The 134,206-nt window shown below is 36.9% G+C and overlaps 1 protein-coding gene across 3 annotated transcripts; it reads right to left on the reverse strand.

Annotated features, from left to right (window-relative positions):
- Positions 1–53,444: 53,444 nt before the first annotated feature.
- On the reverse strand, positions 53,445–114,237 carry SATB1 (SATB homeobox 1). Of its 3 annotated transcripts, none has more exons than XM_053468266.1 (11): positions 114,115–114,237; positions 98,566–98,801; positions 95,253–95,429; positions 94,482–94,608; positions 93,566–93,689; positions 87,795–87,906; positions 85,253–85,707; positions 75,761–75,973; positions 68,130–68,285; positions 55,185–55,388; positions 53,445–54,298 (listed from the first exon to the last, which is right to left on the reverse strand). In XM_053468266.1, the coding sequence occupies exons 2-11, from the start codon at positions 98,774–98,776 to the stop codon at positions 53,795–53,797; spliced, it is 2,283 nt and encodes a 760-aa protein (XP_053324241.1). In that variant the 5' UTR covers positions 98,777–98,801; positions 114,115–114,237; the 3' UTR covers positions 53,445–53,794. The 3 variants fall into 3 exon arrangements, with proteins under 3 accessions (XP_053324241.1, XP_053324242.1, XP_053324243.1); XM_053468267.1 differs by lacking the exon at positions 114,115–114,237 and adding an exon at positions 101,402–101,803; XM_053468268.1 differs by lacking the exon at positions 98,566–98,801 and having other exon boundaries at positions 114,115–114,203.
- Between the last annotated feature and the right edge of the window lie 19,969 nt (positions 114,238–134,206).

Genomic DNA, 134,206 nt, shown 5'->3' on the forward strand with positions numbered 1-134,206 from the left:
CATCATTTTTTAAAAAAAAATAAAATAAAGGAATATTGCCTGTTTTTAAGTTTATTCTTCCTTACGGATAGATGTTTTAAATACCAAGATTGATCTTTTTTTGTGACATAATTTCACCATTTAACCCAATTCATGTTGCATGTAATCCAATATTAGCAATTGAGGCAGTATATAAGAATAGCTCCAGGTATGGATAACTTTTTTCTTACTACTACAATTCCCAGCATCCTTAAGCAGAAAGAACTAAAGCAAGGTGGATCCGTCTTATAACAGTAAATAATAATAATAATAATGGGAACTAAAATGTAGACAGACATAACTTACTGTTTTCTGTTACATATTTTTTTATGTGCTTCTTAATTTGTATAGAAGTGTCGATTTTTTTAGACAATCATGTAAATAATAAATATAAATTAATAATGTCAACTGAGATAATCAGAAAAAGGTACAGGTGGCAATAAAAAAATTACACACACATTCAGTTCATGTTTTAATCCTTTAAAAATAAAAGAAGCATATAAATTTACCATACTGGCCTTAAAATGATAGTCTAGTATTCTAAAAAGCCACACCAATGAAGAATACATATTAGAGTAGTTTGTAATATAGGTTTGTTAAATCTTATTATTATCATTATTATTTATTCACTGATATAGCTCACCATATTCTGCATGGTTAAACAGGACATAATAATAATGTTGATTTACAGAATCAAAAGGAAAAGGAGGGCCCTGCTCAAATTATATTAAAATCTAGTACTTATCTTAAGGAGAAGCTGCAGCTCCAGAGCAGAGAACCACCCCCTCCACAGTCCATTTTTTTCTGTGCAAAACTTGGCTCCCTGAAAACAAATCATTGGCAAGAAATTGCTCAGAATGAAATCAGTTGGAGCCCATTTGGAGCATGTGTTCATGGGGTCCCGTAAGACCCTCTAGAACTCTTATGCAAGCACCGGGCAGTGAGTATACGGTGCATGCGCAGTGGCACGTAGGACATGTATGGCCCAAGCACATCTCCTACAAGCCTAGGATCTGGGGGACAGGGAAAGAAGAAACGCATAGGATTCTGCTGTATGCCTCCATGCATTTGTAAGGAGAAGAAAAAGTAATTTAAAGGGGACACTCAGCTATCATATGCATTAAAGTGCACATAATGGCTGGAATTTATTTTGTCGGCCTTTAACACAGGTGTTTTAATTTTGCCTAAGTTAAAGGCACAGCTTTCCATTTATAGGCAGACAATGTCTGTGTTCCTAAAGATATCCTTCCTAGGATGTTGCTCATTTTCATCAGGGTCATATAAGGTTGCTGACCTGGTTACTTTAGGGTAATTTTTTTTTTTTTTAAGAAGATATGAGAAATGGGAACATTTGCAAAGCATGATGAAAGTGGAGTTTGTTAATACAATATTTCGTACATTTGAGAAACTTTCACCCCGGTGCATTCTAATGAAAGAAAAAAAAAAAGTGTGTAAATAAGAAGTTTGCACCAAAGTGGGTTAATAAAATTACACTATACAAAAAGGGTGAATATGCATCGCAAACCACACTAACATAATTATATGACAGTTCTGAGCCTAATTGGCAGTCATCTTGTGATTAAATAAATTCGCGTCTGCTGTTTGAGCTCATGAGTTGTTAACCCTTTGAGTACCGGGCCACTGCTCACTCCCTTATCCCTCTGGGGATTTCTGTTTCATTATATATCATTTGCTAATTGTGATTCAGGGAAATCTCCTAATCTTATTCCAGATTCTCATTTTCATTAAATTGCGCAAGCTATTTTTAATAAGCTGTCGCCGAAATAATAATTGGATCTCAGAAAAAAAAAATATTAACTTTAAAATAGGAAATAAGGAAGATAGGTATTTTGAAAATGACCATTTCCCAAAATGTCACATAATACTAAACTTGCCGACTGTACAGGGTGTAAAGCTATGGTAGCTGATTCTGCAGTCCAACTTTGCCAAGTGAAGGCCATTTTTTATTTGCATTTTATTAATTAATTTAAATGGTGTGCAAGCTGGCAAATGCATAGCCAAAGCTCATGTCGGAGATGCCTGGGCTAGCTTGTGGAGCAGCTCCATAAAACAAGTCAAGTCCTGTCGAAGTCCAAGTCAAGATCATTCTGCACACAACCTGATGGGCATTCAGAGCAGCCGTTAACTGCGCGTGCACAGATATTGCGCAAGAAAGAACTTCACATTCTTCCAATTGTGCAATACGTCACCCCAAATTAAGTTTAACAGCACCCCATTTAATAAAAATAAAATGTATTTACCTAATCTGCTGGAGTTCGTATTCAACTTCCAATGCTAAGATAAGTTAAATATCTGGTCTGATATACTATTTCACTATCACAACCATCTAGATTTATTAAAGTCATTTAGTCCTTTGCTGTCATCATTGTTCTGCTGTAATAAAAATGTCAGTGTATTTCAGCCCTGTCCTCTAGCAGAGGCCAAACTTATTGATCTTACATATAAATATTTGGTCAAATCTGCTGGAAGATCAATCAACACAAATGGTTTACCGGTTTCTATGGTGATAGCGCAAAGTTTATCTGATCAGTACTGCAAAATATATATTATGAGAACTGACAAAAGTATTAACACAGATAATTACACTAGCCCACCTGTGTTAAGGCAGAAATATCATTAAAACCCAGACCTGACCAGGTATATTTGAAGAACCCTATCAGAAAATGATTTCTAAACTAAAAACAGTTTCTAATAATGGGTTCAGTCTAAATAATTTACATGCCTAACAGGATGTCCATTCCGTTTAATAGCTGAGCTAAATATTGTTCTATGGTGTTACTTGCTTGTACCACAAATAACACCCACATGGATTTAATAATAAACTATATAATGTTACTTATTTTTTTCTCCATACATCTTGTAATTTCAGTTTGATCCACAAGAACAATATAAGAAATTAATCAGCACAGATAATCTATCTATCTATCAATCATTTATTTGACTTATTTTTATTATTATTTGTTATATATATAGCGCCATAATATTCCTCATCGTTGTACAATCAATTTGTCTATCTATCTGTATGTCTGCATCTATCTATCTATCTATCTATCTATCTATCTATCTATCTATCTATCTATCTATTATCTATCTATCTATCTATCATCTATCTATCTATCTATCTATCTATCTATCTATCTATCTATCTATCTATCTATCTATCTATCTATCTATCTATCATCTATATGTCTGCCTCTATCTATCTATCTATCTATCTATCTATCTATCTATCTATCTATCTATCTATCTATCTATCTTTCTATCTCTTTGCCTCTATCTATCTATCTATCTATCTATCTATCTATCTAACTATCTATCTTTCTATCTATCTATCTATCTATCTATCTATCTATCTATCTATCTATCTATCTATCTATCTATATGTCTGCCTATATCTATCTATCTATCTATCTATCTATCTATCTATCTATCTATCTATCTATCTATCTATCTATCTATCTATCTATCTATCCATCCTTAAAAGACAGGGTTGTAAGTACATTGTTAAGATGAGCTCATTGCCATGATTTTTTATTTCTACATTTTCTGCTCCTTTTTCTTTGTTAGAACTTGTAGAGTTGGGTTTCATTATCTCTGACAGTTATCAGTAGAATTTATAGCACAACAGCTGTTTTCAGCAAGTACAACTGCTAAAAAACACATTTAAGATTTACTGTTAAAAATACAAATACGGCATTATAGAGCTATAGGGGTTATGTGTAGTACAATGTTTTAACAGTTCCCTTACTTAATGGGTATTGTGCCTAACGTTAATTTCTTCTGTTTCAGTGATGTGTAAAATATTGACTTATCCTACTTACAGAACAATACACAGAAGCCTTGTTAATTATAAAATGTAACCCTTTGAAGAAAAATCCATAAATAGATTATATATGTTTGTGTGTATTATATGGATTTGTGTTTATTTACAAGGCATCTTAATCCTTAATATAGAACTACAACCGTAATGCCTATGATAGCTGCTTCGTCCCTTTCATTTTCCATGGCGGGGTTTTTTCCAAATGCTTGGTTGGGTCTTGCACAATCCCCGCCATATGCATTTGCCCCTTCACCCACCCTCCAGCTATTTTCTGTGCATGAGAATAGAGTGGGCCATGGCCCCCAGTGCCTCTGGGCACTACCACCGGCTGCACCCAAAGTGTGAACAGACTCCAAGACAGCAGACCGTCGCATGGAAGAGCTCACTATTACAAAGCCAGGGGTAACAGGGTCTAATTATTAACATATACATTAGCAGCAGCCAGCATGGTCTTCTATTTATATATATTGGCAGCAGGGTCTAATATTTATATACAGTATATTGGCAGCAGGGTCTAATATTAATATATATTGGAAGCAGGGTCTAATATTTTTATATATATTGGCAGCAGGCTCTAATATTTTTATATATATTGGCAGCAGGCTCTAATATTTTTATATATATATTGGCAGCAGGGGCTAATGTTAAAGAATGAAAAATTACTGCCAGTTCAGCTGTTATCATTTTGAAATCATATTTCAATTACGGTGTTTACCATGTAGTTAAAAATGCATGTCTAACACACACACATATATATATATATATATATTGTATATGTAGGGTTTTATAATTCCCCCCCCACACACACACTTTGGTCCCTGTCCCCCCTTGTGCCCCCCCTAAATATGAAAGCTGGAGAATCCATTGCATTAGAAGTGTTCGTCCAAACACATCTCCCTGACAAGAAATGTCAGATTGGGGAGAAGGAGGCCAGCTCCAGCTTCTTACAGGTTATTTTAGTATTTTAGTCTCAGGGACATCCAACTCTCCCATTAATTTTCCCTCTTCTCTACTCTACCGTAATAGCGAAAGAAAATATATGGTAATAGCCATGCTTTATAGAACATCTATTACACTTGTATTTAGTTTTGTATTTTAAAAAAAAACACTTTAAGTGGCACCTAGTCTTTACTCGGGCAGGGGAAGGCTGGCAAGGGTGGTAGGGGAGCCATTGCTCCCTGCGCCGCTCTGTTTACATTTCTTTATGTGTTTTACTTGTAAATCCACGTATAGCTAAAGGATAGCTAAAGTAGAAAGTTCTTTCACATGATGACTGGATTTCTGTTCCTCTTGTGGGTTTTCTATATATTGTCTTTCTGTGAAGGAGTTCTGGACAGGAATGGACAGTACAAGTTAAGCGTGGCGTATAATTACTAGGCCTCCTGGAAGGGCTTTCCAAGTTACTAGGCCTCCTGGATGGGCTTACTGTCCCCTATATGGTTGACTGCCTTTGTTAATGGTGGGATAAGGGCGATAACCTCAGGCCAGGAAACCCATGCATATGCTTGTTCTGACATATTTTGCCACAATATCCACTGTCCGTGAGTTAAAATGGTCCCTTAATGTGAAACCAAAATAAGTAAAGTGATTACTAAGATTAAACAACAACAAAAAGTACAAGAAATATGTTTTATTTTTTTCCCCCAACTCCCTGTTATAAGAGTTGAGCCTTTCCTCCCTATTTATTCAGAATTCAGGAAAATCTTAAACCAATTTAAATATTATCAGAATAAATAAAGCTGAAAAATGATTTAACTGAAATAATTATGTTTGACTACAGTATTTACTTGGTTGCATGAAGCTATATTAATTTTACCTTGACTTTTAGCTATCCTTAGTGTCATATAATTTTCTGCATATCAGGATTAGAACATAATTTGCTTCTATTACCATAAAAAATAGACACTTTGAACATTTGTCTGATACAATTATATATCAATCTAATAAATTCAACTTAACACATATGTATAAGGCTTATTGAAACCGGATACGTAGCTTATTGGAAAGAATGTTAACAGTTAGTTATTGGAAACCAACTAGTGTGTTATACAATGCAAACGCAAAACTAGTGCTACTGTAGATCACAGTTTTTCGGCATCAGTTCTCAAGTGCCACCAACAGTGCAAGTTTGAAGGATAGCGTCACATGAACACAGGTGGATCAATCATAGAATCAGTAGTTTTCAAGATCCACCTGTGCTAATGACACATCCACCTGTTCTCAAGCAGGGACATCCTTAGATTCTGCTCTGTTGGAGGTACTTGGAATTGCAAACTATGGTGTAGATAGCATAAATGCTTAATCAAGGCAGATACAAATTGTTTGAAGTGGTCCATGGTTTGATGAAGAATATAACAGACGTTATTGTATAAATTTACGGGCATGTCTAGTGCTTAAAATTTAGGGAATATTTGGAGAAAACTTCAACTGGAACAACAATGGCAATTTGTAGGAAATACTCTTTCTCACCTATTTTAGTTCATGAGTTTTTCATTGGCTTTTGAAGTTTGATATATTGAATATATCTCTTATCTCTATATAGATATATATGACTGTTGAACTAGATCAGCACAGTAAATATTCACAAACCGAGAAATACCCTAAGCAGACTGATAGGTACAAACCCGGCAGGCCAAAAAGTGTTTGATAGTCCTGTTCCATGCATGGTTATTCCCGACGACCCAACCAGCCCATCTCTTCTCCCCACTTTCCTTGGGAACAAAACAGAAAGAGCTGTTAGCTGCTAGCTCTAGAAGGTCCTAGACGCATTGCTCATCAACATTTGCAGCACCTTTATCCACAGCAAGAAGTCTTGAAAGAATTTAGGTTGTGATGAATCCAACCATTGACAACTCTAACCAATGGAATAGAAGAAGGAGAATGGGCAAAAAAAGACTGAACACATAAAAAAAGAGTCTGTAATAGCCCCATGTTGTCCAAATGTCTGTTGCCGGCCAATCTTAACACAGTTTCACTGGCACTGGTCAGCAGCTATCTGTCCCACATCCTGCTTAACAATAAATATCCATTTAACCCCTTAATGACAAAGCCTGTACATGTACGGGCTCAAAATGCATTGTTTTCAATGGGTTAATAGACCACCCATTGTCCTTAAGGGGTTAATTTAGCAATGCAGAACTAGAGCAATCAGATCTAGAAGACAAGGAAAAGCTCATAGACATCGTAGCATGCAACAATCATAGCTCTCCTTAAAGTCGGGCGATATCTGGCTATTGCCCCCCAGTTTCACGCTTTCTGCATCTCTGCACCACACACAATACACCAAATGACTGTGGAGTAGTTTAGGTGCTGCTTAGTGACAACAGCTAGAACATTAATTAATGTGCCTTTTTGGAGTTTTTAAAAATGAAAGAAAACGAGGTTAGTCATTGTCTACATACCATAAATAACATTTGTGTTGTTGTGTTTCTCTGTGCATGTAAAATATGCATCTAAAACGAAATAATCCTGTTTTGTTTTTAAAACTCGCAAAAATGGAGTGATCTGAATTATCTGCATGAAAGGATTTACATATCCAAAAAAATAACACATTTTATAATCATAAGGGAGGAAAATATTTTATCGGTTCCCTTGTTTGGAAGTATTTTATTGTGCTGCTATATTAATCCACCCATGTAATTCATTATTAAAATGATGTACCAATACTTATTCACTTGTAAAGCGTTGTTATTCTACACAAAGCTAAGGCTACCATTTATTTCTGGAGGTGCTGAAAAGCACCTCATGTGTTCAAGCAAAGTGAACCTGTCACCTATATAATTTGGCATCACTAAATGCATCTAGATCAGAGCTGTATTATATTAAGCAATAGTGATGTCATCGCTAGAGTTGTGGTTTTAAAATATATGCAGATAATTTACAAAACCTGATGTAGTTACAAATAATAATTTACACTCCAATTATCTGTATTAAGCACATTACTGTGTTCAGCATACAGGATAGATGCTGAACACCAACGAACAACCACCTTTGTCTAGACTCTAGAGGTTGAGCCCCAAGTTATGGTCGCCACGAAGCTTTCAAATGATCCCTGATATCCATTGAGTTTCAAGGTACCCAGACTGAGACACAACTTAAAAAGAATATCACAAGAGAACTGTTCAGATATGTTAATTATTACACAAAGGCAATGTGCAGCCGCGAACCAGGTGTTACCACTAAGGGTCATGAGGTCATCTGATAGATCGTCAGAATGTCTGCCACGTAATGGGTCTATTAAAGGAAGCAGATTTATTGGAGAAGTGGTAGGATTTCAACTGTGCAACAACTGTTCTTATCTCTGAAAAGTGCGGCACAAGGTCTACCACAGTAAGCTGTGTCTTGTAATACTTTGTCACCTTACAAATTCATAATTCTAACTATCAACAGCCCCAACTTGTAGATAGGTAGCAACTTATATGGCCCACACAACTGACCAATTTTTGTGACCTGCATCTTTCTTTATGGTCATTCTCATCTTACAATCGCTGGGGATTTGGATCAAGCTCTACTCAAGGCTAGCAGCATAATTTGAAGTGAAACAACGCTAGAGCATGTTTCTCTTCCTTGTAAATATGCCTCATCTAAAGGGGCCCAGATCTAAGATTAAAAAAAACATTAGCTTACTGCCGGTGGTCTCTGTGGTGCTCAAATTTGATTAAAAAAAACAACAGTAACGTCGCTGACTAAGTAGGATCAGCTTGGATGCCAAAGTTTGCAAACTGTGTTCTGGTGTTGTGATATCTACAAGGCAACTAGTTTACAAAATAAAGAGTGAGAAAAAAAAACTAGATACCTACGTGCCAAGCCACACTAACCTTCCAATTTGCCAAGATCACACTAGAGCTACATACTTTCCAGTACGTGAAATCTTAAATAAAAACTTAAATCATATAAGGGCCCCCTGCTGTATCCTCGCTCGTTTAGTTAGATGGGTTGCCGCCATACCCTCTCCCTACTGAATTCCATTGATTTGTTTAGGATTTTGGCTGTTATTGGTTTTACATATACTAGACTGTAAGCTCACTAGAACGGGCCCTCTTCTCGTTTTGTACTAGTTTGTTATTGTTTGTGATTTTCAATTGATTACATATCGTTAAAAGAGACATTTCATGTGAAAGCCAACAGCTTAGTAGGGACTGTTGGCAGCTATGCATAGTGTATTCAATTGGTTGTGATCACAGGTTTACAGTAACACATGGTGGTAGAAGGCTATGCTACCAAAATGTCATGGAACCTGAAAATGAATTCATCACAGACACCCATGAAAAATCTTATTGCATAGATAATGAAAAAAGGAGCACAGAGTGTGTTGAATATGATATGAAAAGACCATTCAGAATTCTGAAACAGAAAGTTACAAAATAACAGATGAGAAGTATAATAATATGGAGACGAACAGTAGACTTTAACTGAAACTACATCTAAACTTAATAATTCTTTGAGTTTTAAGATTTATGATTTATTTATGATCAAGAACACTTAAATCATTCTAGATTTTAACGCATGTTTTTTATTAAAGTTCTATAGCTATAGCTTGTATTAATAATTCCGCTTGCTCAAAACCAAATTATTTGTTAGTTGGTGTTTTGACATATATTGCACTACTAAATGAGAACTTTTAGCTGTTTATTTGATATTTCACAAACCAAAAGTTCCTTGAGAGGCAAAATGACATATATTTTTTGCATGACTGACAGCATTTCATTAAAAATAACATTTTGAAACACCGGTTATAAAATAAGCATTCAATATCTTTCTTTCTAATCAAATTCTAACTCACAGCATGTGTTCTGTATTCTGTGTTAATATTATTATTTTTTATTAATAAATTGAAAAGATATTTTAACAATACCATGTGTGGAAGATAAAGTGCGGCAGAAAGGTATTTTAGGAGAAAATGGTCTACAATAAACTGAATTGTCATAAAGTACCTTCAAACGAAATGATTTTAGTGAACAGGCATCAGAAAGTAACATAGTATAATAATATATAATAATATTTAAATCAGATTTTTTTAAGAGCCATAAACACAGCGGTTTTAGGATATTTTAAGTTAACATATAATTAACCAATTTGAATCCACTACTACAGATTTACTACTGGCCAGCATTGAAAAGAGTGCCCAAAGACAGGTCAAAATGTCTGTTTGTTGGATCTCTGTTCCATGGTATTTGCTCAGTCATGGGTCCGAACTGACTTTGAGTGTGGGATCAAATTAAAATACCCATGATTATACCCGTAATACTGCCACCTAGCTAAGTGCTAATCCCTGATTGGTAGATATGGGTGAAATATTGGACGTTGCTCCAGTGGTGGCTTTTCGCATTGACTATTGGGATGTTTATGGCAGTGGAAACTCAACTTGAGAAATAAAGTAGCATTTTCCATGAGTTTTTTTCCCATCCAGGTTTACTCGAGAACATCAGACACTTAAGAAGATGGTAGAATGTTGTATAGAAATCCACCCTCCTCCATTTTCTCGGTTATGTCTCCGTCCCCAGTATGCCTGTTTTCTGGTAGAACATGGACTTACAAGTCACCTCTATGATATATTTTACTGTCACATTAGAGCATTAACCTGGTTACCTTATGTATGCTCTGTACTGCACTCTCACCCTCTATACCTTAAAACAGCTTGGCAGAGGGCAGTGATATTTAAGGATGCATTAGATAATCAAATCGATTCGTTCGTAGGGAGCCCCAGTCTTCCAATGAGCAAAAAGAAGCTAATAAATCTGATTCATTACGTGGATTTGCCAAGTTTAAATTGGCAATTGCACCACGGTAGTATATTTATTTATTGTAGTTAGGGTTAGTTAGCACCTCACATAAATTTCTGTTCTTTAGTTTTTAAGATCATTGCTGATTTAGTTAGAAATTTCACAGGCTTCCGGTTCTTTGCCAAGGAGATCTGGCTTAGTTATGAAGCCTTGTCTCACTTTTCAGATGCCTTACGTTTCCAATCTGTTATCTGAATAAATAATATAATAATATAAGAAATAAGATTTCCCATGTTAAAAAAAGAAACTACTTGATGCTTAAACCAGGAACTGAGGAACAGGTTTATCATCTTAGGGTTAGATGTGTCATAATCATAAAGTTGAGTCAAAAAGGGGTCTGTTTAACCAATTTAATCCAAATCAATACAACCATTTACCGTATATTAGCAAAGACATTATTAGTTGATTTGCATACATTGGAACTGAGGGAGGCTACCCGGGGCTCTCCCTTTGTAGTTTTTTCTGATACAGGGTAAAATGGGTTTACCAGGACACATAACTTCAGATCCCATAAGCCAGATACGTAGCTGTTATTAGCGTCAGCGTATGGTATAAATATAGCTTTGGTCTTTAAGTATTGAAACTGTATATATATTGGCAGATTCTGGTTTGGAAAAGCTGCTGTCACATATATGTGCTGTGGCACTGGAGAATGGGCTTCCTAGCTTTAAATGAGAATGAGGCAGCTGTTGGCTGACAGTGGGACGCTTTCTGTGCCCTGTACTTTTTTATGAGGACCCAGGACCGAGAGGACTTGTCCACTCATGAGGTTGAGCCCAGAGGTATCAAGAAAATCAAGAGATACGAGGGTCTAGGGTCATTTGAGAAGCGTGGTGGAGTAGAGAGCAAGCAGGCGGCTGAATGACATCACAAAAAGCAAAAACAAGGCCCTTTAGGGGCTTGTTTGAAATAAGATGCCAAGAATAAGATATGGAAAGGGAAGTGAATTGAAATCTGCTTCCTACTTTGGAGCACTTTCATTTGGAAAGGGCCTCAATGGGCAAATGTGTGGCATGCAAGGGGAACTGAAAAAATTGCAAGCTTACAAGAGCAGGGACTCTTTCTCCTCTTGTACCTGTATGTCTTAAGATGTCCTTAGTAGATGTATGGTTAAAGCATATTATTTAACCTTGCTGTTTTTTAATCACAGAGGCATCACATCTCATTAATAATAATAATAATAATACCCACACATAATGCAGTCTTAAATTTTGTGCTGCTCTGAAGAATATTTAGTCATAGTGGAGCATTAACAAGAGTGATGATGTGAACACCACTGAACTATTGCACATACTTCCATGATTCCATGAGTCACTCCTACACAATATTTACTAGAATATCAACATCATCATATATTTAGTGTTCATTTATTTGTTTATTGTTAAGTTTCTATGCAATAGGAGGAAATTGAATATTGCACGAGAATGATTATTTACAAGTATTATGGGCATCAAAAATGCTTTCATGAAATGCTCTACAAAGTCTTCATAACACCGATTTTGTCTTTTTTTCAGGCATATACCTACTATTAAAAGTTCATAACTATACTACTTTACATTCATGATTATTAATATGAAAGGTATTAGCAAAAGATATCTGAGGAACAAATATCATTAACACTCTTAGTCTGGTGATTTCTATAGTCTTACTTACTTGCCTGTTACCCCTGCCAGTGTATGGGCCACCAACTACAGATTTCCAAAGTTCTCTGTTGTGGGACATTTTCTCTAGCTGCTTCCAGTTCCTGTTATCATTTCCCTGATATTACTATACAAAAGAACAATTTCCAGTGACCTTCTCCTTTAACAAGATCTGGTCCTGTCACTTGACCAGAAGTGAGAAGCTTTCCCTTCCATCTCTGATCATTCTGCAGACTGTGTTTGCAGAAATGCCCCTGCTGCAGAAGAGGAAGCCCATGCACCAAGTGGGTTCCCACACTGCCCAGCACGGCAAGCAATGCAGTCCTGTGTAGACAGATATATAAATGACCATCCCTGGAAACTTTCTAAAAAAGCTGACCCTTTATTAGCCCATCATGAAGATTCTATGTAGTAACTCGCCAAATGGCTCCAATACCAGTCCTCAAGGAAACCTTGACGTATCGTAATTTACATAGACTTATTTAAACTATCTGCATTCAAATAAGGATCTCAACAATAACATACTAGAAGCAAAAGCACCAATTGGGATTCTTAGATATGATATTGGCAGTGCAGAATAGGAAGGAGCCAGCTCCAGACTCTGAGATTGGGGCAAAAACTCTTAGACTCTGATTCCTCCACTGTGTAAATGATGTATCAACAATAAAAATGGATGCCCCTTTATACTGTGTGCCCTGGGGCAAATGTCCCTCTTGCACCATTGTTAACCCCCTCCCTAGAAACAGGGACAGTAATGCAAAAAAATGCCCCCCCTTATTAGTATAATTTTTCTCATGCAACTAGATTACTTTTAATTCATGGTACATAAAATCTAATTCCCACTGTGCTTCTGCAATGCTTATTAATGCAAATTAAAACTGAATGATTTTATTTAAATAGTAATAAATCACAATTTCAACAATGAAATAAAGTAACAGAATTCTACAGATCAAAAAATTCTCAACCGTGCAAAGCACAACCAGAAGCATAATTAATTAAAATTTTCTGTAAGTTTCACTGGATCAAGAGTACACCATGAAAACATTAACATATTTCTGGTCTGCCGATGCAGAATGTGTTTACATGTCTCACATCCCTCCTCCCGACTTTGCACAATAAGTGTTAAGTTATCAATATGCTAGGACTGTATTTTTAAATGGAGCTAGACGTATAGACACATCATATTTGTCGGCAGGAAAGAGCCTACCTCCTGTGATATTCTCCCACTGTCTTTAGATTTATCTCCTTGGCCATCAAGGCTGTGTTATATATCCCATATCTCTTCAATTATTTATAGCAAGAGAATTGATTCTTTCAATTTGTCTGTAGCTCAAAAAAGTATGTTTCCTCGTTGTAGTATCTAAATGATCACAATATTGAATATATAAAGTAACATAGGTTTCTTACCAAACTGGACCTGGTGAGACAGTAAATTGGAGTATAGTGGCTTTTGATAGCCGTTGATCACTAAATCATGTGGGTTAATTACAGGTTTTAATCAGTAAACAAATTATTGGGTGATCTGCCCCAGTGATGGGTGATTTTGTACCAGGGCAAACTGGACCTGCTACCTTAGGCCTAGTCAGCCCAGGTCAGGATACGTCACTGCCTACTTCAGCCTAACATGGACACCATATTCACACTGGCTTGTAAAAGAGTAGAAGGGGGTGATTTGCTGCTTCAAGCAGCCAAAAGTAATGTGAATACAGGGCCAAAACTTTACTTACTTCTTTATGAGTAAGAAAGGCATATTAACGTGCTTACAAATTTGGTGAGGCTGCATGGGACAGCAAACTGTGCCTTCAATCGTGATCCCTGTCTACAAGAAAAGACTTTGCAAATTATACTCATTACCTAATTTTTTAATGACCAAAAACTAATATAGCTATAAGTTGATTATTATTAGGTCCTATTTTTCAGACAAAACTTGCTCTTGCTCCTAATTGTCAGGTAGAACAACAAGAAAGCTGGTATTATGGCTTCTACTCTATGACTACCATAGTATCTCCGTCTAACTATAAGAACATTATGGCCGCATATTGACATTGATTCTAAGTTCCCATTGTTACACTGGGGCCAAACAAAGTAAGTGAATTGCTTTAAGGTTAATCTTCAAAAACAATGAAAACAAATACGTTTAATAGAGTAGTTAGACGGGAACAACATTGAAAACGTATTACATTGAATCCGGTTGGAACAGTAGACTCCACAACCACTGGATAAATGTCATTCACTACAAAATGTAATTACATTGTTGTTTCACTTTTAGTCTAAGTAACTGCTTTCATCGGTAGTTTTCAAAAATCTTACAAAGAGATTTTATCCCTACTGTTCTTCTTGCGACCTCTGATTTTTCACAGATAAGGTGAAGCAGTGTTATTATACTTTTGTCTGATCTATGATTTAGGAATTTGGCATGTGAGCTCCGGCTACAGCACAATGTGTCATAAATCCTACTATGACTTCACCAGGAGATTGACCTTGTCTTTGCAGAATTATATGTATTGCATTAAACATGTGTGTCTTTTCTTCACTGCTGTCTTTTCAGCATAGTAAAGAAAGACTGTATTGTATCAGTGTCATCTGAACATAGTACTAGAATTGTCTCATTTTGAAAGTGCTAGTCACTCGCCAGACTGGCGATGGTCATGCGGCCCTGGCACTTTAATTCTGGCAATCGCCTGATGATGTCAGTATGTCGGATAGCTGGAAATGCTCGGCTGCACTCAACTTTTTTCTGCTCATGTAGCATGTGGCCAGGCATATCTATTTGTTCGATGTGCCAGATGGCCAGTCCGGGACTTACAATGAGTTATTTTCACTTGTAGGTTGGCAGGTTCCAGCCAGGTTGACAACCTGGCTCCTGTTAGGAACAATCCAGCATAGGTTGTAGTTTAGAGACACATGTGTCCTTTCCTACAACCCTGCTAGAGACTCAACTATGTTCCCCAGTGTGCCTCACTTTCCACCACTGAGCAAGCGGAGAACCAAAGCAGTAGAGTGATGGCCCACGATCCTTCGACCTAGTACATTTTGTTATGGGCAATTATCCCTATTTGCTTGGATACAGTATGTACACAGACACAAAACCAGCTCTTATTTAAAATATTCTGCACGATAAGACGGTACATCAACAATGAAGCATAATTACTAAATACAGTATCTGCTTCAAAATAAGCAGACTTTATTTGCCATGATAGATTCACTTTCAGTCATAATTTTGTCTCAGTGGAAACAGATTTTACAGTGCCAGCCCTGGTTTGTTTCTTCCAGCATGGCGTCAAGCCATTCATTTTTTAAGCTTCATCTGCAGGAGGTTCTCTGTTTTATTTGGACATCTTTGGGGACATCTGTGAGTGGGTGCATGCACATGACAGCTTAACCCTAGACAGTCAACACAGCAGCTTCTGTACAAACACAATGTTGTTAGAATTACTGATCGATAAATACAAATTAAGTCATTTCTTGAATGCTTGCCATGCTGTTTTGATTTCCTTGTAGGTTTTTTTGTTGTTACTGTTACAAAAATAAATTATGAAATATTCGCTGGTACAAATGCGTTATCTCTTTTTTTTAAAGCCTGCTAACAGCTTAAGTGTATACTCAACCAAAAATAATAACAATATCAATTGTTATTGCAGAGTAGTAAGCAAATGCTTACAAATAAATAGAATAACCGTAGAGCATTTTCTATCAAAAGGAATATTGCCTATATAATGGGTATAGGGTTACCGAAAGTTCACCAGCTATTTAATGATAATGTTTTCTTGTAGTTATTATAAGAATGTTGTTATTGTATTCTGTTTAATCTATACATAGCTGTCTAATCTATCAATATTCAATCTATATATCTAACTCCCCATCTGTATAAAGAGGTAGAATATTTACTATTATCAAATTTTTTTTTTTTCCTTCCTCAAAATTCATCGCCACTGAAAATGAATTGGAACGCAATGCCCACACTTGTTCTATAGTTAAGTATGCACTTGTTTTGAGTAATATTGTAGAAGAATAAGGAAAAAAAGAGAGATTGGACCACAGTTCCCTGTCAGCTGAGCGAAATAATGTGGCGTGAGTTTATCAGAAAATAATATTGTGTTGAAGAGTGGGAAAAAAGCCTGTGTTTTGTGGTCACTGAAAGATTGCTGATGGGAGCTTAAATAAAGGATGCTTGAACATCTGTTCTTTGTTGTGCATTCAGCTTTTTAATGTCTTCAAAGAGAGCTCTGACGCATCACTGACTGCCACTCCCCATTCAAAGTACATTTTACCAGAAAATAATAAGCCTTTCTGGCAGGGCTCGCAAGCTGGGAGTCCAGTCATCCTGGTTTTTGTTTTTTTATAATGGTCTTTTATAAGCATTTCTTCCTGTACATTACATAGGACACGTCATTTCATCACGGCGTATTAATGGCCAAAAACTATGGGGTTGAATTATACTGCAAGAAAATAATTATTGTGTCATAAAATATAATAACAGAATTATACAAATTCATTTTTGTATTAACTACATATATTAAAACTTTTTTTTATAATGGGGTTGTGCGCCTTTTGTTAATAGATTTAATTTTTGACATGGCCACCCAGAATAGCCCCCTTGCGATGCTAACACTGGATAAAACACCCAATGTACATAGGGTATAGCGATTCTATACTTATTATTATTATTATTTATTGTTTTATATAGCGCCATCAAATTCCGTAGCGCTGTACAGTGGGTAGACGGGACATAACAAGTATATAACATAACAAATTGACTAACAGAGACAACCGGTGAGGAGGGCCCTGCTCAATCAAGCTTTAAGAGAGTATGTTAGAGTAAGTGTTTTGGATTTTTTGTTAGAAAGTTATTTTTTGAGCCTTTTAGCTCCGAGGTTATATATTAATTGGTAATCCGAGTTAATGAATTGTGACATGCTTCAAAAAAAAAAAAAGTAAATATATTGCATGCTAAATTAAAAAAAAAACTGGCTTCTAAAATAAAATCTGGCAGAATGGATCTGTTGCCAGAGGCTATCGTGATACATTTTTATATTCATCTCAAAATCACAGGAGCATGTACTGTGAGAAAAAGGTACGACTGACATCATAGGCAAGTGTTTTATGTGATTTGGTTAGAATAACATCCAAATAATATTATGTCATGGGGAGCACAAAAGCTGTTTACTACAACAGTAATTCGAAAGCAATTGACCTATCCCTGTAAGCTTGTGGTAACAATTTACTTGTTTATTTTGGTACTGTGCTTTTTATGTCGAAGCTCAGCAATGTTGGAAGAACAATTATGTAGATTTTAGAAGGATTTTAGAAAACATACGGAGGATAACCTGTCAAAAACCTTATGAAAGCTTAGATTACATTTTCTTCTTCCATATATTGATTATAAATATTGTTCATACATACATTTAGAAAAAATATATAAGTCTGCATTTGTAATTTGCTTGTAAATTTGCTCTTAAGTGTGTTTGAGTGCTTTATCATTTGTTTCTGTAAATTGTTATGTTATGCGCTACTTGTTACGTCCGGTCTACCCATTGTACAGCGCTACATAATGATGGTGCTATAGTAATCAATAAATAATAATAATAAATAAATAAGAAAAGGTTTCAAAATCTTTGTGTGAATTGATGGACACCAACTTTCAAGGGACAGTTCCCTGAATGAATCTTCTGCCACCAGTTCTTGGGAATCGGGGCAGGATTTGGGGAAAAAGTCACCCTGACACTGCTGACATCTGCACGGCTGTAGACTAAGCTCTTCCACTAACGCACTTTAATACACCAGCCCATCAGCGCCAACAATTTACGCAGCTCTTCTTACAGTATTTACATTCAAAGTTTGTGACAAAACTATAATAGAGAGACAAAGACAAACTGATACATTAGGTAAAGAGGGCCCTGCTTGCAAGTTGAGTAGAGGGGATGGGGTGTAGAAAGACACAGTGTATACATGAAAAGGAAAATGGTGCCATGGATGAATGTATTAGTGGTAAATAGTGGCTTTTCTAGTAGCTGGAAAGGTTGTATGCTTCTCTGAAGAAGTGGGTTTCGAAATTTTGAAAAGGGAGAGCAAAAGCTGGAGGTCAGATGTAAGAAAGTTCCAGGGGTATCGGGCAGCACAAGAGAAGTCTTGTAAGCGTGCAATGGAAGAGGTAATAAGGGAGGAGAATAGTACTCGTCATTGGAAAGAATGTAAAGATCAAGTAGGGGAGTCATTTTGTTATGACAGCAGAAAGGTATGGGGGAGCAGTACCATGGAAGGCTTTGCATTTTAGAATAAGGATTTTAAATGTGATTCTTGAGGTAATAGGGAGGCTGTGGAGGGCTTCACAGAGTGAAGAAGCAGAAGAAGATAAGCCTAGCAGCATGATTTTAGACAGATTGCAGAAGAGGGAGTCAAGACAGGGAATATCAACCATCTGCATATATATAAGATGACCTACCTCATTAGTTTGTTCAGAGTACTAAGCCAAAAGCCCACAGCCAAGTGGGGTAACTCTCATCCTGTAATAGGGATTCAAAAATAAGAATTTGTTTGACTTTATTTATTTTCTGTTTTGATCACGTAGGAATAAATATATAATAATGAATTGCTTTCTTTTCCCGCAACCCGATTTGGTTGAAGCCAAATATAATCACGTTTGATGTAGGAGCGTTGTGTGTTGAAGATTTATAGATCTAATTGCTCAGGATCTCTGAGCGTTAAAGCAAATTTTATTTCTAATGCATATCCCATTATTTCATTTTATTATTGCAAGTGGTTTTACCCAGAAGTATTACTTATATATGGGTTTCGTTTCAGTCTCCCATTCATCTTATTTTGCATATAAGACAACCCTGAGTTTTGGGGATTTTTCATGTTGTGTTATTTTGCAACTGAAAGTATTAAGAAAACATAATTTTCTTTTTAAAGAGATGATTAGAATTAATGAAGGATCGTATACAGGAACGGACACAGGATAGAAATTGCCCATAGCATATGGCAGTGACCAATACACGACATGTGAGTGAAAGTCTGCTGGATACACACAGCCGCGCACTATGCTTATAGTGGGCACATTTGTTTATTCATAAGGCAGCCACACACTAGTAAATAGGTCGTATTTGCCCGGTGTGCCTTATGGGCCAGTCTGAACCAGATGATATATGTCTGTTTATTCAGGATTGGAAAGGTGGCATCAAGCAACACTATACATTACATCAATCTATGTTTGCAAGTTAATGAAAAGCAACATAAATATAATCTGTGGTTTATCACAGAGAGATGAATTTGTCACATCGTTGCGTTCCCATTGTTTAATAACTATTACATTAGATGTTCATGTCACAAGCGCTGTTGCCTTTGACTGAATGGAATACAGCCGTTCAAACCATTGTAAACCATTTCTTAACCAATGCACTTTATTTTTTAAAAGCACATTTAGGTCAGAGGTTTGCATACCTCTCAACATTTCAAGTGACTAAAGAAGGACTTTTCTGTTTCAGGAAGTCTGGATAGGACCCAGGGCTTTATCTAAACTCTGTATGGCCTTTTATTGGCAGGATTATTCATTTTATTCACACAATACAATGTACAAATTATTGTGACTTTACGTGCAATACAACACTGTGATACCTCCATACTCAGGGAAGATGTTGGGACAGAGGGATTTGGGTACCAAGGGGGTCAGTTTGTAGGTACGTGTTTGGTTTCCTATAATAGAATGCTGCAGGACCTGGGTCTCATATCGGCTTTAGTAGATGCATGCTGAGATCCTTAGATAAGGAGGTATTACACAATGGAGCAAAAGGGATGTCAGGAATCAGGAATGGAGGGGGGGGCAAATTCAGGTATTAAACAGGACACAGGGGGTGAGGGGGGTCTGCATTGGAATGGTATAAATGTCAAAATTGGAAACGTAACCTAATAACTAAACACTAGGGTAAACAGGAATGCAATGTAATGTAGTCTGCTAAATGAGATTATGCGCTGATCACTGAGAGCATGGTCACCCCACATAAAAGAAATCCTCAACTGATATAACAAACTTCACTAGCATACTAAGCAGCGTTGGACCAAATGATTTACTTCCACCTGGCTTTCACTAGTGCAAATACTGGACATGAACTCAGGTGAGGGCCAAAAGCAGGACTTGAACATCAGTTGGTAGGACTCTTACAGAGTTGTTTGCTTTACAGCTAAAACAACATATTCAAATACTGTTTTCTTTAGACTGTAGAGGCCTCTGGTGGCCCTTCCTGGACAGGCTCCAGACTTATATAACATGAGCCAAAATGTAGTTTTACCCAATTAGGGACAAAAGATTTGGTGTAAAAGAGTGTTTAGCTTCTTTATGCCCAGCAGTATCCTCACAGGTTTGTTAGGTATCACTAATCTAATTTATTCAATGATAGTGCACCTGGAGTGACAGTGGTACTGATATCAGTGATATAATAATGGAAGTTAAGGGTCATTGATCAGCACTTCTAGACCAAGAGGCCAGGGGAGTGGGGTATTACTAAATATATATAAAGAAAAATGAAATTAATAGCATTTAACTTAGTTGCGTGACTACAAATTCTAATCAGGTGATTTTGTATGTGCAAGTATATATATATATTGTGTTTATGCAGAATAACCAATTTTGATGTTTGCATATATTATAAAAACTCCTGATATTTTTCATCAAATTAACAATGAATAGTTCATTCACAAAATCTGTAATTAAGATAAATTTCAAACAGTACAGTTGTGATTCTACCCAGTGGACTATTCATATCCGGCAACTGCTTGCTAATTATTTAGCAACTTCGCACCTCCTTACCTAGCACATTGTCTTGTTCATTGTTGTATGTTGCACACCCTTTTACGATTACTTTTAACATTTGTAGATTAAGTGTGATGCATTTAAGCATAGATCCCATTCCTAAAGAAACACAATGTTTAATTGCAATAATTGTATCATCACAATACCCCTGAAAGCACCACTCTGTAATTTTATTTATTTTTGTATTTTTTCAAAATCATTTATTCTTGCTTCCTATAATGCACAAAAGCAAAAAAAGTTGTATTTTTTTCTTGTAGTTAGTAAGGAAAATGGATATTGTTTCAAGTGAAGGAGTTTTTTGTTGAAGGTAATCCCAACAAAGAATAAGGTGTAGATTCACATAAGCTTTTGAGAGTTCAGAAGTCTCTTCTTTATCCAAAGAAGTCACCACTTAGGACCTGAAAATTTATGTGATTCTATTTTGGCCCAATACAAGGTATCACTTTGCCTAAAACCTCCTATTAGCTTATTACTTGTGTAATTTGTGAATTATTCTAATGCCTAAAGGTTCATACCAAGGCTGTACTTGGATTTAGTCACATAGCTTATCTGGTCTTGGTCCATTCAGTAAACCCACAGTAATCTGCCAAATTGAGTACATTTAGTTGGAATAATTTTATGCTTTGCTTGATGCTTATATTGAATGCATTTCATGACTCTACAGTCATCATTTTATTCAAATAATATATTAAACAGAAAGTATAGTAAAAAATAATTAAAAAAAAATCCCCACAATGTTTTATATATATTTATTGTTTTGTTATATTTAAAAAAGAAGCAAAGCTAACAAAAAAGCCACAAATTTGTAAAGATTAAGTCCCAATTATTGATAACAAAGGGAATTTTATTGGAGTGAAAATTATTGTGTGATATCTGATTTTTATTAATTTTTCTTTCTATAGTTTTTCTGTCGACATCTCTGCCGCTTATACATGATTTATTACCCTCAGGATTTGATTATCTATTGCAATTTTCATTTTATTAAAAATATCAGTCTCAATAGATGAAAAATTCAATAAATAATAATAATATATATATATATTAGATTTTTTCAGAATACTCTTTACATAATATAAATAGGTCTATGTGAGTTGTGTTCCCAATATTTTCTGGAAAATATGAAGAAAGGCTAGAGAAGTTGGATTTGTTTACATTAAAAAAGTCTTCAGTGTCTCCCGGTCCTGGATTACGTGATTATAGGCCTGAATCCTGCTATCCCGACGAGCTCGTCCTCTGTCTCAAAGAGCTGGACAAAGGAAGATCTCGGTGGGACAGTGGGAATGTCCCACCCAAAGCAGGACAGTTGGGAGGCATGCACTTATAATAAATTAGACATACCGCAGCTTCATATATTTTTCAAAATGTACACATAGAACCACAAATAAGCTTTTCTTTTTATCACTTTACAGGTGTTTGTGTCTTAGGTGGACACTACAGCCATCATATGAACTTTAGTGCCCTCTGACAGCTGTGTAAGCCATTTAAATGTTTGCGTTGCCCACTTTGCAAATGCATGTATTTACCCCTTTCCCCAACAGCAAGCTAAATGTACCACAGAGTACTCTAGTGGATGTGCCAGGGACACTAAACTATTCATTTAATGGGCTTCTTTATGAACCACATAAGAACTGAGGTTGGTTCTTTAATGCTCAGTACAATTGGCATCTCTCTAGAGCTGGTCCTATTTGCAGTATAAGATACAGGCAACTAGTATGGCCCTTTTTACCATTAATATATATCTGGAAAATATAATATGAGTCAGGTACAGTTCTGTCCTTCAACTACAGTCCTTACCAGGCTGTTTTCATTAGGAACAAGGTTGTGAGCCTAGCATGATCCTGCTGAAAGTAAGCACAGATAAGCACCTGGGTAGCTTTCAGCCTTGCCAAGACCAGTCAAGTGGTCCATTATTATTGTTGGCCAAAAATAAATTTAACACACTCCAGATTAAGACCAACACTATACCGATCCATGACAACATCTGTGCATTATTGCCCTTTCAACTCCCCATTCATTGAAGTCTTTGTAGTGGTGGGGTGAAGAGAATGCAGATAACCTATTATCGTTAGTTTTGCAACAAATTACAGCTTCTCTGAGAAAAAATATCTCCAAAATCAATTACACTGGCTTCAAAGCAAAGAGCACACACTATATGTGACTTTAAAAGAGACATTTATAAGTGATAGTTTCTCTTTATATGTGTTATAAAATATTTGTTCTGAGTAACTGTGTTAAAAAGAATTACAGTACAACAGATGTTTACTTGTTTAGGTTAAATTAGTTTGTGGCCTCAACCTAACTAACAGGAACAGGTGCTTACATCATAAAACCACAGTAACATTTGGCAGCATTCTTGGTGGTTTCTCTGAGACCAAAAATTAAATAGGCATGAAAATGGAATTAATGCCTCAGTACTTTTTTAACATGAAGCATGGTCAACCTTTCAATAAATTATCAGTCCTACTTCTACCAAATTCATTTTAAAAATGTGCATTTTTAAATATTCCAAAATATATTTAGTATCCAATTGTCCAACAGCTGTTAGTTAGGCCTAAAAATTAAAAACCATAAAAACGTAACAGACTATAGTGATAGGTAGATAATTCTATAAAACGGTTGAATAAAAAAATGTGCATTATAAAGAAAAGAAATATTTGCAAGTTTTCACAACTAGGATCTTTTATGGTTCTTTTCATTTGTATAATTTTGATAAATACAATTGTCTGTGATTCCGTTATATTGTGCATTTTGCCCATGGTAGGACACCCAGAGCCATAGGGGGTGGAACTAGCCATTTGTAAGGGTTAGGCCCAGGCCGCCTTCATGGGAAAGAGCAAAAGAAAGCAGGTGGGTTGAGAAGGCAAAATGTGGGCAGAGAATGGGCATGGTCACGCACCTCTCCCCTTCCTGGAGAAATAAGAGACTGACCCAAAGGCCCTGGGAAGCAGGGCTTTACCAGCAGACTCTGGGTCAAACCTGTAGAGTTCCCAGGTATCCTGTTTTTTTTGAACAGTGACTTCAAACAGTGACTTTTTTCAGATGCCGGGTTTCAGATGCAGTTGAATCAGGATAAATCGGATTCTCTTCTGCAGTGGTTGTAATACTTTACCCATGCTCGTGTCCGTTCCCTGACATTACTATGCAAAAGCAAAAAAATCTCACCAAAATATGGATTATGGTTGCCAAGGGTTGGTAAGCTTTTTATTTAACTGTGTGTGGCTCCAGGGCCTGCTTAAGACACTGATCCTTTGTGCAGCTCCCTATTCAAGGCATGCGCAGCTCAGAGAGGAAGAAGCAGCGGTGAAGTATCTGCCACTGGAGAAGATTCTTTGCAAGATTTATTCAACTTTCTGGCCTCAGATCTTGATTTAGACAGTAGAGCAGGTTCCCAGTACAATATATCTCTGCCTTCCCCTCAGGTAGCGCTACCCAGAACAAAGTAAGGGCCCCACCAAGTGTACCAACATTTGGGACTGTATAAAGAGGGGACTGGACTTTTTGGGAAGGTGGCAAATTCAGGGTGCCAGGTATTGCTTCACATAAAAGGGAATTACAGTGTGAGATGTGTCATTATTCTTATTATTTTTAACTCTATTTAAATATAGTAGCTATATTTGAACTGAGGATGATGTGGTAGCCCTGGACCTTTAAAGCCAACAGCCACCTAATGATGTAAGTGCTGTTGATGGTTGGATATGGACTGCCACATAGTAAGTTTTTTTGCTCGTGTAGGCATCTCCAGATGATGGTTGCACAATGCATCACCTGATCTGATGGTGGAGCTTTGTAGGGCCAGTGGCCCACAGGCCATTTGCCTGGTGTGCCAGATGTCTAGTCCAGGACTGACATAGATATTTTCATAGTCAATTAGACCTACTCTATGTTCCTAAAAGTGATAGCTCCTTATTATCTAAGGGTCTCAGCTAAGTGGAGCCACCAAGCTAAACCCATGAAATACTCCCCAAATCTCTAAAAGCACTGCAGAGGCTTAGTGTCTGCCTGTCAGTGCCAGTATGGAAGTAACCAGTGACAACAACTGACAATATGTTGGTGGGGCGAGAAACAGAATTGGGTACATACTGTTTACTGTATATGTCTGTATTATCTCGCTATCCAAATCTACTGTACACTAAACTGCAGTAGCATACTTCTAATATTAACTAGAGCTCTAGTTCCAAAATGACAAAAGCACAAGATACATCACACTTTAATAAATGAACAAAATTAATTACTATAAAACATATTTTATAACCTTTTTCATGTACTGTGTTATAGACATGCCATTTAGAAGTAAACACTGTAGTATGTAAAGTATTTCCAAACTTAAAAATAATAACAATTAGAAAAAAATATTAATAAAGCCAAAGAGTAAAAAGAAGGACTTGGATGCAGCCTTAAAGCATAATGCATACCAAAATATCTTGAGACACAATGCCATTTGAACATAATAAGCACCTTCTGGGAGTTCCATAGTAATTACTGCAAGAAAAATAATTTCCATCTTGTTGCTAACTATGTTGGATTTGAAGCCAGAGCCTAGATTATCCTTAAATACCTTTTACTTCTGGGAAATCTAAATCTAACATTTTGTGACATCATGTTTGCCAGTTTAAAATTATTATTATTGTTATTTAAACATCCACACATCTGAACACTTATAGTAAGTGACCTACTAATTTTGGAATGTAGTGGCATAGCTGTACCGGTGGTGGCTACTGTCTCATAAATATCATAATAGAGAAAGTAGAATTATTTTTAAAACTATGCCAAAAACTTACAATATATACAATACTGCACATACATAATTATGTATTGGTAAGAGAAACGTTCTGTGAAATTCTGATTATTCTCATTTTATATACTTTTTAAATGAATAATTAAAATTGCTGGTTTTCTGAACATGCTGAAACCTGAAGGCACAGTCTAATGTCCCTGAGACCCCCGCAAAGACAAATGCATATTAATCTGTAAGTGCTTTATTATCCCCCTCCACCAGGGGATTATTATTCTTGTCATTGATTGCCTGCTTGAAGAACAGTCAATCAGTTGCAGGAAAGTGCTCAAATTGAAAGCAATGACAGCACTTTCCGTATATGCACTTTAAGGTCAGTGACACTCTTGCATTGTGTGGCCTCTGACTTAAGGTTTTGACCTGCCACCCAAGCAGCTTAAAGGTAACTGGCCCCATTGGGGATTTGCGTGGTTTGCCAGATGGCCAGTCCATGTTTAATGTGTTGTATGCTGATATACTGTATGCTATATGATTTTATATATACGTTTATGTACAACACAGAGTATACAAGCAGTGGCACGCTAAAGGTTTTCACCTCGGGCAGCATTAAAGGGAAGTGTGTAGTATCACTGGCTCACTGGGCAATTGCTTGGTTTGTTAGAAGCCTAATTTGTTGGATGCTTGTATGCTATATGCTTTAAAAATGTTCTTGAACAAACATACAGCCTTCTCCTTAACATTAACTTAACATTTATTTGATAAACATTATTCAAATGTTGCTTTTTAACTGTGTTTTCTCTCTATTTAATACTATCAAGAAAAATAAAAAAAACTTGAAGAACTGAAAAAAGTAAGATTACTATCTAAAAATACACTCCAGACATTGCAATACATTAATATAATGTCAACATTATACTCTATTGTAATATAAAAAACTGGACTACCAAGTATAAAAGTATAATTAGCAAAATACATCAATTTCAGGCACTTAATATTTTTGACTTTTGTGCATTCAGCAAAAAGCTTGTTAATACTATAGTAAACCGAAAGAGCTGAGCTTAGCAATGAGGGACATCTGACCTGATGGAACACGTCCGCTTGTTAAACTATAAAAATGTCCATAAGTGTGGTTGTAGGACATTTACACTGCATTCCTTTATGATGAAATCTACATTCCATTATTTTACGACCTCTAAAACATTTTTTTTAAACTTAGATGAGATCAAAAATAATGAGCCTAAAGCTCTTCTGTGGTAATGTCCACTTTTTTTGTGGATGTAGATGTATTTGCTGCTTTAGGTGGGTTAAATTGTTGATGATGAGAAATGGGTTTGCCAATTTAGGTCTAATTAAGTAATTGATCAGTTCTCATAACTCAGTTCTCTCGAATCCGCCCTTTCCTCATGCAAAATACCGCCAAATTACTAATCCACTGCCTTGTGATACCCCGCCTGGATTATTGCAACTGCCTACTAACCGGTCTCCCCTCTCCCGCCTTTCACCGCTTCAATTCATCCTCAACACTGCAGCTAGATTAATTTTTCTCTGCCGCTGCTCCTCATCCGCTGCTCCACTATGCCAATGACTTCATTGGCTCCCCATACCCTTCAAAATCAAATTGAAACTTCTAACCCTGACCTATAGAGCCCTCAACTCGGCACCCTTTTACATCTCTACCCTCCTATCCAAATACACCCCTACCCACCCTCTTCGCTCCTCTCACAACCTGTGGCTTTCTTCTACTGTTGTTACCTCTTCTCACTCCCATATTCAGGATTTCACCTGTGCCGCTCCCCTCCTGTGGAATTTCCTTCCCCGTTCCGTCAGACTTTCTGCCTCATACGCATCTTTCAAAACCTCTCTGAAAACCCACTTGTTCAGGGAAGAGTACACCAGAATGGGGGTAGAGTGCAGATATGGCCTTTATCTAGGGAACCATCTAAAGACTTCCTTGCAACCTCATCTAAACTTCTCTTACATATCTCTTTTATGCCTGCCATTATTTCAAAACGCCATGAGGGGAGACTAGGTGGGCCAAACGGGTTCTATCTGACGTGAAATTCTATGTTTCTATGTTTTAGGGCTGTAGAATACTGTGGCATCTGGGGAAATGAGCAGAGGGATTTGAGAGCTAAAGAAGAAGTATGCTCACTTTATTCCCTACTTTCTGTGAATGTTCGCACAAGTCACTTGTGCCCTTCATCTTACTCTACATGGGTGAAGCTCTTGTAGTGAAATGGAGTTTCGTTCCAAGCAACAACACCTGATGAGGAGTGGACTCTCCACTACTGGCACAGTTTTCCAGTAATGCTAGACAAACCTATGCAGCGAAAATGTTTAGTATTTATATGAAGCTATTTTAAAAAACACAAAAAATACTTCAAAAAGATTGATGAAAAGATGAGCAGCCTAGTTCCTTATCAGAAGTCATAATCTATGTTTCCAGTTTAAAAAAACACTTCACCAGTTTATCATCTTACATACTTCTAGATGACTGCCATTAACTCTTTGCTTTCCAGCGTATGTAACACTTAACAATAAAGTGAACTGCATACTGAAAATAAATGGCCCTGTATCTGTGAAATTCCTCTGCATTCCTCAAAAAGAATCTCTTTGTTCACCAAGCACCCACTTGCAGATATTTTGCGTGTTGACTTTTCATTAAAATGAACCTTTCACCTAAAAAAAATTGAAGAACTAGTTAAAGAACTAAGCATAAAAAATCGAATATGTTGAGTCTACCCTGAGACCTTAAAAATCAGTTCAATTGACTTTACAATTTTTAATCACTTGATTCCACTTGCATTGACTGACTTCTGCTGAGGCAGTGACCCCCTCTCCCTGATTGGCTATTTCCATATCATGCCTTTAAATCTCAATATTTGTATAACTGTTGCAGAAAACAGGAAAGAGAAGGCAGAAGGGTGAAACTGGTCAAGTGGCCTTTTCGAAATACAGTATTGAATATATATATATATATATATATATATATATATATATATATAATAAAATTTGGTTGACCTAATATAGTATAGATTTTATATTTGTTATTTGTTATTATTATGTTTTTGTTTAATTTCCAATATTTCCTGAATAACGTTGTTTTTTATTAGCTTCTTAATTAATTATTTAAATGAATCATTAAAAATGCCCTGTCTGGTTAAATACCATTTCTTAGCCCAGTGTTTTAATAACAATAGCACAAGGTCTATTGGCGGACATGCAAAAATAGAAAAATGCGGTAAGAGCTTGATCATAAGATCTGTTTGTTTTAGGAAGATATGAAAAACATTGTTGAAGAATGTCAGAAAAAATCTGTATGTGGGGAGTAAAATATCCAGAGGCTGAAATATGTTATTTAACACGGATCTATAACTCTAGCATACCATGGTGTATTAAAATAAGCTATATTTATATACACACATACATATATATCACGTGGAAAGGTATCTTAAATCTCAGGATTTGCATAATTATACCCCACTCAACTGTTGTAAAGTTGCTGATTGTTTTTCATTGGTTTTGGTCTTTGTTGAAGAGATGGGTCAGAACTTCAGGATGGGAAATGACAAAGCTGGCTGTGTCAGATCCCACAACATATATAATTTCCCATGAAATTAATCTGTAAACTAAATTTCAGCATTGGAGCTGCAATGGGCAAAAACACTAACGTTAGCCTCAAACAGGAGTCATGTCCTCAAGTATTTCAACAAAGTATAAACAAAATATCAAATTTTAGGATTACACATGGCAGTCTTTCACATAAAGTATGACTCTGGCCTTTCACTTCTCCTCATTCCTCAGTTTGTCTAACATTTTAGTTAGTATACTCTTTCACATTATTTATTATTGTTATTCACATTAGGTTATGTTCCCTTTTCTTTTATTTAATAGCTTCAATTTTAAACTACCATAAGTAATTTTAGAATTCTACTTAACTTTAAACAACAACTCTCCTCACATTCTTTCAAGGTTATAACATGGCTGCTTAGTAGGTGTTTTCTCCACATGATATTTATACTTATATAGTTCACTGGATCCAGATAAGGGTGATATTGTTTAATGGGAAGGCTTAAGTGCTCTTACCCTGGTGCCACTGTACAAACTGTGCCACTGCTATAGTAATCAGGTGTTTTTTGCCTGCCTACCCCATTTTTTTAATTTACAGGAGTTAATTACAGGTCCAAGTCCCTGGACAGATACACTGAAAACAGTGGTGCTGGGTCTCCTAAAATGTGTCATTTTGGTGTGTGTGTGTGTCTGGGCGGGGGGAGCTGGACTTCTGGCCACTGTCTTTCCTTGAAAGCTACAGGGCTTTCCTTCTTTGGAGTGGGACCAAAAAACACTGGCCATCTTGCCGTCCTTCTCACTGAGGAGAGAAGTAAAAGTTCACATCTCTCTTTGAGGAGCAAACCCCCAGAAGAAGACTGCGGTCCACTGTGGGTCTTCCTTGAAGAGTTTGTCACTGCTGATTCCACCTTGTGGTTTCACACAAAGCACCACAGTTTAGGATTTAGAAGAAAAAAATTGACTTTTGTAGCCACTCATGGACTCGCAATTTGAAGGTGCACCAGAACCATAACTCTTTGTTATTTCTAAATAAGAACTGCCCTCTACTCATGCAGTTAGTGGGTTATATCGTGTATTTTTTGGATACACTGATTATAAATTCAGAAAATAGCTGTGACCTTAATCTACACAATTTATGTGGGATGGGAAGGGACAACTGGGAATCTAGAGACATTTATTTGCATTTAAGATCGTCAATATTTAAACATTTTGGGTCTTTAGTTAAATTTACTTATTTATTTTGCAGTAACATGTTGCACAATACATATCGTAAAGCTTTTAAATGGGCCTAGAGAATAGTAAACACTTTTCATCGTGTGTATGATGCAGTACACCTTTTGTTTTTATATTTTAATAACTGTTTGAGTGTTGTATATCAGACACAGAGTCCCAGAACTGTTTTGCTATTGTGCACTCGCCCACTAAATAATTCCAACCAAAGTCTTGTTTTACTTTAAACGGCAAAGAACAGACTGCAAAAGGCAAAGTTATCACAAAAAATGTAAGATTCTGTAGAAAATGTCCTCATGTTACAATGTGCTTTGAATAGTTACATATTAATTAGGTGTCTGGCCTAACCCAGGGAAGCACCTCCAGACCAATTTTCCTTTGGCCCTTTGTCAATCTTTATTGTGCAGGGTGCAGGGATATGAGGTAATTTGCTGGTGCTCTGCATCATGTGTTACCTAAGACCTACGATAGGTTTTCACAGATCTTTTAAGATCTTTGATCATAAAAAGAAGAATATGCCCATATATGATCATGGATATAGGTTATGAAAGCACTTGAGACACATTTGTGCTCTGAAAAGCATGATACAATTTCTTGTACAACCTGCCCCTTAAATTATAAGTTATACGCTTATTATAACTTTGTTGTACTTGGCCCGTTATATGTTATATGAAAAAATATTATCTTTCCCAGACAAACCATGACATCAAATACATATTTTAGGAAATTCCCCGCCATCTATAACTAAGTTCTGAGATTTCAAAAACTCATTAGACAGAAACTGCAAAGAATCATTACATTTTGAGTCTTAAACCTGCACACTATCAGTAGGTAAAGATCGTATAACTGCTCTTTTTAATTGTCATCCAATAATGAACTAAATTTATCACCAACACTTATCCTGGCTTTGATGCAAGCCTTAATAAAAGGCGTTTAAAACCTCTGTGGATATGTGGTATGTGGCGTAACCTGTGGTTTGGACCATCTTTAAAGGTTAAAAATACTTGTGGGAAATAATATTTTGCTGAGGTGTCTGATGCAAAAATGTGATTTTTGTCCTTGGAAATGAGGCCTGACCTTGTCAATGTTTGTGCACATTTATAGACTTCTGTCTTTTTTGGCATTCCAAGTATTCAGAAATGTGCTTCATGTAGTGGTTATATTAGTCTACCAGCATACTCCCTGTTAAGATTGTATCATACTCATCAAAGATGAATTTTAGAGTTTATTTTCTTTTCGGTAAATGTAAGATAAGCAGATCATGTGAAAAACAGACACTCAACCTTCAAATCAAAAGCACACAATGTATTTGTCTCTAAACAGAAGGAAAAATAGAAAAGTATTTGAAATGCTAACATACCAGTATTAAACAAACCAAGCATTTCAAATCTGTGGTTATTATTTGATATATGCTTTAGAAATATTTACTTTTTTTGTCCAGCAAACATAGTTCATCATATTATCTATTGGGATAACATAATGTATATGTTATGTAACATATATGTAAAAATAATTTACTTTAATATAGCACATCATTCACATATTTAAGCTAAGGGGTAAGTAAATCAATAAAGAGATATGGGTTTTTAGTATGGACAATTGAAAAAATCAGGATGACAGAAATAGGATGGTGTGGGCTTAGTTATGTGCAGGGCTGACTAAAACACTAGGTTCAACCAACCTCTCCCAGTTCCTTTCCTAGTCATGAAACTAAAATATGATTGTATTGGGCTCCATAGGAATCTGTAGAACTTGATACCTTAGAACTTAATTTAGCAGGGTCAGGCTGATATGTTGATGCAGATTTTTCCTTTATAACAGGGGCGTCCAACGTGTGGCCCTCCAGCTGCTCCAGGACTACATCTCCCATAACGCTCTTTTGGCTAAGGGGCTGGCTGAGGAGTATGGGAGATGTAGTCCTGCAGCAGCTGGAGGGCCGCACGTTGGACGCCCCTGCTCTATAATGATACGAAAGAGCTAAAATTTGAAGTGCCCTTGAGCAGGGATGTACCGTAGGACAGGTCATTAAGCAGCTGTCTGCCCTTCAGGGTTAATCTTTTTTTTGTCTGGCATTCAGAGAAAAGAGGTTTCATATGGTAGAGAAAGTGTGCAAAGGACATTTTGGAGGACATTGGAGGACATTTTGTCCTATTGCAATTGCTAAAAGAAACTCTTAAGGGAGAAGCTCCAAAAAATATTGTATGGGCTGTGGACCTGCTTAGACTGGATTTACTGTATACAACATGACACTGATTTCCAGTCCATGTTCCCCATTGGAGCAAGTTAGTGCATTAACACACCCTACTCTTACCCATACATGTAAATTATGCAGCACCTAGGCACAAATTTTCACAAGACATCTCTCTAGACCTTCACAATATCACAAATTGTAGGTATGGTCTGTCAATTGAACTAAAATTGCCACAATGTATTAAGAAAATGTTTTGTACCATTGTTCTCTCCCACAACAAACAGAATATTAAAGCTGTTTATGAATGATAAAAAATGTTTGATTTAAAAACTAAATGTTTCAAGTCAAAAATTTTTGTTTTTCAATTTTATACAGGTGCTTCTATCCTTGTCTGCATCTCCACAGACATAACCCAGTGGTAACTGCTGCCAAAATGGTGGCACTTGTGGTGACGTCCTCTCCCCGATCCTCCAAGCAGAGAGAGGACATCACCAAAAGCGTAATATATTTGCCATAACTCGAACTCAGGGCAATATGGTGGCACATCCGGTGACGTCCTCTCCCTGATCCTCCAATGGCAAGCACCGTCATTTTGGCGGAAGTTCCCGACAGGTTATGTCAGCGGAGATGCGAACGAAAATAGAAGATTGAAGATAGCAGATTAAAGATAGAAGGGAAGAGAGAAGATACACGATAGAGGATGAAGAAGATCGGTCGGCAGAAGTAGAGAAAATAGGAAAATATTTATAAAGTTTGAGAGAGAGAGTGAGTGAACGAAAATGAGTATGTGAGACATTGAGAGTGAATGTAGGCAACAAATTTAATTCCCGAATTAAAAATGCCCCCGAAATTTCAGACAAACCGGGCAGGGAATGAAATGTGTTGCGCAAAAACGAATGGGCCCAAAAACATTTGTCCGAATAGTTTTTGGCCCATTTATTATTATTATTATTATCATTATCTTTTATCTATATAGTGTCAACAATTTACACAGCGCTTCTTCCAATACATATATTCAAGGGGTAGACTAGACTAGAATTGACAGACTAAGACAAACCGATATATTAGGTGGAGAGAACCCTGCTCACAAGCTTACATTTGCACGTCTAGTAACTAATGTGTTTTTAAACAGACACAGCGTTGCAATATATCCTTTTTTTTTCTTCCCTCTATGTTCACATGCAGTTGTATGAAAGTTTCTTATAGTGAAAGCTACCCAGATTTGGTTTTTTTTCTACCTCTTGCTGGAGTAGCTTGCTATTTGTGGGACAGGAGGAGTCCCTGGAGAGAGTTTCTTTAAAAGGAGACGTTTCTTTTGTATATAGCATATGGTCAAGGAATCTATTCACGAAAGCATACTGAAAAATTATTAAACTATAATATTTTACATTTCTGGGTTATTATTATGAATTATTAAGGATTTATCTGAAATAATATTTATGATTACTTATTCTGTAGGAGCAGGTGCTATCAAGGAGGCTTGAAATAACATGCTTTCTGAACAGCACAGTTTACTGAACACCATGTGAATGTATAATTTTCTCATTAATTGGCCATTTGAATCAATTTCAATACATTTGCATACATTCTTATTTGTATTTTTGTCATTGCACTATTCATAAAAATTGCCATAGAACTATCCTTTACCCAGTTTAAAGTTATCATTTTAGTAAGATGGGAGGAACATCAAACTTTGAATTAAAAAGGGAAGTAAACTCTACAATGGAGTTCTTTCTGTAAGGCTATCTTAGTGCATATATAATAGGAAAAAAAATATAATATTAAGTATAGTGTGCACATAAAAAAGTTATTCCTATTTAATAGAATGTGAACAAGACAATGACTTATTGTGGTCTAGGCCGATTATGCCAAGGCTCCCCCTGCCACAAATTTGAAGGTGGCATCATTACATAGGCAAAGTGGACCTCATGTACATTATGTCTATGTGTGTGAGAAACAGCAGCATTTTCTTTCGTGTTTCATGCCTAACATGGGGAAAAGGTAAAAAAAAAAAAGAAAAGTGAAACAGAAATTCTGTACTCCTGTTAGATTTGTGTCTGCTGCTGGCCACCTGGAAGGTAAGCAGTGTGACCTTAGGGAAAGTGCTTTTAGGCAATATATCACTTGTTGGGGTTACTTTTGTTGTTTAGAGGTAGTTTTACCCCCAAAATAAAGAGGTGTGTCTTCATATTGCACTCTCATAGTTTGGGGGTAGAATAAATAGAAGTTGGACAATCTCACTATAAATTTATAACATTAATCATATGTCATTTAAAAATAAAGTTGTAAGGATACTTTTAGGGAGGGGCACAAGAATCAACAAGGCATATATGCAAAATAAGCAGCATACCCAGATGATACATAATAATAATGCTAATAAGATCTATGAACAGATACAGCCAACTCAACCAGAAAAAATCAGAATATATTGCGCTAATAGGAAAATAACAGTCGCACATCTGGCAGAAATCTTTGCCATACCAAAGCAGCAAATCAGTCTTAGAAATCATGCTGGTAAGTGATCAGTCTTACCCCAGCATTCATCTATATATCACATAGTGTAAGTGTTCTGTAGCGTTAATATCATATTAATAGCGAATAAATAAAGACCAGTTATAGGTGTCAGTGGCTGACTTGCTACATTTTCTTTGGTCAGTTAGTCACAAGACATGTGCAAATGGGCCAAAACAACTTGGACACATTTTCTTGGTTCCTTTTTGATCCATTCCTTTTCGGACAACAAATTTCATTTCCTGCCCATTCCTTTCAGATCAAAATGGGGGGGGCGAAATTTGGTATCTGATGCCCCCATTTACTCACACTCTCTCACACTCTGATTTTCATTCTGCATCTTCTTATTCTCCCTTGTTTCCCATTTTCTCCGTGTACATAACCTCCCGGTAAACTTCTTCCAAATTTGCAAAGCTTCTGGAGGATCGGGGGAGAAGACGTTACCGGAAGCTCCACCATTTTGGCAGAAGATCACACAAGGTTATCTAAGGGCTTCCAGTGATGTCATCTCCTGCAATCCTCCAATCAATGGGAGATGGCGGAGCTGCGAGACACGGAGGAGAAGTGATTGGCAGTGAAGGTAGAGAGACAACAGTGAGAGACTGGTAGTGAAAGAGCCTCTGGATTTCCAATGAAAATGCTGAGTTTTTTGCTTTGTTTTCTTCCATTTCATGCAGGGTTTGGCCTCGTTTTGGTGATTTATAGAAATTGATGAAATTGGCTCATCCGAATGCACAAGTCTATTAGCGACTACTGTGCTTTTTAAGGGGCCTTCAAAAAATACTAAAAGGCCAGCAAAATGTGAGAGGGCATCCAAAATGTACGCAGCTAATTTAATATACCTATGGAATGCAATATTCTCCAGAACATCCTAAACATTGACTCCCATAGGCAAATACCCCTCTGATATACTTAAAAACAGAATTATATTTACTTGTCAAATATTGGGATGAAAGTGAAAATATATTCTTAAAATATCCCTATGGAAAAGACCATAGATGTGGTAAAAAAAAAAAGTAACTATAAATGTAACTACTAATTTACATAGTCAATTTACGTAGAGCAAGGCCAGTCCTACTGTAACAACATAGAGAGCTGTTTTTTGGGGGGGTAGATATACTTTGCATAGGCTGCCTTCTGGGTTAGAGTTAAGCTGAACTAATATTCTGACCGCTGCATTGAAATGCTTAGTAGGACACTATTTTCTATTGATTTCAATGTCATTTTTTTTCAGCTGTCTAGGGTTTAGTCAGAGAGTTCAGTCGCAAACCATGCATTAACACCAGTTAACACCAATTACGGTTCAAGTGGGTTGTTAAGTTGAGCACAGTGTATGCATCAATCAAGTTCCAAGAATACATTAGAAATCAGGCTTGGGCTGGCCATCAAGCACATCAAGCAAATGTACGTTTGGCCATTAGCACCACATACTCACCCAATCTGCCAAGTTGGGCGCTGCGGTGTGTGGCCAGTGGTTGGATATGCCCAGCCACACGCTTTGTGAGCATAAAAATGCAGCATTGTGTCATCAGGTGCCTGTTGGCCTTAAAGTGCCAGGGCCACCCCATAATTGGCAGTCCAGCTCAGAAACTGTAACTTCTAATAGTTTAGAGTAAGATATTAAATGAAGTAAAAACTTACAATATAAATTAATGAAAGAGGAAAATTCCCTTTAATCTGAAAGCCTGCTTTGAACCTGTAACATATTGAGTTGGATCCTAAATACTGAAAAGAAATCTTGGCTTTCTACCATTTTTTCATATCTCTTGTAAAGTGTGACTGATTCCTTTTGATCTCCTTCTATACCATGTACATGGACATGTGTATGAGTTCTCTTGCAGGAAATTATATTTGAAAGTAATGTTAACAACACGACATTGTACATTCCTAACATTTCTTAGATGCCCAGTTAACTTGTTTTAACATATCCCGCAGACCTTAAAAAAATATACACTTAAAAAGTAATACTTATAACACTAATTTTACTAGTCAAGTGGCTCTAGGTTTCAACATGCTGTTATACTTTAAAAAAAAACAAAAAAAAAAAACATTTATTGCACGCTAAAGGTTTTATCGAATAAATGTGATATAGAAATTTCTACCGCAGCAACTTCTTTCATGTCACATGACAATTACATTTTCCCAGCAAAAAATATTCCTATTAACGTATTATGTTTTATTTTAGCATATTTAAAGAGACTGGATGGGAACCACGGACAAAGCAAGCTAACAGATTTCGTTTCACTGATTAGCTGTGGTTTTCATTCCATAAAGAGCTCGATTCAATGTCCTGTGTAAAACTGTAATGGTGTTAACAATGGTTAATAATAGTTTGCAATTCGATCCCCTTACTAAATCCCAAATAGGGAATGTGGATTTTAAACTGTGACCGCTAAAAGAAACTACATTTCAATGTGAAATGTAGAACAATGGATACATTTTTACATGTACATTCCACAATAACGTAAAAAAAACACACATATTTGTAGACAGGCACATATAGTACTTACAAGCCTTTCAATGCCAACATATGGATCAGCACTTAAAATAGTCACTATGCTACCCTTGCACAAAACATATACACAGATTGTAAGCTCGTTTGAGCAGGGCCCTCCTCGCCTGTAAGTCAAATTTTTAAGTTTTATACTATTTGTACTGTCCTGTCTACCCGTACAGTGCTACAGAATATGATGGTGCTATATAAAACAATTCATAACAATAATACCTGGGAACTTTATGGCCTACCTGGAGCCCCTTTTGCAGGAAAGCGGACAGGAAGTCCTGTTGATGTCAGTGTAGGCAGTCAAACTGATATCGCGGGCAATCCCACTGACGTCAGTGGGCAGTCCTTCTGTCATTGTGAAACACGCGGCTGGGGGTGGTGTGTGTCAGAACGCCCCTCTCCGGTGGCGATCCGGAGAGTCTCGGGGGGGGGACTATCCTGAATCTATGGCATAATAAAGGACTGATGAAGACCTGAGTCTTGCATCAGGAAAAAAAATGGCAGACTAGATGGTCCGAATGGTTCTTATGTGCTGTCATTTTTTAATTATAGACTAGTCATTGATTTGAGCCCCCCTTGTGTTGTCAAATAACATTTAGTTATATAGACATCTGTTATGAATGAAGGTAAGGCTTCCGGTGCTTGCAGTACCTTTTTTTCTTATCCGGTGTTCCAAATATGATATAGACACTTTAGGCATACAAATGAAATCTAAAATTTGTCAAAAACACTATAGTAGAGGAGACTCTGGTGCAGGGTATGACATTGTGACCCCCACTGGAGAAAACCTTCGCCCTCCAACTGGTTCCCCCTCGGGTTGAGCATTTTGGGATCAAGCATGGGACTTTGTGATGATCTTTCAACCAGGGAAGTCGTGTAACAAACCGAGATCAGGGAACTGGAATTTAGAATAGTCAAGTAACAAGTTGGTAGTTGGAGGGCGCCTGATGAAGATCCGCTGGTCGTCATGGTACACCGTCTGTAGGCCTCCCCTGTCGGAGCAGTGGAGGGACCTGCTGCATGGAGCCGGCTTGGGGCCTTGTCCCTCCACGCAGGTAAGTTACAATATTAAACTAAATTCTTTAAAAGACCTTATTATAAGTAATTCTTTTACCCTCCTTTCCCTGTCACTTATGAATAAAGCTTTCATTTTTAGAGATATATGTTTTGTGTTCCTTTTAAAAGAAATATTAGATATACTTCATTTCATATTATTGAAAAATTCTACAAAATTAGTTATTCATTCAATTTAAACTTGTAAAAAGTATATATGTGACAAACAAATGAAGAAGAGCAACAACAAAATGTATCAAAGAGACATGTTCAGTAAACAATGAGCTTTCGCAGTGAAGTGTATTTTAATTCTAATAAACCTGTTAAGCCATCTTAAAACCAGTGGCACATTAGAAGAGACATGAATATTATAAAATATGTAAATATGAGGTAAAGGAGGTGTAAAACTAGAGGCTTGATTAATGTGGGTGAAAACTGGAGTCAGGAATATTTTTATGGCTCCTAAAGGCATGATCTGTTAGCAGAAACTGTCTCTAAATATTTGCATCCAGTTAAATAATTGCTAAAAAATTCAAGTTCATGGCTTGGAATTGACAATATACAGTAGTTGAGCTTCAAAGCAAATGCGACTCTATACCCACTAAACTCATTTTCTAGGAATACAATTGCCACATTTACCAAATGTTTTAATTTTTTTCTTCACAAAAAAAGAAACTAGTTTAGCACCTTCACTTGCCATTTGCATAAGCAGGTATTTGTGAAGTAGTTTGTAATAACAAAATATATTTACATTTATTATTACAAGTTTGAATAATTTTGACATCATGGTTAGGGATTTTTTTAAATATTTAGTTATTGTTGGTCTTTTATGGTATGGCTCTATACATGATACAAGTTATGTTGGTTCCACCACTGCTTCTGCCAAGAAAGGTCTATATATCCATCTTATCTTTAAATGTTAAACGGCGTCACACGAAAGTGGCTACATTTCCTATACTTTGATATAAACCTTTAATGGTAGAGCTATTCTTCATTGGTAATCGGGCTGCTTTGTAATCTCTTCTGTGACACTTTCAATAGTTTTTAGTTAGTACTGCCTTCTTGCTTTAATAAATGTATTATGCGGTGAACAAAACTACACGTGCCATCTACTATGCAATATTATTTTATCCATCAGAGGTGATACAATAACACATAATTTTAGTTAAAGAGAGATATCTACTTATTTTCAGCTGTTGACTATACTGACAGGATTCCAAGGTTAAAGATATTAATAGGCTTTTGATTCTGTCTTCACAAATTGTTTGCAGATATTTCAGTTGAAAAGTGAAGGCACCATTTATAATCTAGATTTTGTAACACCTTACCAGGGTTGTTTACCTTCATCTACTTTGACCTTGAACGATGATCTTGAATGTACATACACATAGTCACTTAAATACTAACACATACTCACAATGACACTTACAAGCAGTAACATACTAACACACACACACATACAACCACAACCATACTTACGCACACATTCATACACACACCTTTACCTTTTTTGGTAGGATGGGAGTCCAGTAGTATACTTGCACATAGTTACTGTCACTTCGCTTACCTCCCGCCGCTGCCAGACAAGCTCCATGTGTCCTGCAAAGAAATCAGAGGACACGCTTCTATTCAGATGGTGCACACACGTGCCTAATGGTCTGGTTGTATGTAAAATAGCATCCTGGGTTCAATACAAAAGTCTAGAGACCAGCAGATAAAAACAAATAAATCATGGTCAGAACAAGCCACGTTCAACAGCAGGATAATCAGATGAAATTGTGGGCAGAACACGCTGGGGTCAGCAGTAGGATAAACTGACAAAATCATGGTTAGAACAAGCCTGGGTCAGCTGCAGGAAAATCACACAGAATTGAGGTCAGAACAAGCCAGGGTCAGCAACAGGATAATCAGACGAAATCATGGTCAGAACAAGTGAGGGTCAGGAACAGTATAATGAGACAAAATATAATACGTCAGCCAAAATGCACCAGGCACTATTTCAGGCAAAGCAGAAATGTCGTTAGTGTTCCTAATCAAAAAACCCCACCACTGTGGTAGGAACAAGGTGTGGAATGCACTTGGAGCCTGTATCTGCAAGAAGAGGTTGTACGGAACCTGGGGCTGCCATATTTCTTACAACAGGAACATTAAATGCATGCACAAATTACGGCGGCCATGTTGGTGGCATGCCAGGTCCTTGGATGTCTTCACGGGAAACAAGGAGCTTGTCTGGTGGAGGCAGTTGGGGAGATATGTGTAGTGACAGTCACACACTGTAACATACCTACATCCACACATAGCAACATATTCAGAGACGTAACAAAAAATTCCTCTTACAAGTGTAATAGTTTTGATAATATAAAACTGTGAATAAAAATGCATACTAAAAATATTATATTTCACTTTTTTAAGCTATTTGGTCCAGTAACTCTTTCCATGTTCTGTACCACCCATAAAAAATATACCCAAATAACTATATTAATAGATTTTTTCTTGCTACATTAAGATATAGTTATTTGTGCAGTATTTTCATAAAATGTTTGATTTGGTTTCAAAATTGTTTAAAATTACTGTACTTGATTTAATTCATTTAATTAATTCATATGTCATTCATACACCCTTGATGCTTTAATTTTTTTCAAATGCTATTCATAGACCCTTGATCCTGAGGTATATGAGTCTAATACAACTTTTTTTTACTTTTTATGAAAAACGTTACTAGTTGTTAAGATATTTTCCATTTACCCAAAATTGAATGCATTAATATATTTATTGATGGATGGGTAGCCTCAAGGATAGAGAATTTGACAATTTGACAATTCATTGTGTTCTGAATAGTTAAAAAGCATTAATTCTTCATATTAAGGCAGCCATATGTTTAAGAATTTAAGTTTCGATTATTCATATAAAATGTTGGTTTAAAATCCTATTTTTGTATTGCTACATACCATATACACAGTGTGAATGAAGACAAGAATGTAGACCTTATGTCAAAATGATGATACGATCATACATTTTCTAGCATGTTTTCTTTAATTTCTGAATAATTAGATTTTGACATTTGCATATGGCACCATACAACGTTTAAATATGCACAAACCTACACACAGTACAATGAGCCTTCCATTGACATACAAGTGGACCAATTTTATCACATAATTTTTTAAATGAAAATGTTTCAAATTGAATGTTCTGTTATGTAAATATAATTTAGTGATTACTAGATACTCCTATCACTTTATAACAACCAATCAATCACAATAAAACATATTTTTATTGTTTAATTCACTTTTAGTTAACTTGAAAATAATTTAGCTCCCCAAAAATACCTTTTTCAATGTCTCCATGGAACGTTGCATGAATCATTCTGGTTTTGGTATTATTGTTTGTAACTTCTTGGGATTTAAGTTTTTTAGTGAGACATGTTATTCCATGAGTTGAAACCCCAACTCTCAAGCAAACTTTCCTGCTAAATCTCACACTAGTGAATAAGTCCCAAACTTGCATATGCTTGCTCACAAAGTGTGTTGATACCATGGAATTATCATCAAGCTACAACAGGTATTTTTGAGAGTAGCAGTTTATTATCAAGCATCATTTGGAAGAGAAACTTGTAAGATTTTGGAAGAGAAATTAATAGGTTGACCCAATAAAATGTATCACAAACTATTAAAGGCAGGAATCCAGGAATTGTAGTGCAAGTAGCCACACAATGGAATGATGAACTAATATTTTAGTCTGGGTAGCTTGAAAAAAATATATCCAAGTAGAGATGGGCTAATTTAAACATGGAGATTAATATGGTGAATATGATGCTTTTCAATACAGTAGAAATGTATATCTAAAGACTGCCAAGGAAAGAGAAATTAAGAGGCAAAACCAGAAGAGAAATTATTTTCTTCTGCTTCTAGAGACCTGAGGATTCCAAGTTATTGCTATGGGATTGTATGACAAAGGGGCCGTTTCATGAAACAGATGCCATGCCAACCTCTTAGTGAACAAGACACCTGCATATGACTATATTACAGTACGTTCTGCACAATACATTATACTGTCATATTTATTTACATTCGTTACTCTTTTTTGTTATGCTGGGTTCTTTTTAATGCATTCCTTGTACAGAACTGCAGAATATGATGGCTCTATATGAATCAATAAATAATAATAATCTGAATGTAGCAGGTGTAAGCCTACTGATCATTTTGTGATCTACAAAATGTTGAAACCATTTTCATGTCAGCATTGTAATATGTAACAAGGCTGGGCCGTGGAATATCGCTCTGCTACATTGAGTTGTTGTAAGGGAAGCTGTCCAGCTGTTTAACTAGTATGATTTGAAGTTGTTCAAGATGATGATAAGTATTTTATTAATATATACAATTTAAAAGTTTCATCTCAGATAGCGTGATAAAATATGTTGTTTATGTCACAAATGTTTCACATCTTTCTTCTGTTCAGAATAGCTAAAATAAACCCATTTTCAGTAGCTATTTCATTTTTACTCTGCAAGTGAAGGGGTTAAAATACTTCCAATGGCCTCTGGAATTGCTGCACTGATTGTAAGCCACAAATTGACTTTATGTGGCTCTAAAACTGGTTTTGGTTTTCATCCCACAATACTCCAAGGTGTATTTTACCTCCTGGCTGTGATTGTTTTCAGCATATAGTCCCCCTTGATAAAAATCCTTTTAATGATGCTATTATTAATATTGGTATATTACACTATTATAGTGAAATTAGTTTGGAGGTATTGCTTTAGCTCATATGTCTTAATAGAAAACGTATTGAATGAAAATTGAAATTTTCCTATTTATGAATCTTACATAGCTTACATCAAAACCAATAAAATAAAAAAATAAAAGGTTTTATAAAGTGTTTTTCTGTTTTTCATTTCACAACCATTAACCCCTAAAGCTCTTTGTTCGATCATCATCTGATCTTTCTACCTCATCCTAGTTGTCTTTGCTTATGTACCATGAATAACTACATAATGATGGTTACAGATTAATATGAACAAAAGATGTTTATCAGAAAGCCAACCACATACCATCAGCTATTTTAACTTCCTCTTCCTAGGTCCCACATAATTACTCCTTCCTGTAAGCTATTCTGTTATGTCTTCCATTAAGTCTCCCTCGTATATTACTGATCCGTTTTGGTTCTCATCAAAAACCTAATTTTTATGCTGTCTTTGCTTCCTTCTTCCGCAAATATCAGCTTTCTTGAGGTAAAACAGTACTTTAATTTTTTAACCCATAAGAGACCAAGGACGTAATATTACGATTACCAATCTGCAATCTGCAGTTTCTGCTATTTCTTTCAAGTCTTTGATTTTTTTCTAGAAAATATCTGAATGTCCTTTATCTCATAATACCATTCATGGAGATTGCGTGCTTCCAGGCGCACAGCGCAAGGCTGTCACTTTGTGGTGTTCACTCATAGGCTGTGTATCACACATGCTCAGTTGAGGTCTGCTTGGTCACAATAGAACATCCTAATATAGGTCATAAACACACAAACCTTGGGTAGTGTTCTTTACAGACCTTATCTGGTGTTCACTTGTTCGGGTGCTTGAGATCTTTTGACTTTCCACTCACTTAAATTTCTTATGAAAAATGCTGCCTGCCCTGACTTTGGACTGTTTGTTACAAGGTTTATTAGAACTTAATCGTGTGTAACTTTTAGCTTTTGGGTTTTACAGATTCATACTTTTAAGAGGTGAACTATTTCTTGCATTTTTTTATTCAGTCCAAATTTCAAGCTCATACACTTTATTCCTGCGAAATAGTTTTACTATTTAGTATCATTTTACTAGAAAAATAACTTAAGGTAAGGTAAATCTGAAACCATTAATTATTTAGTACACATTTAACATTTTTACAATATTTTTCAAACATTGGAAAGACAATCTTTTGTAATATCTCTAAATGTGAAGAAATCCGATACACAAACAAAATGGATTTTACAAGTTACTAAATGCAGATTGTAAAGCATCAAAGCTAGAATCTTCACCTATTATTAATAATGACAGTAATTTCTATTCTATAATGTTTCACATAGCAACTGTTTCCAAGAAATTTGCATTTTCTGTTGATTCTTAATAATTTCTAACCAATCCTACACAGAAATTGGTTTTTACAACAGACGGCAACTGCTAGATTGGACCTGTTTTTCTATCTTGCATTTATACTAAACTAATAAAGGAATTTCATTATGAATATTTAAATTCCAAAAAAAAAATTATCATTTTGATATTGTGTACTTCTAAACAGATGTCCCATACGTTCACATGTGCTTTATTTCTGTTTTATATGTTAGAAATTTAGGGTTTTTTTAGTTCTAGATGAGTTTGTATTTGCTTCAAAAACTATGCATATCATGAGGGACTTTATCTCGTATAATTTAACCAATAATTTTACTTTTCAGTTTTAGACATTAAATAATTTGACCATTGTGTAGGTCAGACTGTTCTAGGAAACATAATTGAATCTTAGATAATAGTAGATGCTAGGCTCGGAACAATAATTCCGAATCATGTCAGCATGAGATTTGTTTTTTTTAGTATATATGCAAGTTTTTTATGTATTCAGTTGTAGCTAAAATCTAGTAGGTCTTACAGAAATACTGTATAACATCTTTCCGGAAAAGAATAGCTCTAAAACAAAATTGGATGAGGATTAACGTGATGGGTTTTCTTATTTTTTTTCTGTATAATGTACGTATAAATACATTAAAGGAAATATCTCAAACGTCTCTGAATTCTTACACATATAAAGTAACAAAAGTGGAAATAAAAAGCAAAATGTTGGCTTGGTATGGAGTCAGAAGCCACAGGTTGTAGAGGTTTCATCAGTAATGTATCGTTGGTATCCCTATAAACATATGCGTCAAAGGGATCCATGTCTGGGATAGACTTTGTCACTTAGAGAGAGCTACTAGAGTATTTGTTAAATGGAAAATACCATGAGACTAGCTTAGCGGAATATTCTTTATTAATAACTCAGCTGTTTAGTGAAAAGCTAGTCTTGGGCTGATTTGCTAGGTTCAAAGAGACCAAGTCTTTAAAAGTCTTAAAGTGTCATTTAGTTTAGACCATTGAAAGCTAAAATATATGTCTGAGGATGTTGGTCTTTTATTGCCTCACATTTATGTTCTAAACTGCTGTCATGAGCAGGAGTTTCCCCCCTGTAATTGTGAATGTGATCCTATGACGGGAGACTTACCGAGGTGAAGATTCATAGTAGGACATGCTATTTAACATCAACTGCTCTTAGCGGAGCTAATCTTATCTTGCTTTGTAATTTAACTGATATAATGTGCCATACTATGCCTGACAAGTATATAAAGTAAGTCATAAACAACGTACAACAGGTGAGTTTAATTCAGCGGGCCAGTAACACACTATAAAACATATACAAGAAAATCAGAGAAAGGATCTAAGCTTTGTGGACCCAGTTATTTAACATAAAATAGAATTACAAATGAAAACAAGCAGCTGTTTCATATTCAAGCAACCCAGGAGGCCAGCAAAGTCTTGTTCTGGATCTGGTGATTTTGTGGGCAAGTTAGTATATTGAAGGGAGAAGAGTAAACGATAGTGTTTTGGTTTATCTTCTGCTTCAGCAATGATAGATCTTGTAAGTGAAGATCAACAGGATTTAGATCTTTTATGGCAGATAATAAGATATTAAATCTGCTTTTTTTCTGCTTACACAATACATATCGTATAATAAGTATTATATATAAACTAGTATGTAAGTAAGTAATGTACGTAAAGGTATACATCTTGAAACAAAGAATAGGTAACTCATTATAGGAGATGCAAATGTTGCACACACACATACATTAAATATATAAGGGTTTCCATCACCTTTACCCACCATAACTTATGTAATGGTATTTCTTGGCTACCCCAAGCCTCAACTATTAAGCCAGTATCACAACCTCATGCTGATGAGTCCCATTAAGGACGAAACAGCTGTCCATGAGTGGTGATCTGGCTACTGCACCTCTTCCCGAGTTTTGTCTTAAGGCTGTCTTGTACAGCGGGCAATTACTTTCAAGGGATCCATGTATAAAGTGGATATAGAGGGAAAGGTGATAATTGTTAACCTTATTTGCATGCGCCTACCCAGAATCCCTTGTGGTTGTGGCAGCACCATGAGATTTCTGAGGGAAAAACAAGCCTTCTGGCTTGTCTGGTATCTGTAGATGAGTGTTTAATAATACTTCTACTATATATATATATATATATATATATATATATATATAATTTTACAGTCTCTTACAATAGCTTAAAAATGCAGAAAAGATTATAAGGTTCTGCAATGAGTAAAAATAACCCAAAATTACCCTTTTTTTAAACAATACTTCAACTGCTACTTTATGTATGAAACAGTATTTTTTTTTTATTTGTGCTGAGCATCACAGTGTGACTATCTTTGTTCATATTAATCATAATGTTATCCAATACTCAATTATATTGGATTAGCAGAATGTATAGAGTTTTTCTGTTTTACAAATTATTGCCAGCATGCTAGATAATCCCAATTTTATTAGGCAGCCAAGTTAAATACTAACATCTGAAGTGGGTTTGAGCTGGTAAAAACTGGAATTTTATGACTTGTTAGAAAATGCTATTTAAAAAACCAAATTGGAATAAAAATAATAATTATCCTCCCTTATAACGTGAGGATAATGCTAAAAGTTACAATTGTATAATAAAGTCAGGCTCTCTCACCTTTTATGGGGTCACATGCAGTAGGTTGATGAGCATCATATGGAACTGCTTAATAAGTGAGTCTAGAGTGTAAATTATTGAATGTACATTAATTAACTAGCAAAGAGATATTTAAAAAATATATATTTTTGTTATAGACTACTTGCTCCATCAATGCATATCAAGACCATGAAAAGGCAATATAGTCCTATTCGACAGTTGTTTTGTCTTAGGCAGCACTAATAGGTCTCTTCACTACAGTCTGAGTTTAAGTTGAGTCAACTCAATTGACCTGATTCAAGAACACTAAACACATGAAAATCACTATTCACTAAAAGTCAAACTGCTGTCAGGTTGAATATAAACCTTTAGACCTCCCATCTGGCTGTGTTGAGTTGGACTCAACAGCTGTTGAGTACTCTCAGTACTAATTAGAAATCGAGTTGAGCCAATTTGCTGGCGCTGCCAGTTGAGCTGACTTGGGTGAGTAGTACCCAGACTGCCAATTTGACTCTACATCGTCTTTAATAAATAAACCTCAAAGTAGGTGGCTCGTGTTTCTGTAAGTCAATAGGAGCCAATAGGTGAATATTCAGATATCAGCGTGATAAAATCTTTTGGCCGTTATGGATGGTGCCTGGTTCAAAAATGTCTTTCTTGTATTTAAGAAATGGTGGTTGAAATGTTAAGACAATATGTAAAATTTGTAAACGTGAATAGATTAGGTAGTGATGTTAATAAGGTGGAAAGCGTGTAGTCATCTCCTCCAGAAGCAACTCCTTTGTTATTTATTGCTTTGGTTAATCCATTGGGCGAGCAGTAAAAGCAAACATCACTGCCATGTGTAAGGTGTAAGATATATTGAATCTGTTTTAAAAATAGATTGTAAACTGTATCAAAAGCACACCAAATGTCCTACTCCTCCCAGGTGAAGGTTTTTGGGACATACAGGGAAATAAATCAGTGGATAGATAGGGGTGGCCAAACAATCAATTGTAATATGCACATGTGTACTCCAAGTGGTCAGGGGCCTTACAATCTCTAAGGCATCTATATAGAAAGTCCTCTATCAGTAAAACAAGATTTATTTTTGTGATAGATCAAGAATCAGTGAATCTTTACAGTAAAGGTACATTTATGGTTAAGATTTGTGATTTAGATTCCTTTGGATGATCATCTTTGTGGTTTAACAGAATGTATACAGCTGAAGTATACTATTGTTTCACTAAACAGTGTGTAATGTTCTAGTGAACTGAATAAAGTATATTTTTGAGTCGTGTCTCTGTCTCTTTTCCGAGAATAATAATTTTGAGTCAAATATGTTCGCATATTTTCAACCTGCTGGAAGAGATTGGTTTGCAAACATGTTATTGGTCTGATCCCACCATGTTAGGTAACAACAAACACAAATCATTTTCAGCTAACAGCATGTGTTTTCTACAGCGTGCTTCTACTATAATTTATTTGTGCAAATGGAACAGCCTTACCTTGTTATATTTGTACACATACTATTTAAGAGGGCTTTCTCAAACACACTTAGAGAAGGTTGTCATATTTAGATTTTTGGGGATTAGTCTCACTCTCTGAAATCCAAGCAGTGTTTTACTGAGCTACCTTGTTTGGTTTACTTACCTGACGGCTACCTCCTGACATTACAATAGCAGTATACAATATATTTAGCTTGTTCCACTACAAGTGTCCCTGCACCAATCTCTATAGGTACCCCACTAGTAACATTATCTTTCTCTGTGTATACAATGTTAACTACAACCTTCTCCCCCATCTCATCCAACCATTGCCTTATCCATTCAACTATTTTAAAATCCAAATCCAAACAGAGGCCATTAATTGATGAGGCTCATTCCAGGTGTATTATTTCAGTTACTCAGTCAAAAAAAAACCTACGTGGTTTCTGATCTTGTAAACCACTTACATCCAGATATTTAGCAATTGTTTTCTTTAGCATTGTTTCCATTAGACTTGTGCATTAGAATTCGTAAAAATTGCAAATGTACCGAATTTTGGAAAATTCAGCGATTTGTACAAAGCCACGAAAACGAGGCCATACTCCTCATGAAGAGGATGAAAATGAAGCAAAAAGCTCTGAATTTTCATCGGAAATTTACGGGCCATTTCACTCACACTCTCTCATTCTGGTTCCCTCTCTCATGCTCACTAAATGGTTCCCTACCTTCTCTGCTGACCACTTCTGTATCTTCTCTCTTTTCTTCAAAATGACAGCCCTTTTGGTGACATCCTCTACCCTGATTGAAGGATCGGGGGAGAGGACAACACTGAAAGCGTCACCATTTTTCCCTAATGTAAACTTCCCATTTGGTGTAAGTTCATACCAGGTTATGTCCGCATATATGGGAACAAAGATAGAAGCGGGATGGTAAAAGGCTGTGGAATTGGTTAGCAGTGAAGGTGGGGAAAACACTTAGAGAGCGTGAGACAGTGAATGTGGGCACCGTGCAATGAATTTTGTTCCCTAATTAAAAAAATCCCCCATTTTTTGTCCGAACCGAATGGCCAAGAAATGTAATTCGTTGCCCGCAAATGAACAGGCCAAAAACAAAGTGAAAAATTTGTCAGAATCATGTTCGCACATGTCTAGTTTCCTTTAATTTCCCAACTACTCACATACGACTTATTGGTCTGTAATTGGCAGAGTCTTCTCTGCTATCTTATCTGTGAAGTGGTACAATTGCCAGCTTCCAATCTTCTAGAACTACTCCTGTCAATAGTGGCTGGTTGTATAGGTCTGCTAATGGATTCCTCAGATCACTCAAAAGCTCTTTTAATAACGTTGGGTGTGTTGCTGATCATCTGTACATGCTCATGAACCAGGAATGAACATCCACAGGGTTGCACTAAATTTCCTTCTAGTCTACATGCTTGATAAAAGCATGGAATTTGACAGCAGATAGGAACATTTTAGCCCATCTAGTCTGCCTATTTCCCTTGAGTAAAGACCAGCCCTTAATCAGTCCTTGGTCTTGTCTTCTATTCAGGATTGCCATATGCCTATTCCATGCATGTTGAAATTGTATTAGCTGCTATCGTGTCTACTAGTTGGTTGTTCCACTTATGTATCACTCCTAACAGGCTATAGTGGTACACAGAACAAGATGACCTTAACACGGCCTATTTATCCTCTATTTCACTAACCCACCAGACAGAGATTAGATCAGTTTTAATTTTATTTTATTATTGATATCAATAGTGCAACCAATGCCAGCAGATAACACAACCATAACTTGGTGCTACATGAAATGTGTTTTTGTCCCACAGTCGAATTCAATTATTGTAGGTTTTGTCTTCAGGTTACTTGCCTGCTGTTTTCGCACTACAGGTCCAGGGATGGTTACCCATTTATCCATTGGCTATATCTATTATTACACACTTCACAGTATATCACATTTTAACTCGTATTTTCCCTTCATCTTCTGGACTACGAGTATCGAAAATATGCACAGCTGCCTTGGTATTAGGTCTGAGAAGAAGAAAAATCTTCAGTATCAAGGTATTTGCACAACCAAACATTCACATTGATCACATTAATCCGTATTACTAGTTAACATTGTTTGCATAGTACAGAGATATGTTAATCATTCTTTACAGCTGAAGCACAGCGATCAAATTGATAGCGTTAAGGTCTTCTCTTATATTTTCACACGCCGTGCACTTTAGAATTGACATATGCAACTTGCTTTACAATGAGCAAACACGGTAGTATTTACTAAGTATCAATTCCATTGATGTTACTAATGTGTAAATAGTGGCTGCTGGTACAGCTGGCATACATAAATTTGTGTATAAAGTCATTGGTGCCAAGAACTGTGATTATGCTTTTTCATCGTTCATCTTTGACAGCATTGTAATGTATTTGTATTGTCCTCATTTAACGTGATAAAGGGGAAGTCCTGCTTTCTTTTTTTTTTACTGAAGTAGTTTCTGTTTTTGTTCAAAACTGGGGTAAGAGCCATAATTTCCAGTACACTGACTTTAAAGTCAAATTGTATCCCACTTTGCTAAATATACGTCTTAATGTCGTGTGCCTGTTTGGAAAAGTCCAGAAGCCCTGTGACCTCCTCAATGCTTGAACATAAGACTCGTTCTGCTCATCTAATCTGCCCATTTTTCCTACCACACCTTAAAATGTAATCTGCCCTTGGTCTGGTTTTAGCCCACACATCTTTAACACATTACTGTATTAACCCCTACCACGTTTGCTGGGAGACTGACCCACTTACCTACGTACAACATTCTTACATTACACCTTAGCCTCTGACCCTCTCTCTAGTTGTAGACTGCGACTTCTTCTAAGCTCATAGTTTTAACTCACACGATCAACTGTGGAAAGAAGGTGGCCCTGATAGATCCACCCTGTATCGATGTTCTTAAAAACTCATTGCTAGCACTGATTAGTGGGATATTAATGAAGCGTATTTGATGACAACCCCTAATGGAGTATCATCAGATGAAGCATAACCCAACAAAAACAAGCAAACCCAATTTCATTCAATATGCAGATGTACCCAATTTAACCTTTTTAGTAGCACCGCACCGACTCGACCTTGCTTGTATTTGAATAAGAAACGATCTCCATGGGAATTAAACTTTAGCCTCAAACCCAGCTGCGATACGAATATGGAATTTTGAAAAACAAATTTACATTTTATTTGTGTTCAATTAGGATTACTTTACTTTATTGAAGAATGACTTTATTGTGAAAAATAATGGTAAGCAATACTCGGATTTTAAGATCTGTATTTTGGAAACCTACAGCCGCCTCTTGACAACGATTGCAATGCTTGAACTGAAACCGCAAAGTGATATACCGTACACAGAGACACATGTTATATGATACCATACAAACAATTTTAATTGTGTAGTTACAGTCAATAACCACTCCTAGTCAGAACATATCTTTGCATAAAGAAAACTGTGATACATTTATAAAAACAGCCAGTTGTAACAAATAAAAACAAAAAACTGGTGTTTTCATAGCAATAAACTCATAAAAAAAGAAATTCACCTTTATACAGAACCTTTGTACAGATGTAGCTTGAAAATTGATTGTAAACCAAGGGAAGACACATTGCAAACATTAATTATTTTTCACATTAATTGCATAAGTTTCTAAGGTGATCTATTCGTTAAATTTACCTAAGCCTGTTTGCATGATAGTAAAAATTGCATACCACAATAAGAGTGAAGCTTATAGTATGAATTGCTTGGATAACATAGAGCACTTTTTTATAGGCAACTCTGTAAAGCACATTTTCTCTATTTAAAACTTTTAAGACACTTTTTCTTACTGCCCATCAAAATACATATATATAAATAGAAAACAAAAGAAATCAGTATGAAAACAAAGATAAGCAATATTACATATGACAAAATTGTCCCCAAAAATAATTACAACATGAGCTTGCAGGATCTATAGTTAAGTGAGCAGGGACCAAATCTTCACAATTTCTTCTTTTTTTCTAAGTTATATAACAATGAGAGAGAAAAAAAAAATAATAAAAAAAAAATAATGAAAATACAGTGACCATTTATTCGAGGAAAAAAGGAAAAATTCTATATCACGGCAGTGCCATATAACACAAGGCATTGTTGGCATGTTATCATTTTAAACTGCATCCTACAGCATAGGGTTCTTCTTCACCCCATATCTGTGCAAGGGTAGCACACTTTTTATATAAGCATGACTTTCTTGGAATCGAGTGTGGAACAGAATATATATATGTATATATACACACATATACATATATATATATATATATATATATATATATATATATATATATATATCAAACAAAAACCACAACAACAGTAATGAAAAACAATAAACCCACTCAAGGTTTTGTATGCTTGTTTGAAGGCCCCAGCTTTCAAATCGCCTGCACTTGAATCATGCTCATCAAGTACATTGTGGTTTATCCAGTGAATGGACATATTAAACAATCCTCAGTGTTTCATCTGGAGCAAAGTACAGTTTATAGACAGAGTTAAACATTTAATGTAGTCTGCATCATTGTTTTGTGCAAGTGTTTTTTTTTTTTTTTTTCTTTCTTGTTTCAAGATTCATTGGCCGAATAATGGACAATAAAATGTTACCGACAGTACATAGGATGGAATTGCAATTATTAATACCAGTGAAACATCAGAAAATAATATAATAATACTTTAAGATAAGTCTTTCAGGTCTGCAGTAATGTCTGTGTTCCCACCTCCTGCTAAATCGTCTTCAAGTTTAACTGAAAACAACGTACTAGTACTTTTGTCCTGGATGCTTTCTTCCAAATCTTTAGGCAAACCTTCATCATCATATTCTGCTACATCCACTTCTAAGCCTGAATTGTCTTTCAGCTTGCCATGGTGTTTCAGATAGTATCGCTGATTCTGGAAAAATTTGATGATGGTGTACTTGGGTAGGTCAAGCTGAGCAGACAGAGTTTGGATTGCTTCTTCATCTGGATAGAGTCCTACATCTTGGATGAAACTCTGTAGAATGCCTAGAGCTTCCACAGAGATTTTCGTTCGAGGACGGGCTTGCTGGCGGTTCTCATCTTCTGATTCTGCTGGAGATGCCACAGTGGGCTGTCTTGGTGGTAGTCTGGGACCTGGAGGTTGTGGTGGATGTGACTGCTGTTGCTGCTGCTGCTGTTGTTGTTGCTGCTGCTGCTGTTGCTGCTGTACGGAAAGATACAGATATAAATATTAAAGTGTTAGTATATTCATTCTGGATTGGTTTAACCTGACATTATCCTGGAAAATGTAAAACAAAACGCCACCATTCTCACGGCTGTTTCAAGGAGACATTTTTGAGAATGTTTATATTATAGAACACTTTAAAAACTCCAATACGCATATTGCCATAATAAGAGTATTTTTCCTAATTTTGTGTAATGACTCTCCCAACTGGCCCTTGTTGTCACTGCTACCTTTCACGTGGCTCTTGTGTGGAATAGTATAGATTTTCCCTGCTGCAATTCTCTCATTAACAGGGGTTGGCATTGCTGTATATGATCTGCATGCATGTCAAGTAAAACTGTACTGTACATTTCAGCGACATCTTATGCATTTATTAGAATTTCCTGTCGCATTGGTTCTTTTTGTTGAGTGGCAATTTTGTATCCATACGTGTAATGCAGCCATTTATTCTTGGTTGCACTACTGTAGTTGCATCAAGTTTTCTAGACGAATATTTTAGAAGGTGTAGTTGCCTACAATATTTACATTGTAAGGTGCACATTTTCAGTTTTCATGTACCAAAGACAAGGTAAGGTCTAATTTTTCTTTTTCAAGAGACCCATACTAGAATTTTGGCTAACAATATATATATATATATATATATATATATATATATATATATATATATATAAATCCATTAGGAAGAGCTTATAGCTACATAAAAGGGTCCCATAAATAATAACTGAAATAATGATACTGTCTATTTATACAACTTTCATTTAAACATTTCAGCTAGCTAATAGGCAAGTCAGCTAAAACCTGCCCCCCAATCATTACCCACTATAAGACATAATGAAATTAGTTATTAACTAAATTTGCTGACCTGCATTTGTTCTGCAGAGACATGGATCACATGAGATGGCCTTTCACTGTGTTGATGAACTGCATTGCTCTCTTGCTCGTAAATGACATCCCTTTCCGCCTGGGGAAGACTGAGGAACCTTCGGATCATCGAAAGGTTCTCCCAAAGAGTCCTGTTTTCTGGAGAAGGGTCTTCTTTCCACCGTAACAGTTCACAAAGCCAACCCTTTAAGAAAACAAAACAAAAACACAACTGTGAATAATATATTTTCTCATAGATGGATAGAAAATACAATATAACAACAACATAAATAAAAATGTAATCAGTTAATCATCACTTTAGTGGGGAAGATACCAAGAAATAAAAATGTAGCACAAGCAAGTAATTCATTTTTGACAACATAAAGTCGGTGCCTGTCCTTTACTATATCTTTCACATATGAGAAATGTCATTGTGACCTAGTCAATAATCTCAAATGTAAAAACCAACTGTCACATCTGCAGCTGGTGCCTGTACTTCCAAACCACCAGCTCTCCAACATATAGCATGCGGAACAATTTGTTATTGAGTTGTCTTTAGTCAAAGGTGGTGACATAGAAGACAATGTAGCCTCACGTAAGTGAGTGTCACCTCCTCTAGGACCAATACAGCTATATCTATTATGTTTGTGTATTTTATATTCCATACCTATGGAATATAAATACATATTTCTCCACTGATATAAACATTCACTAAAAGTAGTATTACGTGCCTTATTTCAAAATAACAGTTAAAACGTAATTGTTCTATATGTAACGGAAATCTTCATATTTATTATAAATATAAACATACAATTACTGTAAATTTATATAGTCAATGTTTTTCTGTCTATGCAGCAAACTTTTATCCTGATCAAATATACACATATATACTTATTTTTTTTTTTTTTTTTTTTTTTTTTTTTTACTAAAGTTGTAAGTTTATATACTATAAAAGCATATCATAAATGCTGCTGCCCACCAGGGAGCTCTATGCTCCAATTGGTTGATCTGCTTAGTGGCCGCCGTTACTCGGACCTGCGTATTGTACCTGAATATTTCTAAACATATGATTTCTTTAGGTTAAATGGAAATGATGCATTACAATAGCGAAATACAGCACAAAAGTAATCTCTAGCAACATCTCAAAGAAAAGGATATAAATATATTATTATATGAAGCTCAAGTCTACGTGCGTATCAAGTAGGAACCCTAATCACAAAGTGTATGGAACAGGTTGATATATCGGACCATTATTCTGGCTACATGAAATAAAAAGGCGAATTCCAACAACAACAAAAAAAATTAACGACGCAACAGACATAAATAAATTCTTTGAATTTCAGGAAGTTGCTAATTTTCTTACTGACAAAGTTTAATTTGACACCTTCTGTTCTAAGCACCCTGTGTTTCTGCTCGAAATTCTGCCTCTAGCTGATACCAATAACCTTGCTCACCGCTTTCTCTCATCGTGGAGCTGAACTGAAAATGCCATGCAGATGAATGCTGGGCTGTGTTCAAACCTGCTACATACAACACAAATCCTGTAAAGTTATGTATTGTAAAGTGAAATTTATTGAGAAATAAAGGTCTTAAATCCATCTGCCGCACAAGAAATATTGTTACGCACCGCATTGTAACCAAGCGCCATCTGCAAACGTCTCGCAACAGTAAGCAAGAAAATGCTAAAAATGATTTCCTTTCTACTTTATTGAAAATAGATAAGGTCTTCACAGCATTTCCCCAAGGATGATTGCTATTTTTATACTAAAAAAATTATAATATTAATGATAATAATAGTACAATTATTTATGATCAATGACAATAAAAATGTAAAAATACAATAATGGGTGCTGTGCAAACATTTTGAATGGTGAAGCAATAGAGAAGGTGGGGCTGATGGTTTGCACAAGACCATAATTAAGGTTTTATCACTCCTAACGTCCATATAATTCCCTATACTTCTATAAACTTCTTGTTTTGGATCCCTCACAAATTATAGGGATTTGCGAACAAGGGTGGAGTACGGATATACCTAACTCTTTAATATTAATTATAAAGAGCGTATATAATTTTAAAGAGTTACTCAAAACCTTTAAATGTTCCCTTTGCATCCGGTAGAGAGCAATGACCTTTGTTCGATCTCTCCTGTGACATCATGATGTGCCGAGATTTAACTTCCAATAAATCACCTAGAATTCTAACCCCTAATCTGCACAATCCATCTAAATGATGATCATTATTATTTATTGTTTTATATAACGCCATCATATCCCATGGCACTGCACAAGATTTTTATATACATGCTGTATTCAGTGATTACTGAATTAGGTTGAAAGCACTTAATAATTATTAATTGTAAGTCCAGTGGCAGTATGTGTTGACCTGAACATAAACTGGGCTCTATTCATTACAGAGATAATTTAAAGGAAAAGTTCTAGATATTCCTATGCATTATAAAGGGGGCACGGTGAGCTTATCCTGCAAGAAGAACCGAGTTGGCCCTGTGTAATGCATTGTTAAGTAAGCGAAGGGAGTTGAAGCAAATTTCCTGATTACCTATTCATAACACAGACCAAGCTCGGACCTTCTTGCTCACCGGTGTTTGCCTTTGATAACATAGTATTATCAGGGAGCTGAAATCTCTATGTTGACTGAATAGTGATTTTAATATGTTTTAAAAGAAATAATAGAAAGAAAGAAATAGCTTTTAGCAGTTTTCGTGTATGAGAAGTATACAAACCACAAAAGGTCACAGATGGTACCAATGGTTATGTAAGCAAGATAAGGAAGTCAACATTAACAGTAAACAGGAAAACTCAATTTGCGCTGCTTATTCTAATACTCCTAATGTGACACAGTCCTTGTCAAACGCAACAACCCAGATGGATCAGCTGATCGTGGAAACACACTGACAACAACAAATTCTAAGCAACCGACACTTGCACCTTTTTCTTTTCATTGTGCCGAAGACTGCCAGATGTCACATCGGTCTTCGTGATAGTTTATTTAGAATTATTATACTATCGTGCGGGATAGTCGTCTGCTTTTGTTTTGAACGCATTCCAAACTGTGTTAGATCATGGCGGACAACGCCTTCGGTCTCAAACCCGCGTTTCATAAATAGCATCACAAGGACATGCGGTTAAACTAGTTATTAACCTATTTGGCCTTTAACTATGGTAGTAAAGTGTTGTAAAATATTTGTATACATACTAATAAATAAAAGTTGTCCATCTTTTTCTTGACTGCTATATTATTTACACACATACTGTGTTTGGTTCTCTTAATGTAACCTTGAAATCTTAAGCTAGATAATGATTGATCAAAGGAGGCAGAGTAGATAAGAATAGCAAATACTACAAAGTACACAACGTGACCTGAAAACGTGAAGTTTTATTTCTCAAGAGAAAGTGGATTTACAAGCACATTTCACTGCACTCTTTGGGCGAACACAATTATAATTTTTTTTTTTATTACATTACTATAATTTATTAATCTCATCTATCCCTTTATTTATCCTATTTAATCCTATCAGCTAAGGTCTTATTGAATACTTAATAAATCGAAACTAGCAGATTCTCAAAATGAATGTGCAGCATTACGCATCTATCTATACATACACAATATATATATTCCATACACAATAATAATAAAATGCATTTATGTTGGCAAGAAAACATTTGAGAGCATTTTAAATTATTTACTAGGTTAAAAGGGAGAAATGGCATTTTAAATACATCAGATTTGATAATCTCTGCCATTTTTTTGGTGGTAAAGTGGTATTGATCTTCTCAAATGCTGAAAATTAACTATTTCCAGAAGGTCATTATTTGATTAAAGACATTAGAGTTGAGGGCAAAATGGTGTACTTTATCTTCCTTACCATTCCAATCACAGTGTAATTTAATATGAAATATGCCTTAATGATAATGAGAAAAAACTGGCTGATGCTGAAAACGATATTCCTTATCTACACATGCTAAACTTGGAATCCTCGAAGAGAGGCAGTAATGGATCTTCACAGTGGTCTTTTACTATTCATTTATAGTCAGAATAAAAGCTGCATTTGAACTTTGTGGGCCCTGCAGTAAATACACACGCCAAAATATAATATATTAGAAACACAAAAACATAGAACTTGACAGCAGGTAAGAACCATTTGACCCATCTAGTCTGCCCTTATTTCCCGATATAGAGACTCAGACCTTAATCAGTCCTTGGACTCGTCTTAGATTCTGGATAGCCATATGGCTATCCCTCACTCTATTAGCCGATAGCCTCTTCGACCACCTTCTCAATGAATTAAAACTTCCTTAAACTGCATCTTTATTAACTAAGAGCGCGTAGACAAATGTAATTGAATTTGGTATCTTATAGAGGCTATGGGAGTTGTGTATTAAAAGCAACTCTGGCATAATGTTTACAAAGTGGTTTGAAGTCCATAGGAATGGTGATTACTTTTTATAAATCTCAAAGATACCAGGTAAATCATATTTAATATGAATAGAAAAATGAGGACAAAATAAAGTTTATCGGACGCTGCAACCATCGTATACACTTTAACGCCATTTGGCATTACTTCGCGCAAGAGTTCCAGGAGGTCTGACGAGATCCCCTGAGCGGGAAGCACTCCCATTTGTTCCATTGTTTTGCTAAAGAATACATATTAAAGAATTCTATATGCTAAAACGGAGAGCTGGTAGGAGAGTTTGCGAGAGCGTTTGGTTTTAGCTCTCTCACTTATTATTTATTATTACACTGGTGGATTTCTCCAACAAGAAGGGCTGTCCTGGTATATTGCGTACTGCTCACTGATTTAACTATACACTACCCAGGGCCAGCCAAGTGCGTCTTGCAGCACTAGTTCACTGGGGCTGGGCCTTTGCACAACAACTACTACAAACTCTCGACAACTTCCCCTTTACTTAATAGACCCAATTAAAAGTTCAAAGTAGTTTAATGTGCGTTCGATATTGGAGGGGCTCCATGGGACATTGGAGTGTCATTTTAAGTGGTCATCATGCTATGAATGTGGCTTTTTATTTTTTGTTATTAAATGTATACAATGTACAGTATATGTGTGTCTATGAAGCATGGTTGTCGACGTCCACGTACCCCATATACAATGTGCCACGTAATGTACCAAACAATGTTTGTTTGGTACAGGTTTGTTAATTTTGGAAAGAGAAAACTATTTTTAATTCACCATTATTGTCCAAGTTGGCATCTTGACATTCACATTGTTTTTAAGGATGCATTGGCAAAAAGCGTGCAAAAAAAAGTGCAACGTATGGGGACTGCTTTGCGGAAAGCACAAAAAAAAGGTAAAAGGTTAAAAACGTCTGCCTCGTCACATGTGGTTTTCATTTGGAAAAAAAATTAAAATAATAAAAAAAATGAACAAGCTGTTTGTGGTTAAACTGTCTCCTCGGCTGTTATCAACCTAGCACCGCATTTAAGATTTACAGGATACACCAGCCTCTGTGCCACATTAGATGCAAAAGGGAGGGGAAGGAGGAACAAGAGGAGGAGAGAGTTTATCCTGAGGAATAATATTTCCAGTGCAGCCGCTCTCTCGCTACATCTGGTTGTGCCGGTAGCAGCAGTTAAATTGAAATATTTCTCAGCGTGTGTCAGAAACATGCAGAATGGTAATTATGACAGATCTGATTAAGCCTGAGTGCCACTACGTCCCTGGCCAGCTCCGGTTGTGCAGGTGTGACCTTGTGCGTGCCTGCGTGTGTAAATAAAATTAATTACAAGCGAGAGGGCGAAAGCTTCGGTGACATCACAAAGCCGTGGAACTCCCAAGGGGGAGACCTAATGGAATATTTTCCCTCAGTCTAATAATACAGTTCATATTGACTTGAGGTAATTAGTGGGATCATTAAAGCAGTTTTCCCGGCGTATTTGGCTGCCTGATCAGATTAGTGAAAATGTTCTTCAGAACAAGCCCTGTGTGGTCTGCCAGGAGGAGGAGGAGGAAATAAAAAGTAACAAAGCATATTTTGGAATGATAAGCAGCTCTGGGCTTTGGGACGTGCACAGAACTATAGCCCCCTCCCAAAATCCAATGCTCAGAAACCCGGTGGTCTTCACTCGCTCACTCATAATGGAGATCAGGTGACTTTGACCTACATGTTTATTATCTAGACAAAAATCCATACTTATTAACATTTGGCCCCAGTGGAAACAAGGTGTTAATATATCCTGATCATAGAATGTTATGCCGTCTTTCCTTTCTTCTTCCTCCCAAACTCCAAGCAAAGGGCTTGGAAGTTGGATTCACTACTTCGTTGTAAGATGGAGCAGAGTTAATGGTGGAGAGTAAATTAAATTAACCAATTAGTGGTGTGTCGCTATGAATTTCTTTCAACGCAGCCTGCGGCAAAAACGACGGAGCATTAGTTTTTAAATAAAGCAACGACACAGAGCATGCGCCACTCTGGTGTGTTACTGGAATACGCCAAGCACTGTCACAGATGGCAGGCTTTGACAGTTCCCATCCGTAGTGTGGATACTCGACAGTTCAGCACAAGATCAGTGACATTCTGTCTCATTAGAGCCACGCTAATTATCACAGCTAGTTTCAGGGGAAACCATGTGTTGCAATGGTCAATTTGAAGGAGTCTGTGCATCAACAAACTGGTAATAAGGATCAGACACCTTATTATATGACAGCATGCAGCCTATGATCTGATTTACAGAATTAAGGCAACTAAGGCAACACGAAGGCTCGAGGAACTAAGTGAATATTGTACTACCTGCACCTTTCAATGCGCGATCGTATCCATAGAACCTATACGATCCGGTTAAACTAGCTCTGAGCAGATTAGGTGAGGTAGAAATATACTAGTATCGGTATGAGGAAAAAGAATACATTTCCCGTATTTTGAACAAAAAATATTTTGAGAAGACCTTCCTGATTTTTTTTTTTTTTTTTTTAAAAACAATTACGATGGCTCCTCACTCTAAAAACAAAACTGCAAACAGTATGAATCCATAGATAAAACTTAACATTTAATAAAAAGCCATTAAAGCAAGAAGCTGACTGCACGAGTAAATAAAATATTAATACACATACAAAACCTGCATCAAATGAGGTTTAGACGAATCGCCTGAAGGGGCTTTCACATACAGACCAACCCCAGAGACTTTGTACCACCTAGTCAAAGATTGCTGTACAATTTCATGTTTATGGATTGTGGCCATCTTTATGATGTCATCCATGTGTCTGAGATTTCATTTTGTTCGGCATTCTAGAGTATATTATCATAAAAGACAAAAACAAAAAACATTCTGGTGCAACTATTAGAAAGGGTCCAAAAAGATTGTAGTTTATCGTCATGACTCTGTAGGATCACTGCCTGGAAGCACCAAACTGCAGTGTTTGGTGGGATCTTCTAATGGGGGCTAAGACGTCAAGGAATTCTAAACTGGCACATTTGTAAAAGTAAACAAACCAGAAATTTTATGAAATGTAATGTTTATTTGCACTTATCAATTCATTTTATGTGAAATTTTAAAACGAATATCCAATTTTCTGTTAAATTTCACTGTAAAAATGTTTTACAGCTTAGAAATAACTAGTTAAAAATATCACACAATCTCTGGGAAGGGTTTGTTGACAAGAATAGAAGATTAAGCCAAGCTCAAAGTGTGTTCAAGATCAAACCAGATTACCAGTGATGTGTGTGTGTATAAACACACTTATGCTAATAGAATATTTGTCCTCATGTTTGTCTCATCTAAACAAGTGAGCATACAAAACAGAGCAAAATCATTAATAAAGGGTCAACCCATTAAAAGAAATCTGAGAACAGGAGACGCAGCACCGATAGCCATCTAAAATATAATTTTTTTTACACATGAATAGGGACATCTAAAAGTCTGTGCAGGTTTAAAGCGGAAAAAAAAATATAAAATTCTATCACAATTACAAACATTTCAAATGCTCTGTAATTTCCAATCAAAATTACAGTAATTTCAGATACACCAGCCATGATTCATGATAGAAATTTATACAGCACAACAAGAGAAACAGTGGCCGGATGTATGGCGTGCTGAGCACTGAACCAATATAAACCACCCAACATGAAGTTTAAATACAGCTTGATGGTTAGAACTCAAAACGATAATATAAATGGCGGCAGTTACCATTTTTGGGTAGGGGTGAAAGTGTAGAAACTATTAAAGGAACCCTCCGTCCATCACATGCACTTTAATGTATATAATAGCCGTGTTCCTGAGTGGCACGTAGGAGCTGTGATTGGGTAACACATGATGTACCTACTGCCAGTTAGCTCCAGAGCCATCTCGGCAAGTTTTCTGGAGCAGCCAATTGGTGGACCACAGAGGAGATGCTCTGTTGCAGCATTCCAGTTGCAGCATCTTCCTATTTTTGTTTTATTTTTTGGGGGGTACCTACAAAATACTTAAATATGCATTTTTAGGAAACTGTCTTGGGTACTTGAGTGTCCCTTTAAATACAAACAATGTCCCACTATCTACATATACAAAGATGGGATGACACAAGTGATAATACAGCTACAAGTCCTATCCAGAACAGGGGCACTCACTAAGATGGTCGTATAGATTAGGAATTTAAAGAGTACTAGAAGGATCCTGACATAGATGCATGTTATTCAAACATATAGGGGGAAAAACTAAATTTAACCACATCATAGCCCTATTCCAGAATATGTGAAACACACACACCTCGGAGATTTCTTAAATGGATATCAATCTGCTCATTACATATACACAACAAAAATGTATCACGGCAATTAATTTGGCTAAAAGATTGCCTTGCATTCTCCAGTTTTCCTTCCCTTGGGTAAAATCAACTAATATCACTTTTGAGTAATCACCGTTTAATGTACTCTTTGTAAACTTTGTAAATTGTTCTTACAGCTTCCTTGAAATACACATTTAGTAGATAAGAAAGCTTCAGTAAGGACTCCATGTTGTGTCCCTTTTTCGTTATCATGAAAGAAGCATGTAACAAGTGTATCCATCCTCAGTACAGGATTCTTTGTACGCTGGCAGATCTACCAAAATATTACAGCAGAATAGGGCACAGATTAAACATTCTTGTGGGAAATAAAAAAGAGAGGAGAGGAATCCAGAATATTATTCCCCAAAGCAATTATTATTTATTTTATTCTGGGGAAGGAGTGTTTTCCTCCCCTTTTTTGATCGGACCTGCTATGTTTAAAAAAACAGCTACCAAAACCATTTGTCCAGACCTGATAAATTTCCTTTGAACCCTTTTGTCCTGGCAGCCCCAGGATGAGGTGTGAAAAAAAGGAATCAGGCACATGGCAGAGCTCTGGAGAGGTAAATTGGTCACTGACTAATAACTGCTAATGTGCTTAAAAGTATTAGATGGTTACACAAATAAAGGCACAGGGCATAGCTCGTTTACAAGGTAATAGCCCATTTAATCGTCTGTATCAGACTCACACAATCAGGATTACCCAACAGAAATGCAAAAGAATTAATATTCTTAAACAGAATTAGTGAAATATTTCAGTCTCCCTGATCTTCACATGTGAAATATGGCTCTACACACATGCCGTATGTATACAAAAACCATTATTGTGAAAGATTAAAAAGGCGGTCTTTCATCATAGCAACTAATGGAATCGGCTTCTCAAAAAAAAAAACAAACAGAAATGGCTTCTTTCATACAGGTGACCCAGGCCACTGGCTAGTGCTGTGATTCCTAACCCAGACCTCAAGGCACACCAACTCCCTAAAGCAATGGAATGCGGCAGTTAGTAAATCCTGCCCTGTTAGCGTGCCTTGAGCAAGGTTTCGGGAACCACTGGCCTAGGGTACCTTTCTGGTAAGGGGTTTCAAGACAAGATTCTTTCATGGTTACATTTTCACATGTAAGTGCATGCAGCAGGATGCACACAGGAGTGATTGTTTGCCCATCACCGTAGCGTAGCGAAATGTCTTGATTTACCAGTGGACCATCTGAAAACAGTCTAAGGGCCATGAAAATAATACTAGATACTAGAGAGGCTGGACTAAGAGTTAATTTCCATTGTGACAGTTATAAATGTTTTGTGATGTCACTTATAGATGGTTACTCATTATTCACATTTGTAACATACTAGTAGATAAGACTATGTTAGGTTCCTCTGATCCTCTAAATAATCATAGATGGAGTCATGGATGGGCTTAACATTTTTGACAATTTTTGAAAGGAAAAAAAAGTCTAAAATGTTGATATGTCTTCTTGATTACAATGCTTCACAAAAAAATGTTCCACGGTTTACTTCACAGCTGAAACTTTTCATGCGTAACCAACAGGTATCGCATGAACGGAAAAAAAGATTCTTTTAGTAAATCCATTTTATGCTCTATGCATACAGGCTACTTTGCATTTGTTTTTTTAACTTGCGCTCTGCAAGTATAAACTGAATTGGAAAACCACAGATGTGGCACGAAGTGGCTTTTGTTCTAACATATTCAAAAAATAAACCACCACAACCCGAAAGTTCTATCAGAATGATAGATAAGGGTTTTTTTCTTCAACCTAACATTTTAGGATTATTTACTTAAAAAGAGTTAATAAGAAACGGAAGTCAACACAAAGGTTTGCTAAATAATTAGCAACTTAAATGTGCCTCCCTAACTTGGGTATGGTTAACTAAAGTCAAACTGTGCTACTGCATTGTGCAGTGTGTGCAGATGGGACTCTACTTCCTTAATTCCTTGAGATTTATACATATTAGTATGGCTCTGGGTTTTTACATGCCCTAAATCTACTCACAGACTAGAATACAACCTGGAAATCCCACTCTTCAATATATCACCTAACAATACTTACCATTTTATAGTCTGTGTTAGTTGTTCTCAGATTGTGATCCATGGATCACCAACTTTAACCTGCGCCTCTCACAATGATGCCTCTAGTATGTCTTTAAGGAATCTACCGGCAAGACAGAAACCGGGTGTCCGATTGCCTAGATAAGGGATTTATTCACTCTTGAAAGTGAGCTCAACTCTGAGCATTTAGTCCACTTCTTGCAGAGCTACTAACTGTATTCCCCAACAGAGATAAAGAGGTCTCAGCTAATCTTGGGGGATATCCATCACAACACAGTTGGTTGAAAGTCCATGTCAGCATGAAGTATTTTTGGGCAGCTTTCAAAGCGTTGCTCAAGAAACCTGGAAACAATTTCAGCTGGCACGCTGGTTAAAGCTGAATTTCAGTTGCTAAACTAACAAGCATCACTTTCTGTAACTAAGAATAGTGCTTGTGTGGTCCTTTTACTGTCATTGTCCCCAATACTTCTTGCGCCATTTTTGTTGATCCTTCTCATATAATTGACTCGTCAGTCAACTACTTGCGAATGGACACACCAAGTACCAGCAGCTAACCAACCAATTATACATGGGCAGCGTGTTAGCCATGCTACTAAAACCCAATATAAACGCCAAACTACTTTTGTAATGTTTCCTCAAGATTTAATGTCTGGCTTTGGGGTAACCGAAAACCAAGCAGAATCAGGTTCTTTATCAGGTTTATTATTGCCCTCTTTTGGATCAAGAATAGGAAGGTTAGGTAGAAGGGTTGAACTTGATGGACTTAGGTCTTTTTTCAACCTTACGAACTATGTATGTAACTATGACAGTCATGCTGGAACCCATGAAAAGTCTGCCTAATCTGTGTATGTATATATGTGTATATGCCTTTCCAATAGTGTAAATACTTTCCCTTGACCCCTTAAATTACTTTATTCATCCTCCTGCATAAGATTAGATTCCCTACTCCACACAGGGACAACTTTTATTTAGCTTTTAAATGTTCTTAAGTGTCCTGAGCCAATATGTCACTGTAGTAAAAGAGCTCTCAAGCAAGTACAATTCTTCGAAGCTCAGATATCTTGAGCAGGTATTTTGAGTTTATTTGCTGGACGAGTTTGTCCACCGCCTGATATTTACTGTAAATTAGTAAATGACCTACTCCCGGGTCATTGTTAAATTGATACAATAGAGGGCATGAATTAATTTCTTAACAGGAAAGAATGGTATTGATGGTTCATTTGTAGAAGCAAATGAAGTGTGTGAAGCAACGGCATTTTGAAATCACAATGACAAGATAACAAAAATGACCCAAAAAAACTGCAACTCTTATCTTGCAGAATATTTTATTCTCTTCAGGAAAACACACTTGACAGTACAGTGAAAGATAAATATTCAATCCAAAACCATTTCTCTCTGACTATCCTGTCAGTATTCTCGGCTACTGAAACAAATTCAAAAACGTGACACCATGTCTTTGCTCAGATCCAATTCATAAATTACAAAGATCACTGAAAACATTGACAATGAAAATAAGTTAAAATAAATAAAAAGTCTAAATTGTACAGGAAGTCTACTCACTGGTATCACTGGTTTTCTGACATATCACAATGATATAGAAACATAGAAAGTGACGGCAGATAAGAACCAGTAGGCCCATCCAGTCTGCCCAACAGACCCTTTGAAACAAACACAATAGCACACGTGTACGTACTAATTCCATTTCGTTCTCAATTAGCACTGCCCTCATTGTGGAAGACTTCAGTCACACAAAAAATCCGGTGAATTTGGGTCACACGTTGATGGTTGTGTATAAAGCAAAAACAAAGCATGTTCTACATTTGGAGCAACCTTCACAACAACCTGTGGTCCTTCCCTGCTAAATGCCCCATGTTTTAGAAAATGCCCCAATGCCTTTGCACATTTTTACACGGTGCTGACCCTTTCTAGGGAGCACTAATCAGCATCTTCGTAAAGCAGTCTGCAACAAAAACAAAGAAAACCTTCCAACGTTTAAAGGGGTTGGACTCTAAATCTGATGAGGACACCAACATACACACACAGGGTCAGCAGCCACCTAAATACATGGCAGTCAGATTCTTTTCCCACTCCGCATATTATGTACCTGGCTTTTGGAAGCTGCAACCTTTGCAAATAGCGCCTGGGATACTTTCGCTCGTTTCATTTCCTGTTGGATCTCGTCGTAAATGGAAGCATTAATATTCATGCTGCAGGTCTCCAGGTTTCCATTCCTCTCCGTTGCAATGGTAGCGGTCTTGACCTGGAACATATATTCATACAACACACTTCATCAGAAAATGTTCTGTGTATTATGACAAAGCAAACAACTATTATTAATAATAATAATAGTAATAATAATACGCAAAGCCTCGTGACATGACTGTGCATGTGTAAATTACATACATAGACACATTCACATGCGTACATTCACTATTACATACATCTGTTTTCTTTTCTTGCTACCGCCCTTAACAGACGACAGGCATATTATTATACATTATCCACAGTTCAGGTCACACTTGCAGGGTTCTAAATATTTAGCATTTTCTTAAAAGGTTATTTCAACATGCTTGCCATTGTCAGGTGACAACTAAAAATTACAAACTCGTAAAACACATTTTGTGGAAAGAAGCCAAATATTTTCACAGAGCCGTGGCAATCAGCAAATGGAAGCTTTCTGTGATTAATAAGAATTTAACCATAAGTTTTAACAAAGACTAGCTTATCTCGAATAACATGCAACACAGCCCTCGTGATTTATGTCAGTGATAACAGAACACGGACATCTTGAATTTCCTTTTTTTTTTTTTTAAACTACATTTTCCTACCTGTATAACTTAACCTTAGCCTTCACATAAAACATTATATATAGATACCATAAATACTGCTTTGCGATACCTTGCCCAGTACTTAATGCTCTTGTATAATCTTTATCACTGGGTGTAGTTTCTCATAAAGTTATTTACGGCTAGGCAGAGACCTGACTTTCATAGAAACATAGAACTGACGTCAGATAAGAATCGTTCGGCCCATCTAGCCTGCACCGTTCTTCTGATATAAAAACTCAGACCTTAATCCGTCCTGGGTCTCATCTTAGATTCGGGATAGTCATATGCTTATGCCAGATGTTCATATTCCCTTCGTCCCTTTTTTCTCAATTTCATCAACTGCCCTTTTCATTTCAAAGCTACCCCAAAATCCTTGTTAGGAGGAATAGTCCCTCTTTGGAACCAAAACCCCATCATTCTCTCCTTCACCAATGTCCCTCTTTGCTAGGAGCTCTGAATGCTTACAGTACGTGACTATCACAGCGTTCTATAGCCCTAAAAGTCATAATAATGTTTATATAAACCAAGGCATTTTTACAAATTATATGACATGAATGAAAGACATTATTCTTCTTCTCAAGGCCTCGATTACGTAACTTGGCATTTAATAGCTCATGAAGTCAGATAAAGGTTTCATAAAGTTCTATCTGTAGCTACACACGTAACTCCACCACCTAAAATAAAACTGCCCCTTTCAGGTCATTTGACATATCGGGATATATACAGCTAAAATATATTTCAAATATATATTAGGGAGAGGAAAAAAAGAGAGGTATATATTATGGAGAGAAAGAAAACAAACAAACAAAGAGATTTAACCATTATTACATGAGGTAAGATTTAAGATGAAAATTGATTACTTAGCACCCCCCTAAAAAATGTATTTGAGATTTTCCCAAAGTTCTATAAGACAGTACGATAAGGAGTCAGAGCGTTTGTCTAATAGATTGAAATGCGGCACACATGACTTTTTTTTCTTTTCAAAACCAACTATTTTTGTAAAAGATAACATGTACCATATCAAATCACTCTAAACTGGATTGTAATTTTGAAAGCAGCCAAAAATGTTTCAAGCTAAACTCCCCAATAGCATTTAAAGGATCCTCATTATTATTTGTTAATTCGGTGTATGGATCATGCAAAGCAACGCACTAATAATAACTGCTTCATAGACCCACATTATCAGAGTCTTTGCAGACTCTGATAGCTATCCCTAGACTGACATAAAAGAAATCCCATTTATAAAAAATTCAAACTGGATCTTTTGTAGTGTTTCCTTTTTCTAACTTGGAGCAAAAAGATATGACAAACGCAGATATCAAAAAACCAGGAAAACAGACATTAGCGGTCTCTCTACGTTTTTCACGTAATTAAGAATGCCTTTATAAGTTAAACATTTTCCAATGTAATCGGTAATCGTCCCATACCAGACACCTGTCACACTTATCAGCTCACAAGATCAGAAAGGGTCAAGGTGCGTCTCAGAAGACCTCAATGCTACTGCTAAAATACCCTCCCAATAATTCACCTGTGAGCTAGTTACGGCTGCATTTCAAGAATAAAACCTGATTACATTTGGCTATACACCAACTTGCTCCATGCTTTCTGCACCAACCCTTATTCACTCGTTCATTCTCATCTGTCTGCTGTTATATTTATCAAAGCTAGAACATTTTTCTTTTTTAATTAACACAGATGCCATGAGGATGCTTGAATGCAAAAAAAAAAATAATAATAATAATAAAAAATGCAATAAATTATAGATTGGCCATTGATAGCTTTCTTCCATGAGATATATAAACAGTGTTTACTTAATGGGTGGATCAGCATATCATGTGTCGCAAAAGAAGAAATCAAGGACTAAGGCAATCATGTTCCTTTACTTTATTGCATCATAAAACTGCTACGATATGGGTTAATAGCTTATATATAACTATGGGGCATTTTCAAGTTAAATAATTCTGTCTGCCTATTCGTTTTTACATATAAAATATTACTCGTCAGTCTGAAACACTATTAAAAAAATAAAATATAAAGCTCGTAAAAAAAGTTCTCTATTTGTAGAGGGGGTGTTCTAAACACGGAAACCTTTCTGCAAATTATACCTTCAGATGAGAGGATTGAATTGTCTAGTTAAGAAGAACTGAGTTGGTTGAAGAATAACCATGGGATTCTACTTCTTATAGGTATTCAATAACAAACTTTAAGGGGCAACCTAGCCATTCTTGCAGGAAAATGTTTTTAGCTGCTGAGAGACTGGCATATAACAGCAAGTTAAAAGCACCGAGTTTAACTCTCGTGATGAGACCTTCCTCAGGTCAGCAGGGAAACATGAAGATGATGAGTTGATCAAAGAATGATCAATACATGTGCAAATTTACCATGTGCGAAAAGTAGGGAGCAGTGAATAGCCTGCGGTGGTGTGATAATTCCCTGTATTTATAATGATAGCGAGCTAGAATGAAACAAAAATGCTTCTGTATATGAATGTATGTGATTTTACCCATCCTATTTTTGTAATTGTTCATTTGTTTCATTTGACTTTGTTCCTGGTGATCTATTAATGCTTGCACCCAGGCAATTACTTGGAATGCTCATTAAGGGCATCTGCTAGGACCATACATGCCTGCCATAAAAAGGTTAATCTTCTCATTCTAAGCAAACCTCCCTTCTCTTCACATTGTAACACTGAACACAGTGCTGTGCTCCAGTAATATCATTAGACATCTCAAATCATATTAGTAAACGTCTGAGCCAGTGAGACCTGCAGAATCACTGCACTACAATTCAGCGAAGCCTTAGGCAATGCTAATTATTAAATCACTACAGTTCAATGGAGAGATCACTTTTTTTATGATTCAGAGCCCTTCTTTCTCCCCCTTATCTCGAAAACGAATCTTCATTGGACTTCAGGCTAAACTCCATTAATAGTAGACTAGACCATTAGCACACTATGTTCCCTTTCAATAAGGATATTTGCTCCCTTTCTTGCAATACATTAGTGTACAAAAGTAGCTGCTTCCTCCTGTCCGCCATCTCCAACCTGCGTTATTTATTAGCCCTGGAAGACATTTGGTAATCATTAGATGAAAACTCTACTGCACGTCAAGAAGAGAAGCTTTTCTCTCTAATGAACGCATTTATTTTAGACTGCGCAATGAATTTAGATACAAGCCTACTTGGCACAAGCAATATTTTCCAGGTACACACACGTAAAACGATAAAGGGAAAAGCACGTACCCATCATACATGTACTAAACCACGTCCACAGCAGAGGTCAGCAGACGAAAGGTTAGGAACGCCTTTAATTCCACGTGATACACAATCTACTAACACATTGACACACAGCGGCGTATGTCTGATACCACAACAAGTGATTACAGATGTGTAGTCAACATTAATCTTGGTCAAGCCACAGTGCACACAAGCAAAACAAACATTAGGTATATGACAGTCAGGCTCATGGGCGACTATAGCTCTACAGCTGTTGCTGAACTTTACAGCCAGGCACTGGATCATGGGAGTTGTAGATTACTGACAGCTGGAGAGACACATGTCGCTAGTCTTCCACAATGCGGTATGTTTTGGAACGGGGAGACTCCAACCACAAAACAACAGGCCTGGGACATCTCTTTGGTGAACGGCAACATCAAGAATTGAGCATGAATTCCATAATAAAATGTAAATGAGCCTCAGAACAGTCTCTATCGGAGATCAGCTAAGTAGCCAGCTGCAGGCCAGATTTTAAGACGTGAACTAATCTGATATTATCTTAAGTGCTACATTTTTCTTCCGAGAACTGGCAAAACGAGGAAACAGAGTCCTCAATCCTACTTATAGAGTCGCGATTTAAGGAACAACGAACAATTTCTTCTGTCAGCAATCCAAGGAGCCATGGTGAAATAATAGTTAAAGCGCGCCAACTAGATCCAAAACTAAATTACAGCAAAGCCTGATCAGAGTGTGTTCACACAGAGGTAATACAATGTGCCTTTGGGAAGGAACCTAAGCAGCGGCTGGGTGGAGGGTATATGTGTGGAAGACACCGTGCTCTTGTATGGCTTGTTCCTGGAGCTCCGTCTCTGTGTGCGTAGAGGTGCCCCAGAGATCAACCCAGGGCAGGGTAAGGCATGTCTGTACACTGCTGCGGCAACACAGCTCGAGCTCTTGCATCATGAAGTCATACTCTGATTTTATATGCATGGCTGCTCGACCCTGCAGTGTCAGACGAGTTTAACCATTTACCAGTCAGCTCCACCTTGATGTATAGCTTTGATGCAGGTATCCCCAACAGTTACGAAATAAATCCAATGTACTAATGCCTGTGCATACATTCAAGTAATAACCCAGTGACAATAATACATACAAGGCATTGCACTTTCTATGACAGGGTGCGTGGGCTCGTTACGGTTACCCAATTGATACTGTGTGTTGTGGCTTGTAGATAACTAAACAGGTATTACCACGCTGTCCTGTATTAACCCCGTCTCTATTTTCGGGATTTACGTCACTATATAACGCATGTGTACACAGCCTTCTAAGCATTGAGCGCGTAAGCAGATACCCTGCACCTAGATGTCGTTCCTTAATACCATTTTTTTTTTTATTTCAATAAATTTTAATTTGTATGAATATTTACACAAAGTATAAGCATCCATACATGATGATAAATTACCAAGACTATCTGCTTGTTACACTATTCTGTACTCTGCTCAGATTCCGCTCCTTTCTCGGTATAAACAAGCAGAACAGCAGCTGATATTTCATAGACATCATGCCATACATGTTGCATGACATAAAATATATTTTTCCCGTATTCTTTAAAGTAAAGGGGAGACATCAAGTATCACACGTTGATCTGATTGACTATGGACTTTGTGACTCCCTTAACCAGTTGCTATAGCTGGTTCAATGCAAATGCAAACCAGAAGTACGCCATGCGAATAACAGGTGCAGAGCCGGCGCAGCTGTGATACATAACGGCACACAACAAATAGGTCTTCACATACAACCTGCTCAAAATATAAGAGCAATTATTTTTGGTACAAGTTTATTACACACAGCTAGCGGGAACTAATGTGGTGTGATGTGCACATATTTAGACATAAAGCCACACCATAAAGTTATACGAAAAGAAAATATGCTGTAAGGGTAAAGTTATGCAGAACTAACCCCTTAAGGACAATGGGCGGTCCCTAAACCCATTGAAAACAATGCATTTTGTCATTAAGGGGTTAAAGATAGTTTCCTTAGTTATCTTGTGTCAGAACAGTGACACGACCATGCATAACTAATTCTGTATAATGTATAGTCATGAAAATCAATGGGGTTAAAAAGGAGAAGAAGCTGCTCAGAGCTATTGAGAATAGTAAGTTACAATTGTTTCTTTTGTTGGCATGGAATGGTCGCAACCGATTCAAATTGAGTTTTTGAATGAATATTAGTGCAGTCAAGGGGTTAAGTGAAGCCTCTGTAGGTGCTTCTTATATACGATCTTATGTATAACTTGGTGGTGGCACCAGCAATGACTTTGGCGTTGAGGTGGGTCAGGCTTGGTTCCTATTAGACCTGCAGGAGAACTCCTGGTCAATAACAACCTGGTTAGTGTTAACCCTTACACTCCCACAGGCCTGTCACCACCTGGCCTTGCCGTGACAGTTGCCCACGCTTAAAGTAAAGTAGCTTTTTGTTATGTAGGATTTCTTTTGAATATAACACGTGCACGGAAACAACTAAAAATGACCCAACCCTTGAAACACAATAGAAACCAATATTTAGAATTCTTTTATGTTTATGGTGTTTTTCGTTCAGCGGATAGAATGTTGCCAGTCGGCATGTTCTTCTATCAATGCTGTATTATACTTGGGTGTGTGAGTTAAAGTCATAAGCACACAAGACCAGAACAATAAGGAAAGTCTGCCTTATATTCCAAAATGCTGAATATACATGCTGTTCAATACAGTGTGCGACTCAAATTCATTGTGATAATGCAAACAAAGCAGATTTTACAACTAATGGAATGGCCTCCCAACTGAAATATTCCCGTAGCTCTAAACATGCTATACACATGCCAAGCTTTCTTTCTGGAAAGTTTATTTACAAAGGGGCACGTGTTTTGAACAGTTGAGGATTCAGCTCACAGATTTCCATCACGAATGCTCAGTCATGACTTTGAGTTTTCTCGCAGGAGAACCTTACGGGGCCCTGAACAGTAAAATCTAGGAGATTTCTTGACAACCTAACCACAGTGATTAAACTTTGCATCACACAGGCCAAGTTACAGAACAAACTCACCAAGATTAGCCTTTCATAATGCATATCGAAAGTTGAAACTTGTCCCACCTGCTGACTTTCAGTTTTAGTGAATAAGCAAGAGAAACTTAATGTAAAGAAAAGACAAACGCTAGACAGAGAGAATGATAGAAACAGACAAACTATAATACACCGAGTTGTCGGACAGTTTGCCAATGAACATTCTTAACTGAAAACCATCGCAAACAAAAGTAAGAAACCTATCAGGGCGAGGGGGAATAACTGCAGTGCAATGTACGTGCTAAGGATTTGACACAAATACATGGATATTAACCCATTAAGGACAATGGGCGGTCCCTAAACCCATTGAGAACAATGCATTTTGAGCCCGTACGGGCTTTGTCACTAAGGGGTTAAGCCCTATGGTAGTTGGATAATAAAATTCTGATCACCCATTTGTGAAATATCAACAACGTTACAACCATAGGAAGTTGACGGGATACAATAGAGCGATCTAATCAGAGCAGAACAGATCACACATATATGGAATTTTAACTAATTCATTTTCTGCTTCTGAAACAAGATTTACGTCACAATCCTAAATTTATAAAGATGGAGAGAAATGCATTTGTCGAGTTGGGTAAAGGGTCGTTACCTGTGGAGGACGACTTGGTGGTGTGCTTATCAATGGGGCTGGACCAATGGTGGATGCTGCATTGAGGCTCCGTTCCCTTTCATCCTGATAGATCCGGTCTCTTTCAGCCTCAGGCAACTGTAGGAAATTCTGCATCGCTCGAAGATTTACCAATAAAGACTGGGATGCAGTCTTAGGATCTTCTTCTTTACGCAGTATTTCTGATAGCAAGCCCTACATGAAAACAACAGAGCCAAACATTTATTTTCTCACTTTCTAACAAACGAAAACGCCTTTATCATTACATTTCCTGCAAAAATAAGCTATAAGAAAAAATACACGATTAAACAATGCGTTCGGGGAAGGTTTGGACATTAAATAACGCTTGATTTTTCAAATTATTTTTGCATCCAAGGTGCTAAATTAAGCAGAGCAGGTAGGACTACACCTTTACCAAATATTGTTTAGTGTGAAACACACACTTTTTATGAAAAGCTAAATCAATAAAGTGAATTTGTGTATTTGCACATAGCTTTAGGAAAAAAAAGTTTCCATTGCAGTCCTGACCGATCTTCTCAATGAGGGCCTAAGAAGCACAGGGTAGAAGTAAAGAAAGTTTTTTTCAAACCCTAATAGCCGCTTCTATTAAAAGTAACTTATGTGTTTTGGTCTAAAATTATTAAAGTGAATCATTTGGAATAATAAAAAGCACAGATGCAACAAAGTCGTTACAGAAACCCAGATACCAAATACTAACAATACGCATGCAATGCATCAACCCAAACCGAGATGATATTTTATTGGACTGCTTGAAAAGATATCACACCGGGGACAACATTTAGAAGATTATGACCCACGTTCACCATCTTCATCTGTTCCTTTAATTGTGTGAATGATAAGTCAACCCCACCTGGGATTTTCCATTTAATACCGGAGTAATTGCTTCGATATAAAGTGCATTCACTGGCTAGCACTAATTGTGACACAACTGGGATTGTTTACCTGGTAAGAAATTGACATATAATGTCTATACTGCATTAGTACGCCATATAATCACGCCGTTCCTTCGCTATCTTTAAAGGAAAACAGTTTGACGGCATACCGGTAAACTTCTCTTATACCTTGACTAATTTTAAATAGACAATCAAAATAAGTTTTGTGTATTTTCTATAACAATCGGTTTGTTCAATCATGTTTTTTTTTTATTCTTAATAGATTTAGAGGGAAACTGGTCACCCATGTACGATGCTACACAAAATCCCCACTGCCTCCCTCTTTGCTTGCCGAGCCTACCTCTGTGAAACACTCCGGCATGACCCATTAGCTTGCTTAGCTGTCCAGCATCACGTTGTACCAGATACCAGAAGGGTTTCCCCGTGATCCCAGCTACTAAGGAAGAATACAACCGGGAGCAGCAAGTGACCAAATGCTTCCAGTACCCGCGCATGTCTATATTAACTCAGTGGGGCTGCCCTGCCAGCAAATGGGATCGATTAAATTTCATAATTTACTTTACTGATCCTTTATGGATCTGACTGAAAGGTGGAAAAATAAATAAACGCAAATACTTTACCTCTGTCGTAAATCATTGGTAGAGTTTAACACCCTGGACTAGTATAAGGTCCTTCAACCTACTCATGTATCCTTCCGTAATAAACACGCAGGTACATGGTTCTACCTACACACATATACCTCCTTATTAGTGAACCAACATGTATTACAAGCCTCCCAAGTACACTAAATACAAAACCATTTAGAAATAAAGTGGAATTCAGAAATGCCAGTAAAAAGCTTTCTTCTTTGAAATCAAATTTAGAATATATATATATATATATATATATATATATATATATATATATATATATATATACATACACACACACACACACACACACACACACTGAAAGTGGGATGTGGCAACTTTATATTTACATTGGCTGTAGTGGGACTCATTAAAAACGAACTTCCGTTTGCACATTCAAAATGTCTTGACAGGTACACCTAGAGTAGTGGGAAGAGGCATAGGGACTACCTGGTTTGGACATGTGTTTAACCTTCACATAAATAAAAGCATTGAAGCTGTACCAAAGGAAAGGTATATTCTAATACTGTATTTACATGTGCGTGTGTGTGTACGTGCACACAGACATAAATAAAATAAACTCGTTAAAGAGAATGCCTGAAATCCCATGGTTTACAGGTCGGTATAGTCATCAAAATCTGCTATAAACATTGGTGCTACAGATTACACCTCTGCATGAATATTACTGGGAGATCATTGCCCTCCCTCCTCGCTTTTTCTGGATCCCACATTTTATAGTAAGTTTTTTAGTGGTTTTACAGATATACAAAAAGGTGGGGTACTAATATATATATATATCTATCTATCTATATATATATATATATCTATATCTATATATATATATATATATATATATATACACACACACGTGTTTAAATGGCTTTACTTAAACTCCAAAGTATATTTGAGAAGAGACAAAAAGTCACTAGAAACAAGAACAAGAGGTCAATAAATCATACAAATAAATCAAACCAATCTTCCCATCATGGAGGACAGTGGCTTAGACAACCCTATAACATATGTAGAGATTTTTCCTTTTCGGATCTCCATTAATTCTTCCAAACAACACTTCATTCCAGATAAGCCACTATTAACTACTCATATTTCAGATAAACACAGGCAATAACTCACAACCTCCCCACTTTATTATCACGGAATAGATAACCTCCCAACAAATTATTGATGGGGTCATGACAATTAATTGGGCATGTAATTAATTGTGCCTTCAAAAAACAGAAGGGAACCGATGTGTGTGACTCATTATGATGCGAAGGAGAGGAACTCCCATTCTTCAGAAAGGTTTAGAATCTCGTTTCCTTATTCCTGGCACTGCTGATACAAATATAGTTTTTAAAGAAAAACTATTTCTAAGGATTCCTTCCTCCTTTAAAATATATAGGTAAAACATGTCGAGACACGAGAGATCAGGTTAAAACACACATTTTATATTTGTGTGTTTTTGCTACAACAGGGCAGGTAATTGGGTATAATAAACAGTGTATATCATGTGTAAATACAGTATATTTTCCTTACTCCTACATTCCTAATAAACATGTTTCCTTATGCTTGTGTTCCTTATTGTTATATATATCCTATTGGTTATTAGGATTTTAATTTTCCATTTTATTTGTAAATTTAAGTCTATCATAAAAAAAATGAAATGTGAATATATCTGAAATGCTTCATCACAATGATAATGAGATTTTTTTTCTCCTGTAAGCAATGTTTGAGAAAGTTGAGCCCAGAATGGATTATTAAACAGGATCCCAATTACAAAATGATGGCTACACTGCACCTTTTACATATCAGGTTATCAGTGGCCACGAATGTTGATAGGACCTCAAATTTGTCCTAAAATGTACTCAAATCCTTTAAAACTGTATAAAACAACAAGTGACATGCATACGGGGTGGATTTTCAGTGCTCTCCCACCACTAGGACATGAAATTTAAATTGATGATAGACAGTAAAATAGCTCCAATGGGCCAACAAAACTATAAACATACAAACTATATGCAACAGTACCCAGTACCAGCAATGAGGAATTAAGACAGTAAACTGTCATTGTATTATTTTAGGAGCATGGCTATGTCGGTCTTATGGGTTTCGTTAGACGGTAAACTGCCAATGAATAAAGAAAAACTTATTTAACATTTTGATCAGAGATTCAATGGATAAAAAACCCCCCAAAAAACAGAAATCGTTTTTGTAAGACTGTCACAATTCACAAGCAGATGGATGAGTATTCATATCCACTACCCCCACGGTCGGGAAATCAGGTTCCAGCCTCTAGCCTGCGTTATAAAAGCTGGATGATTAATTATACCAACGTTTGTTCACCTCTTCTTTGGTAAAAGCCTTCTAGGACTGCATCTTGGAATACAGACTTCCCCGCTAAACGGCACAGTATACAATCAACACCTTGCTGAGCGAATTTCAGTCTCTTAGAAGTGGAAGACGGATAAGAGACGGTATGAAGACGTCTCCTGTCTGGCTACCAGACTGTCTCGCCTTTATACATAATCATTGATTGGAGAAGAATTGATCATCCTTCTAATACCATCAAAGCTCTTCAAAAAAATATTAAATACAATAAACAATAATATACAGAAATGCCTGTTACTAAAACAATATAATTATGTATGTTAAAGACTAACTTGCAATTAAAAGGTGTGGTCCCCACATACTCTGCCGAACGTAACAATTTTGTAATTAAATGCAGCATTGAAACGTGATTCACATTTCTTTCCCCCAAAACCCTTCCTGGAAAGAATTCGTTAATCAAGTAAAGCTTTGCCTCATTCATAATTTGTGGCAAATCAATTAAATGTCATGTGATATAAAGGCAAGCACTGGTAGGCTGTTGTCAAAGAAAGTGTCAAGACTTTTCATTAGTGGATTTATGTGAAAATAATAAATTTACCAATCTGCTAGTATTATTTATTTGCTTAACATGCCGGAGAGCAAAATTATTGTTTTGCCGAAGTGGAACAGCACCTTTAACCAGCTTATTGAAGGACCCCACCTATTAGGACGACCGCAACAAAACTCTTAAGTACCCACATTTATCTCTGTCTCCCGTGAACAAAAGTAGATCTGTGATGACAGTGTAATAGCACCTCTCCCCCCTACCTTTTATTCAGTAATGATATAGATGGTCTGCTTATTCCACAACTACAAAGAGTCGCATGGAGCACAGTAGTAATTAAGTAGTTACACTTAAGTAGGGGATCTTATTTCATCACATAATTTAAAAACTATCTTAAATTCAAGACTCAAGATTGTGGGTTACATGCAAACTTTCTTTAAAAGAAAAACCACAACAAAAAAAGCAGGAAAAAACCTGCAAAAGGACATGTAAACTCTGGTTATATATATAAAGTTTAAATATGGTTCATCTTTTTTGCTCTACGGTAATGTAATACATTTTTCAGACCCACCTGGTGTTAACCACCTACAATATGCCTACAGTCAACAACGCAATGTCCCAATAAGTAAGAGACCTCTGTGTTGCTGTTCCTGGGTTTCCTTCTTGTTGACTTTTGCTGTGTGTTTCTATGTGCAGAAGAACATATACTGGGCATCAAAAACTTTCGTTCATCGGAATTCCTCCTCCACGCCTATGGATGGGCTACATGGGACTATGTGTTATTAGTCAATTAATGCTCTGGTAGTTTTCTATTTTCTAGATGTTGTTGGGCCCTCAAAAGAAAGTAAGCACTTCCAGTTAAACTTTAACTTGAGGTATATATATATATATATATATATATATATATATATATATATATATATATATTTCTCCAAAATTTCAGCAAAGAGATAAGCAAGAAAGACTGAATCAAAACTAGAGTCTATAAACGATTGTATGATTTTACACCATCAGGTTGGACTTAACAAAAAAAAAAACAAGACTGTAACAGCTGACAACAGTGTTAAATGCATGTGATCATTATCTGTTAACATTGTTCATATTCATCTCTTGGAGGGAGGAATAATAATAAATGCGGTAATGCAAGAAAAAATCTTGGATAGTTAGAAGTGTAACTTAAAACAGATAAAAAAAAACAGTAGAAACTATTCTAAATGTATCCTATAATAGTGTTGACCCAATCTAACAGTCTTCGTAACTTGAAAGGACAAAACGTCAGAAGGGTTAAAGTTCTACACCACAAATATGCAGTAAAATTCCTCTTCTGGAAGACTAAGAGGCCTCCATTATAAAGGGAAGGACTCATGTTAATGCAACAATACTTCTAAATAGAAATCAGACACAGGTATGTCTTTAAAACAGCAATGAGACATTGCAGGCCATCTACACAAGTGTCCCAACGGTCACTTTTTTTTTCTTAGGGAAAATTTTCATGGCACAGATGTGTCAAGCTGTTTGCTCGACAGACCATTGTCTTGCGCTACCAAGAGCTTCACTAAACAGATTGCCACAAGAGCCATTAATTCTGACTTCTCTTCTACACTTGTATTTTTACTTTGTTAGCAGCTGCTGTGTGAACTAGGACTATAACATGGTTCCAAAGTTAGGCTATTGCTGCCCCTGCAGAGCTGGCAAGTAAACAGCTCCTTAAAACAGCCCTAACCTAAATCCCTTAGTTAAAATTATAAAGAGCAATCAAGTCCCCAGAATGCGAATAATCCCAGTAGTACAACTGGCAAGCTGATCTTCAGGATATCGTTTCTTTTTTCCCTGGTGTGGCTGATGCTCAACTGAGAAAGCAAAAACAAATAGAAGTAGATTGTCCCTAAGGGGACAATGATGTCCACATTTCTTTTTTTCAGGGATCTGGGAAATAAACTGGATTTACGGAGCGTACGGTTTCAGCGTGACCTAAAAGCACATCAATCTGCCACGTCTGCGGAATGACGCTCACCTTTAGATACCACATACATAGCACGCCAAGTGCAAATGAAGGACACTGTCGCATTTAAAAACTCCAGAATTCAAGGGTATTTCATTGGGGCAGTGACAGTGAATTAATCTTTTATTCAAAAGTCATGCAAAATACTAAACAGTTCAGTTGCAGGAATAGTTTCGTCTCCAAAACAGTATTTTTAATGCATATTGGAGTTCTTTTCGGATTTTACTGCTTAGCAATAGCAGTGTGCAATCTTTAGTTACAGGACGTTTTTATGAAATGCAACTTTGGTCTCTTCTTCTCCTTCCCTGGTTGCCTCTACAGAAAGGCATAAGTACATAAACTTCTTGCCCGTGCTCAGTAGCGACCAATCACATGTATGCTAGCAAAACATCAGTGTTTAGATAGCATGTGTGGGATTGGCTGCTGCTACACTCACGGATACCAATGGAAGTTCTACCCAACAGGTTTTGCCAAGGCATACTTCCGGCCTTCAGGGAGCATACCTTGGCAAACCACGATTTGTAGAAGGAGCTCAATAACTAATGACTGCCTATGCTTATCCGCATGCGACAAAATGTACTGCAGACTACACAAAACGGACTCCAAAGGGGAAATGACTTAGAGAGGGAGACATGCTAAAGATGGCATAGACTAAAAGCATGGGGTCTAAAGTGATGTAAGGCAGCGACTGAGAAGAGTGATGGACATAGGCTATATCTTAAAATTGGCCGAGGACGTTCAAGAACTCCTCAATCAGAACAGTCCATCAAGAAAACTTGCCGTGGGTCATGATGGCAGCAACTAATAGTTCACTGAATTCAATACCACCATCTCTCAGTACATGGGCACTGTGGCAAATTGGCAGCAACAGACGTTCTTGCCAATGCTGCTACAGTGCCTGCAGGACTAAATGTGAGACTATTAGAGAATCACTATCAAAGAATACACTTGAAGAAGGTACAGCCCAAGTTGATGAAAACTGGCCAAACATCTTTGGAACTAGCTTGCTGCTACCTTGCTGGGTTAATATAAAACCCAGGTCATTAGGAAAAAAACGCACTTAAGAACATCTTACTAGTTGACCAAAAACACACAGTGATATAATGCACTTTTAATTAAAAATATATTTTTTAGCAATTTCTGGTTACTTTCATCCTCAAAGGCAGAATGAATTCACTCTGTACAACATAAATTTATCTGTGAACAAGACATTTTGCGGGGCTGATTCTAATACATTTACTGTCTGAGTCCTTTCCATAATAGAGTGATTCGCACAGTCTCAAGCATGTTCGCTAATGTAATTAGAAGCCACATTTTAACTATTAGTGGTATTTAATGTGTGCTACCAGTGCTAATGATTAAAATAACTGTGTAAAGAAGTGATCTCGTTCTGCTTCGCATTACTTACTAGCCCATTATATCTACCGATTAATTTGCCCATTTATTAGGAGCCATTACACAAAATGAAAACATCTTGGAAAGTTTAAATTAAGGTTCAACGGGACAAACCAAGCAAAAGCCATGTTGAGTGACCAAGTTGCGTTAATTAGTTGCTGTGAATAGTATAAATCTATTTTATTAACTCTTTCTGATCCAATGGTAAAAAAAAAAATAAGTCAAAATTTTTTTATTTTTTTTTTAAGGAGGGTAAAGGATTGTTCACATGATATTTTTTTTACAATATTATGATATAGAGCACCGCTATATGTTTTACAGGAATGCTGCTTTCTGGGCTATACAATATTTACATTGATGAATAATGTAAGGATTATTCTAAATTATAGTTCAAACATTACCCAGTGTTAGTGGGGACGTAATACAAGGAAATAATAAAACAGAATTGGAGGGAAACATTTTATTAAGTTTTTTTTTAATATTTCTATAGATTTTATTTATTCAAGTATTCTAAAGGCAGTTCACATGGGTTTTGTAGACACACATGAACCGCAGTATAATTATCATGCTAAGATGAGCACTTGCAGGGAAGGGGAATAGACCGCCGTATATAGAAACGCAGTTTAGCATTAAAGAAAGGTGTGTTTAACTTAATTTTGTTTCAATAAACATCCTTTTTATTTATTTTTAAGGTACGATAATAGGAAGTCATGTGATACTTTGGTGACTTTCTCTGCTCCTTTCTGAACCAATACATTAATTCTAATAAAATCCCCTCCCCTGTAGACTTTCTTGCATCGCTGGGTCCCTTTAGGTGGTTAGGACCAAGCCATACTATTGTTTACCCCAATGCTGTATGATACGAGCTCAGTGTTGTTCGTCTATCATACTGGGTTGGGTAACAGAGGTCGAACATACACACGAGAGATAAACAAAACATTGTGCGAAAAAAAAAACATTTTAGAGAATCCTGGCACGGTTAATTTTTTTTTTCGGTCTATAGGGCCACATTTTTTTTTTATTTAATACAAGACTATGCTCTGGGAAAGGTTGCAGCAACATCTAGAGGTATTTCATTTTCATAGTAACCTCAATGGCTTCAGTCACTACTCAAGGTTTTCTTAAGGTTGCATCGGTGTCAGTTTAGCTGGTTACTAATCTGTAATAATTATGGAGTCTAGATTAGGTAAATTGCCATTTCCTTGCAATAAAAAGAAGCGGTAAAATGTTTAGAACCTGGAAGAGGAGCATCAACAGGTGATTAAAAAGGGATTACTAAATAATGCAAAAGAAATGGAGGAACAATGGCAGTGCCCAAAAACATCTTTATATCAGCAGAAAAGGTTACATCCCTACATACGGAGATTTTACACCAAGCAGTGGATGTTACTTAAAAAGATGACTTTTTGAAAGTGGTCTTTATCACAGCAGCCAATGGAAGGTTTCTGCTGATTGCACAAATCCACAATAGAACCCTCAGCATATTCAGTTAAACATGGTCACGTTAACAGAGTAGTATATGCTTTACCGTGTACTGTATGCAGCTCTTTATTAGCTGAAAACATTACCACCAGCATGCCCAAGCTCTCTCATTTTGCATGACCATCATTAGTCTAATCATAGAAAGCACACTGTCTTTGGCAATATTAATTTGCAAATATTTACCTGAGTTCTGTTGAAAGCCACGCGTGCAAATACAGCCTGTGAGATTCCTGCCCTTTTGAGCTCATCACGCACCCACTGGTAGATATCAGAAGACACCTCTGTGTTGGGTGAAACCTGCTGCTCCAAAGGCTTGGTGATCGATCGACTGACAGGAGGAGGATGGTTCAAGTACTGTTGGTTTAAGGATTGCTGGGCTAATAGTCTGTTCACAGCATATTGCTGGTTCAGTAACTGTGCCATTACCAGCTGCTGATTAACTAACTGAGGGCTGATGGGAGTAGATACAAGTCCGGGATGCAGGTTAGGAAGAGGGGTTCTCACTGAAGGTTGGCCACCATGAGAATGCTGTACTGGAGAGGAAGGCTTTTCGGAAGTGTTACCAGGGACAGCCTGCTGACCAAAATTCACGTGATTGGTACTTTGTTGAGATAATTCAGATAGGTCTTCAATATCAACTGAAAGAATTAAAATAATTGGAGTTTTTATTACATAAAAAATTTAACAAAAAACAAAACAAAACAAATGAAAAGAATTATAGAATCGCATGAGAGTAACTAGTTCATTATGGTGACTTTAACATCACAGCTACATTGGTGACATACGACATCAGACATGACAAACATATTATATGTTGGATTTTATTGACCACAGAATTTGACTTAATTTTGGCATCTGGCTCGTTAAGAGGAATAATTTTCATAAATGGCTGTAGGGTCATCGCATTAATACAGCAGTGACCTTGCATCTGAAAAGTTCAAATAACGGATGAGCCAGTTTGAAAATAGATTTGGCATCGAGCAACATATTCTGGCTTTGGGATATTTATGAAAGCAGCATATATTATATATATTATGATATACCTATTGTAGATTTATCATTACGCAATGCATATATTACTATGTATACTCTGAGCTACACTGGCACAGCAAAACACAGTGAATCCTTGTTTCGCATATCAGATGATTACTATGAATGAGGTTAATGATGCATGACAACAAGAAGCACTTGAGAATTTTGGTGCGCTAATCAGAAAGCCTCCCCAAACTCTAGGATTTGCCATCAAAGAATATCGGCCAAGAGAACACTCAGTCGATCGGCTTTTAAATATGGATAGCGGCTGAGTATGAGTGACCTCACAGTCAACAGGGTAATGCCCAGGAGTAAGCACTGCCTTTTATAACAATGTTCCAAGGATGTGAATTGTAAAACCTGCCAGGATCTTGCTTTAATAATTTAGAATAAATAAAATGGCAGGGAATTGATGACACACGATGTACCTTCATCAATATGCTCAGCAGCTCAAACTAAAACATAAGCCAATTTTGTCTACATACAATTTTGTTTTTCTTTTAAAATAACTACTTTATTACTGTCACTGTTTTTGTATGTTTAGATTTACATATGAATGTAAATATTCATTCAGCTAATGGAATTTTAAAGTAGCAAAGGAATACACAGTATACTTAACCCCTTAATGAACCAGAAACATTTTTTGGGAGATTCAAGTAACACAATCATGAATTAAAAACTCCAACCTAATTGAAAAATGGATTTTTCGGAACAATAAATGGATTTCCGAATAGTCACGATATCTTTTAATGAAAAGAAAGCCATGGGGAAAGTCTACTTTTTGCTATAGAAGAACGTGCATTAGCGATGCAAGGCCAGCTTTGCTATACAAGTTATGAAGGCAATTCATTACAACAATTAACCAAAAGACGCAAGACCTCAAAACAATAAACTATTATGTGTACATTAATGAATACTGATTCAACAAAATTCTCATTTTCAACCTCCTTAGATTGAAACTAATACGTAATACTGCAACTGAATGAAAAACACATTTCGGATTAGTGCAAAAGCAACTCATGTGAAACAGAAATCAGTCTGTGCTACTATGATCCAATATAGTAATCTAGGTCTATCAATAGAAAGGTGACATATCTATCTGGATATGAAGAAATGTTTGCGGCTCTGAACACTACAAACTGAAATTTCAAGGAAGACTGGCATAGTTTAGTCTGTGCCAGAACCCTGCTGCAAGTCTACATTCAATCGGAGATGACCCGAAAAAGAGCACTTTAATTTACATGCCAAAGTAAGGGGCATCTATTGAAATTTGTGTATATGGAACAAAAGCCATGGCTGACAAAATTATTTAGCAATATACTTTTTTTCATATTCCAATATTAGGTGAAGCAGGGGCTTTCATCTACATTGTGTGTATTATATATATATATATATATACACATTCATACACACACATATATATGTACATTCATGCATACACACACACACCATACAGAGGTGACAATTCCAGGATGTAAACAAAAATATGTTTTAACTTACTGCTGCTTTTTCCCTTTTCAAGAATGTATGAGGATCTGGTACTTTATTATAAATTCAAAGCTTTATATTTACTGCTACAATTATTTTCCAAAAACACCTAATCCTATTTCTAATTTGGAGAGGAAAACTAAGCCGCTTTGTGATGGATTGACACCAACAAAGTATTGCGTTCTGTAAGTTTTTGAGTGCTTACCCATCATATCTTTTGTCTTCTTGAAATGTTTATACCACCTTCCAAATTCTTGACATTTTGCTGCTGAGACATTTGCATAGTAAGTGCTGTTCACAATGGAAGAAATCATACTCTACACATAAAAATAAAAAATAAATAAAAATTATATCAATCTGTTGCAACTACAACGGCATGAGCTACGCATTCACATTTCTAACACGGTGACTCATTTGCAGGGCATTAGCAATTTTAAACAATATTAGCATTAATAACATGTATTTATTTAACGGTCATGCAGAAGAAACATAACATGCCCACAGTGACCATTGTGTACCTGACTGTGGTCATCAGGAACTTCACAAAATAATCTACATTATAAACTAGGCATGTGACACTTTTAATCGCCAAGTCAATTATTAAATTATTTGTGCCAAAAGTGTACTCTGTTACAGAAAAATATGCTATAACGCATGAACTTTTATCCAATAGCATTAATGTCTGCATGTCACTAGATATGTTATAATTACTCAGGAATAAGTGGAGGGCATTCAGAAGCTGCGAGAGGGAATACATGCTTTGGGACATATTTACACAAGCGTTTTCAGAAAATCCGGACTTTCCCTTGCAGAAATATACACATCATTTCGAGTTAAAAAAAAAGGAAAAACAGTACAATACATAATACTATACATGGTGTAACAATAACGTTATACAAGCACAGGGTGTAAACGGGAATGACTAGAGCCCCAACAATAAAAGTTGACTGGAAACTGACCTATTCAGAGAAGCCCCTTATACCCTCAACCTGTATTATCATCGGTCATCTCCAATCACTCTTGTTACAATCAAGCCATCATCACGCAAGCAAGAGCAGGACCATCTTTTTCCTTCTCTTCCAATACGTCTGTGTGTTAATCTTATTGTCAATTTTAAAACGTTCTTCTACATACTTTCACTGTCCCCTATTATTTGTGATGCTCGTATTCAGATAAAAAGTGTCCTATGGTTTTATAAACATGAGGAACCACAACTCAAAAAACTTCTCTCTCTCTCTCTAAAATCATAAATCGCCTGATTGGAAGGGTACAATTGTCATGATGGATTAAAGTGGATTGTTTTGATAAGATTTTGCCAAACCCAAAGCTTTTGCTAGGTGTTTTAAATAAGCATTAAACCACCCAAACTATTTTTTTCCCAGATTGTTCAGCCATTGGAAAAAAATAAATATATATTTAGAAATGTGGTTCACTAGCGTTTCAAGCTCTATGAGTAGAGAGGGCAACGGCTGAAACAACCTATTTACACAATTATCTAAATACGATTAAACAGCTGACGGACAAATATTAAACTTGAAAATGTATAGTCGTTTCAGCTTAATGTAATCCTCTTTCTGTAAACACCCAGGATGTTTTTTTCCCAACCAGAACAGTCCTGACATCTCATAAGCCTAAGGGTGAATAGCAAGAGATTGTTTTTGATAGTTATAAATATTCAAGAGACATGCAGACCATCTGCTTTCATAATACAGGTAAAATAAGGCTGGGATGGAGAACACTTTGTAAAATGGTTCTTAACAAACTCTTCTTCACTTCCAAAAATATAAAGACAGATGTCAAAATGGCTTAAACTGGGCAATCTGGACATTAAAAGATGCAATATTTCTCCTGCATCATAGACACCCCTTCTTTCCCCATCTGTGAGGTTACACATTTCAGCAACTTATCCTTAATAAGTCATGCTGGGAGATAGGTTTTATATAGGAAAAGCAAAACTTTAGTGCCGTGAATAACTAAATGGGGAAATGTAGCTAAACTTGTGTACGTGATCTCCCTTTTTATATTAAATGGTTTGGGCTCTGTTTTTACGCTTCTATGTACAATGTTTTTATATGATAATGGATCGTTTGGCAGTTTTTGCTTCCAGTGGCTAGCTTTGTTCTTTTACAACAAAAAAAAACAAAACACAGCTCTAAATCTGTTCAGGAAGACGGCCTTTAAGCACCATGTTACAGGATAATACTGGGACACTGCGGTCTGTTTGAACTGGATGAAAAAAGGTCTGTAACTTGAGTCACAAAACAAACAAAACAAAACCCCCACATGCAAAACTGTGCGTAACAGTGCGAGATGTTTCATTGAGCCTTTGCGTGTCAGACATAACTAAAGGGTTAAGTGTTTTTTTTTTTGTACACGGTATAATACATTGGCTGTGAAACGGACCTTTCTGTGCTGTGACTGTCCTCACTTTCCGCTACATTGCACAGCCAATATTTTCCTGTATAGCAGGAAGGGTCTATAGTTTAATCTGTAGGTAACGAATATGAACCATTTGATCTTCCGTGTAGGGGAGGATTTCCTTAATTTTTTTTTATCTTTGGAAAAGGACATACAAATTATCTAGATCAAGAATGTATTGCATTGGAAGAAACAAAGGAACACTATGTAGCTACCGATTATTGGAGTATAGGATGTTTTTACAGTTCCACTTATTACTAAATAGCTTAGGTTGGGACCAGAACTACAACGGGACCTGGTTTATCCAAGTCCAACTTTGGATAATCAAAAATCTAAACTGTACCTACACACACTAAGCACAATTCTATACCTTTATACACACATTCATAAATACCTACTGGCATTAATGATACTGTTGATGGAGAAGAGCAGACTATAATTGTAGGGGGCCAGATTCTGGCAGCAGGTAAGATACAGGTGAGATACACCAAAGCAAACATTATTTTAATTAATGTTCTAAAATGAGGTTTAGCAAATAAGGGTATTTTAACTTGCTAATGTATGTTGTGAAGGAGAAGATCCATGTAGACTTATATAAGTGTTATATGTATCCTTTTACAAAACCAGAAATACAGGTATGATGTGTCAATGACACATGAAATTATATTTACACTTCAGCTCCAAATATAGAATCACCTTAATCAAAACAGGTTAGAAAGATCTGAAGAAAAAGAATATTAGGATATACTTTTGAACCGGCACATAAAATCTTATGAAACACGGAGTGGTATATTCTCTCATTCGTTAGGAGTAAAATATACTTTAAAAACAAATGTTAGGGGTGCTCGGCTTTTTGACAAGTGGTTAATAAATTCATTTTTTAAAACTAGTATTTTCTAGAGCGTTTAATCTAAAAGTAAGAAAGGAAAGTTTGTGCAGAACTAAGTTCATAACCCAGAGAGACGTGATATTCCACTGCACTATTGTTTTATAGAACGTGCTCTGATTTTCCTTCCATTAAAGGTTTCCAGTTAAAATGAAACTGGACACTAATGTATTGTGGAGTGAATGTATAGATCACTATATGGACAGACAAGAGACAATGGGTTATTCAGCACAGATGTAGCAGTAATGATCTCCTCGTCTTAAAAGGAGTTCAAGTGCATGCTGCGGTCGTAGCGCCAGAGGACATTTTTGGTGCCCATTGGCAGCGGTATTTAATACGAGCCGCGCTTCCACGATTGACAGACAACAAGATCGTAGCATGCATTAGACAGGAACTAGTATGAATAACTATCAGCTCGAAATCTGCCATTGTAATCAAGGTAATTAAGAAAAATATAGACAATCCCAAATTATGTTAAATAGTATATTGGGAAAAAAATACAGAAGGGATGTTATACCATTAAAAAAAAATAACTCAAAATATAGTTTAAAGCCAATGTGAAAAAAAATGTGAAAATTTTTCTTTTTTTAATCTGTGTTTAATTCTGATTTTTTTTAATGAATCTAATAATGTTAGCAAATTTGTATTATGATTATATGAAGTTGACCGGACAGCATTAAATTAATGTGTCTCATTTCAGCAGACTACAAGAAAGAGCCCAAATAAAAAGGGTGAGAAAAAAAAAATGAATGAATGAGTTCAGCCAGGGATTGCTGCTATGCTGTCTAGTAAATTTGTGATGCAAAACTGAGATGTGTTTTCAAATATGTATTTGCTTACCGTTGCTTTTGAATTATCTTAAAACCAAACATGCAAAACACATCTGTACATAGATTTACTGGTGTGAAGTTTAGTGTAAAGAGGGATAAATGCAGCACCTACTCCTGCCATGTAAACTCAGTGCTTATCTGTACTTTGACATGTTACTATCTATTCAATACACATTATCCTCAAACTGGAGATAACAGAACGTGACAAAAGGCAATCTAAGAAAATTTTACTCTTAAGCAAATACATTTTTTCTATAGAGAAGGGCTGCCAGGCACACTTTCTTTTTCGCCACCTATAGGTCTGTTTTCCGATCTTTAGTAAATCTTCCAAAAAACAATATCATCGCGTTAACAGGTCTCCCCTGCGCTGATTATATATTCGCTGTATAAAATTTACTAGATTTTTCGATTTGACTTTGTTGCTAATGGGAAAAAAATCCTATCAGTAGTTACCATACGCGGTAACTGCAAACCCCCGCAAGCTTGGGCACCAGGTACAAACGTGGCATTACGGGAATGGCTTGCAACTAGTGAACATCATTTTGATTCTTTCCAGTCCAACAGTTATTGAACAGGAGCCACAAGACTATAAATAAATAAAAAATTTTAAAAAAAAACAAACAAACATGCCAACCACGCAAAAAGTATGTGTTTTTATTGGTTAAGGCATATTGTTTATCTTTAACGTATTATTGAAATATAAATATGCTTATTTGTATTACCTAACAGTACTATCTAACTTTTAAAAGGGCTTTACATCACTGAGCAGCAAAGAAATGGGTGGTCATGTTAAATGAATCAATCGAAGGGAACCTACATTTTTTTGGCAAGCATGGGGGGCCGGAAAGAATATCTGAATCTGCCTGCTGTCAGTAGGACAACACTAACATAGTGCATGCTGTTCTAAAACCTTAGCTGCGTGCCATGTTCTCTCTATCGATGTGCTGCTACAAAAACAATAGTTGCAATCATCCAAGCCTACTTAAAAAAAAACAAAAAACACAACAACAACAACAAACCCTAATTTAATGGACGGCAAGTCCTGTACAGCTGACAATGTAAATAAAATGCAAACTCAGGAGAAAAGAAAGGAATCATCGTAGGCCATCACTCAAGGCTCTGAAGTAAGCTGTATATATATTTGTAATTTTTTTTTTCTTTTACAATTACACTAAATAAAAACATACGACAGCTGAACGGAAAAAATAATCATCGACGCACCTCGGTGCCAAATAGTAGAAAACTAGACTAACACTGCGGAGAAGTACAGTAAATATAAGTCTAAATAAAACCTCCTATCAGTATTTCAAGATCAGTATTTAAAGACCAGATTTGAATGGTTTAGTTTTATTACTGGAATATTTTAATTAGATTATATGACAGGATTCTAATTGTGTTGCTTGTAATTATTCTGAGTCCCATGAGGATTCTTTTTCTCACCTTTTTTTTTTTTTTTTTTTTTTTTACTGCATGCATAATTCATTGCTTGGGTGTAGGGTTTTGCACTAACGGTGCATTGCCAAAAAACAGAAAAATTCCCACTGTCGTGGGCAGAGCAGAAACAATATGCGCTATACAATGGCCGTTCCATGCCAGGACTGGCGAGGGACGGCAGGTGAAAACGCTGCCTGAGAGGAGATCACTTGCTACAAGTTGTTGCATGCGGGCGAGTACAATACCTAGAGGTGACAAAGTTCAGTGACAGCGCTATCCGGGTTCTTAACAACACGTTAACCCTCAGAGTGCCAGACAGCTGAGCAACATTCCAAACAGGGAGACGTTCAACGCCCCTGGCATCGCGTGGGTTAACATAGGCTTGCAACTCCGACTAGAACTTGGTACCTGTGAAAGGGGGCACTCCTTAGCCAACGAGCTCTGGTTCATATCTTTCAGTAAGTCCTTAAGAGCGTTTCGCACGGTTATGTGGGACCACTGCTCGGGAGGCAAGTCTTCGAGTTTAGGGCAACTATTAGAGACAGATTAGAGAAAGGATTATTAGACGATTGCATCCTGCTGCAGAGCATTCCTCCAAGACAGACAGATTTCATTTTGTGCATCAAGCAGATGCATCTGGAGATTGCTCTCGGTCTCCTGATTGTTCCGATTAGTTAATTACTTTATACAACACATCTGCTGTATTGATGCATGAATTATACATCAGCTGCATGTGGCGACTATTTTTTTCATGTTACTTCTACCTTCCTGCTCTGATGCGCTTGGTAAAACAATTTTAGGCGCAATGCTTTCTCAAAACTCACCACGACAAATAGGCTTAAGGGTTTTTGCTTTTTATTAAATTGTGCCTGTCCCTTTCTACTCTTCCTAAAAATCAAAACTATACCCCAAAAAAAATAATACCAATTATACACCCCGGGTTCCATTAAGAATGGTGAAGTCATTCTTTTACAGAATGTACCCAGATGGCATGGTACAGGATATGCAAAAATATTTTTCTGTTAAGTACATTTTATGTAAAATACTCATTTGTAATGCATGTATTCAATTAATTGGCTAAATATAACTCATATACAGCAAGAGTAAAACATCAGGAAACAAAGGAAAATGTATATTAGGGGGGGGGCTGTTAAGTGCCTTTAAATTTTGCGAGACTAAAAAGTCCTTGCTTTTCATTTAACACTCTGCCTACCAGTGGCCTTCACCTACATGGCGCTTAAGGGATCAGAAAAGGAGCAGTAGACGTCTGCAGCCGATACACAACAGAGCCGTTGACTTGTCTACGTATCGAGTTATGACTCACCTGTGTAGCTGTATTTTCAGCGTGACCACATGAAACACATCTTGAAGCATGTCTGCCACAGTAGCGTCAGGAGCATCTGTCACGCAGGAAAGAGGAACGGGATTCCACTTTCCAACCTGGATTAGCCCTGTTGCACAATGGAGTCATAAGAGCCGGCACAACCAGAAGTCAAAGAAATTGTGAACCAAAAAAACTTTCCAGCAAACCATTTATCACATGACTTACTCAGCAGGTGATGATTTTTCTCAAATTATTCCAGCGCTAAACGTGTTATCATTTTAGACATGTTTACATTTTAGACACAAAAAATCTCAAATGGCATGGCTAAAGTAAAATCAACAACAATAATAATAATAAAAAAAAGCATAAAACAAATTGCAGAATCACAAGGAAATGCATCTAGGTATTCAGGCATAAATGCAAATTGACTTTCCACGTTCCATCTGCTCAGACATGCACAGATTTCTTCATGGATCCTCAGCGGAGCATATTATTAAGGTCAATAGACATGCTAATGATTCACGGATAACATTCTGACTCCCTTACAACTACTCACACTACTTAGAAATTACTAAACAAAAACAAATCAAACTTTAAAAATAAATAAATATTATATATATATATATATATATATATATATATATATATATATATATGTGTGTGAAAAGCATTGAAATGCAAAGCTTGGATCTTTACCAGCCTTAAAAAAATTAAGTTTCCATTCTAACAAAAAAGCTGTAAATCAGTAATTTGAAAATAATAATAATTTACCTTTGGCTTGGGCAGCAGCGCTATGCGAATAGCCGAGGGACAGTAGAGCCATTTCAATCAACTGGTTAAAAAGCATGTCCTTCCTAACCAGAACAAATTCTGCATGTTCCTCTTTGCAGTCGTACTCAATGAAATTTTCATAATGTTCCACCACGCAGAAAACTGGAAGCATATTCCCTGTGTACATGGGGAAAAAAAAATACACATGAATATCATGTAATTACATCTGCAGTTTAACATAATACAATTATTCTAAAAGCTGGAAATAAATACCCAAAGTATAGATCGTAGAAAACAAATACATAAAAGTCTGAACAACCGAAACAAAATTGAACTAAGGTACTCCTTTAAAAACAGAAATGGTAACTGCTTAAAAACCCAAATGCTAAAAAGTTGGCCCGACAGTGGTAGGTTACAGGGCACTAAGTTGGTTATGTTTACATAAAGCGGCGAGATCTCTAACGAGGATGAAAACCATATTATAGTTATTTAACAGAGCAGGCGGATGCAGTTAAATTCTAATATAAAACCATAAAACATAAATTTAAAAAAAAAGTGTCCTTTATTGGCAATGCACCACAGCAGTCCAATGTCCCAGCAGCCAATCAGTCATTTAAGAATCGCCTTCGTTTAAAAGGCGACAGATATTTTTTATTAAAAAATTACAAAGGATATAAACAATGAAATTTGATTAATAAAAAAAAAAATCAAGCTAAAATGTTTTTTCATAATACCGTTTCTATGTAGTCTAAGTGCATAAAGTTAAAGCAACACCGTCATATAAACAGAGACATGATATGATATGATAAAACAGGGCCCAAATGGTTCTCCATATGTCGGAATTTTGTCGCCGTTGTCGGAACTCTAAGTTACAAACACCACCTCTCAGGGAAAGCGTAGACAGGGTACTTAAAGGGTTAATTGGAAGCGGGGAGCGAAAGAAGCGGTGAAATGCCAACATGCTTGTTAAAACGCAACTTGTTAGCTGAAAGTGAAGAATCAGAGAATTCTACGGCAGGCTGCGTTACATCGGCTCTTGGGAGTACGTGGGGAAAATAAGATGTACCTTACCGTCGTATTCTAAAGAGCGTACTCATCAAACTGCGAGAAAGACACCCTGATCTGTATTCGCCATAAAAGGACACATGAAAAGGGCTTGTTTTCGTCAAAAAACAAAACAAAAAAAGGTCCTCCTGCAACTACTCCACTTAATTAATCTAAATGTCTCATTCATTTGATCAAAGTGTGAAGAGGTTGTACTTAGATCAACAGAGGCCTTTGGCTTTCTAGGTGATGCAGGCAATACTTGGAGTTTTTCAAAGACCAAACAAACAAACAAAAAACCCTATGTATCTGAAGCCCCTCAGTAGGAAAAGACGACAAGTTCGTTCACCGTTCTACCGAAGAACACGAGGAGAAGGTAACGTAGACACAGCGAACGGAGTACCAGAGGTTGAATAATGAAGATATAGCATCTGAGAGGTTAAGGTCTTGCACACGTTTTCCAACGTGTAAAAAGACGACCTGTTTTCTCCTCTGAAGGAGTGGCTAAGTGCGTATCCCAGTGCCTCTTACCCGCACGACACGAGTGCAGTGCTTGTGTGATCGCTTACATTGTGACCTTATGCCAAATCACTCACAGTGGTATAACCAGGGCTGATGAGTTAGGGCATTGGAGGCATATTAGAGCAGGGATTTAGGATGAAATATTCTAATTTTGTGTTATATTATATTTTCTACTTTTCACATTTTTCCCTGGTCCATTTTCTCACCCTAATAATAATAATAATAATACAAATAATAATAAAAAAGTTGCATCGCAAAGGATTCTAATTAACTAATCTAACATTTAAAAGTAGAGGTGATTCCATGAGCTCATCTTCTTTCAATTTCGATACTTGTAAAAGGTAACGTGAGGCAAATATCGTACGCAGAAAAAAAAACTAAAACAACAAAAAAAACCACAATCTATGACTACGGTTTATCGGCAGAAGAGTTGTTCGCGTCGCCCTCCCCCTGAGATTGACATTACGCACTCTCCGACTGCTGATCTCCTTGCCCTAAGACTTGGCCAACCAGAAATTTCGTAACGGCCCAGCATTAAAGGCAGGAGGGCACTGGTGAGGGCTAAAAATACACAATGATTCCAACCTGAAGGCACTGTCAGAGCCGCCGCTGAAGGTTTATGAGTCTATGTACACAACACGTCTGCCATAAGGAGCACAGCAGTCTGTGTACAATCCTCGTCTAAAACTGTCCTGGCATTAAAGTTTGCCGTACAAATATCCCATAAGACCAGAGGCGGCTGAAATCTCCTATTTAGGAATTTATAGAACTTATAGGTCTGCAGGCGTCAGAAAGTCCTCTTACGCTGCCTCGCTGCAGCTTCTTGGTACAATATTAATGCACTCGGCTTCAAAAGCCACAATAAATTATATTTTTAATGCTTCTACCCTGGCTTTCTTAAGATGCATACATCCTTGGCAAACAATCAATAAATAGGATAATCGTGAACAGAGGCCAAAGAATTTGCTGAAGTGCTGTTTTTTTTTTTTCCATTTTAATAGATAAAGATCTAACAATACCAACTGCTGTGTCTGTTCATTTCAGGATCAATATATGCTTTGTTTTCGCCAAACTGGATGCAAAATGAATGATTGTATGATAAATGTTACACATCGAATACAATGAAATTCCTCTGCCTTCAACTATGTACTTGAAATTATCAACTGGCTCACAATAATGCCCCTTACATTCCAAAACAAGACAGAAAAACGAAGACAACTAAGCCAATGACATGACCACGAAAGTCTCCTACTCGTTAGAATCAGAACTTTCCATCAGCGTTAATTGAAAGGGAAAAAAAAAAATGACTGAAACAGGCATAGAATTATCTATACTTTTTTTTGTTTTGAGGAAAACATGCATAATCGCGGGTTTAAGGATTCACCTAAACACAGCAAAAGTTACTGAATCCCACCGCGGGACAGATCATTCCTACAGTAAACGAAAGTAACGACTTGCGGGGAAAAAAAATCCAATTTTTTATTTATTTAAAAAAACGTATTGATTGGAAAAAAAAAATCAAGAATTTTTATCGATTCACATATCGACAAAAATCAAGAATTTTGTATATATTTCCGCATTGGGTAAGAACTGCCTTGATTCTATTCTTCTATTTCTTGTCACAACCTGCCAGGGAGATTTTCCAAATGTCATTTATCGCTTGCAAGGATCGGTAAATGAACACTTCAGAAGGTGCTCTTTCTCCTGCAATTGGAGGCTATCTTAAGAAGTATTTGAAGAACATTACCTTTTCTGATATTTGTCCTCATCATGTGTGTAGAGTGTCTGTGAGGCACTCCTTGCATTTTTCCTCCAGTGCTTCCAATCCTGCCTCTTCCTAGAGGACTCCCATTCTGCTCAAGGCGGGCAATTTTGGCTGGTGGACCCTTTGGGTCGTTTACATTGTTAGACATTTCTGAATGTTCTATCCCCTGAGTTGTCTCGTTCGAATGATCCATGCTCAGTCCCGCCTCTAAGGATCACCTGGCACAATTATAAAAAACACACAAGTATTTATAAATCTAGGATGCACGCAGCTCTTTTGTAGCACAAATGCTAATGATCACCAATTTCACTCGCGTAGACATATGTAGGAATATATGTTGTCATAATTGAACACAAAACACTGGCTGGAAATTTTTTTGGGGATCGATATCCATCTCAGTTAAAGTTGGACCAATTTAAATGAATATCAAGGCTAAAAAGAACTTCTACTAGTTCTTTATGTTTAAAAGACCAGGGCTAGAAACTTTCTATTCAAGTGATAGGCAATTAAGGACTATAGTTGGACTAAAAAAAAAACTAATAAAGATCTGGGAGATACATGGAACTATCTAACCTATAACTTCTCATTTTGTATCTGCTCCCCTACCAATTGTAGGCTTTACGGCAAGATCTTAAACCCCTGATCACGGAAAACATAAAATCAAAAGGATATTTATATTAATTGGCGATGACACGAGTAATAGCGTATGCAAACATTATAGTTATACATGCAACCTAATACTTAATAAGCGCTTTGTCTTCTAAACTGTGCCTGCGCTCACGTAATTCAGTATGAATACCAACATGACTAACGTCCCATTATGACTTAGCACTGGGCTCCTTGGATGACATTACACACTCATGTTCCTCCAGTTGCAGAAGCTCTAAAGTTCACCGGAGAGGGCCCTTAAACTTGCCAGGGTGTCACCTAAGAGCAATGCAGCTGTAGCTCTCTGTCACATCGAAAGCTTGTGCGGTGGGGGAAATCATGTAGGAGCGAGAAATAATGGATCTGCTGCATTTTTACAAGAGAAACTACTACACAACAGCAAATAATTTTCATGAAGGCAACTCACGAGAGAGAACATGGTCGTTTGGAGGCAGAAAATTAGGAGACCCGAAAGTAAACTGGGATTTTTCTGCTTACGCACCTGTGGAGGTTGGCACAGACCATATGAATTCATCAAAAAGATATTTTAGAATTAAGATTTTTTTTTTTTTTTAATTAATACGCTTCCAGGCACGGTAAGAGTCCAAGTTTTAAAAGCCAACCTTTTGACTTTATAATAGCCCGGACATAATGAATATGCCTCATTTAAATACATTTTATTACATTTATTTAAAAAAGGTCCGGAGATCAAATAAATTACAGGTGCTCACTTAAGTAGGTCCTTATATTTTATACACTGCAAATTAAATTTTTTTTTGACCTTTTGGAATATTTGATATCTGCATAGTACTGAGCAAATCCTAATGACTCTTAAAAACTCTTGATGTATCCGAGCATTGATCTACCCGACGTCTGGATACGAGGCATGACTTTTCCACCAATTAACAGCTCTAACTACAGGTTCTGTTGGTGCAGCGAAGAGTACTTTGTCACAACCAACCTACCCACAATATACTTATACACTCGGACGTACAGAAACCATAGAACTTTCTATGTGTTGGTAGCAAACCACAATGCGCACACCTATTTTACTTATTTAGATGCCATGCCTAGGGATAAAGTTCACCAACATCTTAGTTACAAGTAACGAAGAGCAACCATCAGTCAGTGTCCCCTACGATGACACCACAATACTGTGGCTATGATCTGTTGTCCCTGTCGGCTTCAAAGCTTATGTCTACTTAACCCGTTAACGGCATAAACAGTTTGGCAAAGGGCTCGCTCACATACTATGCCCTTCATACACCCCCCCCAAAAAAACACCCATGTATGACACATTTACATAACATTTGATCATCAAGGGTTTTCGCGATGACCTAACACTACCTTATTATAGCACTTCACGCCTCAAAAAACAAAAAGTGGTCAGTAGTATCAGTTTTCTTTTCTTTTTTTTTCACAAAAAGTTAATTTTGCAGGTAGAACCGGTTACTAAACGATACGATGGCTGTTAATAATTTTCCCATAAAGGGCAAAGATCATCTTAAACAAAAAGAAACATTAGAAGCAATTAGCAGTGTTCAGTCTCCCAGAAAACAAAACAAAACATTAAGGTGTAAATAAAGCTTTGTCGTCTCTGTTAAAAAAAAAAACCTATTTAAAGATAAAGCTTTTTTTTATTTTACAACCCTTATAACTTTATATACAAAAAAAAACAGAAAAACACAATCATATCCAAGCCCTCGTATTTTAAAATAAAAAAAATATTAATATTTATTATAAATAGTTTTAGGGGGTAAACGCAAATTGTGTGTCACGTAAGTATTCAATGTCAAAAGGTGAGGATGTTAATAAGTAATGCGGGACTTCGGTTTGCACAGGGTTAACGAGAAGCATTACAATGGGTTAAATAAGTCCAATAATAACACACTTGTGACCCTGCTGCCACAATAATAACCCCTAAACACATGTGTGGGGCAGGGCTGGGAGGTCTCTGGAGACACAGGAAGCCAGCGCTAAAGTTGCAACCCCCTATTACAGGCTGATGCACCCTCCGCTCCGTGTGCCTGCCACGATCCCGGCCGGGTTTTCCACTGACCATTTAAAGAGACAAAGAAGCAAAGTAGCAGCTCCAATACACAAACTCTCCCCGCACTTTAACGCGACGAGAATAACAAACGGGAAGAAAACAGCAATAAACGGCACTCACCACTTCAGAACGTGACAGCATAAAAAATGTGAAAAAACAAAGCTCAGCAGTTGGCTTGTGGACGAGAAGTTCATGCGTGGGATTTTTTTTCCTCCTTGGGTCCCTTTAAGCAGCAGATCTTAAGATGACTTCTCCTGAAATGTGTATTTCTGTCTTTTTTATGACAGTGGATTTCTTAATGTGCTTCCCCAAAGAGGGGGGAGGGGAAAAATCAACGTCAAAGAGTAAGCATGAACACAATGTGCAATTAAAGCCCCAGAGCAGAGAGAAAAGGGGGCATGAAGAAGAAAATGCAGAAGTATATATATTTGTATATATATAGAATTGTAAAAATAGTAATAATCTGTAAGAAGGATAATCAGTCTGGAGAAGTGTCCAGGAAGCCCCTAATCAAAAAGAGCCCCAGCATAGTGACATAAGGGACATCTGGGGGTCTCTTCACAGTGGAAAAGACATGGAGAGGTGGGAGATTACAATGAAAAGTGGCAGAAGCGCTGAGAGTTAATGTCAGTGTCATCCAACAGTACAATCCGTGACAATAGACACTGATCCCATCAAACTTTGGAGATCCCGAATCTTGAAGAAAAAAGATAAGTGGTGCTGTCTGGAGATGCCCACTTTAATTTAAAAAAATAAATAAAAAAAATTTAGCAAGGTTTCATGCTGTGATGAGAAGAAAAACACAAGAGCCAGCTTGACCTGCTTTCTCCATGTATAACAAGTAGATGGGAGGGAGGTAGCTTTGGGAAGCAGAAGAGAAAATGTATATATATATATGTTAATAAAAATAAATATATAAATAAATAAAAGTAATGATGAGCTCACGGTGTCGCTCTCCTTGTGATGGAGGGGGAAGAGAGGGGAGATCAAACGAAACTGCTCAGTAGTTTAACAAAATGAAGGCAAGAGAAAAAAAAAAAGGACTTCTTGTGTGCTGGGTTTCTCCTGCTTTGCTCTCTTGGATTCATGCATTATTTAACAATAGGCACGCAGATGATGAGGAGTTCTTGTGTGTTGTTGTTTGTTTTGTTGCCCAGGCCGGTGCGTTTGCTTGTTGCAGGGTTGTTATTGTGGTCTGTGAGAGCCTGTTGTGTGTGTTTGTTTGTCCAGAGCTGCCTTGCTTCTCTCTCCTCTCTCTCTCTCTGCGTTTGTGTGTCCCCATTAAATTATTAGTTGTATTGACTCATCACTCCTCCTCCTGCTGCTGCTGCCGCCGCCGTTCCCTGCACTCTGGCTCTATTATTGCTCTTGTTATTAGGGATGGTGTTGGTGGTGATGGTGATGCTGCTGCTGGTGCTTCTTCTTCCTCCTCCTCATTTTAATACAAAATAACACCAAGGCAGGCCACCGCCGGAGCTGCAGCCCCAAGCCCTTCCCTGGCGGCCCCGGATCAGCCGACGTCCTGGGAGAGAGACAGCAGAGGAGGAGGAGGAGAGACATGATGAGAGGGGGGTGGAGAGCAGCAGGCAAAGCTTGGATAATGGGGGGTGAGAAAGGGGTAGATATGAAAGGTAATGGCAGAGGACGGGGGCAATGGAGGGAGTTTGGAATTTTACGAAGAAGAAAAAAAAAATAGAGCAAGGTAAGAGTTGTAGAATGCGGAGTGAGATGGATGAGGGGGTGTCGTGGGGGAATTGGGATTTCCGGGCGCGCAAGAATCTCTAATCTTCTTGATTAGAGTGAGGCGGCTGCGCGGAGATGATACACAATAGCCAGAATAACAGGGAGCAGTGAGGGGAAGGGCGGCTGCGGGGAGGCGGAAAGGCGGAAAGGCACGGCCGGGGAGGCAGGCCGAGCTCACACACGGCAGCGGCCGCACGGAGAGGGAGGAGTAAACGAGCTCCTGTCAGGGCAACTACACAAGCCTTTCCCGTGTTAACTCTTACTGGACGAGAGAAAGGGGGCATGGGGTAAATTGGCAGCGCACCCGAGGCACTTCAAAGGGTTAACCCCTACATTACTGGATCTGCCCGCCTGTTAAGTAATGCTGAGGACAGGTGACGCAGGACGGGTCTGTGTGTAAATCAAGTGCATGCCTATCGGGCTTTATTCACTAAACAGAGTTAGTGGAGTTGCGTTTCAGCTCCTTACTGTCATTATTCATTATGTAGGACTGACTCCAGAAGAGCATGGCTAACCCTGTACCATGTATGGCTAAATCAGTGAGGTTTCTTCAGCCCCCTTACACATTAAACTATACTTTATGCAGAGTCAGCTCAGCCCTTCTTGCTGAAGAAAACCTGTCCACGTTAGCACTTCATAATAGCAAAGAGTTAAAACCACAACTCTTCTGCAGACTCGCCTCTTAGTGAATAAACCCCATTGCGCCGTTACCATTCGCACCTGGAAAGGTTACATTATTTAATCGATCCGTTCCCATCCAGAGATCGATCTTCAACCGGCTTTTAAGTTACGGTTAAAAACATTACGTTGACGGCCGCGTCGCGCTGATTTGTTGTGTAAAATCAGGACGCTCACTTTACAAAATTATCTTTAGTAGACTGGAAGGTGAAGCGCGGCTTCTCTGTGTTTTCAGAAATTACAGTAAATCTCGCGTTTGCTAAAATGCTCCGTGGCTAATTAATAATTATATTAATAGATTTTTTTTTCCCGAGGAAATTCCAGGAAAACAGGTGCCCAGATATTTTTTTTAAAAAAGCCAGTTCTTTTTAGACTCGCTTGTCCCAGTAGGATTCAAATCCCTTCACAATTATGGTGATTAGATCAGAAGAAAGTAAGCGTACATTAAAAAAAAAATAGGGGTTGCAGAAGTGAGTGATTATCCCTATCGGTGTCGGTATTACCAGCTGTCTCTGGAAGGGTTAAATAATACGGTGCTGGTTGTATATCGAACGCATGCCAGCGCAAAACAATGTTTTAGCCTGGCATTTAGAGCGTGGGCATGTCAAGCCGTTCACCGTAGAGCTGTCAGAGGAGCAGGTAGCAGCTGCTTGCCTCTCGACTCGAAGCCACGAGGGGTGAGAATTAGATTTTAGGACCATGGATAGTGGTGCACCTGCAGATCAAGGTTTTAGTGTGTGGGGGGAGGGGGTGTAAAGAAACGGCTCATTTTGATTGAGTTCTATTGCTCATGTTAACACGTTTCCCACATCAGAGAAAAGAAATGCAGACGCGTTAAGTGATTGTTTAGCAGAAATATGCTTTGAGTTAACAGTATTTTATGAGTATTTCGTACTGGAGTTGAATGAAAACATTTTTTGTGTGAATTGTTTAAGTTAGATGATCCCAACAAGTTTACCCTTCATGCCAAAGTGTTTGAGTGCAGTATGTTTTTTAACTTGAACATGTATGTAGGAATCCCGAAATCCCATTGTGTTCCTTTATGACAGCTTGTGGGGTGCACACAAATCATGGGGCTTTAATGGTAACTAAACACAATTCCACAACACTATTCAACCTGTTTAACAATGTTACTAGGTTGGTTTTCTTTTGCATGAGAAACAGGGGCAGCTGGGAATATTGGAGTTGGTTTGCAAAATTTTTACTGCTAATAGTGCGGCAGTACACACAAGAAGAAGGTAAGCAAAGCCATGAGTCCAGAGATGGTTCCATTTACTCGCATATATAAGACAAGGATGGCTCCATCTAGGCAACACATTGGATCACCACTTTAACTGGTGTCGTTTGTCTTCTTCTCTATTTGTGTACGGTACTGGCCTGATGGCAGTCATTGGTGGTTTAGTAGTAAAAGCAATGGGATTTGCCTCTCAGATCTTTTGGCTAGATATGCTTGGCCGCATGCTGTTTGAGCATGGCCGGATTGATGGTGGAGCACACAGAGCAATTGCTCCAGGGCCCCGGCGTTCTGAGGGGTCCATACCTCTCACCTGTCTCGCAAAGCAGCTATCTAATTGGGCCCTTCTGCAATTACCCTCCCTCATTTATACCGGGCATCTGGATATGACATAACTTCTCGGCATGCAGTGGCAGATCAGAGAGAGCTGCAGGTATTCCATCAGAAATAAACCGTTTTCCTAAAGCAGAGGGGAAAAAAAACAGGTTACTAAAGTCAGGAAATCCAGAGAAAGGACCCTTCCTGTATAATTGCTCCAGGGCCCAAAGCTCCTTAGTCCGGACTTGGATGTGAGCCTAAAAATGTATTGTGCGACTCCACGTCGCACCTACGTCATCAGTCGGTTGCTGGCAGAGTGGGCCGTGGCCCCCTACTTTACTTTAATAATTTTTGTTGCACAGCCGCGATGGAGCACTGATTGACGCTTCCAAGCCCTCCCTCGCGGCATCTAATCATCCGTACAGCTTCCCACACACACTGCGCAATCTAGGAAACTTACAACCTTCTGGTTGTCTTAGTATGACAAGAGCAGTGTACTGAAAACACCAGCAAGAGATAGACTGGCAACAAGGTCTAATTATTAACATATATATTGGCAGCAGCCAGCAGGGGCTACTATTTATATCTATTATGTGTAATATGTATAAATATTAGACCCAGCTGCCAATATGTTAATATTAGACACTGCTGTCAATATAAAATATATTGGCAGCAGGTTCTGATATTAATAAATATTGACAGCAGGCTCAAATATTAATATATATTGGCAGCTGGGTCTAATATTCATATATATTAGCAGCAGGGTCTACTATTTATATAGAATGGCAGCAGGGTGTAATATTAATATATATTGCCAGCAGGGTATAATATATATATATTAGCAGCAGGGTCTAGTATTTATATAGAGTGGCAGCAGGGTGTAATATTAATATATATTGCCAGCAGGGTGTAATATTAATATATATTAGCAGCAGGGTCTAATATTAATATATACCGTATTAGCAGTAGGGTCTACTATTAATATATATTTTGCAGTTTCCAACTGAGATGCTTCCTGCGATTTATTAGTTTATGTATTAAGCCATTGTGTGTAAAAAAGAAAAGGTGTCAGTTCAGTCATATTTTGCTTAGAAAATAATTTTTATGTGCCATCATTTTATCAATGTATAACATTTTGGCTGTTTAGCACTACATTTCCTCTGTGCTATAGCAGATAATAATTATACTGTGTTTTTTTTAAAATGTAACAAATATATTTCTCTTAAATCTTATTATTTATTGTGAATATAAATAATGAAAAATAACTGCCAGTTCAGCTGTTATCATGTTGAAATCATATTTCAATCGAGGTCTGCACTTCAGAGATAAGTACATATTAAGTTAAAAATGCATGTTTAATGCAGATATATATATACACAGTCTATGGATAGTTACCAGCACTCTAGGTCTTTTATCAATAAATACAGATTCCTCTGTTGCAGGTCAAAATTAATTAATATTAGTGTATATGTAGCATTTTATAGTTGCCCCCTTAAATATATAAGCTGGAGACGCCGCTGGTGGCTGGACCTAATGTGTCAGAGCCGCCTTGTGATCGCCAGTTTCGTATTGCATTCGCAGATCACCTGAAAACATTGTTCCATTGGCAACAAAAAAAAATATTTTGATTTACTTAATTGTTTAATTTACTTATTTTCTCTAAGAAGAAATGTTTTATTGACCTTTTATTATTAGTATGTTCTATTTATACAGTGCCTGATTCAGATTTAGCAGCAATGTTATACACAGTGACACAGACTTTTAGATGCATCTCAGATTACATACAGAACGAATGTTAGATTTGCCACTTTGTAACTATACATCGTATGTTCTTTGGGATCTCAATCTCAGGGCTGTGTATTTACAACTCACAGGGAATCAGGGAATTACAAAAAACATCAAGGACTGTTTTTGACATTCACAAGAATTGGAAGATGTTGCACTATGCAGGCTGTGTATAAATTCAGTTGTGAAGTGGTGACAATGAAGAAATCAGCAGTAACAATGCTAACTTAACTATACCGTTTTGCACCATATTTGTTCTTTATAAATAACCCCCCTGGTGTATCAGATGCATACTCAATTGGCCAAGACTGAGAAAAGGCTATGTTTTTTTAACTTGTGACATAAGCCGGGCAGAAACATTCTTGACACTTGCTGTTCCGTAAGTTTTCTGGCAACACAGATCTATTAGTATTTCATTTTTCAAGAAAATGATTAAAACACTCTAAGTCTATATCAACCAAAGTATATATAAGAACAGGGCTCTAATCACATAACCGACCTATTGCAATTAAAATCAAAACATTACACGCATATATCCTAGGTTTCTGTGATTGTTTTCTATTCTTTATATCCAACTGTATGTTAATGTTCACTAGTTCTCCACAGATGAGCACACGACTGCTTGAAAGTATACAAATGGAACTTATATTTTGTTTTAGAGAAAAAAAAAAGTACAGTCATTCAGCTACCCTATCCTGATTTGCTCCAGAGGCTCGATATGGCAGCAGATTAATAGATCTCAGGTATGGTTTTTGCCCACTTTCACCTACTTCCAACATTTTTGTTTCCATCCATGACTAGCCACACTGTGTACTGACTAGCGGCCACTTTCTATATCCTGGCTCCATTTGCAGTAATGAAACATGGAAGAAATACCCAGCTATGGCCATACCCGTGTACATATATATCCAAAGCATTCAGCTGCAAGCTAAAGTGTCAAGTAACATCTCATTGTACTTTTTGCTTTTAAATTTGCTGACCCTTCATAAATGGAGTTCTCTGCGCTATAAAGTCCCCTTATATATTTTAAAGCGAAGTGTGAATAGAAGAACTGAAACAGAAATTCCCTTTCACATTTGGCAGCACAGCACTTTTTCCTAATAAAATCGATTTTATAAGAAATGGAAACAAAGTGTTTTTCAGAACTGTAGAGTACAAAATCTTTGACTTTTTCAAACATAATCTGTTTTTTTTTAATGAGCAATAAAAATATATATTTAAAGCATGCCACAGTGTGTTGTAATCCAAATGGAATTTTTAGTGCAGAAACAGTTAATTATTTAATGAATTAATATGTGTATTTATGAGTACGATGAGTATTAATTAATGTTTTAATAGTATATGTCTGGTACCTGGCTATTTACCTGGGCCCTGGGGACCCCAACAAGGCTTGTGGAATACATTGGTGCCAATGGGTCGTTTCCTGAAATAACCACCATAAAGTCTTCTACTGCCAAAAACACAATATTCTTGCTTTTTTTGAACATCTAACTGTGACACTAGTTTACTTATTCAGGCGAGCACAGGGCAGCATCGACTGACTGGCCAGTTCTGGTGGATGGACATCAGCCAGTCAGGTAAGATTTCACTAGCACAGTTTATAATGATAATAATTTAAAAAAAAAAGTGTTGCACATACAATCAGAGGATGTTTATGAATAAAAGGTCTTTAACTCATTTATAACTGGGAAGGGGGAAGAAGAATAAGACCCCTAGTTGCATTGTGCTTGATCTTTCTAAGCTAGAATGCACCTCCAATGGAGACAATTATTTGCAAAAATAGCCATGTGTATCTTAGGCCTCAAAGCAGGGAAACTACAGTACATGCATCAGTGTATGAATTTAAAATGTATCCCTGTACCACTGTAAAAGCAATTGTGATCACATTTTCTAGAAACAATCTGAACAGAAAGCCATGCCTTTTTTTTTTATGGATCGAGTATTAAATACTTCAATAGGAACGAATGCAGACACAAAGCAAACCAACCTGCAGCAAAGATATGACAATGAAATATTAATCATACTCAATAAAAAAAAAATAGGGAGAGGGCATTACAATCCTGACAAAAATAGAGATAGGTGATGAAATATTCATAAGCAACAGTTTATAAAATCAGGCACAATACCTGTTATACACAGGCTGAGTGAATAGATGAAAGGTGGTAAAATATTTATCTGAACAGAAAAGAAATGGAAAAATTACAAATGACCGTCTGAATATGACAGATTACAGACTGGTGTCATTATGCAGTATTGTGCATGCAGGGTTTTATACTTTGTGTTATGAATTAGCATGAATTAAAAGATTAGACTTAATTTATAGAGTGGTGCATAATATAAATTGCACATGTGATAGTCATACCTTGGGACAGAGGCTATAAGTTCATAATTTCATAAACTTCATAACAAAAAAAATTAAAATCATAAATGGCAAAACATGTTTGTAACATTGTTGACAGGGCACACCTGGAATCAGGGCCGACCCAAGACATAATGCCGCCTGGGGCGGAGTTTAAAATGCCGCCCCTCCCATTATCTACCCTTCCTCTGCCGCCTCCCCATTATCTACCCTTCCTCTCCCTCCCTATTATCTACCCTTACTCTCCCTTCCTCCCTATTATCTACCCTATCCCCCCCCTTTGTACTTACCTTTCAGCAGTCCTGCAGCAAGTCTCCCTGCTCGGTCTCGGTGCCGGCTTGTAATGCTGAGCGCCGGAAATGACATCATCTTCCGGCGCTCAGCATTACAAACCAGCACCGAGGCCTCGCAGCAGAGAGAGAGGGGCGCGAAGCGGGTACTGACAACTTGGTAAGCAAAAACCACTTGGCGCCCTCTCTCTCTTCCGCTTTAAAAAAAAAAAAGGGCAAGGTGCCGCCCCTTCAGAAGTGCCGCCTGGAGCAATTGCCCCACTCTGCTCCATGGTAGGGCCGGCCCTGCCTGGAGTTATTATTAGAAAAAAAATTTGAGATAATACTCTTGACCCAGTTTTACTTTCAGACACAAAAACAACATGGCATGTAGAAATCCCCCAAACTGTACTAGTTATGTCTGGCAACTGGCAAACGGTTGCCTCAACTATATTGAAATGAGTGTGAGGTTGAAGGGCATTTTGCAGGACAAAGAGGGGGGATCATGTAAGTCTAATAGAGATGGAAGTGCTGGCCAGTGATGTTGCAAAATCCATACTAGGAACTGGTTTGGCTCTTTGAGTCCGTTTCCTCTGCTTCATTAAGAAACACATGCAGATGGACACAGACGGATGCCTGTGAGGACCAAACTATTGAATTGAAGGAAGAAGATTGAGCCTGCTTTCACTCCTCCACTCTCAGAAATAACCTTTTCTATTTCTCTGTGTTCTGTATGTGAAAGCCTTCCATCTTGCTCTATAACAAATTCTTAAATGATTGCCCTAAGATAGCTGCATCACAGAGGAACTGCGCTTTGGTTAAAAAAACATCACCTGAGACTCGTACACAGGCTGCGGGCAGCATTTACTGTGTTTTGTCAATTCTGCTGCAAAACTGGCCTAGGGCAACACCCAACCTAAATACACCATACAATAAAAGTACAGTAATACTCCCTCTCTCTCCCTCTCTCCTTAAAGTGAATGTCCTTAAGGCGGCGTACACCTGTAATGGATTGTATTCAAGTTTATATTTGCCCTGGTCTTTCTATTTGCTCAAAAAGATTTTTTGTCATTTCTAAATATTGCTTGATATGGGATAGACATTTTAAAATTAGCCTTAATGAGGACATTTTGGGGTTTGAACTGATATTTTGGACCTAAAAGGTCTAACTGGGCCTACTCCATGGTTGCTGTTCTTCATACACTTTTTCTCACATGCACAACTAATGGATGATAGGGGAACTATGCCACCCATGCTTGGTCCCAGTAACAACACTTTTTTTATGTTATGCACCATTTTCACACATAATATAAACATAAATTGTGGCTTATTTTGCCAGTGGAACCAGGCCCCATGGGATTTTCTCCAAAGATGAGCTTCATGGTTGGAAATGTGAGGGCTGGCTTTTACGCCACCCCTTCCTATGAAGACAAGGACTTCCGTAACCTCCGGTCACATTTAGCAATTTGCCTGGACCATCAATAGATTGGAGGTCAATCTGTTTCTAGGCTATTAGATTAGGGCTTGTCAGGGTGTCCCTAAAATGAAGAAACTAAAATCCAGTTGGTAAAAATAGTCCTCATCTTCAGGGATGTTTCTACCGCTTGAAACACACTACTCGAAAAATACAGTACCAGAAAGCAAGGGCACATAAATCCCAAAAGAGAAATAGGAAGTATAGTGTAAAATCTGAAAATCACCGTAAGCATGAATCACCAATAGTTTTTCTTACTTTAAAAAAATACATGAGACAATTAGAATTGTCAAATCAGGCACTCGGGAGTCAGAAACGTCAAGCAGTACCCAAATGGTGGAGTATAATTAAATATGACAGAAGGACATGGCGGATTAAAAGCATTTACAGGAAAGAAGCAATAACAAAATCAACAATTTTGTTAAGATGCTCTAGCCCTTTTGGAATTTATGGAGGATCTCACAGCCAGGTAAGTTCTTCCATCGCCAAGTCACCTGAAGATTACATCCAGAAAATTCCGGAGACGAAAAGAAAGTTGAAACTCAAAGGCGTCATGATCAGGTTAGTACCAAGGCATGAAGTTATACCCATTGAAATAAATGGAGACGCTTTCTGCTCATGCTTGCAGGGAGGTCTCATTAGAACCCTGAAAAGGAACTAGTGCTAAGTATAGGGCCTGCATGCACTGGCAAGTGTTCAACCAAATGTACCGTATCTGTTGCAAGCCAAGGAGCTGGAGGTGAGAAACATGTATATGCTCAAACCTTATTTTTAAAAAATACAAAGCTCTAATCTATAAACTGTATATATTTGTAGACTTTCAATCTATGGCAATGACAGTATTAACATTTAAGTCTCCCCTGCGTTTGTTTTATCGTTTTCAGATGTATACCAGCCAAATGTATACCAGGAAGCGCCAATTTATATTTACAAAACTAATGCTAATGTCTTTTTTGGGGCTATTTGTGGCGTTGTTTGCATTATTAGGACATTCCTCTGTGCTCTCCTCTACATAGCATTAGCTGAATACATACAGTTCATCTACTTTGTGTGTGCTTTATTCAAGGGTATGTATAGTATTTGTTTTGGTGCACAATTGTAACCAAAATACACAATCACATTCTGTCACTTATTCTTAGTCTGAGGCTTTGTAAAGAATTGGGGCTATTTAAAAAAATATATATATATATATATATATATATATAGAACGGATTTTATAAAAAAGTTAAATCCTCAGATTATCAATTGCTACTTTCTAGGTGTGATTACTTGCATGTGGACTTTGTCAATAACACGGTTAACTCTGATATGCATGAGAAATAGTATTTTTATCACATAGACATATAGCATGTTTATTACTCATATAGGTGTTAGAATGTTTTATAGTTCTAGTCAGGGTTTACTAGACAGGATTACTAGACAGTTGTCAATATACTTTAAAGGGAATCTGGCAACGGATGTATTAAGCTTTAAAAACAATAATGGACAATGCCAGTGGTATACAAAATGTATCATAGGGTCTAGAATAGGAATTGGGGAAATTATAGTGCAAAAGCAATATAAGGCATAATAAAGCTTCATGACAAAGAAAGTAAGGTCAAATTCCAAGCTGTACTGTAGCAAAAGCTAACATAAGTTGTGAAGTTTAAGGGTATTTGTGAGGTCCAAACTTTCTTTTATATCTGTATCTTTATAAACCTTTTTTTGAGGTTTGGAGATCAATGTAATCATATTCATAACAAAACAGAACACCTGGGCTTTTGGACTTTAACCCCTTCATGACCATGGACTTAGGAGATAAGTCACAAAAAACTGGACCAAGGAACATGGAATTTTTGCACCAGCAGGGCTAATTCTCTGTCAGTAAACAGTAGACCAGGCTATCAAATGACAGCCTAACCTCCCCTCTCACAGCTGGGGCTATGGTTTGTGGCCCTAAAATGTCAGATTGAGTGTGACAGCACTCTCATTGACTGTTACATTCAACGGCAATTTAAATTAAGCCATCACTGATGTTGCAAGGAAATGCCCTTGATGCGTCAGGGACTCGGGAAACTTGTAATATATGCCGTATAATGGGCAAAACAGATGAACTTCCTAGGCATTTAGGGTGAGTTCCAAATCAGGGCGTGTTAATAAATATGTTTTAGCTATTTTTGCCCATTGGCTCTATATATATATATATATATATATATATATATATATATATATATATATATATTAGTCATTTTTGGTCTATTTTTTAAAATGTGATTCATACAAAATAATATATTATTTCAAATTAATGGTTTCAAAAGAAGAACACTATAAATGAGAATCACTTTGTATAATAATAATTCTGTTGGATAAAACACTATGCTCAAAGAAAAGTATGACTTCTGTTTTAAGTCTGCATAACATAGATTTTCTCTTATAAGATGTGTTTACCTGTAATGCTACATAAACAAAGCATTAAGCAATACAACTTGGCAAGTGCACAGCGCCAGACCACAAGGAGAACGGAAAAAAGAAAATATCTTCACCAAAAACGGAAGTAGGGGTGTGGGTATTTGTTGAACATCTTAATAAAATCAGAAAAGACAAAATCATCTACGTCCTGGTGCCCTGTGAAATCTATTCACAGCACAATATAAGAGACATATTTGGTATTGCCTAATTTGGTGAAATAAAAATATTTACGCATCTAGCTGGGAGAAAAGCACCATGGTGTCTGCATGGATTTGATTCATTGGGTACGTAGGCTATGCTTAATTAGGCTTAAGACGGATTTTGACAGATGAGTCAAAATGCTTGGCCTTTGACACTATGTAAAACTGGTTATTAATAACAACAAATGAGTTGAAAGCCTTGCCACATTACGTTACACATAGGGACTAGAGAAATATAGAATGTTCCCAGGTGCGGCAATACTACTGGGAATGTCTCTTTTATAAAAATATTATCACTGATCTATAGATCAACACGCAGACTTACTTGTGTTTTGTGAACCATCCATCTGTATCTCCTTCATGAAAGTATCATACTTAGGTGCTGTCTAATGATGTCGCTGGCCAGTTGACTCTATGCGTCTTTTTAGGACACCTAAAAAACAACGGAATAAATGATTCTTAAAAGTGTGTAACTATTGCTGACTGGTGAAGTAATCCTAGAGACACACTGAGTTCATTTAAATAGACAGATAATAATATAACCAAATTGATAGTAAATTCATTTATCAAAATACAGTTTGACAAGCATTTATAATAAAGTACAATGGTGGAGCAGGGGGGATATACTACACGGGCAGTCCCAGCTAGGCACAGACCTCCCTAGGGTAAACTGGCTATTTGACTACAAGGGAGAAGCCAACTGGACTATAGAACAGCCCCAGATCTGCACCAAATAATGCATTCCTTTCAGCCAGCTTGACTGCTAAGTACACCACTTAATATCTTGCCATTGTAAATCAACCACTGAGTGCGTGACCTTTTGTGCTAATACAGAGAGAAAATGTCCATTGGTGCAGTGGCGTCCAGTTTTCATATTTGGGGGGACAGGGACCAAAGTAGTGGAGGGCAATTATACAATACTATATATACACTATATATATATCTGCGTTAGACATGCATTTTTAACTATATAATATGTACTTTACTTTTGAAGTAAAGACTGTGATTGAGATATGATTTTAAAATGATAACATTTTAACAATGATAACTGGTAGTTATTTTTCATTCTTTAAAATTAGACCATTCTGCCAGACTATATAGTAATATTAGACCCTGCAGCCAATATATATTATTAGACCCTGCTCGCTGCCAATATATATATATATATAAAAATATTAGCCCCTGCTGCCAATATATATTAATATTAGACCAAAAAAAATATTTCTTAACAGAAACTATGTGCCATTCAAATGTACTGATTTTAACCACTGCAGTAACATTCAAATATGGAGTTTAGCTTTGTGATTTGTACGGCGGTTCAATTGGGGGGGGGCACACATATGACACCCTCCTTGGTAATGGACTGCCCTACTAGTATATGCTAATAACATAAAAAAAAATCCCTGTGATCTATTATTTTTTGCAATCTGTAAGTTGGTGAGTAAGCGTTGAATTGCGTATAAAAATGTAAAAGATTGGTTACTGCAACACAGTTTGACCTTGTTGCCTTTTTTGCAGTGTAGGTTGAGAATATGGGAGTGATTACCCCAACTTTAGAGCCCGCACTTCTATTACCCTTTTTCAGCTCACAGTTTTCTTAATAAATGGTGCATAGTAGATGACAGTGGCTCCTTTCTCTATGTTAATATGGAATAGTGTTCCACATAAGCCCATTCTGCATTACCATACCTAGTATATCTCCAGGTTCGGTCAGGAGAACTCCTGGAGTTCTCTGGGTCAACACCCGAATCCTCCAGGTCACAGGAGCGGGGCCTTGACACACTCCACTCCTTACCCATTTCCCCTCTAAATGGGGGTGTTTTCCGCAACATCAGCGGGAACACGGACTCTGGCTAGACCACTCGCTGACGTCAGTGGGCAGTCCTGGCCGCATCCCCCAAGGGTAGGCTCCAGGTAGCTGGAATCCATAAGTTCCCAGGTATGTGCATTACTAGCATACCTGAAAACTTCCCAGAGTGGGCTACCTGCAGCTCTCTTTATTGAGAGTTTGGCTTTGCGAGGTGGTGGGGCTAGCCAGCTATGTAGGCAGGTCTAGTTGTGTGTGGTAAAGAGCTAGCCAGCCATGTGAATGAGACTAGCCAAGCATTGGACAGGGCTAGCCCAGGCAGTCTTAAGTAGGTGGAGGGTAGGAAGGGAAATAGTCAAGGAGCGAGCATGGTCAAACATAATTTCCCTGCCCAGGGGAAGAGGAAATTGAACAAGAGGCCTGGGAAAGCAGTGCGTCTAGAACCTCCAGGCCAAACCCCAAATTTCTTACTCCTATTAGAAGGACTGGTGACAATTAAAAAACTGGATATACTGTTCATTGTCCAAGCTTCTTTCAAACACTTTCTATTGGTATTGCTACTACTATCACCTTTGTTTGTCTTCACTTCTCTCAGATTTTGTTGCCGGGCTTTCCATTAAGATTAAGTTGGGTACTTTTAATGTGTAAATAACTTAAATGTCATATATGCCAAATTTAATGGTGTATACAAACCTCAAAAATAATGAAGTTGAGATTATGTTAACAGATGTCAGATGATGGCACAAACAGAGACAAAAAAAGTTTCCAAAATACATTTTTACCTATATATAGGGTACTTCAGTTTAATTGTTCTGTGTCTCGTTCACTCTATAGATGGCAAATTCCACGTCAGCACAGTGGGTTTTTTAGTGGAGCTATGTATATTATTTGTTTTTACATAATCCATGTGATTTAACCTTTATGTTATCTACGCAAACAGTTAAATGGGCAGCATATCAAAATGTCAAGGAGGATTTTGGATTATTTTGAATGTGTAATAACCAACTTAAATGTCTTTTTTTTTTTTTTTTTTTTTTTTTACATCTGTTTGGATTGAAACCCCAAAATTTTTGCACACGGCTGAGAACTGGCTTGGACACTTCCAATATGCCCCGAGGCATATTGGGTAGTATCCTAAGCCTGCCACTTCAAAAGGTTTGGCCCTTCCACTTCTGTTCGGTGTTTATCTGAATTGGCTAGATAAGAAATTTGAAATGACAGTGTCTCTTTGATGACTTTGGGTTTTTCCCCAACTTTGATGTGATCAGGATAGTCGTTTATGGATGCTGTGTATCTGCACGCCAAAAAGACAGCAGGAAAACAATTTTGGTGTAAAATCACTGACATTTCTCTATCCATTTATCATATTGCCATTCATGTTTTTACTAGAAGTACTATTATTGAAAGTTTAGTCTATCAATATAATGTACATTTATTTGACATTCTCAGATTAATAGGTTTATTATCAAACAATGAAAAGAAATACATGTAAATGCATTTGGATATTTGCAAGTTTAGTGGTTAACCAACAAAACATCATGCCGGCAAAATTATGTGAACTGTGAAGTCTAGTTCTTTTTGTTTTGGACTATTTTCTTCTACCTAAAAGAGTGCATTCTATTTATGGGTTATACTTTTCCATCACCACAACATGAATCTCCCCCAAGAGAGGCGGAAAAATCAACTTCTTTTGCTGGTAGTCACAGCAAAACGTTGGAAGGAAGAACCCTATACATTGAATGTCTTAAAGTGGCAGCAGGAGACTCTGCCTTTATTGTGCTTCAGAAGCAGGAATTAAGAGAATGGATTAAAGAGGCTGTGTCTCAGGGTATACAAGCAGCATCCCAATTGAAAAACAGATTGCGTTCAGACACTGAAGCTATAGAATTGTCTATTTTGGGTTTGTTCTTATTACAGATTCATGCATCCATCTTCAGGAGAGGAAGATGATGCTCCCATCCCAGAGTGTCTGTATGATAAATCTATTGATTATTTAATCTCTCTTATCCGATATACCCTTGAATATTCCTGGGGAAAAACAGGAACAAGCAGTCTCAGACAGAGCATTTGTGGATCTCAGAAAGAAGCAATCATCCTTCCCTTTCCAGCATGCTGTAAGAGACCTTATGTTTTCTGAGCCAGAAATGAAAGTGAACCTTAAAGGCAAGGTTGATCGCTTGTATCCAGTTTACACCCCAGACAGAGTCTTGAGGAGTTGATACGGCTATCAAAGGACCGCAGGTTGGATGGGAATCTCTCCAAGCTCTATTTGGCCCTAGGCACGGTATGTCATCCAGCTGTGACCCTTACTTAACATGGTCTCAGTACATGAGTATTGGTTGTTGTCACTGTGCACCTAGGAAGAAGGGGACTGATGTTTTTCCATTATCTGGAATGGTATTTTGATTGTAGCCCCAAATTTCTAAAGAGCGCTACAGGACAGGGACAATCCTTTTGACATTGTCAAGATGTGGATGGTTCATCAACCATGAAAAAGCAGACTGTGTCTGCAACAACACATTGTATTCTTGGGGTAGAAATAGATACATGCCAAGCCACAGTGTCTCTATCTCAAGAGAAGAATCACAACCTGATTTGCAACCTGTGAAGACCATAATCACCCGAAGGGTACAGTCATCCAGAGAATTCTCCAAATCCCTAGGTATCCTGTCTTCCACCATTGGATTGGTACGATGGGTCCAATGGCACCTTCGAGTTCCCCAGAGCCTCTTCTTGCAACAGTTCAACAGAACCAAGAGCAACTGGATGATTCATTGCCTGGTATCCCTGAGAACCTGCTTTATGGATTTCCTCCTTTTAAATTCAGAAAGAATGTGAGAGGACCAGGGAAACTTGGTTTCCCCTCCTCAAGAAGATGTCTCTAGAATCCCCTTGGGAGTTACCACTAATCCCAGACCTCCTGTACCAGGACCTGATATGCCATCCATCTCCTCGGGATCTCAGACCAAGAAGTTGAGCTGCAATCTCTAAAAGATCAAGGTCTTTCTCCACAGATAGGGTGGGTTTTAGTATGTGTATATTGGCTATTTTAATTTGTAATACTATATTACATTAAATTACATACATTTATATACTGCCAGCAGACCCTTAGCACTGGTATTTACACAGGACAGTAAAATGTAACAAATTCATTTTAAAATGACAACATTAATACATGGTAAAACACACTGGTACAGAAGGAGAAGTCACCCTCCTCAACATTTAAGATGTCTAATGGGGTGTGATCAGAGATGGAGATAAGCGTGGCCATAGCTTTGAGAGGTAGGGGTTATGTGTGGAAGGGACAGGGTCATAAGCAGGGCTAGGATGGAATTGTCTGCATGATTACCTAAAGAGCTACCATGTGGTGCCCAGCTTTAGAGCGTTGCTGTGTGGCGACGTGTGAGCTGTAATGGAGGTCTGTGCTGCACAAAACACAACCATTTCTATATTTAACATGAAATCTTTCCCTTTAACCTTAAAAAGTCCCCTGCTGGAGGTGAAATTATGCCTTAATATACTTGAACATTGTAATACTATCCCTTTGTAGGCACATCTTCTCCAGATAAAGAAAATAAAATGTCAGTATATGAAGGATCATCCATAATATTATTAGGCAAACCTGGGGTCCTATACGTTCAAAATGAAATGAGGTGTATAACTGGATTTTTTTTTATGGAAACAATTGTAATAATAGCCAAAGAGTAATAAACTGATGCTGTTAAAAGTATTGCTGAGGTGCTGATTTCTGAGAAACTGGTACATATTATGTGAAATCACTATGTACTTCCTCTCCTGTCTCCTTCCCTCTCATTTATTTTTCTGCTTTGCTTTATGGCAGTAGTTTGCTGGGTTCACCATAAATCTTTCTTGGAAATGTGAAATATTTTATAAAATAGGTTCTTTCCTTGTGAATTGCATTATGGATGTAGAACAAAAACGTCCTAATTAAACTAATAATATATTGTTTGACGTCTTTTTTTACATGCAGTATCCTTATCTTCTTCAACTGGTGGCAGCAAGAAAACATGAAGGGCAAAGGTTGAGAGAGCGTTATTTGGGGCAGTATTATGCAGGCAAATATGCATATGTTGGCATAACTGGGTGAAGAAATGGGACATGATCGAGCCCAGTTGCTTTTTGAGATTACAAATAGTTCTCTAACCAACATTTTAGTACTTACTTTCTTATGCTTATGAATTAAATACACTAGCATTAAATGTATCTTTTTGATGTGCGGAGATTTTTTTTAACTTTACCCATGCATGCAGGAACCAGGAACAAGAAACTTTCGATTTTGCTTTATGCTCCAGAAGCACCTCAATTATTTTTACTGGTTTGTGTGATTACAGAGGTCTAATCTCCTTCCATACATTAGACTAACCATACCATTGAAAGCGGCCCAAACCCAAAAGGCAAATGCAACTTCCATAGCACAATAGCAAGATCTTCACATATGGAGTATTATTCTACTCCTAGGGAGAGTCCTTAAGAGTTCTGAAACATACGAACTGTGTTGAAAATCACAAACATATCAGTTTACTTAAGGTGTGGCTAGCAAGTAGCTAACCAAGAGTGACAAAGCTACAATTACCATGATCCTTAGCTAGCCTCCTATATCTATGTTGTCCTTTTACCATGCATTCTATGCATTAATGTTTGGACATACACATGAATGGATCTCGGCAAGGTTAAAGTACAGTTATTATTAAAGTGCTCACAAGTTTTTGATTAGTGTTAACTAAAGCGTTTTTGTCAATGCTCACATAGTTTAATTTGTGGTAATGCAGCCCTTTAGTACACAATGTATCATTTGTTGCATACAAACAGTCTTTCAAGCTGCTGGATCTGGGACATCTGGTGGCCCCAGAATGTTGCACTGGAGGGCTCTGAAATCCTTGCTGTGGATTAATGGTATGTTTACCCTGCTGCCGATCACTGATTTACCTGCGCTTCTGAGCTACATTTTTTTATGATATATGTCAGATGAGAGCGGTTTTGAGATACAAGCTTTGTACAATACATAATAAAAAACCCTAGGGAATTGCATTGCAAAATAGGTCAAATATATTTGTTACAAAACGTACTGAGAAAACAAGGGGGTTCTTTTAAAGTAAAATTGTCCTGTCTTTACAGCTATTTATATTAATATGTAATTATGACAAAGGTGACGTGTTAATAAAATTACGAGCATAAATGAACATAAAACACGGTACGATCCTTTAGAATTTCCGTACTCTAATTAGTGATGAATTAGTGATGAACAAGCGGGTATAACCCAGGAGAAGCAGTGCAGGCCCTGGCCCCGTTCCCTTGCAGGATGAACTGGGATACCCCTAGAGATATAGGTACAGATCGTGCTGTCAGTTAAGGTTGACAGCAATGCACACGTACTTCAAATCACCTACAAATGTGGGAGTACTATAAACATACACAAAGGATTGTGCTATACTTTTATGGTGTATATCTGTTTCGTTTCATCGTCCATCGAACAACCTCTTTTACCACAACAGAAAAGCTTAAGAAGATGGTTTCTTACAGAGGAGTCACCATTTTAATAGGGAATTAGGAAAGATATTGGCCTGCCAAAGGTAGACAAATGTAGAGAAATATTACATGTTCACTAAGTGGCCAGCTATGAACTTTCTCCTATGCCCTAGCCACGTGAATGACTACTAACTTGCCGCTGTTCCTGCAGAACAATACTTCTAATATAAAAAAACCTAATTAGGCAATTAAAAAAAGAACATAATACAAGCAAGAAAAATGGCAATAAATTAGATCTATGTCCTAAATACTGGATAAATTCACCCGTCCCCCTGCTATTTGGATGGCATGACATATAGAAACAATAAATAAATAATAAAACACTAAGAAAAAGAATAATATAAATCAAATAAGGAAGTGTAATACCAGTATTGAAATACATTAAGAATACTTAAGTATAGTCCAAAATTATACAAAATTATATAATTATACAATAGTGTAAAATTATATAATATTGAGGCTTAGAAAAGAATACTGTAACAATAAAAGAAATATAGAAAGACAGGTCTTACAATGATATAAGAAGCGGTGCCGACCATAAACTACGAGTAAAGAGAATAGGAAAGATGAAAGTGGAATCTAATCTGTGCGCTATTATGGCTGCCAGGATATTGGCAAAGAAGCAGCATCCCTTTATTTCAATTTTAATCATTTCTGCATTTTAATACCGTGCTTCTTTTGTAATTCTCCTGGCATCCCCTGTATGCATTCATCCCAGCCAAAACACCAGTGTAAATTGCATGGCAAACCACTATACCATTGATGCATTTCTCCAGAATGAACCAAGTAGTGACAAATGACAGGCAAAAAAAAAGAAAAGAATGCATCCACCTAGTGTTTATGCAGATCTACATTCCATGAGGCTGATCCAATTTAGCTCACTTTTTTAGCAGGTAGGTAATGTAGAGAGCTGTAAAAACACATAAAATTAGCCAGTTATAATGCAATAATCAGTGACCATCGGTGCCTGGAAAAATGAGTTTGCTCTCACTGGCACTAAGGAGCATCACATGATTATTTAATTACAGCTCTAATTTTTGTCTTGTGGATGGCAACATATCAACAATTAATAGGGCAAATAGAGGAGACTGCAGTTTTTAAAGACACAGGACTGCACAAACTGTCGGTATAGCACCATGAACCCTTTCAGTGCCAGAGGCAGGGCTATTTGGGACCTGGCACTCGGACGCATACCCTTCTGGCAATAAACATTTACAATGCTAATAACTGTAATTATTCAATCTGTGCTCTATACAATAATTTTATTTTTTTGCAAGACTAAGAAAATAAAATCCAAATTATTCTACACTGTGCAATCTGCAAACACATTTTTAATATACCGTAGTTATATCATTTACAAACTGGACTGCCTTTGCCTATTCTAGTGTTTTACAACCACACCTTTAAATCCAAGGGTAATAGTATGCTGACTCACTTTTTAAAATGCAGATTTATTGTATTGTAATTATAATATGCAAGGGGCAAATTATCATGTAACGTCAGCAGGGTCATACTTTAACCCTTGCACCCTTGTCAGAGGTATGAGCACAGCATCAGTTACGAATATATATATAGATATATATATATATATATATATATATATATATATATATATATATATATATATATATAAACGTGACTAGCATTGAAGCCCGTGCATGTATCCACAATAATCCTGCAGCAAAGTATTTTATAAGGTCACTATTACACTTTTGCACACAGTTCCACATGTTACATTCTATGTATAAATGAAGATCAGCTGCTTAGGACCATTAGGTTTCAGGAGGATCTGAATAAATTATCATATAGGAGAAGGCATCAAGCACTTTCTATTGCCTTTGTTGGAGGATTCTCTAGATAGTGCCCTATGTAAAAGCAGCAGCCCCAGTGGTACATCAGTTCATTCATATGCATGTTCATCTGCCTTGTACAAAGCGTCCTTCTTCTAGATTGTGTTCTAAAGGTAGCTATTGTAGATCAGTTCGCATCAGTTCAGGTTCCATATCAGTGGTTTGGGGTTTATTGACAAAACTATGGCTTGGACCATCTATTTCACCAAGAAAACTATGCATTATGCAGGTCAGCTCGACCCTTCCTGTTGAAGGAACTTGCAATGCATGGCACATCACAATCCATTGTAAAGTCAGTAAAGTATTTTTTGTCTCCTATAAACTTACAATTTATTCAATAAAGCAGATTCTCTTGTGAAAATTCAGCCATGTTTGTTTTTGTAAATAGATCCTGTCAACCTACGCTAGTCATTATGTCATGAAGATTAGACTGTCAAGAAATGCTTTAGAGCAGAGCTACCTAAAAGGTAGACCTCCAGGGTCTGTTAAACTACATCTGAAATGATTCTGAGTTATGTCAAACACATGCTTATAATCAGATCATTCATCCTTTACCACATCGTTGCTGAAATGGAGGCCAGTGGAATTAATCTAGTTTTTCATACTGCATGAAGAACTCGTAGGTTCTAATGCCTTCACCAGTCACCAGCCCTCTAGCCTAGAGATTTTAGAAGAAAAGGACTCCTTTAGAATCTAAAATATTTTAGGGAACCCATATATACCGGGTGCATCTAAAAAGTTAAAGGGACAGTTTAATTTTGACAGTCCCTGTAAAAAAGGAACGTATATTATAGTAATATAATAGTAAATATTATAGTAAATATATAGTATTTTATGAATACTTTAATATGCATTTACTTGGAAACAAAAAATGTACTTACCTAAAGTAGAAGCAACAGCAATGCAGCTCTGATCATTCTTGAAGCAGCCAATCAGCATCAGGAAAGCACTCTCATTGAAATCAATGGGAGCACTTTCAATGCTTGTGTACGGAGAGGTGCACGCAGAGCAAGAGCTGGAGCGGACTTGGTCGCAAGTGTATTATGTGGAATGAGATATGTTTGGCTGAACACATCTCCGGCACAGAAAATATTTGGGGTTGGGGTAAGAGGCACTTGTATATGGAGGGATTCTGCGGAATGCGCCATGCATTAGAAAGGGGGACACCACATAAACAGACCTTTCAGCTATCATATCCATTAAAGTAAATATGCTAACTGTAGTGTCTCTTTAATATCAGGAGTCTAACTAACTCTTAGAACTCTTCCATATCCTTTGGGGGCTTCTGGGTCTGCTTATTAGGACAAATGATCTAGATCCTAAAAAGAGGATCACCCAGGGTATTTTTTTTTTATTATTATTTCACTCAACTAATTTAACCAAAAATATTGATCTATCAAACTCTTTAAAATAGAAACATTGTTTAAAGATGACTGATTTAAGGGTATTGGGGTAAGTTCTAAGTGTGTGTCCCTTACCATAAAAAAACACATTGTACTGATCGTCTGCCTTATCAGCCGTTAAGAGAAATCATACATTCTTCTTTTGTAGGGCTCATTGGGACTAACATCAAAACATCGGCTAATGCATACAAATACATTCCCACAACTTAAATCAAATGAATGTTTTGATGTACAAGTTCAAATATTTCAAAACATTCTGTATAATTGCATTCTTATATGGTGGGATAAGATAGTTTGACAAGTAGTTGCTTGCGTGTAAACATTTTTGGCATTCCACTTTGATTTAATACAAAATCCATAGAATACTCGGGCTAAGTAAATTCTAATGTAAATTCTAATCATGTTTGCATAAATATATTGCGCCAACATTATTTGAAAGAATTAAAATTCAATGATAATGGTTAGTGTACTGCAATTATTGACATATGTTAAACGTATATTTGTCCTATGTACCAACATAATTTGCAATATATTCAAGATGTTCCGCTGTGTTAATTCCTGTGGTTTTATGAAGATGCCACTATAGCCAAGCAAAAATAAAATTTCATAATTAGACAACTACGAGGCTTGCATGGCATTTTTTTTCATGTCTCAACATCCCTGCCATTAAATTTCATATGAAATACTGCGGAAACTTCCATCTTATCGGTGTAAAGATCAGTACAATTTTACATGAAAAAAAAGGATTAGTATAAGCACATTAACCCTTTAAAAGAAGGTTTATTATCACCTGTGTATAAACTTAGTCTACATATGTCAGTGTTTCAATTATTCTTTCACTACACACTATTTTATAAATCTACAGGTAATACACAATATATAAAATGCATCTTGAAATGACAAATGATAACGGTGGATCGAAATAATAGTGTAACAAACGGAAACAGTTTTAGTGGATTACATCTTTCTAGGAAGACTATGTTGGCCCGAGGTTGCATTGGCATATACTGGGGTGTTGAATAAACATGGGAGAATGACTGTATTGTGTCTGTGATGAAAAGAACCAAGTATTTAACCAAAACCACATCATCAAGGTACAGGTTACTCAAGTTGTCAGCACCGGCAAGTGCTCACAAATTAGTTTAGGGAAAGAAAAGTACCAGCATAGCAAATATTGCTTATCTCACTGATCTCTGAAGAAAAAAACAGGTATTATTGCCTGCCAGTAAAAAACGTACTCTCTATTTATTGTAAATGGTAAACGAGTCTGCTTTTAATTCACCCAGCTTGTGCATTCCTTTTCGGCCAAGATAGTTTAATTAGAAGTTAGCCACGTTCACTTTCATATTTTTTTGTGGTTGTCAGTACAAAAATCACACATGAAAAATGAATGTAAATCACAAAAATACACATATATATATATATATATATATATATATATATATATATATGTATATATAGTAACACAGTAGCATCTTAGTATGTAAAAAGTAATAAATTATGCTGCAGATAAAAACTGTAAAACTTAAAGGAAACATGATTTTGATAATTTTTGTGAATGCTTACACATTATTATTAACAATAAAAAGAAATAATATCCTATACCAAAGGATGAAGTACACCAACCAACTGAAACGAAACATTTTAATTTTAAAAACACAATACCTATACTTCACAAAAAGTGCTAAGATTATCAATGCAAACAGCCCTTGCATTTTGTTATTTCAAAATATTTATCGAGCTTAACAAAAACTATCCATGGTCTGGCATAATATTTACTAATAATGAAATTCACACCAAAAATTAAATACTATTACAAACACAAATCATGCACAATACATCGTAACATTTGTTTAATTAATAGAATGAATAAAAATAATGAAATTCAAGTTTCACAAGCAAACTGCAGAAACAGCTATGACTCCCAATGCAAAATAACTGTGATATGTCCCTATTATCGTCTTAACAACTGAGCTAGTTGAAGGGTAAAATGACAGCCCTTCAAACCCCCATTTTTCAGTAACTAATAATACTATGTTTGAGTGCCTGCATATTATATCCGTTCAGGAGTCTACACTTGTCTGCAAACACACAATGTAAAGGTATGCTAAGCATGCATTCTGAAAGGTATGATTTCCCTTTTCGTTTGCAACGTAGCTATGCAAGGTTAGAGCGAGTAAAAGGGTGTTTTTGTAGACTGGGATCAGTATTCCACTCAAATAGAAGCACGTTCTGGGTCGGAATAATAACTATATTTGAGCCAGGAAGAGACAGGTTTTGTACGTTCCCCTACAAGTAAATATTAAATTGCAGACAAAGCCGTTATTGAGGTGTCGTGGATGTGTTTGTTGTTGTGTGAGCTCATGCACTAACCTGCAAAATAATGTTTATTTCAGGAAACTGCTAAGCTATCACTTGAAGTCGCTGCCAGCGTACATGCAGTAAATTGTCGTTGTATTACATTACATTTATTTTTATAGCGCCAGCAGATTCTGTATTCCTGTTACAATAGAGGACACTGGAAATATTTAACAAAGACAATTAACACGTCTTAAGACATACTGCTACAAAAGAAGAAGAGGGGCCTACTCTTGTGAACTTACAATTAATCTGTATTACAGTATAGTTGTATCATTTTTATTATAGATGATGTGCCACTTACCACAGAATACATTAATGTTCGAGTGCCATCAAAATAACACTTTTTGTATTACGCATAACAGTGTTGCTCTACATTTATGTGCCTATTCTATAGCTTTTACCCATTGTTGACTTTCTTATTTATGTGAGAAGTTCTGTGACATGTTGAGGCACAGAAAAGTAAGATTAAGTAAGGGTGAATTGGGGAACTGGGATGCGCAGGTGAGTGGAACGTTTCAACTTCTTATTATCGATGTGCATTATGAAGAACAAACACCAGTGAACTTTTCCTACAAGAAGGGCTGAGCTCATTCTGGACAGGACCGATTACTTGGTCACCAAACGAGATGAAAAAGCTAACATTTTTTTTTGTTAAGCATCAAAGTATTTAACCATTTTATAAGACATTCCATGCTATTGTGAAGGAACCCTTTATCAATTTTGATGCATTTTGTAATCATCACCGGCACTTGTGACTATTAATCAATACCACGATACAAGGATTTAGTTAGGGGCAGTTTTTGCATCTCATGAGCACCATGGCACAGCACGGCTGTTGAGCTGAGAAATATCATTGTGTTAATGCTTTTATTCTGGTAGAATTTACTTATGAAGTTGTTCAGGGTTTAACCTTGTACCCTAGCTGTTGGTTGCTAGGTTCTCCTAGTGTCTTTGAGGCATTCTAGCCTTGCATGTTTAGCAGGGGGGTAAATTGAGCTTCAAAGCGAAGGTGATTAAAATGATCTCTCTTCAAAAGCAAATGTATCAAAAACAGACTAGGTGGTTTGCCGCTTGAGATTATATCACATCAGCAAGTTACATCATGTGGTACTTGCTAGAAATGCAAATGGGCACCTCCAGAAAGCTTGCCATCACATCTTTAACCCCTTAATGACAAAGCCCGTACATGTACGGGCTCAAAATGCATTGTTTTCAATGGGTTTAGGGACCGCCCATTGTCCTTAAGGGGTTAAAGAAAAGACAATTTCCAACCTCACAGAAATAAACATCTTTGATCATAACTTCTTCCAGGTACAATTTTCAAAACTGACCTTAAAGGACCTGCATCATGTAGAAAGAAGTAAAAAAAAAACCAAACCTCTGTCATTTTGTTTTTATCCTTAATGATCCCTGTCACTTAAAAACTGTGTTAAAAAGCCTATTGATATACTACTGTAATACTATGTATTATATCACAGCATTCTGACCACCTATAGCCACGCCCACCTGCCATTTCATGCTCATGCATGTGAAACGGCAATGCTTTACAGATCCTAATGCACAGTAATGGCCATATTGAGTGAGGTGTTTTGTGCCATACGTGTGATGGGAGTGATGTGTGATAGGTGTGATGGAAATGTCCCTTTAGACTAGAAGACCTTAAAAGTAACTCCTCTTGAGTGATGTCAGACATGGGCAGGCTGAGCAATGAAGGCAGACAGGATTAGCAGGCCCCGTTGAAATGTTAACAATGTTATTTATGATTGCATACTGTAGGGGTACATATTAATATAAGAATCTAGGAAATTTGGGGGGACAACACCTATTTGGAACAACACCTTTAATGAATTGGTGAAGTTACCCATTGTTACATGGGTTGCCTCATTTGCATATACCAGCTGTTTTAGACCTTTAAGTACATGAGCTGAGTGCTGCCACATAGAGTTTTGATCTTTTTGTTTAAAAAAATCTTTTTGATCTTTTTTTTACACATGCATCTTATTCTTAGACATGTCCATAGTAACGTAAATATATTTTATTTTCAATGATGTGCTGTAGAACTGTTCCTATTCTGCACTGAAGGGTGTGTATATTATTGAATTCAGGTGTTTCAATCAGACCCATTGCCACAGGTGCATAAAATCAAACACCTAGCCTTGCAGTCTGCATTTACAAACATTTCTGAAACAAAATAGGTCGTTCTGAAGAGCTTTCACTGGCACTAATATCAGCACAAAAACTGCGGCAAGAGCTTCATGGAATGGGTTTCCATGGCCGAGCTGCTGCATGCAAGCCTCACATCACCAAGCACAATGCCATCCGTCAGATCGAGTGATGTAAAGCACGTCGCCACCGCACTCAGAGCAGCCGAAACGTGTTCTGTGGAGTCACAAATCACGCTACCCTGACAGCCTGATGGACGAGATGTAAGGAGAACGTTACCTGCCTGACTGCATTATGCCAACTGCAATGTGGTGGTGGAGGGATAATGTTTTTTTGAGCCCCTTACTTTTAATAAAGGAAAATCTTAATGCTTCAGCATACCAAAACATTTTGAACAATGCTTCCAACTTTGTGGGGACATTTTGTGGAAGGCCTTTTTCTATTTCAGCATGACTGTGCCCCAGTGCACAAAGTAAGGTCCATAAAGACATGGTTGGGTGAGTTTGCAGTTGACATTGACTGACCTGCACAGAGCCCTGAGTTTAATCCAATCAAACATCTTTGGGATGAACTGGAATGGAGATTGGGAGCCAGGCCTTCTCATCTAACACCAGTGCCCATATAAATATATATGTCCATATAAATATAACCTTGCATTTATATACAAAATGAAACAAATATAGACATTTTGTCGTACCACTACATCAATCAACCTTTAAAACAATTCTGGTCCTGAATCTATTATTCACAGCATGGCATTACATTGTATATCCCCTTATGGATTCACTGCTCACATTATGAAGTCCCATTGTATACATCCTTCTCTTAATCCATTGCTCACTACATGGAATTCTACTGTATATATATCCTGGTTTGGATCCAATTTTCAGTTGCAGAAAGATCGCAAGGATGATCTATTTTCTCTCCTCAGGGATTCTCCCTACTCTGCAGGTCTCTCATTGTATCGTAATGTTTGCAACTTAGTTATGTGACATCATAGTCAGCAAGGAACCGAGGGATTGATGAAGCTAAGTGCTATCTGGGGAATGCTTCTCATATATTTTTCCCTATACACTACTCACAAAAAAATCACCTTTTTGAATGAATTTCCTTAAATGAAGATAAGATCAGTGACATTGAATTTACAATAAATAACTTAATGTATGAGTCACATACCAGAGACTAGTTGCTACTATTCATACTGGGTAATGTGGGGTAAAACTGTATAAGCTGCACTGTAAATATCATTTATAGCTGTAAAATATATATAATATTTTTAAAGTCTCAGAGGATCATATTTAAATTCAAAGATTTATTGATAATGGGAGAGGGCCAAGGGATAGCAGAAGCAGGTGAGCTATGGAGATATGTAATTAGTGGTTAGAAAATAATACTCAACAGGGAGTACTCTGTGGAAGCAGCTTAGAAAAGAGAGGGAGTGACAAGGTGGATGAGGAGCTTACTTCCAGACCACATCTAGACTTATGTGTACTGTACTTGAAGCCACAACTCCAGATATTTAGCAGAAGTTTCAAAGAATGGCAACTAAGATGACGTATGGGGTTGCAAGCACACTAAGCAGAGACTAAATGATCTCAGCATACATCAGACAAAATAAAGCGTAAAGAGAGAGGACATGACAAGAACTTACCAATAGTTAAAAAATTAAATACAATAGTCCCATGGGGTGTAATGTGCTACCTTCTTCTTGATATGGCCAAAAATTTCAACCCTGCTCTGGTGAGTGGATCGAGAGTAAATTTTAGCGAAGGCTATTCATTATTAATATAATCCCATACCATATTTCACTCAATATTCAGATTTTGTAATTTACAATTATAGAAAACCATGTAATTTGGCACAGTGTATTTTACTATGTTCTATTCCCTTTAAATAACTTTGATGTGACAAATTCACAAGTGTGGCAGCAGTATGAATGTCATATTAACTGTGGTTTCTAAAGCTGTCTATGTTATTAAAAAAACCTCACGTGGGCTACATGGGCACACCTGCTTACATTCCTTCTGGGACTGACTACTAAAGCGGCAATCATGCCTTGAAAACAGTACACAAAGTGTAACTAAATAAAGCTTTTAAAGATACAAGCTTGTGTGATTCAAGTTGAACAGAGCACACTTTGGTATAATTTTTTTCTGGGTGTATATTAATATAATATAAGCTTTGATCAGCTATTCTTGATGTACATCAACTTTCCCCTGAAGTGCCAAGGTACACAAGAGGGGCTGATATGCTTCCCATAACCATAATAACATAATATAGTACAGTATTACATTGCAACATCATTCTCACCATCATTTATTTGTTTCATGGATCAGTGAAGGACAATCTATAAAGCTACATTAGAATCCAAAACAAGTCTTGAGTCAAAATGAATACCTTTTATTGGGCCACCACAGGAAAGGATGTAGAGTCACTGAAATCGAGACCTCAGAGGTCTCTTCTTCAGAATGAACAGAAGAAGATCTGGGATTAGTGAAGCAAATCCCAATGCATCCTCGCTTAGTGACTGGGTTCAAGAACAACCCAATACTTGACCTGACCACAACCTGTAACTCGGCACTTTAACATGCTAGATTGGCTTCTGTGGCAGTGCATGTAAAAAGGGGAGGCCAATTAGTGTTGCAGGCCTTTTCTACACCAACATTCTGAAGGACATGAGGTTGGAGAGAACTCAATTAACTGTTATGTACAGAAATCATGACTGTCTCTTAAATAACATAACCTTTTTTAGTCCGAGCATTCAAATGATTTAAAACATTTGGGTATATGTTCCTACATTTGTATATTGATGACAAGAGCATCTACACTAAAGGGGTACAAACTAGTACCCTGTAAGCTACTGTGGATTTATAACACCCATGAAGCTCAGCCAGCATAGTGTAAAACCAGGTGCAAGCTGTGCTTCATGGAAGTAGTAGTTCCACAACTATTGAAGATCTAGGTGTTTCCAACACCTGCTCTACGCCACCACTTCAGAAATAATTTTTCAGAAATAGATCAAAGAATTAAAAACTTTATGGTTCACTGTGTATTTTTATTAGGACTAGTAACTAAGGTTTTATTACAGGCTTTCAAAGATATTAGTCTTCTTGGGAAATATGTATAATGCCTTTCAGAATTGAGTTTCATTTGTAATGTGGGGGGGAAATCTATATAGCAAATACTAGCAAAAGAGTATTACGATGTTTGGTTGAACGAGCAGGATCAGTAGCACAATACAGTGTCCTAATCGGTGGACCATCTACAGAGATAAGCTACAAGCAACTAAAATAAGGGTCAAATGGTTAATGATCTGTTCGGTGTGAAATTAGAAATATTGGTAAAATAGATATTTATATTAGGAGGTAGTAAGTTTAAAAAATAAGACAACAAGGGATTCTAAAAGTGTGAGTCATTTAAAAAAGTACCCCTTCCATGTAAAAGATGGCTGATAAGTGGTACAATTTGACAATGTAATGGCCAAAACAGTAGGAAGATTAAAAAAGTCTTATTATATGCGTCAGATTATATAGAGAAATAATTGTGCTTGCAGTTTAGGTTTAAGACCTTTTTTCTTCTGATATCATATGGTTTCATTTCAAACTTCTAATTCTTCTTTAAAAAATATAGATTATATTTTATAATGCCTAGAGATCACATGAGAGTAAAAAAAATATCACTTGATGTGTTTGCCTGCGCATGCATCACTCTCTCTAGCTTATTCTTCAAGGAAAAAATGTAAAAGCACAAAAAATGACAATAGGAAAACATACATTTTACATTTAGCTCCCCTGGGATGTAAAATTTCCCTTTAAGAGTTGGCAATGTATTTAAAAGATCCATGATCACTATTAAGTGTATTATTAATATTTCTTTCAGTGTTATTTTTTTGTAAACCACTGCTTTTATGAGTAATATTACAGTTCTCTCCTTGTAATACAGTTTATACACAATTATATGCTTTTAAATTCTACACATTTGGAATCCCCTTGTGGTTGCGATTACAAATCTTAGCTCTTCTGCCTTTCTCACTAACCCTTTGTGTTTCACTTGATTACAAAGCTTTGCCCACCTTTGTCGTTCGAAATGTAAAGGGAGTAACACTCAAGATTAGCAACATTAGTGATGCCAAACAAAAAGTCCTAATTGGACCAAGAAATTATAGTTCAAGAATGCTGTTAAAGTCACACCTTGCTGTTTTATACAAAAAAAGAAAAAATCCAGCTTTTAGGGCAAAAAGCTAACATGCAAAAGCATTAGGCCATTTCAATAATAAAACTGAAAAGACCTTCACATCTTGTGTGACACTGAATGATCATATCAACAAATAAACAACAAAAATGCATCAAAAAATAAAAAGGTTGTTAGCAACCAGGCTTTTAATATGCTCTATTTGCAAAGCAAGGAGCGGTTATGATCTAAGTGTTCAAAAAGTGATCATAGTCAGATGTTAACCCTTTAGGGACAATGGGCGGTCCCTTAACCCATTGAAAACAATGCATTTTGAGCCCGTACATGTACGGGCTTTGTCATTAAGGGGTTAAAGAAAATATAACCAAACTACATAAAAACACACAAATAACAATATTCCATTTGGCTGCCCATACACCAATAACGCATTTTTTTGCATACAAAAGGCTATTATTTAATGCATATTTCTAGCAGTAGGACTACAGAGGAATGTATGTATTCTACAAATAGCTCCAGCAGCTTTTCACACCCTTCTTCCTCCAACTGTTTAAGATTTCTTACTTAGCTGGCGCTGTAACAATCATCTTTGATTAAATACATGCATATAAGGAACTTATTTATTTTTTCCTTATCCCTTGACACACTTTTAAGGAACTGTTGGAACAAATTAGGCTGTAAATGTTGAAATATTTTATAGATCGAACTTTGATCAGCTACCTATTTTATGACATGTATGTTGTACACGTAAAAAAGGTATGCAGTTTGTTTTCATGTAGACAAAATTGACTTTTAAGTTTTAACTGAATAACAGAAAACGTTTATAGTTTGTTTAACTGGGGGAATTTTCGTTTGCCTTGACTGTAATTGCTAAGGCTTGTAAAATGTTACAAGTTTTATAAACAAGCTGGAGCCCTTGTATTTAAATGAAACAGAACAGAGGAAGCATTTAAAGGGATATTTACCAAAGCTGCCACTGGCTCTCAAAGCCATCATCCAACCTCACAATTCATTGTAATAAATCTTACAGGGACCATAAAAGAAAGTTTACCACTATAATACTGCACATAATAAAATTAGATGATCTGAATGTCTACC

Source organism: Spea bombifrons, chromosome 5 (genome assembly GCF_027358695.1).
Source record: "Spea bombifrons isolate aSpeBom1 chromosome 5, aSpeBom1.2.pri, whole genome shotgun sequence".
Lineage (NCBI taxonomy): Eukaryota > Metazoa > Chordata > Amphibia > Anura > Pelobatidae > Spea > Spea bombifrons.

Bases quoted from the DNA above. Each gene is read 5' to 3' on its own strand.
- SATB1 (XM_053468266.1), bottom strand. From the start codon at position 98,776: ATGGATCATTCGAACGAGACAACTCAGGGGATAGAACATTCAGAAATG. The intron at 94,609-95,252 runs GTAAATTATTAT...ATTGTGCAACAG, and splicing joins CGCTGCTGCCCAAGCCAAAG to GGCTAATCCAGGTTGGAAAG. The intron at 68,286-75,760 runs GTAACGACCCTT...TATATGTTCCAG, and splicing joins CACCAAGTCGTCCTCCACAG to GTCAAGACCGCTACCATTGC.